At 33.7% G+C, this 126,143-nt stretch overlaps 3 protein-coding genes and 1 long non-coding RNA gene across 4 annotated transcripts; 2 read left to right on the forward strand and 2 right to left on the reverse strand.

Moving 5' to 3' along the window:
• Window positions 1-5,130: 5,130 nt before the first annotated feature.
• LOC129224064 (ribosome biogenesis protein NSA2 homolog) lies at window positions 5,131-5,940 on the forward strand. Its single transcript, XM_054858465.1, has one exon. The coding sequence runs from the start codon at window positions 5,137-5,139 to the stop codon at window positions 5,917-5,919; it is 783 nt and encodes a 260-aa protein (XP_054714440.1). The 5' UTR covers window positions 5,131-5,136; the 3' UTR covers window positions 5,920-5,940.
• A 44-nt stretch (window positions 5,941-5,984) lies between these two features.
• On the reverse strand, window positions 5,985-13,113 carry LOC129224065 (uncharacterized). The gene is made up of 2 exons (XR_008580673.1): window positions 12,759-13,113; window positions 5,985-6,092 (listed from the first exon to the last, which is right to left on the reverse strand). It is a non-coding gene; the product is annotated as an uncharacterized LOC129224065 (long non-coding RNA).
• Window positions 13,114-14,728: 1,615 nt separating this feature from the next.
• LOC129225153 (uncharacterized protein C1orf131 homolog) lies at window positions 14,729-27,143 on the reverse strand. The gene is made up of 4 exons (XM_054859714.1): window positions 27,073-27,143; window positions 25,437-25,619; window positions 19,839-19,907; window positions 14,729-14,863 (listed from the first exon to the last, which is right to left on the reverse strand). The coding sequence occupies exons 1-4, from the start codon at window positions 27,136-27,138 to the stop codon at window positions 14,771-14,773; spliced, it is 411 nt and encodes a 136-aa protein (XP_054715689.1). The 5' UTR covers window positions 27,139-27,143; the 3' UTR covers window positions 14,729-14,770.
• Window positions 27,144-27,589: 446 nt separating this feature from the next.
• On the forward strand, window positions 27,590-118,779 carry LOC129225063 (active breakpoint cluster region-related protein-like). The gene is made up of 23 exons (XM_054859609.1): window positions 27,590-28,904; window positions 66,500-66,579; window positions 68,762-68,875; window positions 72,051-72,236; window positions 73,028-73,135; window positions 73,220-73,265; window positions 77,234-77,286; window positions 78,416-78,535; window positions 79,665-79,798; window positions 80,011-80,078; window positions 85,549-85,655; window positions 91,283-91,336; window positions 91,485-91,629; window positions 93,525-93,589; window positions 94,861-94,900; window positions 96,256-96,330; window positions 97,624-97,721; window positions 103,377-103,532; window positions 104,815-104,924; window positions 105,048-105,187; window positions 107,071-107,205; window positions 113,709-113,814; window positions 118,560-118,779. The coding sequence occupies exons 1-23, from the start codon at window positions 27,590-27,592 to the stop codon at window positions 118,777-118,779; spliced, it is 3,675 nt and encodes a 1,224-aa protein (XP_054715584.1).
• The last annotated feature ends 7,364 nt before the right edge of the window (window positions 118,780-126,143 follow it).

Here is a 126,143-nt window from a genome sequence, read left to right on the forward strand (position 1 = left end):
AAGAAACAATATCCTCTTGATGAGCAGAAAAATATTTCTGTTCAGTCCAAAGACAAGCAAAACATTGTTAATTTGAGGAGGGGCTGCACTCTTTTTGCCTACCAAGCAATTCAAATGGATGTAAAATAATTTTTTTTCTCATGAAAACAGCTCGTGTCTACCTTCTATATCCAATCTTGGCAAATTTAGGAAACCAAGAAAAAAGTCCGCCGTAGTTTCTTGTATCGTTCAATCAACTGGAGTGGTTTTGACGGCTATTCCGGAACTAAATTGTTCATTGATGGTGCTGCACTGATTCACATGCTTGTTCCTCAGTCTGCTCGAACTGTCCAATAATACTGCGATCAGATTATGAATTAATGAGACGAAAAAGTGTTCCTAGGGTAGATTTGGTTTTTGACCGGTATCTAAAAGGAAGTTTGAAAAGCGACACGAGACAATGGAGAGGATCTGGACCAAGAATAAATATTAAATCCAATGTTTTGATACCGAAGTCATTTACTAAATTTCTTGCGAAAGATAAAAATAAAGTGGAGCTTTTCGAATTTTTGGCAGAAAATCTCGTGAAGATGGATCTACCAGATGGGAAGCAGGTTGTATGCTCGTACAAAGACACTGCAATTGCTTCAGTCAAGAACAATTTTGAAACAATGTTTCCCGTATCCCACGAAGAAGCCGGTGCGAGGCTATTCCTCTATGTGCAGCATGCAATAGAATACTTGGGTCATGTAAAGATCACCGTGAAAACTGTTGTCAGTGATGATGTAGTGATTGCTATGTTCCGAGTTCCGAAACTGCAAGAGCTATGGGTGGAGTATGGAAGTGGAAAATATCTACGGTATCTTCCCATTCACGTTTTGCACCATAAAGTTCCACAAGGTGTTACAGATCTTCTACCTTTTTCCCATCCCTTTACATGAGCACACGGTGTCTAGTTTTGCCAGCATTGGTAAAACTAGGTACTGCATGGAAAATGTGGATGGCAATTAGAGATGTTGACAAAGTTTTTTTGTACTATACTAAAGTACCTGATAGCATTAATGAAGAAGATGAGCATTTTCTACTTATTCAGCGCTTCGTAGTCTTGACGCATCATTCAACAAGCTCAATGGAAACCGTAAGTGAGGCTAGGAGAATTTTCTTCACCCAGCAAAACAGATCAGTTGATTTTATTCCAGCATCTAGCAACGTTTTTCTGCATCACCTTAAGAGAACAATATTGCAGTGTTTACTATGGACAAAATGTCTTCAGCAAAATTTTCAGCTCTTGGATCCATATCAGTGGGGATGGAAAAAATCGGTGAAGAGTTTGAACCTCTTTGGTATGCGCACCCCAAAATAACAATGCAGAAATTACAGGAACTTATATCATGCAAGTGCAAAGAGATGTCTACACGCTGTCGATGCGTCAGATCAGGTCTGAATTGTACACTTCTTTGTAGTTGCGAGGGTCAGTGCAATACGTAAAACGTTCCTTAAAAAAACTTATTACTGTTTTTGTTATAACAGCTACTTTTTCTTTGTTATTAAAACATGTAATTTTCGTCTATTTCTCTTATATGTTTAAAATGTAAGCATTTTAACAAAATTGTTTTATTATACGATAGCATTAATAATTAAGTTCTCGATCCATTTTGGGCGGTGACTTTGATTATTTCTGCATTTTAACCTTTCTTTCATTCAATATAAAAGTAAAATACTGACAAAAAGTGTTAAAACATGAAGTGCAAATTTAAATTTAATGAAACCGGAAATGTTCTTTTATAATGCAGGTATAACAGTAAAAGTTTTACTCCAATATTGCAAAACACAGGAAAGTCATTGTTTTCCTATCAATTTTCACGTTGATACTGTTAATAATTATTAAACCATTTGTCTTCTTTACTAATAATAAAGCTCAAAGTTTATCTGGGTATCTGTCGGGATATCTGTCCGGATGTCTCTCTGTGACGAGCATAGCATCTAAACCGTTCGGCCGATTTTCATGAAATTTGGCAGAGAATTTGTTTGTAGCATGGGGGTGTGCACCTCGAAGCGATTTTTCGAAAATTCGATTTTGTTCTTTTTCTTTTTCAATTTTAAGAACATTTTACCGAGCAAATTATCATATCGTGGACGAGTAAATTACAAAATTATCATAACGTGGAACGGTAACATAAAAAATGTTGAGAAGGCCAGGGCCAACCCAGGGCTGTCGTGCAACTGAGGAAGGAAGGAACCGTAAAATGGCCGAGCAAATTAACATCGCAAATTGGGGAAAAATTCATCATCCATTGTTTGTAAATATACAGGCGAATGAAATGACCTTTTAATTTTTCTACTACGAGCAAAGCCGTGCGGGTACTGTTAGTAGAAAATAAAACTAAGCTCTGTTGAAGAGCTTTTTTAAACGACTTTCAGATAATGTATTTGAATTTTACAAAAATATGACCTATTATGGAGTTTTAAGCAGTTAAACCGACGTATTAACCGATACATGGCGGCCATTTTGATGACGTCACCACAGGGGGTCTTGACCTCCAATCGATTGCCTCCCGGCGTTTTTTTGCTCTCTTATATGAACATAAGTGCTGTACAAAATTTCATACTGGTATCCGGAAGTGAAATGTTTTTGCACAAACTCCACCGACTACTTTGTGTTGTACTGTTTACACTTAAGACACGTTGCTGGACTACGAATCTGCTTTTAAGCTGCCAAGTAGTCAAGTCAACTGACTGTACCTTTATTCAAAGGCTGACCTATGTTAAGATGCATTCCCCTTCATTTTTTAGTTCAATCATTTGCTGATAAATTCCCCGATAGAGAGTTCTTTTCTATTAAAGTTGTGGGGCATTCCAAGGTATTTTTGACATTTATGTAGAGTCTGTAACGTGACCTTTTTTGCCATAACTGTTTGATTTGCAAATTATTTTAATTTGAGCTGGTGTGTTGGTAGGAAAAGATCAAAATAAAATAATATGCTAATCAAACAGTAAATTAAAAAAGTTATGGCAAAAAAGGTCACGTTACGGACTCTACATAAATGTCAAAAATACCGTGGAATGCCCCCTAAGCAAACGCTAAAAATCTTGGATTTAGAAAGTAAAGTAAATCTTAAAGGAATCCAACAATGAAAAAGAAAGATATTGCACTGAAATATGGAATGCCTCCAAATTACTCTGTCAACGATATTAAAAGAAAAAAAGAAACTTCAAAAAATTAATCCGAATTTGAAACGAATAAGGATGTGTACCTTTCCTGATGTAGAATTAGCTCTGTTCAAGTGGTTCATGCAGTTTTGAAATCAAGACCATGCCATTCCTATAAGTGGGTCTTTGCTGTGTGAGAAAGCAACAAATTTAGCCACATTACTGAACATAGAAAACTTCCAAGTCACTGCTGGATGGCTGGAGAAGTTTGAGACCAGACACAACTTCGTTTTTAGAACTCTTGACGGAGAAACTGGCATATTGTGCTTAAAAGCTTTTAAGTTCTGTAATTTTGTGTTATAGTAGGGGAGAGGAGGGAGGATTGGGACACTTTTCACATAAATGATTCTTATTCATAATCCTCTACTTATTCATAAATGCAAAAGCTTACACAATAAACTTGCATATTATAACTACTTTAAAAATATACACAATGTTTAAACATTTTATTATTTTCACACTTGACTAATTACAAATTTCAAGAATTTTGTCCCATTCCTCCCTCCTGGGTGGGAGGAGTGGGACACATTTGAAAATTACAGAAAATTTAGCGAATGTCATAATTAGAAAGGTCCACATTAAAAGAAAAACAAGACTGTGCTCTACTGGTCCCACCAACCAATTGTGGTGGCCGTAATTTCATGATAATATCTGTTTTATCTATAATGCTATACTAGCTTGCAAGTTAACTTGTCAGTGACGTCATTAAGCGCGGAGGAAAAACACTGAGTGAAAAGACCGCCTGTAGGTTTGTAAGGAGGATCTCCGATAAGACACCGCACTCGCAGTTGCCTGCTTGGCGAATTAATCCGCTTTGGCATACTTCAACGAGAGTGGAGCACTTGAGCAAAATCGCGCCAAACGCAGAATATCCGGAGATCGCCAACTGTTTGTGAGCTCTGATTGGCTGGTTCGTTCAGTTGCAAATGAATGTATGGATCCGCGCTGCACCGCTCTTAAAATTGAAAATATTTAACGATTCACAGAAATTATGACAAAAAAATGTCCCTTTTGCGTCGGTTTAACTAACTAATCCGATTTCTAAAGCAAAGTGCGTAATTTCCCCCCGATTATCTGGCAAAGCGCAAGGAACTATTTCCTTCACTTGGCCGCAGCTCATTTCTCCATAGCCAAGAAAGCTTGCAATCGAGTATACGGTCATCCTGCTGAGGAAAATTAAAATTTCCTTTCATGTCCTTTCTCATAAATTTTGCATTGTAGCTTTCAGTATCATAAATGCTCTCCACGTAATATTTGAACAGCCCCTTTACAGAAGGGACATATTTATGGGGCATATTCCATTCCTCCTTCTTCGGAGTGTCCCATTCCTCCCTCTACACATTGCTTCTATAAAATAACTTGTCACGTAAACCATGCTGGCTTTAGGCTTAATTAAGTTGCAGATAAGCATACATTATGTACTTAAAATTACAATGATAATATATTATGTTAGTTTTACAAATTACATAAATAAAGAAATAAAACTAAAAATGGATTAGAAACTTTCTTTGGAGGTGAGAAATTTAACTTTTTCCAACTATTAACTGAAACTTCCTGCTGGATAAACTGCAAGTATGAAACAAAAAGAAATTATAAACAGGCCCTCTAGTGGTCAAACTGACAATAAAATAAAGTGATTTATTTTGCCATAATTTTAGCTGTCCCACTCCTCCCACTGTCCCATTCCTCCCTCCTCTCCCCTACATATTAAAATATTCAATGCTTTTTAATATTAAAATGTCAAAAACCGAAACTAGCAGTAAGTCAAAGTTTTTCGTTGATCCCTTTAGATTTGAGTTATCGGGAATTGATTGTATGTAACTAGTTTTAAGGTATAAAATTAACTGACCATCATTGTACTTATTAAAGCAATAATTTGATCATAAAAAGAAAATATTACTGCAAATCTAACTGTAGGTGTTTTTTTTTCCTTTTAGCGTTTCCAATATGCCTCAAAATGAGCATATTGAACTTCATCGGAAAAGATATGGATATCGATTTGATTACCATGAGAAAAAGCGGAAGAAGGAAGGCCGTCTGCCCCATGAATTGGCGCAAAAGGCTAAAAAATTGAGAGGCTTAAAGGCTAAAATGTACAACAAGCAACGATTTGCTGAAAAGGTACAAATGAAGAAAACTCTGCGCATGCATGAAGAAAAAGGTACCAAGAAGAGAGATCCTGATAAAGTTCCTGAAGGAGCATTACCTGCATATTTGTTAGATCGTGAAGGGCAATTACGTGCAAAAATTCTTTCTAACACCATCAAACAGAAACGTAAGGAAAAGGCTGGAAAATGGGCTGTGCCGTTGCCTAAAGTTAGAGGAGTAAGTGAAGCTGAAACATTCAAAGTTATTAAAACTGGCAAACGTAAGAAGAAAGCATGGAAGAGAATGGTCACCAAAGTCTGCTATGTGGGTGAGGGATTTACTCGAAAACCCCCAAAATTTGAAAGATTTATTCGACCGATGGGTTTGAGATTTAATAAAGCTCATGTTACGCATCCAGAATTAAAAGCAACATTTTATTTACCTATCATAGGAGTTAAAAAGAATCCAAATTCTGCTTTATTTACCAACCTCGGTGTTATTACAAAAGGAACTGTCATTGAAGTAAATATAAGTGAACTTGGACTTGTTACTCAAGGTGGAAAAGTTGTTTGGGGAAAATACGCCCAAGTGACCAATAATCCGGAAAATGATGGTTGTATTAATGCTGTTTTGTTGGTTTGAAGCAAATAAACATATTTGTAATCAATGCTTATTTTTTATGTGTTGATAATATTTAAGAAAACACATTGAGTAAAAGAAATTTATTCTAACATAACTTCATAGCTGGATGACATTAACAAATAGGTAAAATTAACATTTCTTCATCTTCTTAGCTTTCTTTGTGATCTCTTCACCTGTAAAAAATATTTTAAAAAAGTTATAAATTCAAATAATTTATGCATTATTTATTTAGCACTTTTTTGATGCTGTAATTTCTATTTACTTGTAAATCCTTTCAGATATGGCAGAACAGTAAATTATTCCAGTACTACTGATTAGTTTTAAAGTTTACTGATTACTATTTTTTTTTTTTTTTGCAATGACTTGTCTACATTTCAAAGATATGCAATAAAGAAAGTAAAAAAAAATGTCCAATAAAAAGGAGGGAACTTTTTCTAGATTTTAGTTAATTGAATTGTTTATTCCTTTATTAAAGAATTCTTGGAAGCTGGCCCAGCCAGAGGAATGGATTTGACGATCAAAACCCCTTCCAGAAAACCTGGATTTCACACGTTGCCAATCCTAATACCAGGGTTTGAAAATATGATATTTTCGAAAATATCCGATATTTTCAATTAGCACAAACTATTGTCTTCCAAATAGTAAATGCATTATAATTACAATATGTAGACTTAAAAGTAAGGTTTCTTTCATCATTTATATCTAATACTAGCTGCGTCGCCCGGCTTTGCACGGTCCACCTCGAAAATAAAAGTTATGTCAAGTGACGCAAGTGCAACACTCAGGTTTGAACCAAAAAGAAAGTCAGTGAAATTTTGCAGCAGATTGCGGGAAAACCCAAAAAAGTAAACATTTTAAATCCCCTGATTACAGGAAAAGCCTCAAAACAGAAACAAGAATTTTACCTGTTCATATTCGAGAGAAAAAAATGGCATCAGATCTTTCATCTCAATGATTTTCTTCACCGCTATACATTTTAATAAAAGCATTGCTGCAGAAAGTTGAGATGAAGCACTGAATAATAATTTGAATGTAGGAAAGCCTTCGAAAAATAATATAGCAAACAGGAAAATGTTATACAACTCTTACACACGCATTAAGTCAGATAAAATATTAAATAATTTTTTAGAAATAAAGTATGAATTTTGAGATCTTGAATTCAAATTATGTTTCTTGTAATCACAAATTGTGCTAAGACAGTATTAGATAGGTTTCTAGTTTCTATTAATGGCTTTTATCGCAACTATAATTTGAAAATTCCAAGACTTCAAAATTCAAACAAAAGCCAGCGGCTGGATGCTGGATACTTGTTTACGTGTGAAGTCAAGAAGGTTGTTTATAAATAACTTGTTTCCAAGGCATATGGCTGCTTCCATTCTAAGCATAGAAAAATAAAATCAAAGGACCAACGGTCAAGTGAAAACAAAGCAATTTGTGATCACTCCATAATACTAAATTGCACTTTTGAACAGTTTCATTCTTTTTTCTTTTTTTTTTTTGAGCAGTGGCCAAATGTGGTCCTTGAAGCCTTTTATCCCCCCCCCCCCCCCGAATGATAACAAGACCTTTTCGGTTTAGTAGACGTTAAGCAAGTTTTGGTTTGTAATTGTCTTTTCTTTCTTTTGTTTTCCCATGCTACCTAGAAAAATTTAAATAATTAAACAAATTTTACATTTATTCAGTAAATTACCGCCCACTAGCCAGGGCTAAAGCAGAAGTACTTGAAATACACCGCCAGCTCAGTCATTTCCAGCCGAGGACTGCAGTTTCGTGCTTATTAGCACTCATCAGCCCGGCATAGGAAAGTGTATTTCAAAGCTGGCGGTGTATTTCAAGTATTTCTGCCTTAGCCCTGGCTATTGGGCCGGTAATTTACTGAATATACCATGCCTTGCCTTCATTCCTCGAGTTGAACCGAACCACTGCTTCGGTCACTCGTCTGGTCTGCGCTAATTCTATATTAGCTACCAGTTTGTTTGGCACTCTTGGCTTCCTTAAGAGGTTCTCCATCTCCAGCTCGGTCACTTTCCTATGCCGGGCTGATGAGTGCTAATAAGCACGAAACTGCAGTCCTCGGCTGGAAATGACTGAGCTGGCGGTGTATTTCAAATTTTACATTTGTTCTTGCCCCAGAGATTCCTATTAGTGTGAGTTGAGGCACACGGGTAAAAAGGTTATTCACCACTTTTTTTCAGGTTGCCTATGTTTGGAGCGTAGGAGATTCATTTTTTAGAAAAGGATTTTTCATTGTAAGACAAATATTTCCTATTTCTTATAGCTTATTTCTTTTTAGCTTAGCTTTAAGGCTTTACGACATGAAAAGTTTGAGCTTTTTTCCCTCAACATTTTCCTGTTTGGTTTACGTATGGAGTACAATGTATAATCTCTAAGCATCCTTAAACTAAATTTTCTCTTTCAAAATATCGAGCTTTCTCTAAAGTGTGAATGAGATACTTCAGCTTAATTTTTTGTGTATTTTACTAAGAGAAAAAAAAATATTGCTAAAAACTTATCAAATAATAATTGAAATCAGTTGCAAAGTTTTACAATGTCATAATATTAGAAATAGTTGAATAATATTAGTACTTTTTCTCTCATCAACATAAATTAGGGTTCCCTCCATACATAAGCGAAGCCCCAGGGCTTGTTGATTTCAATCAGCTTAATTCAAATCAAGTGATTTTTTTTAACAAAATCATTAACTAAAATCAGTTCAATTTATTTTTATAAATTAATTTTGCATTTTTAGAATATGTTGCCCTAAATTTAACTACACTGCAATCTTAAATTCAATGGGGCAAAACTTACATCGATCTCTCTTTCTGTGTGTGAAACATATTTCCTCTCCAGTACAGAACCAAAGAAAAATTTGCAGTTTTTCTTATACACAATCACTAATATAGAAAAGAACTTTAAATAGGTAAAGAACTTATCTTAGTTTTAAAAGTAAGCTGAATGGATTCATCTATTGTATGAAATATATTATGTTTATAAATTTTAAGTATTAATAACAACAATTTTTTGAAGATTTAAATAAAATATTTAAAAAATCCGACTTTTTTGATTTAAAGAAAAAAAATTCCGAACACTGTTAAGCCCTCTCCACAGTAATTTTCACTTCACCCTTTCAGGGTTCTTCACGGTTCTCTGGTTATTTCACGATAAAAAAAGTTTTCTGAAAGGAATTTGACGTTCATATATATATTAGATGATAAATTACAGAGGTGAACAAATATGAACATCCTTAAGTGATGAAATCACTTAAATATATATAAAGGTGACAGTGTTTCTTTCTTTGTTTGTTTGAACCTGATGGCCAGAAGACCCCATAGCACCTACATTGCCGTGTGCAGGTAAACGGCAGTATCTGCAGAAATGAGCTTTCGAGATATTTGAAGAAACGTGTTTTGGATTCAATACTAACAATAGGGGAAAGTTGAAATTAGACGTCTGTTTCGTACCTTTTTTTCAGCGGAAACCAAATACGCGAGCGTGTACAATAAAGATAAAGTACAATAGATGACGAAAATGCAAAAAAATTAAAAATGAAAAATTTGCAGTTACTGCCCTTTACCTGCACACGGCAGTACAGCCCTGAAACTTGGCAAAAATTCGAACGTACCCCGGGGGTCTGTACCTTGAAGCCCAAATTCTAAATTTCTAATTATTTTTTATAATTAACTAAGCTGAAATTTCACATTTTTTGCCTCATTAGAGGGTAAAAAATCCCCCCCACCCCCTAACATTATATGTAGTTGGGAAGAGCTTTCCTTTCCGAACAAGAAGATGTTTAATTCATCTCTCTCACTTAATTAGAACAGGAGATATAAGCGATTCTAATTGAGCCAATTTTTAAGGCTAATTTTTTTTTTTTTCTGTAGTGACGTCATCTTTGGTATACGTTTGCGTTCGAATAGTAGAATTGGTGAATTCTTGCTTTGGTTATTGCGCTGTTGTCATTTTTGTTAAGTTCATTATGTGAAAGATTTTTCTTTTTAAATTGAAAGTCGCTTGGCGAATTTGGCGATAAACAATGTAGTTGCGAATAATTTGTTTATTTCGCAAAATATTTTAGATTTCAAAGGATTGCATTTAGGTTTTCAAAGGGTGTTCACGCATTTTAGTAAAAAAATATGATTAATTATTATTTGACAGACAGGAGGGGAGGGGTATTTTTTTTAATTGTAGAGGGTGCAGGATTTCCTTTTTGTCCTAGATGTACCAAATTTTTAAATTGTGTTGTTTTTCTGCTGGGGAGTTGAATCCTTTTTCGTATGGGACACGGAATTTCCTTTTTGTCCTAGATGTACCGTGATTTTTAATCACAATTGCTTATCGGCCAGTGTTCATTGTACAAAAAAATTACTAAAATACACATCTTCCAAGGATTTTTAAAAGTGCCGAAAAAGGGGGGGGGGGGGATATAACTCAGAATAGCGGTTGAAATAGCTCAGACCTGAAAGTTTTGAAAGAAACGAGGGGTAGTCATAATCAATTTTTTAACCTTTTGAGTGCCCTGGAACAGGAACAAGATGTGTAAATTTTATCCAAATAAAAATTTTTTTGCAGTGCCCTGCCATGCAAGTCAAGCATCCGTCCTACCTCGTATCGATGTACAGCTACTACCCTGACTGAGATCCTCCCAAAGTTAAGTCAAACTCTGTAATAAACCCTCCGTAAAAAGTTCAATGGCATTGCAGTCCTGAAAACACCATTGTAGGCCATTTTGAATGAGATTTGAAAATTTTCTTTTAAATTTTTCAAAACTGAAGTTTTAATAACAAAATCAGACCACCTTTACTGATGTTAGAAAGAGGCGAGGTTTGGAATTTTTTCCCCAGGAAATTTTTCGACATTAAATCTCGATTGTAGGTTATATCTGATGCTGTTAGAGAAACAGATGGAGTTAAGAACTTTTCCATTTGTTTTGGAAGTCCTAAAAATTTGATTGTGGGCCATACTTTATTCAAGAAATTAAAGTTCCTAAAGCAAAATTTCAGAGGATCTTTGTCAGTGATATAGAAGAGAGACATTTGAGACCTTCCTCTAAAATTTCCCTCTTTTTTTCTTCCTGTAATTTTAAAGGTACGACAATCAGTCACAATGGGTAGGGCAATGCTTTCTAGTTCCACCCTCAGGCTTATGCCCCTGAGCAGGCGGACTGGGTCCCGCAAGAGGGCGCCAAACTTAGCCTCTAAAGGGTGCAAAAAAAAAGGTGCAGAGAAAAAAAAAAAAGACGTTAAACACGTTTACGAGTTTAAAGAAAAGAAAAGTGAACTCGCACAGGTTTGTGAGCGTAAAATAAATAAATAAATAAATAAAGAAGTTGCATCAAAAAGTAAAACGATAAAATAAATTTTAAAAAAATTATAAATAAATAAAAAAAGGTGTTCAGCCTTGAAGATTCCGCATGTCTCGCGTCTAAGGACCCTTAACCTTCAAAATTTTCGACTTCCTAGAAAAAATATATGTTATGCATAATTTGATACCTTATTTTTTACCATACGCCAAAAACTTTTCAAGTTATCGTAAAAATGCGTAAACTTTCCCCATAGAGATTTATGTTAATAGCAGCTGTTTAAGCCTCTTTTTCTCAGGTACGGGTTTCTTGGGTCTTCTCTTTTTGCGCGCATGATATCTCAGAAAGTTTCTTATATATTTCCGTAAAACTTTTTACACATGTTTGTCTGGTATATATTTATGATCTGAACCTAAATTTTAACTAAAAATGAAAGGTAAAATTAAAATATATATTTTTTTTGCCCAAAATTTTGGAAATTTTTGACTATGACTTGTAAAATTTCAAAAAATAAATAAATAATTTTAAAAAAATTAAACAAATTTAGGTTCAGGTCATAAATATAAACCAGACAAACATGTATAAAAAGTTTCACGGAAATATTTAAGAAACTTTTTGAGATATCATGCGCGCAAAACGAGAAAACCGAAGAAATCGGTACCTGAGAAAAAGAGGCTGAAACAGCTGCTGTTAACATAAATCTCTATGGGGAAAGTTTACGCATTTTTACAATAACTTGAAAAGTTTTTGGCGTATGGTAATAAATAAGGTATCAAATTGTTCAGAATTAAAATATGCATAACATATATTTTTTCCAGAAAGTCGAAAATTTTGAAGGTTATAAGGGTCCTTAGACCCCTTAGGGGAGGGGAGGGGGGTGATCACCCTTGGACAGCAGCAATGTATTAGTCCATAAAAATCTTAATTGCATCGACACTGCTAGTCCCATAATCATACAAGGAACAAATAATAATTTAATTTGTTTTTTGTTCAAACTGATTACTCATTAAAGAAGTAAGTGGTAATAAATAATATATGTTTCATTCAAGCCAGATTAGATATGAGGAGGGGGGGGGGGCAATGCCATGCCATGGGAAGCCTAAAAGCAGTTTTGATGGGACGAAAATTTCAAAGAATGGGCCCCAGATTCTTTATTTGTGCCTGAACATTAACCAAAAGATGGATCCACCTTTGGCCTAATCAAGAAACAGGATAAATCGTCAAACAAATATACTTGGTTGCCAATTGTGAATAAACACCCAAAGTACCCAAAAGTAACACTTCAAACATTAATAATGAAGCCATCTACTTAACATTTGATGTCTTTTTTATTTTATAATTTTTTTCCCTAGTTAAATACATTTAAATTTTTCACAATCATTTTGTCTTTTGCTGACTTTTTCCACTTCCTAAACCTCACCCTAGTGAAGAAAAATTTTTGGAAACAAAAACATATCAAAATATTTTAAAAGTATGAAATTATTTCTGTCATTTAAGAGCTACACTCAACTGCAATGACAATAAATTGTTAACTATGTACCTTCCTGCCTCTTCTTTTCTTGATCTATAATTTCTGTAAGAGCAGTGTTAAAGTCACTTTGAGCTTTTCGAAGAGATTTGCTTAAGTCAGAATGGTAATTGTTCCCTTCTTCAATATTGACTTGTTCTTTAATTGTTACTTCTTCTGAACCAGATCTAACCAATGTCAATCGTATCGTTTCCATATCAAATTTGTTTTAAGAAACTCACAACAAATAAACAAAAATAATAATCATCGTAGAAGCAAGTTGAATACAATACTGAACATACAACCAACTTCAAAAATTGTATAAACAAAGAAGAGAAATTTTATTTTTCATCCATCTTTCTTCTCTACGAACGTGTTTCAAATTTTTGTTGACAACAGAACCATTGTTGACAAATTTTGTACGGTTTACAGTTAACGGTTGTGTTCGAATAAAGTTACTGGTTAAGCTAGGCTTGCGTTCGACGAGCTCAACCGGTCGCTACCGGTTATACCAATCACGTGACAGCTACTGATCACGTGTTTCAATCAACAGCTTAAAATGGTAACCGATTGATGATAGAACGCTGCGGTTCGTACCGGTTACTCACCGGGCGACCGGTGAGTTTGGTCGAACGCAAGCGAATCGACGGTTGATTTCATGTGCGTGTTCGAATAGAGTAACCGGTAACTAACCATTCGAACATACCCCGAGCTCCCGTGTAAGAACTTAAAAAAACTCATTATTTCCCAATAGACTATAACGATAACGTTCGAGAAATTTAGACGGCTCAAACGGGGGGGGGGGGGGGGAGGATAAGCCATAGCTTTAAAAAAATTAACTTGAATTCTGAAATTTTGAATTCAAATTATGTTTTTCGCAATCACGAGTTGCGACAGGACCCTGCTGGCAGGGGCCCCTGGTCCAAGCTGAAAAAGGCACGGAACATCAAAAACGGCCAAATGAGAACAATAAGCAATCGTGATTGCTCAAAAATGGGGCTTCCCCCTCCACTTTTCTGTGTTAAAGATTAATCACGCGTTCAAAGAAAGGAGAATTAAAGTGCTTGTTTAACATTTTCTTCTGAAAGTACATATTTCGAAAAAGTTGAAACAGAGCTTTGATTACGGAGGAGGGAACCTACTGTGACTATCTGTTCTGATTTTTTAGCCTGTTTCTCGAACTTTTGAAGGAAGGTCACTTCTTTCTTAATCCATGACGTAAAAATTCAACTACCCAATTTTTGAAGAAAAAAAAAAGGTAGCTTTAGGGATGCCCCCTCCCCACCGAACTTCCTTCGAGAACCCTCCACATTTTGGTGCACAAGCCACCTGACTCCCAGGATATTTAATACATTATGATTCTGAGGGGGTTATCAATAGGGTCCTAAAGCGAATTTTTAAAGCCCCCATAACATTGCTTTAGGCTTCGGTTAAAGGTGATCTTTTGCCTCATGACTCTCACGCCCCCTCCCCCCCAATCTAAGCATGAATGCATAATTTAAATAAAAATTCGAGACCGCAAGAAGTCAGTAATATTTCTGTACAATAGGCTTTCTAGGCGTCGTATCAGTCAAGTTTATAACAGCTCCAAGATGTATTTCTTCGTCAAACGTTTTCTTTTCTTTTCTTTTTTTATTTACTTATATTTTTTTTGTACAGCGGTTCATAAGGATGAAAGCATCCTGTTAAAAAACATATATATATATATATATATATATATATATATATATATATATATATATATATATATATATATATACACACATAAAGTATTCTTCATGAAGCAAAAAAAAAATTTTTTTTCATTAAAATTTCCTAGGAGAACAAGAAGTGGTGAAATAATTGCACACGTTACACTCTTTTGTTGCTCCGGATTTTAAATGCTAAAAATGGTGAAATTTGTGCTTCATATTTTAAGAACGTTTTCTTAGTTAAAGAATATTGCTGTGCAATAATAAAATTAGTAGAAATCAAAAGCTACATTATAAGCACTAGGAAATCATGTAAAATAATTTATTAGCATAACTTAAAAAATACAGCATAACTTAAACTAAAGCATTTGGTTGATTCTTCGGTTTCTTCTTCTTTGAAGTTTTTCTTCCTTTAAGTGGTTGCAACGAATATTTTCTCTGTTCATTCTTAAAGGAGAAAAAAATCTGACATAAATGCAATGCATTTCTTTCTAAAAATAGCTTAGCAATTTTGTTTGTATGGAATCTATACATAATAAAATGCAAAGTATAAAAATTTCATTTCTAGAAATATAGTTTCTCTCACTAAAAAGCTAAAAAAAATGTAATATTTACTTTCTTATATAAAATTTGATAGGAGCACTCATCCCTCAAATACCTATGAAGGGATTCGATGGCACACATTGCACTACTGAAATTTTAAGGGAAGGAAGGTGTCTTTAATGATATATTTCTCTATTTTTTTGGGGGGGGGGGGGGGCGGGACTTTTATTCTGGAGATTATTTTGTAGCATTTGAGGGGGTGTACCATCGCTCTTGGGATGATGGACATCCATCTATAGATTTATTATATACAAGCCCATACTCAGGCACATGCCATTCTGTCAAGATTTTAAAAAGGAATTAAAAAATGACATGAAAAAAGACTTTCTAAAATTATTGCAAGTTTGGGGCTAAAAGACAACAAGAAACTTACAAGAAAATACACTTATTTTCTTATGCCAGGAGGGAGGAGGGGTTGGTTACTGATGCTACCCTCCTTACGTGGTAAATGACCGGCTTGCACTATAAATTGTAAGCAATTCCTGTCTTAAGTGTGAAGTCATATTTCTCAAGAAATATGCAGGTTGCAGGTGTGATTGTTATTTATCTTTCATGACTCTTTCAATTCTTGCATATATGGTAAGATTAAAAGGAATACAAGTTTTTTGCGTTTTCTTTTGTTAGTCTTTCTGAACTTCTACTACGCTACTTATGGTGAAGTGGTAGTACGAAAGAATAATCAGGATTGAATTGCGTTGTTTTTTTTTGGAAAAAGTTTACATGCAAAAACCCATTCGTATCGCTTTCCTCACCAATCTCTGCGCACGTGCACAGAAAAAGGTAGACAACATTTTCTTTGGTGAATTGGCTAAGATAAAATCAGTAAGAAAAACAGTACCTTGATAAATGATGACACGGGTTGAAGATAATGGGAAAACTTTTACTGTAAAACACTTTTAGGGGGTGCGACTGGCTGGCGCGCAGGCGGGCTCCTTTCTACTTCTCCATTCCCCCATGTTTTTCATATGCTGGCACAAGTTATGGAACGGAACCAAGAATACAGCTATGGGCATCCCTCGGTCCAGGGCACTCGTGGGTCATCTCTTTGAGAGCATCAGGTTGCCTTGCCAGATCCGGGGGCTTTTGACCATCTTGTGTGCGTTCAGCAGGGTGTAATGCTGTAGTCACTCTTCTTTATCTCGAGCGTTCGCCACACTTAGCACGGAGTCAGGATACCCCTTTCATGAGGGAGACTCATGATGGTCTTAGATGGTAGCAGGTCTCAAGTCCATATTTTCAAAAAAGGTTCAAAAAAACCTCGAAGAAAAGGTGCACGAGACAACCATGTCACCGATGTGGCCGCACTGAATGTTTCCCACGTGCGCCAGAACGGGCCCAACTCTGTGTTGCCATATTCATTTTTTTTAAACCTTTCAACCAAAGTGCCTCTTCTTCCCTCCGAGAGCTATGGAGGCCGGAGCTATGTCCTCGGAGATAAAGGAGCATGGAGAAAAGAGAGGAGAGCCGTAAAAATATATGTCGAGCTTCAGGACACTACTCATAGTACAATAATTACATCTTGATGCACAAACAATACGAATCTAATTTTCAACATTTCTACTTAACTGCCAATTTCAAGACACCATTAAAATCACCAAAATTGGATTCCCTCAGGATTATCTTCAAACTTTCGCAATTAGTTATTGATAGCTCAAATTTGTGTGCACCACAGAATTCTACCTGATATTTTATGTCAACTCAAGCTTTTTTTCGACCTATTTCACAAAACTTTGACGTCTCCAGCAAAATGGTTATTTTAGAAACATTTAACAATAACAACAACTAGGGGTTTTAGATTGGATATTTTAGTGCCTAGTGACTTATGATATGAGCTGACCCTGATATAAGCTATGATATTGATATAATTTCTCTCAGTCTTTTAAAATTTGTATCATATTTCCAAGACGCCTATAGTTATGCTGCATTTATGCCAACACTTGCAACCTCATAAAAATAATAAATTCATGTGAGCAATCAGATGAACTATTCAAATCTACACAGCAAATTTTGCCTTTACAAAATAAGCATACCATTTACGGAAAAATAATTACTTAATTTGAATGTTGTAAATTTAGTGTTTTAAGCATCTATTTAAATGAAATGCTTTAAACATAGCAACTCTGGACAGTTGCAAATAAATAGTGTTCCACAAGGCTGGGCTTAGAGGGTTTAAAAAATATTCACAATAAATGTTTTACATAGTTCTGTGACAAAGTGCGATAAGCCCCCAAACTTGTGAATCTGCCACTTATTCTAAATTTTGATGACATTTTTGTTGGAAAACCATAAAGCATGAAGAACTAAACAAAATGCTCAAGAATGATTAAACAAAATGGGACGAGGACTTTTATCAAGAAAATAAAATTGTCCTGCTCACCAATTTCTTAAAAATTAAGAAAACATAATGCTTGTATATCTATCTTCAAATGCTACTCAGTTGGTAGTTAAAAGAAACAAATGCTTTTTAGACACTTTTAACTTTGAAATAAATTGAAAAAAATGGTGAGCATTTTTAAAGTAAAAGTTAATTTATTAGATGTTATCTTTTGAATAATGCAGGATAAACTATTATGAACAATACCATTCAAAAATACTTTGAAAAGCAGATTTTAAAATCGGCAGTATGGAAGCAGTTTCTAAGTACAATAATGTGAGGAAGATTGAATAGCTGTGAAAAAGAGATCTTATAATTTTGATAATGATTGGCTATCTATGGTATTTGTTAACATTAATAATAATCTTCAATTAACAGGAACTCTTACAGTAGATGATGTTTCGGAATAAAGCCAGGAAAGCACTAAGTGGTGATGATTATTCCAGTAATTCAACAGGGCAATTGAGTCAATCGCCAGGGGCGCCCATCTCCAGAAGGGCAATGGCGCAGCTCCCCTCAAACGTTATACAGCAACTGCCAAAATGAAGTCAAAAACCCTCAATGGACCTTACCTAAAAATTTTAATCATAGACTAATAATAAGAGTAGACCGAGCTATGGAAACCCTTTTGCTGCTCATAAACCAAACCATGTGACTGGTGGATATCCTAGCAACAGCGGGCGTTGATCGTAGCAGACGATCAACGCCAGCGCGAAATAAAATAAATAGAATTGATGGAACACGGAAGAATGATCTTTTATGGAGTCCGATTTGTAAATTTGTTATTCTAAGTTGTAAATATTTTGTTAATAGAGTGAGTTTTTCGTTTAGATAGTATTGTGCATTTTCTTTAGTCAATTTCAATAACTCTCTAAGCAATTAAAGATGCAAGTGCCCAAAAAAAATCGGCAAATGGTAAGATTTTTACCTACAATTTCAATTTTAGATACTGATTAGTACATTTTTGCGTTAACGCAAAACGTTTACGCCATTTCGTTCACGCCAACGCTGACAGCTCCAAATGAAATAAAAGTTACCGAAAACTGATCAAAAACTATTACTAATGTCAAAATAATGCATAACTAAAAGAAAAACAGTTCAATCTCTGCACCTGGAAGTTTTTTTTAATGAAAAGACAGTCTTAAAATACATGTCGAGTGCCAAACTATAGATAATGCTGCCATCTAGCAACCATGCTGCCAAAGTCCTCGCCAAGCCCTTCCACTAGTCACATGATACATCTATGAACCAATTTTCTTCATCAGCAAGAATGAGAAAGCTCGGTCTACTCTTATTATTAGTCTATGATTTTAATGGAACGGTGTTATGATTGTGAGCACCCCTGGAATTACTAACATACCTATAGTAAGAAATAATTAAATACAAGGGCGCCCATGGGAGGAGGCGGGAAAGTGGGGGCTCCAGCCCCCTTTAGAATTCAGAACTTTTTTCTTTGGAAAAATGTAAAAACATTTCTTCTAATGTGTTAATGGATAAGTTATTAAAAATGTCAAATTTTGATAATTCTAATCTGCACTGAAATCAGTTTCCATGGGGAAAATATCCTGCTAAACCATGGGAAAAATATCTGAGCCCCCCCCCCTCCTTACAATTTTGCATAAGGGCGCCCTTGATTAATTACCTTTGTGCTTAGAAGTGACCGGAGAAAACGCAAAGTCTTTACATTTAAAAGCCAACAACTTTTGCATTGAAAAAGGGCTTCTTTGAATCCCCGAAATATATGTACGCAGTAATCTGTATGTTCATGCTATAATTACGTTGGTTTTCTCCAGTCATTCATACCTATAGCAGTTTATAACAAAGCTAAAGATGTTTTAGGTACTGAAATATAATTTTATGAGGTACAGATAGCAAATGATAGCATTCAAATGTTACTAGGTACAGTAAAACCCCTCTAATGCGGACACTAACGGGACAATTTTTTTTTTCCACAATAGAGGGGTGTCCGCAGAACAGGGGATAAATAATATTATTTGCCTTGGAATCGGGGAATTAAAAATTGTCCTCATTAGAGGGGTGTCCGCACTTGAGGGGTGTCCGTTAGGAGGGGTTTTACTGTATTCCACATCAAGGTATGCCTAAAATAGGATTAAAAAACAACTAAATGTAAAAGATATTCTGACAAAAATGTTAAATTCCAAGAATTGTTCTCAAGGTGCATTGTGGGTGTTAGGAGTAATAAACAGTAGTAACTTTATTTTTCGAATCTAGATAGTTTTACTTATGATTGTTGTAAATAACATTAATAAAAATAAATTTATGAATAATTAAGCATTTCATATTAAGAGTTCAAATGAGCTAAAGGTCAGACTGATTAAAAAATATCAGGTGCTCTCTCTTACATGAAACTTGGAAAACTGTTCTAAAATAAGGTAAAATAGCTATCCATTACAAAGTCGAATCACAAAAAAAAATAAAACTTACTTCATTTGTTTTTTGTTCTTTTTTCATTTTCATAAGCTCTTTATAATTTATATTAGGCTTCTTTGGTGGCTGAAAAAAGAAATAGTAAAGAAAGTTAAATTAGGTTGTAAATTCTCTTTTCTTCCGATAGGGTTTGGTATTCATATAATTAATTTAAAACATTGTTCTTTATATGCATACAGTTAAATTTCCGCTTAATGAACTTATTTGGTATAGAATAAAAAGTTTATGACAGGAAAATATCGTCAAGATGCAAAGACCTACATAATACATTCTAACAAAGTAGTCCGGACAAACCCCGATTTAACGAATTCATCGGGACCTAAACTTTTATATGTTAAATGGGGGTTATTCGTTATATTGGGGTGTGATTTTTTTAAAAATTACACTTAGCTTAAGCCCTAATTAGCAACTGCGCAAAAATATCCATAATTAGAAAGTGTAAAGTTTTCTACTCAGCATTCTGTGACTTATTACATTAGTTATTTTAAAATTTTAAAGTACTGTGTAATAGATATTTAATAATTTCCTAGATATTTGACTCAAAATAGTTCTTATTCAACTTAATGGAGAGAAGAAAATACTGTGTCATTTACAGCCTGCTGTATGAGACAGGATAGGTGCGGGGGGGGGGGGGGGGGGTCATGTCATGAATGAGACATGTTTTTAGTTTCCAGGCCCTGTAAAGCATTTGAAAAAGTAAGTTTCAATGGAAGTTTCATTATCGCTTTCTGCATCAGAATCGCTATTCTTTGGTTGCCCCTTCACCCGTCAAAAAGTGCTGATTCCAAGAAGTCTTTTTCTGCTTCAGACAATATGGGTTAAGGGGGGTCAGTACCCTAAATACTTTCTAAAATTTGATTTTTTGATTTTTATATATTTTGAAACTCCATTTCAACATCTTTTTAATGATACAAATTTCTTGATCGTGCTCATATTAGAAGTAAGTTAAAAAGTGCTTCAAAAAAAGGTAAACATATGTTGATAAGGTGTGATTTTCCCCTTTAAATTGCAATATCTCGAAATGGTATTTTTGAAACTAAATGTTCCTTTTCCTCAGAAACTAAATTGTGTTAGGCTTTGAAATTTTTATCACCTATTCTATATATCTAGTTGCATATACTGAAGTAAAATTTTTCTCACATTCCAAAAATATTTTTTTATGGAGCTGATTTCGTGTTGCAAAATGGCATTTTTTGAACAAAATACAGTGACTTACGCATTAGAATTTTTTAAATAAAAACTAAGCTTCCTTTCTGTAAAATTTTATAGAGAAAAGAGTCTACTTAAGGTACAGAAAAAATTTCATTATTGCATCTTTAATAGATTTTGAGAAAAAGGTACATGAACCATTGAAAATTAACATTGATGGTATTGGGGGTACTGACTCCCTTTAAGTCATTTGGAAAACAATCCAACATTTCCTAATTCAAATTACCAAAAAAAAATTTTTTTTGGCTGTTAAAATAATTTGTTAGTTCGGAGTTTAATGTTCGGTAAATAGGGGTTTTTGCCTTCGTTTTAGTTGGGAAAAAAGAAAATTTCGCTAAATTGCGAATTTTGTTAAATAGAGGTTCGTTAAATCGGGGTCCGACTGCACTTTTAGTAGAGAAAAGCAACTTATAATATTTCAAAACTAAGAATCTTAAGTAACTTTTTTAAAACTTTGATAATGTGATGTAAAGTCAATTTAAACCAAAGTTATATCATTCAAACATTTTTTTTTTAATGCCATAATAGTACACAATAAATTACAAACATATGGGAAAAAAATCTACAAGTTGGACAGTGTTACATGAGAGAAAAATCAAAGGAGAGTAAAATGAAATGGGGAAGGGGGGAGAACTAGAATTTTGTCAAAAAAAAAAAAAAAAAAAAACAAAGAGGAAGGGAGGCGCAAGGTTAACTACTTTGTACAGATCTGGTATCTTAATATCAGACAGTTGCTTATTTTTGGGTGCCCACTTTCCCGAAAAAGTTTATTTTCATATTCATTGTTTGCAAGTATAATTACAGTATATATACACTTTTTAGTTTACTTTTTAAAATTTAATTTTATCTTTTGATAAATATTTTTTGAAGATTTTTTTTGTTTTAAATCAATATGCACATGCTTTAAATCTTTTTACAAGAATAGATGATTGAAGCAATATTAATTTTTTAAGTTTCTTCTTTTCTATTAATGCTGATACAGATACAAGGTAGATATAAAAATGCAACATTTTTTTACAATCACCTTTTATCACTGGCGTAGCAAGAAATTCTTAAAGGGGGGGGGGGGGGTCTAACCTAGGCTTTTCATTTCAATATTTTCCATGGGGAGGGGACTACATACTTAATATATGATATAGGGGGAGAAACAATAAAACACATACACAGAGGTATATTTACATTATTAAAATCCACCCCTCAACCACATGATGGCCAAAATCCAGCCTAAAATAGGAAACTACAGTAGAAAACCGTTATAACGCCGACCTATATAATGCAATTCTCTATAAATTGCACAACTTTTCAGAAGTAAAGAATAGGTTTTAAAGTTTAAAAAATCCCTCTGTTTTGCTTTGCAAACATAAAAAGTGCTAGGCAAATTAAATCTTGAAGGTTTTTCATCTTTCCATCTTAATTCAAAGCTTTTAAATCGAAAATTAGTACTCATAGTAAACAGAAAATACCAGATGGCTCTTGAAAATGCAGCTGTTATGCAAACCATGAAGCTAGCAGAAGTGCAGGATTTCGATTGTGAAACATATTTGTGAATAACTAATTGTAATATTGGTGCTTTAATACTCATTGCAGATAAAACTCATTCTGAAATGCTAATATATAGATATATTTTGAATATTAGTTTCAAAATTTGTGAAATGACCTATATAACGCAATAACCTGTATAACGCAAAAGCTCTGGTGCCAAGGTATGCGTTATAATGGTCTTCTACTGTAATATAAAAATTTGATTTCAAATTCACATACACATTCATGCATAAAATTGATTCGATAATGAAAAAAGCTTTTAAACAGAAGAGAATAACTTAACTATTCCTTGTAGGAATTGACCTTGGAGCTTTGAGGGAAGGGTCCAGATCTGGGGACAACCCCCTTTCCTACGACTTCTATCAGTATGCTGATTGATTGATTAATTGTTTTCATTTAAAAAAGCCTGGATAAAGTGCTTACTAATTATAAGAAAGTAGCACCTAATTAAATGTGTTAATTGATCACTGGATGTTAACTAAAAATCTGAATTCTTAGGTGGAGTAAGTAGAGCAGGGTTCAGCATAGGTTTTTATTTTTCAGGTTCGCATTTTGTCGGAAGAAGAAATTTTTGTGAACTTTTTTCTTTTTTGTGAAAAAAGAACTTTTCAGGTTTTTTCTTTTTCTTTTTGTATAATTATTGAGAAAAAAATCTTGTCATATCATATGGAGCATGTTTAACTATCACAAATACAGGGTGTTTCAAAATGAATAGCGGGGTTTTAACATGTTATAATATTTATTTTAAACCAACCTTACGAGTGATATATCAAATGAAAGAGAAACTCAAACAGTTTTACATAATAGCCTACAAGTGTTCAATGTGAGCACCACTCAGCACACGTCAAGACGATATGCGAGTTCTTCCCAAACTTTGATGAGCGTTTCATTAGTAATTGCTGCAACAGCTGTTTCAATCCTGTTCCTTCATTCGGGAAGGTCGGCTGGCAGTAGAGGCACATACACACGGTCCTTAATAAACCCCCCAAAGATAGAAATCACACGGCGTTAGGTCGGGTGACCGTGGAGGCCATGGGAAACGAGCCCTGTTATTAGGCCCCTTACGGCCAATCCAGCGGTCGGGTACAGTTAGGGTAAGCCAATCGCGTACCTCATTATGCCAGTGAGGCGGCGCACCATCTTGCTGAAAGATAAAACACAAAACGCTTTCTGTTCTTCAGTCACCATCTTTGCTACAAGTGCTTTCTAGCGGATTGCAGCAGAAACATTCCACGCGCATGCGCACTGATGCCAACAAACAAAACTGTTTGAGTTTCTCTTTCATTTGATATATCACTTGTGGCTGTAAGTTTGGTGTAATAAATATTATAGCATGTTAAAACCCCGCTATTCATTTTGAAACACCCTGTATAATCTAGAATCCTTTTGGTCTAAAGGACTTTACTGGGTATGGCTTGGAAGCTGGAGGTTTTCTTTTCTAATGTTCTGCTTTCAGACAAATTGATTTAATAGCTTAAAAGTGATGAAATAACTTTTTACAAATGAAATTTTGTGAAAGGTCTAATTCTAAGACATGAAATTTTGTGAAGTGGCCGATTTTGGGATATAGAGTTATGTGAAAGGGTCACAAAATGAACCCAATTTGCTTTTGAACCGACCCTTGTAGAAAGACTTTAGGTTGATAAGAATGGTCATATGGGTAAAAATAAACATAAGGAAGAAAGGGTGTACTGACTATAAAAAAAGGCATGACTAGTAAATTTTAGAATTTTCAACAAAATTTCTAGGGTTTAAGTTTAAAAAAATGATTTAATTAAACATTTTAAAATTATTTTTTAAAACAATTGATTTAAATCATTGACACACTGACTTAGCTTGCACTTTTAGCTCAGTAACTAATTTTTTTATCATTAGTAGTCACTTTATCCAGAACATTTTTATTTCTGTTTTTTGCAAAAACAAAAAAGCTTTAAGATTTTAGCAGCAAAAGAAAGATTGTTCTATGAGACAGACCAAACAGAACCCCCCCCCCCCCCCAAACACTAGTCCCATGGAGTACTAAATTCTATTTCATGGTGGTCCGAAGCAATTCTCACTGGTCTTGGACGGGTGACCACCAATGATTTTGAATGTTGTAAAGATTAAGTATGTAACTTTGAAAAGAATGAAATATCTGTGACAGACAATAACTGCAACTGTGTTCAAGCAGAGGTTCAAACAACAAGACAATCTCGAGATGTTGTATGTTAAGCGTAATTGTTCTTTTTAAAATGTGTTCTGGCTAGATTTTAAATGTTAATTAAAGTACAGCATGCTTATGCAAAACAGCACCTGTTGTTATTCAGAGTTGCCACTCAATTCTGGGGGGGGGGGATTTCCCATGTTTTCCCTGTAAGGGAGTCAGTCTTACAAACGAGCAAACACTGATATTTGAAAAAGATGCTTATAAAATAGTAAAAAATAAATAATGTTTGATTTTATAATAGACATTCTAATATTTAACTAAACTAAAATAAATGTGTGTAAATAACAAATTTCTATTATGTTTTATTTATGAATTTTATTACTATAATTTTTTTTTGTTTGTTCATATGTGAGACGCTGGGACACTCTGATTGCAACGTCAGTTTAAAAAAAAAAAAATTCCCTGTACTTTCCAGGTTTTTGAAGAAATTTTCAAACTCCCTGGATTTTCCCTGTTTTTTTTTTTTTTTTTTTTTTTTTTTTTAATTTTTTTTTTTTTGTAGAATTTAGAATTTCTAGCATTTTCCCTGTTTCTTCAGATTTCCCTGTGCCATGGCAAATCATGTTATTGTACAACTACATGCTCTTCACTCTACCAAAACATAACAAGCAAACACTACAATATTCTTATAAACTTACCTTTGCACCAAGTCTGATAGCCATAGCTATTTTGGCGTTTAAATGCTTTTCTTTGTCAAATCCACTCATACCAAATCTGATTACTTCATAGCGAGCTCTCTTGATGTTAAAAACTTTGACATTTTTATCCGGCTCCTTAAATTTTTTTTCCAAAACATCACTTGGAGAATTCTTTTTCTGTGCCTTAAAGAAAGTAAAAAACACTTTATAAGTACTTTTTTTAAATAGTTTTTTATCACTTACAATCATCGAGCAGGATTTTCTCAGACTCAAACCTTAAATCAGTGTTAGCTATTTGGAACTTTTTATGGTTCATTTGTTTATTTTATTTTCCAATTTAGAAACCAAAACTAGAAATCATAAAAAAAAGCAGAAAGGTTGAAATTTTCAAAACATAAGTAATTATTTATTTTACTTTGTATATCTGTTTACGAAACATTATTTAGCACAAGCAGTAACTTTTAGTTTATGTTTTCATTGTTGAGACATTAGTAAATCAATTGTTTTACTTAAACAAGCCGCACTTGCCTAATGAAATTATTACCAAGTGTTTGTGACATCTCAAAACACTTTGGGGTAAATAATGTAAGTCTAATTCATGTCTAAGTGTTTCTTCAGGGAAGGTTATTGTGTACAAAATTCATCAAAATCTTAATAAAACGTGAGTTTAGTTGCTAGATTTGCATCAATTACTACTTATCTGCTCTAAAAACCAACCTTAGCAAAATTTTGTCCTTTTTTCTCTCTTTTTAAAAATTTTTTTTGATGGCTTCAGTAGTTTTTTTTTACCCCCCACCCCACTTTTCAGTCCCAATCGCCGCCTCTGCCTTTCATTAATAATTCTCATTAACACTCAATTTTGCATAAAATTTCCAGAGCTTTGCAGAACTTATATCACAAAAGGTGGGTCTCTGACAAAATTGTAAGCTTGAATTGTGATGGATGAATACTTTTCCTGATAAAGTAAATAATTTAAAGCCTTCTCTAAAATACATTATGCAGGGGTGTCCACCTGGAGGGGGTGGGGGTGGGGGTTCATGGCGAAGACTGCATCGTAGACATTTTTAGGAGGGTTGTTTTGAGGGGTATTTTTCTTATTTTTAGGGGGCTGCTTGCTTTTTTTTGGGGGGGGGGGACTTCGTGATAGGAGGGTGCGCACTTGAACTTAGGGGGGGGGGCACCCCTGCATTATGTAATAACAGAATTGTTGCATTAGTGCATAATTTTCTTCAATCTGAATTTTCATACTCTTGAACATCAAGTTAGATGACAACTGACATGCATAAAACAAAAATAATTCTCAAACGAATCCTGTGCTCACGCAACCAAGAACCTCATTTTGAAGCAAATTTCAGTCTTGGCTATATTCAAACAGTTGGAAAATGTTTAACTTGAATAAGTATTAAAAATGAATGAAAGCATAATTATTTTTAAAGAATGAGTAAATAAACATATTTTTAAAAATGAGTTTAGTTTTGCTGCATATTTGATAAAACAAAAAGTTTCTTCAATGTGCTGTTCTAAAAAGAATTTCAATGCATGCACAAAATATTATGTTTGGAGCACTTCTGTCGTTTTTACATTATTTCTTTTCAAATTTCTAAAAAAAAAAGTAAAAAAACAACACAATGCTTACTTTTCTACCGCAAAACCTTTCGTTAAAACACACAACTTCAACACCGTCGCTACTGGAGGCTGCCATGTTTGTTTTTTGTTTTCCAGTTTTTGTTGCCATCTTTCATCTCATTCCGTTGCTTTTTTTTTAAATTAATTTTTTTTTTGAACTTTTTCCCCCACTATAATAGCATTGAATTGGTACCATAAACTGTACCACAGATATACTAAATGGTTAAGTGAAGAATTCAAGTTAAGTCCATTTTAACAGTGAGAGAAATTTACATTTAAATAGAACTTTTAACTGCATAGTGGTTAGCTGTAACTGTCAATCTCTGATATGGTCTCTCTCTCTTCTGTCAATCACGAATTTTATAAATGCAAATAAAATGGGAAATTGTGTATATGACGTACATTCTTTCGGTATTGTTATTGACGCTTCTGTTAGGATCTTTACACGAGTATGGAATTTCTGGTTTCGGTGAGATGTAATTATTGAAGCTCGTTGCACAGTTCCAAGCTGAGCAACACCTATCAAAATGAGTGTTTTCGGTGATTTCCAAAAAGCTTGGGCGCAGCGATTCCCTGGTTGTGAATTACCACAAGCATGGGAAGAAGATGTAAGAGCAAATTTGACTAAACACAGGCAAAAAGTGGCAGCTTTAAATGTAGAGTTGGAGAAAGAAGAATTCTACGTTGAGTACCTGGAGCATTTATTAGCAGATGTGGAACGAGTGAAGCAGCAGCCTCGGATCGGAAATAATAACTGTGAGAACAAGCATTTCTCCTCTTCTCTGGAGCGGAAAAATGCACGCAGCACATCATCTGATAGTGTAAAAATTAGTGACACTAGTTGTGAGGATAAATTGAAACCAGAATCTTTGAAAGTCAATTCCGAAGTTAATGTTGATCATCGATGCGACAGTAAATCAGTTGATCAGAATAGTTATGTGACAGTTATAGAAGTGGGTGGACCTAATTCGTTAGGGGAGTCTGTGTGCCCTCATGACAGGGATGAAAGTCACATTCAGAATTCAGTTGAGCAGAAAACTCTTCATGATGATCCACCTGCGAGTGAGTCTAGTTCACTTCAAAAAAAGAAACCTCCTGCCCCTCCCAAGAAGCCGAGAAAGACCATCCCGGTCCAAGCCGTGCCTCCGGTGAAAAAAACCGACATCGTCAATTCCGAGGACGTGAAAATCGAAGAGGAAAAACCGGTGACGGAACTTTCAAAAGCAGCCAGTAATGATAACGTCAGCAATACTCTAGTCAATCAGTTTGAACCTAACGTTGCTCCAGATCGCTCATCTGACGGTAATACGAGTAATATAATCGGTCCAGATATAGCCGAAGCAGCTCCAATCCCACCCAAATCGGAGCCAAACGAAGAAACAAACAGCTATACCGATGAGAATATTTACGATACGGTTGCACCCGACGAAGGGGAAACTTCGAGTTCTCACACGTTAGCCAGCCAATCTTCCAAAGAAGATGGCGAAGGGGATTACGTGGTGTTTTCGGAGGTTTACGACTCGTATCCAGAGGGACCCCCCGTTTCTTCGCGCTCCAGAATTGCCGAATGCTTGTTGAATACGCAGCAGAGTGTCGAGGAGGAAAGTCCGGAGTATGCGACGTACATGAACATTGATTATTTCCTTCAAACTCAGAAGGATCTCGCGAGTAAGCCTTCTCTGGGAGAATCGATCGGGGCGGATTCGGACGAGGATGATGCGTTTCTGGTTCGGTCTTTCTCGAGCGATCAGGAAGCCGAGCCGGATCAGATCGCGGACTATTCGGAAAAGAAAGGGAGTGGTACGTCGGCCCCGAGTGATGATGTTTTTGATATGGATTCAGGTGAATACTTTTGATTTCTTTGTTCTGTTAAAGGGTACAGCTTATCAGTGTACTGTTTTCGGGAGGTCACTGTGACCTCCAAAAAGTTTGGGGCGCCCCTGGCTGTTTTGGAGAGCTGTGGCATTTACCTTCTGGTTTGTTTTTGGGCCCCACTGCCAACAATTTGCAGGGCCCCTAGTTGCCACTGGATTGCCCCCCCCCCCCCTCAATAACGAATTTTTAAACAAGTGATATTTCTGCTTTAGCCCTGGCTAATGGGCGGTAATTTACTGAAGTGATTGCTGTTTTAAAATTTCTACTCATATTTTGAGTTCCTTTGTTAAAATGTTTTTATTTATTATTACTGTATTATTACATTTTAAGGTTTTTTACTTACCGATTTAAGCGCTTCTAGCTAGTTATAAGTGTTTTTACAACCCTTATACCAGGGTTACTTACAACCAACTGTTATAAATACAACAATGGGTGTATTTATAAAATAAATACACCCATTTAATTTTATAAGTTATGTCAACAAGGAAACAAGTCTCCCATAACTTTACATTGTTCGAGATTCAGCCAATCTTTTTATTTCAATCCAAGTTTTTAAAGCGTCAAAAACTGATCTCCCCCGTTGATCTTTATTTTGTAAAGGTTTTAAGGGTGTATGAAATCGGCTTAATTTGGTTGAAAGATTTGACTTTCGTTTTGCATTTCATGCAAGTTTGACTTTTTGTTTCGTGCAGGGCTGCAAAAATGCCAGCCTTTTCTAAAAAAGGCCAAGCCGGCCAGCTTTTATTAAAAAGTCCGGTCTTTTTTGGGCTTTTTTGAAAAAAATCCGGTCTTTTTGGGCTTTTATAAGTCGTGTTACTATATTCTTCATATTAATGATCTCTAGATATACATTTTAATAAGGTAACAAATGTCAGTTTAAGTAATAAAACAATGCTTTTGCTGAAACTAAAATTATAAAAAGGAATGTGTACACAAAAACTGCACATCAGTTCTAACATCTGACAAAATCCTCATGCTTTTGTTGATGTTCCTCCACTTAAGCTGATGTCCTTAATATTGAAATAGCTTCCTTGTAACCTTAAAACACTTGTATGTAATAATTTGCCACACTTTTCATGCCTAATTATTTTGTTGTTTTTAAAATCAATCTTGATGTGTATTTGTAAAACAGAACTAAATTCTGCATTCATTAAGCATCATATTTTAGAATTCTGCTGCTGTAGATTAGCACCTTAACATATGAGGAAAAAAAAACTAAATGAATGACATAAGTGGATTAAACCTAAACCCTCTTTTTTTTTTTCTTCTCCAGGTTAAAATCAGAGAACTCTTTCAAGTACAGTCGAACCTCCATATATCGAAATTTTCTATATATCGAAATTTCAGCAAATTTCTATGTTCATTACATAGAAAAATTGTTTCTATATATCGAAATTTTTTTTGAGACATTGGTAGATTTTTTTTTTCCACTTCAGACTGTTTGTCTCATGAAAAATGAAAATTACGGGAGAAAATTATGCTCACTAAAGGTTGCTACGAAACTCATAAGGAATCTGGTTTTGAGGGCTGTGTAGATAGGTCGTTGCTCCGTTCTGGAGTTCTTAAATTCCCTCAAGTTTATTTCAAATCTTAGTTGTAACAAGTAACACTGTAAAATCAGTTTCAAGTTATCCTTTTTGTCTGTTGATTATCATTCCTAGTTTTTTAGCTTCAGTAAAAATCATTCAAGTGAAGTAGATTGATTTTTTACTTTTCTCTCGATTACACTGCCAAAACGAAACCCCCCTAATGTTGCGAATCAAGTTTATTGCAGAAGAATGAAGATGTATGACGGCGCAAAGATGTAATTTCTGTTGATTTTTTATTTTTCAACTTTCAATTAATCCGTTGCTCGTATAAATTAGAAATTGGGTTTTATACATGAAAATTAGCTTTAATTTTAGTGATTTAGGAGATTTGTTCGATAAAATAAGATCATTTCTATATATCGAAATTTCTATATATATCGAATTTTTTTCTGGAAATTTGCTACTTCGATATATGGAGGTCCAACTGTATTTCCTTCTTCCCATAAACAAGTACTTCCAAAACCCAAAAAATTTTAAACTACAAGTTCCCGCTACTATACTGCACCAAGTAAACAAATTTTAAAAGACTTATGGCAGGGATCAGTTGGCTCAGATTTTAGCACTGAGGCAACTAGTTATAATATGTATCTATCGACAATTGCAGATCTATATCATTCAGGCAGAATTTAAATTCAGTCACCAATATGGTCTTGTTGGTTTTCTTAAATGTATTCTTATATATCTTTTGTAGTTTTTTTCTTTTTGTGCTGAACGTGGTTATTTAACAACAGCCAAATTTTATATTATGGAATTTGATTTAATACAGTAGTAGTTGCATTGAAGATTCAGAGATAATTTTCATTTTGATTAAATTGCATTGAAAATATCCAAAAAAAATTTTTCTTAAAAAAGCTATCTTATTTTAAGCGGTTAAAACCAAAAAAAGCCGGCCGGCATTTTTTGGTCTGGCTAAAATCGAACAGCCCTGGTTTCGTGATATGTGGGTTTTCTTTTTAATATTTTCTTGATTGTTACTTGCTTTTAAACTGCTTGAATTTTTCTACGGCAATTGTTTTAGTGTCAGTCTTTTTAGATTTTTGTTCAATGGTGACTCGAAGTTCATAGAATTTTCGTTCATCGAAACTGGTAAAAAAAAAATTTGCAAAGTATTTCGACTAGTTTCCTAGGCATTTCTTAGGAATTCTGACCTTGAAGCCCTTTTTTAAAGTTCATGTTGTTCCTCTATTTACGAACACTAATAATTTTTTTTAGGAGTTGTGTAGGTTTTTTATTTTTTTCTGTTCTTCAGTATATGTTGAATTGTTCAATTTTTGTAATTACGTGAAAGGTTTTACTTTCCTCAGACATGAATGATCGAACCATACTGTGAACTCTTGATTGATTGACCCCATGAGGCGCTGGATTTTGCATAAATACCATTTAACTTTTTATTTAGAATTGCATAATTTAAACAGTAGGGATTTCTACTTGTAACAAAACACATTTAGAGTTGTGTTTTTATGATTTGTTTTCTCAGATTTTATTTCTTGTTTTATATTTTCGGTTAATATGAGTCACTGTCATTAAATTTGGTAAAATGTTTGCTTGGACAACGTAGGTGTATACCCTCATTGCGACTTCTCTAAAAATTCGCCTACATTTTTGTTTTAAAATGTATTTGTGCTATGCCTCCAAAAAGAACGGAATCGGGTCCGAAACGCAAAGAGATAGTTACAGACTCGAGACCTAATTTGTCAAATTTTGACAAATGGGCCCTTTAATGCTGTGCCCCTTCCCCCCCCCTGCGGGTATGTAGATCCGGACCTGTTAAAAGTTGCATCCAAACATACTTAGTAAACCATAAAGGTTTATTCTTCTAATTTAATCATCATTTGTTTTCATTACTTATAAGTATTTTTCTACATTATCGGTTCATTATTGTTTATAGATGAATATGCTGCTGATGAGACCCCATCGTTTAGGGTGTGTCAATTGCCTCCCCCCCCCCCCCCCGGCTTTGAAAAATTATCGTATATACTCGTTTATAAGTCGACCTCCCCAACTTTTAGGAGGAAAATCGATAAGAAATCAAAATCTCGTGTATAAGCAGGGGCGTGCACAGGGGGAGGGGGGAAGAAGGGATACCTTTTGGCCCAAGCCTGCAGGGGGTAAATAATATGAAGGGGGTTGGGCAGAAAAGTCATTTGTTGCAGGCCCCCAAATTTCTGTGCACGCCCCTGCGTATAAGTAGAGTTCCTACTTGCTAAAAAAAATTGGGAGCTTTTTCCGCTAATTTTGAATTTAAAAGTTTTAAAAAGAGAAAAATGATATGTAATGAACATTTTTTTTACATTAAAAAACGTCCGACTTTTATTCTTTTACACAAATCTGCGATCACAATTTTTGTAAAGGGTTTGATTTAACTGTTAAGATACTTGTATTTTGATTTAATATGAATAAAATTTTACAGTGAAGCAGTGTTACATCATTTTTAGAAAATGAGCTTTAATTAGCGACTATCAGGATAATTCGCAAATATGGCGATTCCTACACTTTTCACATAGTTGACTGTTTACTCCAATCATTTAACCTTTATTTCACAGTCAGACCATGTAAAATCATAGCAGAATGTGTAAGTATTTACTTCTTTAGCATCTGTTCAAAAGAGTTGGACTGAAATCGGATAAAGGTTCACTTTTTCGAGTGTTTTTTTTCTAAGAATTGATCTTGGAAATTTTTCGAAAATTCTGCCCAACCTCGCATATAAGTCGACTCCCTGATTTTAAGCCTCATTTTTTATACTAAATTTCTCAACTTGTGCATGAGTGTGTATGGTAATGTTTAGTTTTTATGTTTCCCAGTAAAATTTACATTGAGCATAGACCCTTGCCAGGTTCAAAAGTATCCTATTTTTTGATATTTTGTCACTTCAGAGCAACAGTAGGATATGTTGCTGCCCTTTTCATGCTCGGGCCAACAGGTATTCCTTCTCCGCAGTGCACGCCCCTGCTTATGTTGTCTCCCCCAAGTCTTGGAGAGCAAAGGATATGTACTCAGTGCATTTTATAGGAGGTCCATGGGGGGATACATAAATGTAACTGCAGTGGTGTCGCTGCCAGGGTTGGCAAAAACCCAGGTTTTTTTTTTAAAGCCCATGGACCCAGAGTTTTTTGGGTTTTTTTAAATAAAACTCAAAAAAACCCAACTAAAGCTGGTTTTTTTTAAAAAAGAAATGTGGGTTTTTTTGTCTCTTTTTAGGGAAAATGTAGGGTTCTTGTAGCATATTGTAGCGTAAGTATATGGACAAAGCACAAAAATTGTCTAGGGGCAAAAAAAGCTGGAATGGTGATGGAGAGTCCATGATTACCAACAGTTTGGGCAAAGTTACTTCTCGAGTGATAAAATCTATTGTTTGTTTTTAATTATGTACTACATTTTTTTTTTTTTTTTTTGCATTTTACTTTATTGTATATTTCATTTTGTCATTCAAAACTACTGTAGAACCCCAAGTAGTTTAAATCCCTTTTTACTGACATCCAGCTTAATCAAGACATTTCTTTGAATTTTATAATGCCTGTTTTTCTATTTCTGTGTACAGAGTAAGAAATATTAAACTTTTTCGTAAGATAATGAAAATACTGTGCATCCTATTCTGTTTTCTGTCCGACCATTTGTAAAACCTGTTAATTTCTAAAAAATATACCTTGTTTATTCAAGATTTGTGACGTGTTGGTTTGCAGAAAATAATTCACATGAAAGCATTTTACTAGAGTAGTTTCCTCTGTACAATCTACAAATATTGAGAAAAACAGACGTGACAGGACATAGTTAAGATAATTTGAGTTATTTATTAACCAGTTAAAAAAAAAGTTAAATATATTTATTTAAAATCTTTGAAGTATTTTTTTTTTTAATGCCGTTAAGAGTTAAGAAATACTATTAAAGTTCAAAATTCATTTTTTATGTCCATTGTTTGTGGTAAGAGCAAATAAAAAAGAAGTTTAAATGGTAAATTAATTAATTTTTTAAAAAACTCCTAAGAAAATTTTAAAAAACCCTAAAGTGGGCTAAATAATGGGTTTTTTCAAAAAAACCCATTGGGTCCCACCCAATTGGGTCCAATCCGGCCAACCCTGGTCGCTGCGGAGGTGGCGGTCCGCCCTAGATTGATTGATAGAGGGGGGGGGGTTAGAGGTTTGTGCCTATCCTACGAGAGGAGGCTTCCGCCCTGGATGTCGCCCATCTGAGGGTTGACCCACCCTTGGAATTGCAAGTTTTTAAGAAATTAAATATTTCAATGCTAAAAATTTCCCCCCAATATTTTAAATTATATTAACTTTATCAAATGTAGCTGCATCAATACTAGAGCAGGACGGGGGGGGGGGGGCTACTGGACTATTGCTGGTAAATAACTACTGGACCCCCTCCATGCTGATACCAAATTGGCTTATGAAAAATATAGATACAGTGAGACTTCGGTAAGTCGAACTTCGATGAGCCGAAAACTTCAATAAGCCAAAGTGAATCTTGATTCCGTATAACTGAAAGGCCAATTAATGTTATTTATTTTTGATAAGCCGAATTTCGATGAGTCAAAAGATTTGATAGGCCGAATTTTATGACTGTCGTTAGATTTTCCTTACTAACGTAACTCCATAAGTCGAAGTCGTTCCCCCCCCCCCCACCCTCTCCTAAACAGTATGAACAGAAAGATATGCACTGAAGGGGTCTGGATGAAATGAATCTAATAAATCTGGGGCATAAATTTACAAATTGAGTGGAGAATTTTTTGCAAAAGAAAATGGACATTCAATCAAACACATATTTCATGGATTTTGTTGTAGTTGATGACGAAATTTAAGTCACAGAGTACCTAACTGATGAAAATATTTTATCATGCATAAGTGAAAATAGCGAAAACGTTTCTGGTGTTGAAGAGAAATGAGAACTTGAGCCAATAGTAGAATTGCTTTCTACCTATTCAAGATATTGGAAGAACAGCAGATTTATATAAGCGTTTTCATTGAGTCCCGTCAGAATGTGTCCCAACTCCTGGTTTACAGATTTGTTGATGTCTTCTTTTTTGGTAAAAACTGTTATATTTCAGCATAAAAATGTAATTTGTTTTCAACCCTTTACAACTCTTGAATTTGTATAGTAATTAATATATCATGTCAAGTGGATGTATAAATGGCTTACTTAAGGCGGTAACTTACTGCAAAATACCTAGCTTTGCCTTCAATCTTGGAGTTGAACCTGCTGTCACTCGTCTGGTGTGCTAATTCTGCATTAGCTACCAGTTTGTTTGGCTCTCTTGGCTTCTTTAAGAGGTTTTCCGTGTTTCAGCTCAGTTACTTCCTATTCCAGGCTGATGAGTTCTAATAAGCATGAAACTGCAATCCTTGAATGAATGACGGAGCTGGCGGTGTATTTTATGTATTTGCCTTAGCCCTGGCTTCGGGCGATAACTTACTGCAAAATAAACAGCTATAGCTTAAAACTTTTTTGTTGTAAGCCCCCAAAACATGTTTCGGGGGGGGGGGGGGGAATTACACTACCTCCATTCCTTTTTGTTTTCTACACTACTTGTAATTGAAAAAAAGTTGTTGTAATGAGAAATCTATAGTTTATTTTCTTTTAAACTTAAAATAGCAGTATCTTACAAAGTTAGAGCAATACTGTGAAACTGTACAATCAAGTACTACAACCCAAATCCAAAATAATAGAATATTTCCAACTTTTTGGGAAAAAAGTTTATTTTAACCGAATATAAGTGCAAATTAGGTATTTAAATGAACGTGCCACCTTTCTTAGACCTTAAAGTGTGCACTTCATTTCAAATATACTCAATTAAAAATAATCTTAAAGGGGAAAAAACACATTGAAAGAAACAATTTCAATGCTAGAATGCGTCATTTTTTGCTGGATTCAATGCTTTAATCCTTTCTCACACGGATTCTACCACCTGTTTACATTAAACGTTTTTGACATTATTTCCATACCCTCTTCAATGCGGCAACGAGCTCAATTTTGTTGGCGGACACCAATTCTTGAACCGCTTTCTTTAGATTTGACGGTACTAACCAATTCTTGATCATATTGAGATTGGTATGGTAGAGTTGCTTGACCAGTTTAATTCCGAAATTCCTCTTTCTGTTTAAAATCTAAGAGTCGATTTAGAGATGTGACACGGAGTAGAATACAAATACAAATACAAAAGTGATGACCAGCAACAGGCTCTGGGGCCAGCTAGACTGGTCCTAGTCAATTTACAATCCCCAGTGAAGATCAATGGCTCTCTTAAAACTGTCTACTCCTTTGCTCATTACCACCTCTTCTGGTAAGCTGTTCCAAGGTTCCACTACCCTGCTAAAATAATAATTTTTCCTAATATCCATGTTAGCCTGAGATTTAAATAGCTTAAAACAATGACCCCTTGTCCTGTTTTCAGTGCTAAACTTTAGCCCCGTAACATCTTTCGTTTTAATAAATTTAAACAGCTGAATCATGTCCCCTCGGTCTCTTCTTTGCTCAAGACTGTACATTTTTAGCCTTCTAAGCCTGGAATCATAATCTAAGTGGGAAAGTCCACTTATTAGCCTTGTAGCCCGCCTTTGAACCCTTTCCAATACATTAATGTCTTTCTTAAGATAAGGAGACCAAAACTGAACAGCATACTCCAAATGGGGTCTTACCAAACTTCTATATAAGGGCAGAAGAACTTCTTTAGATTTATTCTAAGCAAAAAAGAATCCTGCTGAAAGATAAAATGTGTCACTAAATGTGTAACTGCTGTGCCTCAGATGAAGTATCATTGAGTATTATTGATAAACAGCGGAAGTCATGCATTGTTTTATTTTAAAATATATATAACTTCCCAATTCCAGCCGTCCTCATGCACCCATGAACCAAGAAGGATGTGTCAAAGTGGAGGGAACGTCTTACACAAGATATACACACACTTTTCTTTTTAAACGTCAAACTCAAACACCTCTTTTTGTTCACAGATATTTCAAAAAAAAAAAAGATTCATCACCGAATATAATACTTTTCCAACCTAGTTGGACATGTTTGAGCTTCTCTTGCTCCATTAGAGTCATGCATGTTTCTGCTTCATGTTTATCTTTGATCTTACTTCGTAGATCCGCAATTAAAACTGCAGTTTATTCAACCGTCCAAGTGTAGTTGGAGTGGATAAGATAAGATAATTATACATTCTGTCCAACATTATGGACGTAAAAAGCATTTTTCAACAATTATTTTGGACAATTTACTTTTATTTGGGTTCATCTCTTCCAGGCGTTACAATTTTCTACCTCATTTACTTCGGTCACTTTTTAGTTGGTCAGTTCTTCTATATTCCTTTAAAATCTTACACACCATAGATTGTAAAACGTTCATTTGAATTGAGTTGGATAGTTTTTTTTCTAACTTTAAGAAATGATACAATATGTAACTTCGTCTTTTTCCTATTTATCACCTTGACGACCCATTTTGAGCAATAGAAGGATTTTAAAAGAGCGTAAAATTATCCGGGCGCCAAGCTCCATACTTGTAACAAACTATAGGGTAACAGGTGTGCAAATATTTTCGCTGCTTTTTAAAATTCACATTGAATGAATAGATTATTCTAATGTTTCGACCCATATAAAAAATCTATCTATTTTTCCAATGTGTTAATGATCCATAAATTGTTAAAATAATTTCTGAAAAAATGTTTAAATTGATTTACCCATTCATGAATAACGAGTTTTAGTCTTTTTAATTTGCATGCGTTCATTTTTCCCCCGACTCAGCGACAAGTTTTGCTCAAACAGTTCTGATATTCTATTATTTTGAATTTGGGTTGTAAAATGCCAGAGACTAAAAACTACAAATCAAGTACCTTAAATACTTTTAGCTGTTCTGGAGTCCTTGAAAATAATTTGATAAGTCTTTGAAACTCCTAAGCAAAATGTGCTTCAATTTATTTCTTATCAAATGTATACGTTATGAATAGTCCAAATGAGCAGTGTGATACTCTCTTGTTACCTATTTTCCAAATCTGCTCAGCATTTCTTTAAAGCATTTTTTACTATTGATCATTTTATAGTTAGTTCATTGTATTTGTCAATGGGTTGGAGGGATGATGCGGGGGGGGGGGGGGATCATGAGGCTGACTATTCCATTGAAATTATCAGAGAAGTTTCTTTAAAAGGATTTTAGTGTTTTCAATTGGTGTTCCCGTTTTTTTGGGGGCGGGGGGGGGGGAGACTTGATAAAATTGAATGGTACCATCACACTTGGGGGTAAAGAGGGGATTACAGACCCCGAAGTGTTTTTTTTTTTGGGGGGGGGGAAGTAGGAAATAAGGAATTAAAAAAGTAGGAAAAAATAGGAGAGACTACACACAGGTCAAGAGGAAACAAATTTAGCTTAAATTTTATTTCTAATGTAAAATAAAGTAACTGTACTTTTGATTTAAAACTGTTCCAAAAATAAACTAACAGTACTTTTGAAGTATTAAAGGCATTTAAAGAATAATAAAACTCATATTTTGGTGCAATAAAACCATTTTTATTAAACATTTGATTTGTCAAAAACGAAAACATTGCTTCGAGAGCATCCATTTATCATTTGAAAATACTAACACTTTCAGCTCCTGTTGTCATAAACTATGATACAAAAAGTAAAGCAAATATTAAACTAGATTTAATTAAAAATAATCAGCAGCTGACATGCATTCTTGCATAAACAGGGCGGATGTTTGAATTTGAAAAAAAAAAAAAAGAAAAAAAAGGAGAAGACTGAAAATGCAGAACTAAAATGCATTTGTTCTTAAATATGGGACATAAAATTTATAATAAAATAATTAAACTAAATAGGTAACGAAATAAGTAAACTAAAGGGTTTGTATTATGTATTTTTAGGCATTCAACATGAATTTTTGTTTCAGGCACGTCATTTATGGAGAACAGTGGGGTCAATTCCCCCCCCCCCCTTCCCTGGCTTTGGAAGATCAATGCTTAACAATACCAGTTTGTGCGGTTTTTGTTGTTTTCAGATAAAATTTGTGTTTAGCATACGTCTTTCGCTAGCCACCCCCGGGGGGAAAATCAAAATGACAATCCAGTTTTAATTTTAATCTAGCAATAAAAACGAATAGTTTTTTTTGGTTTGATGATATTTTACCTCCTTCTTGTTCCAAAATTTTTGTCACAGGAAAAAAAAAGGGGGAAAAATCCATGCATATATAATATACATTTTTATCAAAGACAAAGATCAGTTACTAATGCTTCTCTGCGCATAAAAGGAAAGGCATGTAGTTTCTCTCAATCCTCACCATACAGCAAAAATTTTAATTCGGAAATTGTCACGAAATTGAGAGTGGGGGGGGGGGGGGAGCACTTGACATCAAATGCATGAATATATCTCTTTTTTCCCTCCCCCATCGATCAGGCGCCCTGGGTACAAAAACTTAGTAGACGCCGCATCTGTAATTGCCGCAGCTCGAAAAGAGCAAGAATCTATCAAAATAATTTTAAATGTTCAGAAATGCCGCATTGTCGTAAACGCAACACATAACTAGTATGTTGTGGCCATCACGAAACTTTCTTCTATTTATATATATTTTTACTTTCTTCTATATCTAACATATAGAAGAAAGTATTGGATTCGAGCAAATTTTCGAATTTTGACGGATTCGAACGTTTTGAGGTGTGCTGAGTCCATTTCGACTATTTTTGGAAAATGTCTGTTTGTCTGTGTGTGTGTATGTATGTGTGTGTGTATGTATGTGTGTATGTGTGTGTGTCACGTCTGTGTGTGACCAGTTTTTTGTGGCCGCTCTACAGCAAAAACTACCGCATGAAATTGACCGAAATTTGGTACACATATGTGCCCCTATGTGAACTTGTGCCCATTGGTTTTTGGCGCGAATTCCTCCAAGGGGGGTGGAGCAATGGGACGTTTTTTAAGTTACGCGTGCTTGCTATTCCTCAGGAAGTAACTGGCGGAATCAAACAAAATTTGGTCCATATGTTGCCCCTAACAGGAGCAGGTGCTGATTCAATTTTGGTGTCAATAGCTCAAACGGGGGTTGAATTATAGAACGTTTTTTGTCGTCAATTGTGACTGCTGTATCTCAAGAAATAATGAACGGAATCAAAAAAAATTTTTTTGACAAATAGCCCTTAGTGGGTATAAGAGCTGATTTTATTTTGGTGTCAACAGCTAACTAGTATGTTGTGGCCATCACGAAACTTTCTTCTATATTTTTCTTTTTTTTTTTCTGATCCCTCCCCATGCTTGACGAGGAAGCAATATTCCCAACGAAAACAAAATGACACATGCAAAAACTTGACGACTATCCCAATGTCTGAATTAGTGCAAAAGCAAAGCAAAGAGCGAAAATTGAAAGTTATTTTAAAAGCCTTGCTTGAATGAATTACAAATATTTTATTTGTTAACAAACATAAGATGGCAACAGTTAAAAATTTTAAATCATTGAGATAATATTTCCGATCATTTCCATACAATTAAAATCACGAGAAATACGCAGACGACAATCTATTACGATTTATCTTTCTTATTGTTGCATTAATAAAAATATTTTTATTCGCAAAAAAAAAAAAAAAAATCAACACCTCTTGGAGCGATCGGCGTCAAAATAGAACCAAAGCCTGTTTACATATGGATTCACATATATTCCAAATTTCAACCAGAACGTAGCATTACTTCTTGAGATAGGGCACTCAAAATGGAAAAAAAGAACGGGTGATTGCGCGGCCCCCTTTTTAGCTGTTGACACAAAAATAAAATCAGTTCTTATACCCACTAAGGGCTACTTGCCGATAAATTTTTCTTTCATTCCGTTCATTATTTCTTGAGATACAGCAGTCACAATTGACGACAAAAAACGTTCTATAGCTCAACCCCCGTTTGAGTTATTGACACCAAAATTGAATCAGCACCTGTTCCTGTTAATACGAACATATGGACCAAATTTTGTTTGATTCCGCCAGTAACTTCCTGAGGAATAGCAAGCACGCGTAACTCGAAAAACGTCCCATTGCTCCACCCTTTTTGGAGGAATTCGCGCCAAAAACTAATGGGCACAAGTTCACATAGGGGCACATATGTGTACTAAATTTCGTTCGATTTCATGCGGTAGTTTTTGTTGTAGAGCGGCCACAAAAAACTGGTCACACACAGACGTGACACACATACATACACACATACATACATACACACATACATACATACACACACACACACAGACAGACAGACATTTTCCAAAAATGGTCGAAATGGACTCAGCACACCTCAAAACGTTCGAATCCGTCAAAATTCGAAATTCGAAAATTTGCACGAATCCAATACTTTCTTCTATATATTAGATATAGAAGAACGTAAAAAGGGGGTAGCGCAATCGCCCCTTCTTTTTTTCCATTGTGAGTGCCCTATCTCAAGAAGTAATGCTACGTTCTATCTGAAATTTGGAATATATATGGATCCATACGTAAACAGGCTTTGGTTCAATTTTGACTCCAATCGCTCCAAGAGGTGTTGTTTTTTTTTTTTTTTTTTTTTGATTAAAAATAGCTTTATTAATGCAACAATAAGAAAGATAAATCGTAATAGATTGTCGTCTCCGTATTTCTCGTGATTTTAATTGTATGGAAATGATCGGAAATATTATCTCAATGATTTAAAATTTTTAACTGTTGCCATCTTATGTTTGTTAATAAATAAAATATTTGTAATTAATTCAAGCAAGGCTTTTAAAGTAACTTTCAATTTTCGCTCTTTGTTTTGTTTTTACAATAATTCAGACATTGGGATGGTCGTCAAGTTTTTGCATGTGTAATTTTGTTTTTGTTAGGAATATTGCTTCCTCGTCAAGCATGGGGAGGGATCAGAAAAAGGAAAAATATAGAAGAAAGTTTCGTGATGGCCACAACATACTAGTTTTTTCTGATCCCTCCCCATGCTTAACGAGGAAGCAATAGGTTCCCAACAAAAACAAAATTACACATGCAAAAACTTGACGACCATCCCAATGTCTGAATTATTGCAAAAGCAAAGCAAAGAGCGAAAATTGAAAGTTATTTTAAAAGCCTTGCTTGAATTAATTACAAACATTTTATTTGTTAACAAACATAAGATGGCAACAGTTAAAAATTTTAAATCATTGAGATAATATTTCCGATCATTTCCATACAATTAAAATCACGAGAAATACGCTGAAGACAATCTATTACGATTTATCTTTCTTATTGTTGCATTAATAAAGCTATTGAAATTCGCAAAAAAAAAAAAAAAAAAATCAACACCTCTTGGAGCGATTGGCGTCAAAATTGAACCAAAGCCTGTTTACATATGGATTCGCATATATTCCAAATTTCAACCAGAACGTAGCATTACTTCTTGAGATAGGGCGCTCACAATGGAAAAAAAGAACGGGCGATTGCGCTACCCCCTTTCTAGCTGTTGACACCAAAATAAGATCAGCTCTTATACCCACTAAGGGCCATTCTCCGATGAATTTTTCTTTCATTCCGTTCATTATTTCTTGAGATACAGCAGTCACCATTAACGACAAAAAACGTTCTATAGCTCAACCCCCGTTTTAGTTATTGACACCAAAATTGAATCAACATCTATTCCTCTTAATGGCAACATATGGACCAAATTTTGTTTGATTCCGCCAGTAACTCCCTGAGGAATAGCAAGCACGCGTAACTCAAAAAACGTCCCATTGCTCCACCCCCCATGGAGGAATTCGTGCCAAAAACCAATGGGCACAAGTTCACATAGGGGCACATATGTGTACCAAATTTCGTTCGATTTCATGCGGTAGTTTTTCCTGTAGAGCGGCTACAAAAAACTGGTCACACACAGACGTGACACACACACATACACACAGACAGACAGACATTTTCCAAAAATAGTCGAAATGGACTCAGCACACCTCAAAACGTTCGAATCCGTCAAAATTCGAAAATTTGCACGAATCCAAACTTTCTTCTATATATTAGACTAGCATTCCCGTACCCGGCATTGCTCGGGTAATGGAATTAGCAGGGATAACAGTGCTTGGTTCACCTAGTTTCGAAAATCCCCTATAATAATTACTTATTACCTATAACTTTTTCTAATTTGGGGAAGATCCCGTGGCCCCTGGACTCCTTACATATATGCCCTTGTCCTTAACCGATCTTTAACTGTTATTAACGATCCTTTTAAAGTATTGATTATCTTTGCAAACACAGGCCATCCACATTTTATTGATATACCTATGTTTAAGCAAAAACTTCTTTGTATACAACATTTTTAGTTTTTTTTTTTTTTTTTTTTTTTCTGGTGCTAAAATTATTAAGCTGCTTGATGAACTGACTTTGGAGCAAGCTACATAACATTGGCCGTGTGAAAAAAAGTCTTCTCTTAAATCGATCCCTGCTACTTTTAATGTCTGTCTTTGTGACTGGTTATTGCAAAGCAAACTTTAACAGGAAACTGCAGTCTTCTAAAATTCAAACGGATAGTCCGGCTGTGGTGATATTCTTAAAAATTTCGTTTCTAGTTTTGAAAAAAACGAAAGCAATAGACAGAAACATTATGATTTGACTTGAGAAAAGCCTCGAAGAATCACGTGAGAAACAAAAACAATATCAAATTTATAGTTCGCTATCGACCAAAAGTTGAGATGAAGTATTGAATAATGATTTGAATGGAGGAAAGCCTTCGAAAAAAAGGAATTTGAATTTCAATGACAGGTTTTAATTTCGCAGAAATTAATGGGTTTTAATTAATTTCTCCCGAACTAATTGAGACTTCGAAAAATCCTTTCTTAGTGGTTACTTTCGTAATCATGCGGACATGCCTGCCAAATTTCAAGTCTGAAGCTTCAGTGGTTTTGGCTGTGCGTTGATATATATATATATATATATATATATATATATATATATATATATATATATATATATATATATATATATATATATGTTATCTCAGGACATTGATTTTTATATATTAAGATATAGAAGAAAGTAAAAATGATGAGCAACTCCTTGATATTGATGATACATCAGAGTAGAAAATACCCATTAAAAAGAAGAGAAAAAAAAATACAGTATATATTTGCTTGTGACTCTATCCCCCCAACTTTTAAAAATGTGAAGAAATTAAAACTGAATCTCGCATTTAAATTCCGATTTTTCTCCAAATATCGGGAACGTTTTGCCAATCTAGGTATTTTTTTTTTATGAACAATAATCATATTTATGTATGAAAAAAGTTAGTTTCCGCGATTATTTTTGAAGTGTTCCGTTTTGCGAATTCCTGTTATCTGTCGCTTTCATTTTGTACTAACATCAATAAAATATGTACAGTGTACAGGTTTTTCATTTTTTGCTTCCTTACGTTCCTTTTAAGGTTGTACATTGCACTTGTACATACACACTTGTAATCATCTGTACAAAAAAAACGCGAATAGGAAATTCGGCTTTTCCCGCACTTTTTGAACATTCGGCCGTTTACATTAATAAATTAAAGCAGGCCGTTTACTTTAATTAAATTGATGGGTAAATAATTCATAATTGCATCAGAATGTGCCAGTATCTATTTCTTTATTGTTTCATTAAAACAGTAGGACTGAAGTCGGGGCGATAAAAAGAAAAGTGGGTCATAAACGCTGCAACGGCAAAAAAAAGTCACGAAAATGTAACTTTTAAGCCGCCGGCGCGGCGTTACTTCCAGAAATTACTCTTGTCAGTCAATAAAAAGCTCAGGATCTGCTTGTTTCTTTTGCTTTTGAAAATTGAAACATGCAGAAAATTATCGGTGCGGCATTGTAAAAATAAGAATCAATGCACAATTAGAAGTGCTATACTAAAAAAAGAAAAAGTAGGGGAAAAAAGGAAAAAGTATTAAAATAAGGAGAGAGCTCTAAAACGTAGAGAAAATAGGAACTCTTCGGGGTCTGGGATTAGCAAAACGGGCTATATCACCTCCATATTAGCATCTATAATGGAGAAAAGCCATCGGAAGTTCTAAATATTCCAGCAATTTATTTGAATAATTAGCTAAAGCAGGAGGGCCCTTGTAGGGGGGGGGGGAGAGATTCATGAGGCAGAATGTGCCATTGAAATTTTTAGAGAAGTTATTTTATAAGAATTTTAGTCTTTTTATTAGGGGGGTCGCGTTTTTTTTTTTTTGGGGGGGGGGGGGGGAAAGGTTGCTTTGTAAAACTGAGGAGGAATGGGCACTCATACTTATATCATCTGCATTTTCGGGTCTGCAATCCAGAAAAACCATCGGACGTCTTGATAAGTAAATATTCAAGCAATTTGGACGAATAAGGATAGCTAGAGCAGGAGATTAAACCATTGAAATTATCAGAGAACTTCTTTTAAAAGAATTTAGTTTCTTTAATAGGAAGTTGCGGTTTTTTTTTGGGGGGGGGGGGAGAAGCTGGGTAAAGGTGGTAGCAGAACATCTGGAAAGTGGTAAAAACAAGGTTATCAGTTCACTTTATGGGTTTTAACCAAAAGTTCAGCGTAAAACTTGCAAAAAAATGGGAAATTGCGGGTCCAAGGAGCCCTACTTTGCGGTATACAACGCAAAAATATTACCCATCCAGAGACACTTTTATAACCGTGGCGGCAATTAGGGTGGGGGAGGGCAACTGCCCCCCCCCCCACTTTATGGCTTTATTTATTTATTTTATTTTTCAATTTAGGAACTAAAACTAGAAAATTATTAAAAAATGCAGAAATGTCAAAATTTTCAGAAGCCTTAGCCCTGGCTTGGATCGGTAACTTGCTGCATAATTATTTGTTTTACTTTGTATATCTGTGTTTACGAAGCATAGCACAATCAGTAACTTTTAGTTTATGTGTTCGCTGTTTAGATATTAGTAAATCAATTGTTTTACTTAAACAAGCCATACTTGTTTAATGAAATTATTACCAAGTGCTTGTGATATCCTCAAAAACACTTTGGGGGTAAATAATGTAAGTCTAATTCATGTCGAAGTGTTTCTTCGGGGAAAGTTATTGTGCACGTAATTCATCAAAATCTTAAGAAAAACGTGAGTTAAGTTGTTAGATTTACATCAATTACCCCTCATCTGCTCTCAAAAAAATTTTGTGCTTTTTTGTTTGCTTTTTTTTTTTTTTTTTGCTGTCACTAAAAGTCTTATGGCTTTTAGTAGTCGTTTTTTTTTTTTTTTTTTTTTTTTGTTGAGCAATCACGATTGCTTATTGTTCTTACTTGACTGTCCTTGGCGTTACGCTGATTTTATTTTCCCCCCGCCTCCCTCTGCAGCACCACCGTCGGCCGGCCGCCTCACGATGCTGCTCCTATAGCGAAAACAGTCTCAAGGTTGCGTCATTTACTTGCCTATACTTACACACACACACACACCTACACACACATACACAGACGCATACAGACACCAACACACACACACAAACACATACACACACACACCTACACATACACGCAACAACCCACACATACACATACCCCCTCCCCACACAAACACACATACATACAACTACCCACACACAAACACACATGCCTACACACACATACACATACCCCCTCCCCACACAAACACACATACATACAACTACCCACACACAAACACACATGCCTACACACACATACACATACCCCCACACACAAACAAACATACCCCTCCACACACACACAAATACACACGCCTACATACACACAGATACTCGTGATTGCGAAAAACATAATTTGAATTCAAGATGTCAAAGTTCAAATTATTATTATTATTATTTTTTTTTTTTTTTTTTTGCACCCAACACCCCCGCTACTTTTTAGTCCCAATCGCCGCCTCTGTCTATAGCTATATAAGAGAATTTCTTCCACCAATATTAAGATTTGAGGCTTCGAACTATAACAGTTAATTGATTGATAGAATCAACGTGTTTACTTTCCTGCACTTTAGTGACGATGTGAAAAACAAGGACATTTTAATATTTCTAGAAACTAAATATTTTTTCCCTTACGCATTCTTAAAATTCCCATATCACACTCGGGCAGTTGACAGGATTGTGGAGCTGTTCACACTCGCCTTTTATCTTTATGCCTTCGTATTTTGACCAAACATAATCTAAAATCATATTTCTTCGATCCAGGGCCGCAGAGAGCCAAGGCGGGCCCCTAGTCAGTTATGTCGAAGGACCCTCCCGCCCCTTAAAAAAAGAAAAGAAGAAAAGGGGGAAAGAAGAAAAAAGGGGAGTAAAAGAAAAGGAGAAAAGGGGGCAGGACAAAAATCAAAATTGCTTACTAGAAAACAATTAACTGTACTTTGAGTGCCACAACATTAAATACCAAAAGAGTAAATTTTACTTAATCTTTACGTTTTCTCTTATTCGGAGTCCCCCCCCCCCCCTTTTCTTTCTTCCTCTTTTCTTTTTTTCTTTTCTTTCTCTCCCCCCCCCCACCCCCCACTTGGCCTGGGCCAATAGTTTCTGACTAGGCTGACATGGCCTCTCCCCGTCCGAGGAAAAGAAATTCATGTATTTTCAACTAAGCGAGCAGAGTTTTTGCTGTTTTTCAGTGTAATTTACATTGACTTCTCTACAACCCTTAGCCATTCTCCCGGGAAAATGTTCGAAATGATGGGCCCGAATGTTGGTACACTGGAAATAGGTTCGATTAGTCTTGTCTTGAGCGAACTTCATGTCCGTGTTTACATTTGCAAAATCTATGCTAAAAACTGAATTTTACGTGATTCTTCTTCAGGTAGCGAACAGGGACAGGCCCGTCATTTTGGCGATCAGGTGGAGGAGATGTCAATTGACACCTCCTGGATTTAAAAAGCTCTATATACCCAGGCCAGACGAGAGGTCATGTCAGCCTTGTCGAAACTAGGGGCCCAGGCTTTGGGGAGGGGGGGGGGGCTGCGACACTGATGCAAAAAAAAAAAAAAAAAAAAAAAAAAGAAGGAAGGAAAGATATAAAGGAAGTGGAGGGGGGATTCCGAATAAGAGAAAATGTAAAGATTAAGTAAAATTTACCCTTTTGGTATTTACTGTTGTGGCATTTAAAAAAAGGTTCATTGTTTTCTATTTAGCAGTTTTGATTCCCCCCCCCCCCTTTTTCTTCTTTTTTTTCCCTTTTCTTTTTCTCCTTTTTCTTTTCCCATAATTTTTGATCTTTTCCCCCATTTTTGATATTTTTCCCCTTTATTTTTTTTTATGTGGCGGGAGGGACTTAGCGACATAACTGACAAGGGGCCCTTAGACTATCCCCAAAAAAAATTTCTTTCTAAAATCAATATGCATACCAGCTAAAGTTGTGCCAAATAACATTTTAAAGGTGGGTTAAAAATTTTAACCAAATATTTTAAGATTAACAGACCTCTCATGAACATCCAAAATCATTTTTTTGCCCCTTTTTTGACACAAAATGTGCATGATACAATAAATATTAAACATAAAAAATATTTTTCTTGTTCATTTATTTGTACATCTAAACCATAATAAAGTTTAAAAAGTAATGTTTTTCACATTAAAAGCAATCAATTCTAGTTAACTTTAGTAGTTTCAGAACTCTGAGCCTCTTAATTTTAACCGCCATCGTATGTAGCAGAACATTGTCGTTTTGTTCCTGACTTACTGTAGCACTAAAGTTAAAATTGCATCTTAGCACTTTGTACACAAACTAAAGCTTACATTATTTTTATTTTTGATAAAATTTTAATCATTTTTTAAATTTTTGATTAAGTTTTAGCTATTTTTAAACTTTTATAGTTAAGTTTTATTTTAACTTGTAGTTGAGCTTCACTTTAACTAATAGTTAAGTTTTTTAATTCAGAATGAATTTCAAGAGCATGTCCTATTTTGAGGATTTAGGCATCACATACTAGAAATCCTGGCTACTAATGTGTTTAAACTATTCTATTCATCATCAGGACCACAAATTGCCATTTTTGCCCGATTGAAAATGAAAAGCAGTGGTTATAGAATAATCAAAATCATGTTGTACAGCTCCTTAGGCAACAACTAAAAGAGGAAATCCAACTTCGTTGTGATTATTTAGATTTTATAAAGCTATCACTGATTGCTCTTAGTCAGGGCCTGATTAACGCACGGTCCGGCGGGTCCGCGGACCTGGGCACCACAAATTTAGGGGCACTAAAATAGCCTAAATTAACTTACTTACTTAGTTTTTCTTCTGTTCCAGTGAACGTTCCTTTTCAGCGTTGAAAAGAATTAAAAATCGTTTGAGAAGCTGCGTTTCTCAGGATAATTTACAGGCGTTTTCCTTATTGACCATTAAAAATTCAGTGACATCAAAATTAGATTTCGATGATGTGATCGACACATTTGCCTCTGTTAAAAACAGAAAGAAGTCTTTTTAAAGCTTGATGTCCGAATTAGTTAGATTTTTTTTTTCGCTATTTTTGCCTTTTTTAAATTGTTTTTTAACCCATTTTCACCTTAAGGTAAGGCAATTTTAACTATGTGACTATCAAGTGTTTGGTATTCAAATCCCAGTTTTCTGTAGTAATGTGTAGGTTTCTAGTATAAAACATTGACTTTAAAATTGGGCTGATTTTCTCATGGGGGGACGGGGGAGGCGGGGCACCATCTTCTTTCCAGGACCTGGGCATCAGTTTGTCTTGATCGGGCCCTGCTCTTAGTGAGGCTGATCACATTCTTTGTAGTACAGTGAAACCTGTGTAAGTTGACCACTTGCGGTGCACTACTTTAGTGGTCAACTTAAACATGTGGTCAACTTATAGAGGTTGAATTATATGGTATAGATCTAATTCTGTGCCCGAAAATAGCGGTCAACTTAGACAGGTGGTCAACTTACAAGGGTGGTCAACTTTACAGGTTTTTCTGTACTTTTAGTTCACCTGGTGCTTATCACCGGGCAAGATGGATGGCAAAAGGCATTTACTGCTTTAAGATTTTGTGCTTTTGCAAGGAAGAGCCAAGCATTTAAAAGAATATGTCTGCTCATGACAACAAATCTATGTAAAAATTTGGCTCAATGCCCCCAGTAGCTGCAATGAGCCACATAATGACTTACATCTTCTACAAATACCAGAACTATAAAGAAACTAATAGTAAAGTGACTCTTATAGCACTTAAAAAATTTTGGTATCTTAAGTGTGGATTTAGTTGGATTAGGTTTTTTCTCAGATCTCGTGCCTTCCAAGAAAAAAGCTGCCATGGTTAAAGCTTTACAGCAACCAAAATCTGGAAAGGATTTTAGAAGACTAGAAGTCAAAATGAAATTAAATCTTTTCGGAGTGAACCATTGTCAGATTTTGTTACAGAACAGATTCGGAATCTGTTTATTGTAATGAAATTTTATACTAATTTCTCACAAGCTGATGTTCATATCTGAGCTAAAAGAAATGATTATACCCAAGTTAAGGAAGTACAGTTGAACCTCGCAAATTCGAACCCTGTTAGTCCGGATCTCCAATAATCCGGATCGATCGATTAATAGATTTTTTTTTTAATTTGAGGAGCGATCGTCAAATTTCCATAACATTAATTTATTTAACCCTCTCATAGGCAAGATTGTGTTACGTCGTTGATTGAGTTCCCTTTTCTTGGCAATGCAACTTTTGAATCATTCTTTTTTTCCTCAATAGGGAAAAAATTTATTCAAAAGTTGTACAGATTACAGACTTTATAATAACAAAGTAAACATATTTACTGTTTGTGTAATTCTATATGTTTCATATAAAGGTGACTTTCAGTAAGTATGTTTTATTTATTTATTTATTTTTTCATTCTCCAGATAATCCGGATTTTCAATATTCCGGATTGGATCGGATCCCAGTTATCTTGAATTATCTGGGTTCTACTGTAGTGTCGGCATTGAAGGTAGTAAATGATTGTACTGAGTGAGCAGTAAAATTAACAAGAGATTTTAATTTGCAACTTACTAATGATGATGAACTGCCATTTGAAACTTATGTTTCAAATGGCAGAAATAAACTGAAAATTGGTGGATTTTCTCGTTGAAATTTTTTTTTAAGTACATAATTTCAGGAAAAAGGATATTTAAAATTTTAATTATTGCTCATTATTAAAAGAAAAGTTTAAGAGAAAATGTTTTTGTGTTGTGTAAATTTTATAAAACTTAGAGTAACAAAAATATTTCTCAATGAATTAGGTTTTCAAAACTTTTAAGGGTGTTGAGCTGTCACTTAATACTCTTCAAATGGTCCAAAATTTTGCAAGACAGTTATTTACATCAAATGTCACAATTACTCATGGTATGCGAGTTGAAACTCCAAATTTTTTTTCCCCCATACAACTTTGGGACAGTCTAGGGGTCCTGTATGTACCATATGTAACTATGCATTTGCATTTTGCATGTATTTTGATGTTTTTCCCGTATAAAATGCATTGAGTGTATGTACCCTTTATACCCCCAGCCCCCTCCCGGAAAAAATAAGGAGACGGGTATATTGTTCTCATTATAACGAGCTTTTAATTAAATTATTTTTCTACAAGAGCACGAGCGGGGCTTTCATTTTGTTTTAATCGTTACGCGTATTTTAATCTGAATCTTTCTAGCAGACGATTTAAATTTTTGCGCATCGAATAAGATTGCGCAGCAATCTTCGAGGGTTGGTGAAAATTCGCGAGCAGGGGGCGGTGTCCCCTAGTCATTGAAAAAAAAATTAAAAAATCGGAATTGAACTTCTGTCTCCAAATTTTCCCAATAAAGAAAATGTTATGGAGGTCTCCATGACCTTCTATCGAGGTGTCGCGGCAATCAGGCCCGACGAAAGGCCATGTCCGCCTAAGTCGGAAGCTAGGAACCCGACCACACTGATGCAAAAAAAAAAAAAAAAAAAAAAAAAAAAGAAAAAAAAGAAATGAATTTTGACATCTTGAATTCAAATTATGTTTTTCGCAATCACGAGTGTGTGGGGGGGGGGATATGTGTGTTTGTGTGTATGGGGTATGTGTGTGTAGGCATGTGTGTTTGTGTCTGTGTGCAGGCATGAAAGTGTGTGTAGGTTTTTGTGTGTGTATATGTGTAAGTGTCTGTATGTATGTGTTTGTGTGTGTGTGTGTGTGTGTGTAGTTGTGTATGTATGCGCGTGTGTGTAGGACATGGATGCAACCTGGAGACGGCTTTCGCTATAGGAGCAGCAGCGTGAGGAGCCCGCCTGTCCACGGTGATGGTGCAGAGGGTGGCGGTGGGAAAAATCAAAGGACCTCAAAAACAGTCAAATGAAAGCAATAAGCAATCGTGATTGCTCAAAAAGAGAAAGAAAGAAGAAAAAGAAAGAAAAGAAGAAAGAAAGGGGGGGGGGGACTCCGAATAAGAGAAAACGTAAAGATTAAATAAAATTTACTCTTTTGGTATTTACTGTTTTGAACTTAAAATAGGGTTAATTGCTTTCTAGTAAGCAGTTTTGATTTTTTTTCCTTTCTCACCTTTTTTTTATTTTCTTTTCTTTTCCCCCCTTTTCTTTTCTTTTTATTTCTTCTTTTTTTCCCTTTTGGGGGGGGGGGGGACAGGAGGGGCCCGGCGACACAACTGACAAGGGGCCCGCCTTAGCTCTCTGCGGCCTGGCGGCAATGAATAAACTGATGAAGAACTTTTCTTGGCAAACTCATGTCTTAGATTGACAGAAAACGCTGAAACGTCTTTTGTTCTTACTTTTTTTTTTTTTAAAGAACTGACAGCGGTCAGAATGATTCTTTATTTTGCCTCGTGCCGCTAATCTTCCTGAAGCAGTTGAGAGAACATAAATGGCGATTTTCGAGCAATTGTTCACCATCTCAGCAAAGTGGGATCTTTAATCGGATTAACAGATATACTGTTTACACATTTCGTGAACTCCGCGGAGCATGGGCCGAAATCGCTATGGGTGGACTTCGACCTTCTTTCTCACGTGGAATCGAGGTCAAGACCCTATTCAAGGGCCACGCCGCTTCCTGTGGCATATTTCGACAGGCACTGATTCTCTGGCGTGTTTTCGGTTTGACGGATTCTTTGCGGATGACAGCAAAGAGAAAAATTTTCCCATTTTTCACCCAAACTTTTACTAGTAGTGGAGAAAAAAATCAAGAATTATTGTGCTTATAGTAAACCGCTTGGATTTTCTTTGATGTAAAACTATGTAGTGGTGTTCCGGATATCCGTATCCGCGGATATCCGAGGGAAAACAAAGATCTGTATCCGTTTCCGTATCCGTTACTTTTTTGACGGATCTTAAACGGATCATTTCTATTCTAAAGCTTTTTAAATATTTAAATAAAAGACTCTTAAATTCCGTCTAAATTAGGTTTTATTCCCTATTTAAATTATAAGGTATCATTTCAGAAGGCAATTTGTCACCCCCCCCCCCCGCCCCCGTTGCAAAAAGAAAGGGGAAATAAGTTTAAAAGTGTGTATCAGTGTGTCTTTTTGTGGCATCGTAGCTCCTAAACAGATAAACCGATTTTGATTGTTCATTTTTCGTTCAAAAGGTGATTTGATCGAAAGTGTACTTAGCTTGGCCTCGTTTTTGTAGAACTTTAATTTCCGGAGCTATTAATTAAAAACGGATTTAACGTTTTTCACAATTATGATTGTAAAAAATTACCCGTACGTTAAAAATGTTGGCCCTAATTGAAAGAATGAAGTTTCCTGCGTTTAATATTTATTTGAAATTTCCAACATATATACAGTAGGAGCTATAATCTTGTTAAGTAAATTTTAAATGCAATTTTAAGCCTTTATACGCGTGATTGGTAGCGATTTCATAGTCGGAAGATAAGGAGAAAAAGCTTAATGAATTAAAATTTTTACCTGTTGTCAGTTCATATTTTGTTAACAAATATGTGTGTTCCGACCCGCGAAATTCATCTTAATATGAGGTCGGCTCTCCGGGACATGTTTTGTTTTTTTAATTCTTAATTTAATATTAGATTTTGTTATTGATTTGGGGTTTCTGTTATTCTTCATTTTTGTTTTTCTCGGCATCCTTTAAAAAAAGTGAGACTAAATTCTCTATTTACTGTTTGTAAAGGTGTTCCCGGCTCTGTATTTCGTCGGTCGGAGAAGTTCGGTGGAATGGGTCAGCGCTGCATTTATGCTGAAATAAAATGGGAAAAATTATTTCTAGCCTGTTCAGTAGTCGCTCCTGTATCCTACATCTGCCGAGTAAGCTAAAAATAATTTTTCACATTCCATCTAAGCATTAATGCAGCGCTGACCCATTCCTTCCAACTCTCCCTCAATTTTAACGGAGATTTCTTTAAAGAGTAAATCATAGTCTTGATTATATTTTTGTCGCAGTTGACATTTTTTGAAGAAACTGCTATTATTCTGACGGGAATACCTTCCGTAACAAATTTTACACTTGGATAGTTGAATTGGGTAAAAAAAAAATTGTGATCCGTATCCGCGGATCTACTTTTTTAACGATCCGGCACATCACTAAAACTATGTGCTCGAATGTGCACGCAGTAAGAGGACAAGAGGCAACTTGATTTTCGTTCATTTCTAGATTGAACCAAAATAATAATAATAAAAACTCAGCTATATCAAGGTTGCCCATAGAGGGGGAGGGGGGCATGGCGCAGACTGCGCCATTGAAATTTTTAGGGGGCGTTTTGAGTGGTATTTTTCTCGCTTTTGGATGGGGGGCTCTTGATTTTAGAGGGCATCATCATCTTATTTGGGGGGGTTGGGGGGTTGACTATATAAACTACATGACGCTTTGGGACCACGAAGAAAGTTCGTCAAAACCAAGGGCGGATCTAGGTTCTGCGTTTGGAGGGGGTCAGAAGTGTCTTTTTTTTTGCATAAATGGGGGTTCTATAACGATTTTTTTGACATATAAGTCCACAAAGAGCAGTTTTAGGATATCTTTGGTCGTTTTAGTGTGGAGGGGGGAGTCATGACCCCCTCTGGGCCAAAACAAGAGTTCGAAAAATCGAAAAACATTGAAAGCGTTGTTGTGTCTCACAGCTGTGCGAAAATGAGCTGCTATTCCGGAACGTGAGCGGGAGAGGGGGGGGGGAGGAGGTGAAGGGGCACCTGTGGGCCCGGGCTCAAGCCTAATGGGCTTTGCAGGGTTTTTAAAATGAGGGGTGGAGTATATGTAGGGGCATAGGGGTAAACAATATTGAGGGGGGCCCGTAAAAGTCATTTGTGACAGTCCCCATAATTTCTGTACACGCACCTAGCGCCATTGCCTTACAAGGAGGATAGACCTTTGTGAAGATAACACACAGTACAATTATTTTATTTACAAACGGAACAACACAAGAAGCATTTACATTACAAGAGAGAGGAAATAACACCCAGAGCACCGGTGGGAACTGAACCCATAACCTCAGGGCAGTGGTCGGAAAAACTACATTATTTATTTATTTTTTTGTCGCGAGCTACAACTACTTCATTACAAATGTAGTTAACTACAACTACTTTTTTCAAAATATAGCGACCACAAACTACTTTTGAAGTGTATTTCATGTATTTCTGCCTTAGCCCTGGCTATAGGGCGGTAACTTACTCAGGGCTGCGGAGTCAGAAGGAAAATGGCCGACTCCGACCCCGACTCCGACTCCTGGATTTTGAAGCGCCCGACTCCGACTCCGACTCCGGATGTTTTTGATTTTTTTAATTGTATTTTTTCAACTCCCTCTCTCCCTTCAGGGGAAGGGGGAAAACCTCTAAACAGAGATTGAAATATTGATTCCTTTTCATGAAAATTTCGCATTTTGTTTTTTATTGTAAACCCAAGACGCATACAACGTTAGAAATTCAATTTAAAAATCAAATTTTCCAGCAGTTACGAGTTAAAAGGGGAGATGACTTAAAAATCCCTTTTAAAAAATTTGAAAAGGATTATCTGCAATTTGCCCCCCTTTAATGTTTAACAAATAGATATTGATCAAATCGTGTGCTTTCAATTTTTGAAAGCTGTAACTTGAGAGAAAAAAAAGCTTTTTTTTTTTCTAAATCCAAGTTTTTGAGAGGGGGTGGTTTTCCCTGGGTGACACCCATCAGGTAGATGACACCCAAAGTTAATTTCAGAGTTTATAAATACTTTAATTATGAAAATTTTCGCGAATATATTTTAAATTATATTTCATCAATCAAATTTCAACGAAAATAGGGCACATATACATCAGGAGCTAATTTTACACAAAATGCGGCCGGTATACAAAATTATACGAATAGCTTTTACTATACCTATATTTCTTCTTCGCTAAATTTTTAATTTAAATTTTATTGTCTGCTTTAGAATTAACCTTAATACTAAGATTTTAAGATTAGCTGCAATCATTGAGTGTTGCAATCAAGAAATCATTTACACTTATTTTGTTCTATACTTTTTAGTGAGAACCAAGCTTATAGAAATTAATAAAGAAAAAAACATTAGATTATTTTTCATCGGATCTTTTGGATTCGTGCTTTCGCGCCAGAACGTTTTTGAATTTGTCGATCACCCTTAAACGTTTCAACCTTAGCTACGGGCCTCGACTTATTAATTTGTTACGTTTCTTTCACTATTTTATAACTGAGATCGAACAAAACACTATATTTCTATTTTTATTTGAAAGTGATTACTTGAAAATGTTAGGCAACAAAACCGTTTGCTGACAGTCGCTATTAGTTAAGTTAAAAAGCAAGCAAACTAGAGGACGGCTACAGTAAGTTCGGTAAGCATTCAGGCTAGCTGATTGCCATAATGGCAGTTATTTTCTCATTAGTATCTTTTTATACATGTAATTGAACCAATTGGTAGTCAGTTTTTAAAAAATGCAAGGAGAGTTAGTGAAAAGGAAAGAAAAAAAGAAACCCGGAGTCGGAGTCGGCAAGTTTTCTAACAACTCCGACTCCGACTCCTTTACCCCAAAATCAGTCCGACTCCGACTCTTCGACTCCGACTCCACAGCCCTGAACTTACTGAATGTAGTCGCTAATTTTTTAAATAATAAACAAATAAAAAGCATGCTTACACACCGTTTGAGAATTGAACGAATAAATTCAAAAGTGGTTTAGATTAATTAATTGGATCATTTGAATATGGAATATTAGGAAGAATTATTTAATCTTTCTTTCTTTTACTGAGCCAATCTGTCATTCCAAACTTTTTTTTACGACTTTTACGAATATTCGCAGCAAGGAAAGATTTAACGGTTGAAAGAATTCAACCTTCAAATTTATAATCCTTTTCTGACAATGAACATTTAATTCAAGAAGTTATTCGGCTACTTGAAAATGTAAATAAATGCAGTCATAATTCGATTTAAATTTTACATAGACATACATGTACATTAAATTGATTTACGATGAAAACTATCTTTCAAACAAAAGAGAAAAACTTCAATTTTCATTATAGGAGTTAATTTTAAAGAAGTTTATGTTTTGTAGGAACTAATTAATTGATTTTGAGCTTTAAGCTAGGGGTCCGGACATGGACACCATCTTTCTTACGCCACTGAATAAAACATTTTTCAATTTAACCGGATAACCTCAAAAACTTGCAATATTTAATATTAACTTTTATTATGTTAATATATCAACACTAAATCAGTAAAAAAGAAAAAATAAAGAAATAAGAAAAATATCTCAAACGGTACTAGTATTTATAATCAAATATTAATAAATCTCCGAAATATGAAACATAACTAAGAATATTCAGTAAATTACTGCCCATTAACCAGGGCTAAAGCAGAAATACATGAAATACACCGCCAGCCCAGTCAATTCCAGCCGAGGACTGCAATTTCGTGCTTATTACTGCAGTCCTCGGCTGGAAAAAACCTCCATGGAGGTTTTCCATCTCCAGCTCAGTCACTTTCCTATGCCGGGCTGATGAGTGCTAATAAGCACGAAACTGCAGTCCTCGGCCGGAAATGACTGAGCTGGCGGTGTATTTCATGTATAACTAAGAATGCTTACTGAAATTCAATGTGCAATTTTAAACTACAGTGGACTCGCCCTACAAGTCTAATCGATTCACGCGAAATGGCTATATAGCGAGTTTTTCTCGAGTAACAAATGTTGGAGCTGACACGAACTCCTCACTTGCAACACGAAAATTTTTGGAAAGGAATCGCGGGGCTTAAGTATCATCTTCTTTATTAGGTAAAGTAAAACATGTGAAGTTGACCACCTGGGGTCTAAGTTGACCCCTTTTTTCAGGCACGGAATTAGTCTTTATCATATAAATCAACCTTTGTAAGTTGACCACCTGTTTAAGTTGACCACTAAAGTAGTGCACCGCAGGTGGTCAACTGAAGCATGTGGTAAACTTATAGAGGTTGAATTATATGATAAGATCTAATTTTGTGCCTGAAAATAGTGATCAACTTAGACATGTGATCAACTTACAAGGGTGGTCAACTTTACAGGTTTACTGTACTAAATACAGTTGAACCTCTCAATAAGGGACACTAATGGGACCAGACATTCTGTCCCTTAAATAGAGGTGTCCCTTCTTCGGAGGTATTTTAGTTTATGCATGCAGTATAACTCAGTATAATTGTTTTATGAACTTAAACTATTCACATTTTAGATTAAATAATTTTCATTTTTCATACACAGCTTAATAAAACTCACACTTAATGATTTTTTTAAAGTTTTTATTATTTCTTAATAAATAATTTCTTATTAAAATTAAGTCAAAAATTTGGTATTCCAAAGTTTTGCAGCATAAAGCAATTATTTTGAAGTAATTCAATGGATGAATTTGCTTTATGTCATGTAATTTACATTTGCAATGCAAGACATTGTGATTTAAAATTAGTGTACACATTTCAATTTGTATATAAAAATTTAGTGAGTTTCTGTGCCCTCTCCTTTGGCGCTGAGCCTACTTGAATAAAAATCTGGGGTGGGCAAATCATGCATGTAACTTTCAGCGAGACTTTTACAATAAATACTTGTTTCTTTAACATCTGGTAATGTTAAATTCTCCTCAATTATTTTTTAGAGGAAAATTGAAACTTGAATTATAATAAATTCATTCTTTCTTGTGCACTTGTACATAATTTTTTGTAATGTTTTTTTCTCTGTGACTGTCCCTTAAATCGAGTGTCCCTTAATGAGAGGCAAATACATGGAGGTCCCTATTCAAAGGGACTGGGACCAGAAAAAATGTCTCTTAAATAGAGATGTCCTTTATTCGGAGGTGTCCCTTACGGAAGGTTCTACTGTATTAGTTTCGTGAATGTACTATCCCTTTCGCATCACTGAAAGCGGAAGTTCCCCACACCGTACTTTTCTCCGCACGCACCCCACCTCTTAGCCGTAGGCCTTAGGTTCCACCGCCCGGGGGGTCCGCGTAGCGGGCCCCCCGCACGGCTGAGTGCGGCTCCCCACACCGTACTAGTCGAAACATTGCTTTGTTAATTATACAAATCGCCACTCCGTATATCTTTTTCATTCTAAATATGAGGTTGATGAAATATAATTTCAGACAAGCGGCTGCTTATCTAAAGTTTGAAAATGGAAGGAAAAATAGAAAGTTTTTTTTTGACAACTAAAGAAATGTAAAAATTTTCGATATGCTTGAACAACTAAAAAGTGCGTCGAATATAATTACTGTATCGACTTACAGTACTATTGTAGTGCTGCATTTTATCATTGCTACATACTAAACGAACTTTACTGTTTCATTTTATGCCATTACCTCCGATTGATTTTGTGCATCCTATCAGTATTTTTATTCAATAACACCTCTTTTAAGTACAGTAAAATTTCAGTTCTCTATGTTTAAATTCGGTAACATGAAGTTAAAAAATCGGTTAAAACAGTTTAAGGGCTGAGGTCATAAGTCTTAAATGATTGGTATCTCTACATAGTATAAAATGAAGTCTCCAAAAAGCGTCTGTGTGTTTGAACTCGTAAAACTCGAGAACTACCCGGCCGATTGCGCTGCAATTTTCACAGTTTGTTCCTTTAAGTCCTGAGAAGGTTTGCAGACCAGTTCGAATAAATTCGATGAATACTTCTTTTTTTTATTCCAATTTACGTCCAATTTTCACATAAATTCTCAAATATGGGGGTAAAAAATTACTCGCACATATTAATATTACATATGGTTAGAAAGGGTAGAATTTTCCGCGTTCTACGCAATTTGTTTCAATGCTCTAACTTTATTATGGCGGGAGGTATTTGCATTTTTATCTCGAATTTGTTTAGGCTTAGCTGAAATTTAGGCACTACTTTCTTCATTAAATAATTCAATAAAAAGTGAAGGAATTGTCCCACAACTTTCTTTTTGACGTCATTGGAAAAAGCGTCCTTTTTTACTACAGATCTAACTCGACCTATGGTCGAAAAAAGAAGTTTTTATGTCGAAAGGAAAAAAAGTTACAAGCCTTTTTAAATCAAGTTTAAGAAATCTCATATACGTTCAAATTGTTAACCATTTTCTTTCGCATTTTAATTCCTTAAACTTATTTTATTTTGTGTTTCCATGGTTACGCTTTTTGAATCCATCTTTCTCGATTGAATTTCTTAAAAGTATTTTAATATTTGTCGTCATTGTTTTTAAGGGAAATTTTACATGATTGCTGAATATACGTCACTTGACACAATTTTTATTTTCAAGGTAGACCGGGCGAAGACGGGCTATGCAGCTAGTGTTCATAATTAAAAAAAAAATAATAATAATAATAAAAAAAACCCCTAGTATGGCAGTATTATAAACCCATTCTCGCTCCCGTCGAAATCACGGACTGAACTTTCCTCTCCTATCTCTCGTGACAGTAATATTGCCCTACTAGTTCTAGACTCCCCCCCCCCCCCTCCCCTCAAAAAATAAATAAATAAAATAAAACAAATCCAAAAATAAATATGCAAAGTGTGCGGGAATTTAAAACAATTTTCTCCGTATATTAAAAAAAAGTAAGGTCAAAAAAATTGTGAAAGGAAGTCTGTGGCGGGGGGGAGGGGGGTCTGCGTCCAGAAGACCTTATAGCAGACAGCCTTGAAATTTGGTACAAAATTATTTTGCGCCCCGATCGTTTGCACTTGGGGGCTTTGTTTTTTAAATTTCAAATTAGTTTTTTAGTAATTAATTTTTTAAACTCTAATTTCACGCAAATCGCCTACCAAAGAGGTGAAAGATTTTCCACACCCCTTAACATTCGAAGGAGATTTTGTTTCTGCATCAAATAAGCTTGTTCCAATTTTCTCAATTAATTAGATCAGCAGATACAGGGGGTTCTATTTTAGAGCGAAAAGTCCTAGGCTGTGTGAGCTCAACTCAAGCCTGGAGCTAAAGAGCAAAAATAATACTAGAGACCACGAATTTGAAAGCGACTTTTCAAACATACTAAAACGGCCGTTTTGCTATGTTCAGGAGGCCCTTAAGCTGTGAAATTAGGTACAAGTTAGTTTGGACTCTGGGGAAGGGGTGTGCTCTTTGAAACGTTTCTTTAAAAACAATTTTGTTGACAGTATTTTTTATTTTTTTAGTTCTTTTTGTCATTAGTTTGGAGTGGGATTTTAATATTCAACTAGCATTCCCGTACCCGGCATTGCTCGGGTAATGGAATTAGCAGGGGTTAACAGTGCTTGGTGCACCTAGTATCGAAAATCCTCTATAATAATTACTTATTACCTATAATTTTTTCTAAATTTGGGAGGATCCCAGGGCCCCTGGACTCCTTATATATATGCCCTTGTCCTTAACCGATCTTTAACTGTTATTTTTAACGATCCTTTTAAAGTATTGATTATCTTTGCAAACAGAGGTCATCCACATTTTATTGTTATACCCATGTTTAAGCTAGAACTTTTTTGTATACAACATTTTTAGTTTTTTTTTCTGGTGCTAAAATTATTAAACTGCTTGATGAACTGGCTTTGGAGCAAGCTACATAACATTGGTCGTGTGAAAAAAAAGTCTTCTCTTAAATCGATCCCTGCTACTTTTAATGTCTGTCCTTGTGACTTATTAATGGTTATTGCAAAGCAAACTTTAACAGGAAACTGCACTCTTCTAAATTCAAAAGGATAGTCCGCCTGTGATGATGTTCTTAAAAACTTCGTTTCTAGTTTTGAAAAAATAAAAGCAAAAGACAGAAACATTATAGTTCGCAAATTTTAAGTTGAGATGAAGTACTGAATAATGATTTGAATGGAGGAAAGCCTTCGAAAATAAGGGATTTGAATTTCAATGACAGGTTTTTAATTTCGCAGAAATTAAGGGGTTTTAATTAATTTCTCCCGAACTAATTGAGATTTCGAAAAATCCTTTCTTAGTGGTTACTTTTGTAATCACGCGGACATGCCTGTCAAATTTCTAGTCTGAAGCTTCAGCGGTTTCGGCTGTGCGTTGATTATATATATATATATATATATATATATATATATATATATATATATATATATATATATATATATATATGTATATATATATATATATATATATATATATATATATATATATATATATATATATGTATATATATATATATGTATATATATATATATATATATATATATATATATATATATATATATATATATATATATGTATATATATATATATATATATATATATATATATATATATATATATATATATATATATATATATATATATATGTTATCTCAGGACATTGATTTTTATATATTAAGATGTTCAATGAGTGTTTTATTATTTTATTAAAACTCTTATTTTCTACGGGAAGGGGAGCGTGATTTTTATTTTGTTCTAATCGTAGCGTGTATTGTAAATGATTTTTTTGAACAGACACTTTAAATCTTCGCGAACCAAACAAGATTGCGAAGCAATCTTCGGGGGTGGGTGAGCGGCAGCGAGTAGGAAGCGGAGCCCCCTAGTCTTGAAAAAAAAAAAAAAAAAAGTTTCTTTTATGACCGTTTTCTTGAAAATAACAAGATCGTCGAGGGATTAAAAGACGAGTTTGTGTCTGAACGGCGAAAAATCCTTAAACGTCTGCCCCTTTGATTAGTTCGTTATGTATTTCGTGATCCTTGACTCCTGCAAGACGAAGTAATGCCTTGTTCGTCTCGAATAATGAACACAAGAATCTCTAGCGATTCATACTTCCTTCTCGGCGCTGATGCGTTAATGCTCTTTTATAAGCATATCTTGTGTATTGTTTGCTTCGGGAATGGACTAATAAATATTCCTTTGTGCTTTCGCCGGCTCTGGCGGGCGTTATTTTTATTGGCCGTTGACGTGTGTGATGTGGGAGAGTTGTTGGATGCCGGATTTTAATTTCTGGAAAATGCGTGCTTTCGTCGAACGAGTTTGCGAAGTGGAACAAAACACGAAACCGAAGTTTCGGAAAGGGGAGGGGGGGGGGGTGATTATTCAGAAAAAGAAAATTAATTATGGGGTAACTGACTGCCATTCTCAAAGCGAAGCAGTAAGTTAGTTTCAATAACACAATATACAGTCGAACTCGCTCATAACCAACCGTGATCTTTGCTCATTATAACCAAGCAGGGGTGCCCATCCCCCCCCAAGTTCAATGGTGCAAATATCCACCCCCCCCCCCCCAAAAAAAACTTTTTTCAACTTTGTTTATTTTTTATTTTGTTGCTCTCTTTTTTTATTTTATTTATTTTTTAATGCATTTCATTTATTTTTTTAATACTTTTTATTTATTTGTTTATTTATTTAATTTTAATTATTATCATTATTATTATTTTATTACAAAAGTTCTGTGCTACGCCAGTGACACACTCACACACACAAACTAAATAAATAAAATAAAATATAAGCATATTAAAATAAAATAAATTAATTTAAAAAATAAATTTAAATAAATAAATTAAAAAATTACCCCCCCCCCCCCCCCTCTGTGGGCACCCTTGTAACCAAGTTCTCGTAAAAATCGAGTTCGTGAAAAAAAATCATGAAAGTTCATCATAGTTGCTTTTTTTTCTTCTTCTTAATCACTGTACAGTACCAATTAAGCTGGTTACTTTGCTTTGAACTGTCTTGAATGTCTCTTTCTTATGTCATTGTTTTTGAGGTATACACATATATAATTTTTAAATGTTTCGTTCTCCACAAATGAAAAAACGTTCTGTCATCGCTTGTTCTCAGGATTTATGATTTGTTAAACTTTGGTTGAATTTGGAGTGTTGAAGAAAATTTATGAAAAATTGATAAGTCGAGCTGAAAGTCAATAGAAATTTTACGAATCACAAAAATATTGCTCGCTTTAAGCGGGGTTTGCTCGTTAAAAGCGAGTTATGCTACTATAGATTGTACCAACCACAAGTATTTCTGATTTCCTCGCTAAATCCGGGTTCTCGTTAAATCAGGGCTCGTTATAAGCACGGCCGACTGAAAACATTAATATAAAAGATCTTTACCCCTGGTTTGTTGAATTTCATTGTATAATTGAATTTTCAAAATGCAGTTTGAATTATTTAAAAAAAAAAAAAAAATCAAAACATGGACTGGTGCAGCCAACGGGGAGCGTCCCGATGAGAGGTCACCGGAGGTCACTGTGACCTTCCAAAATTTTCCTTTTTTGCTTTATTTTTTCCAATGATCCGGCCAATTTGGAGACAATACTATTGCAACATTGATATTCTTTTCCTTTTTTAAATTATTTTTTAATGATGCCTGGTGCTCCTTCTCATTAGATATTATGTATGTATGACATGTGTGCACGTTCGTATTTTTATCATTTGATAAAATTTTAACTTCATTCGACAAATTAAGAATTTTCCCCCTCTCAAAAATTTTAGTTCAGGGGCCTCTGCAGCCGTTATGTCAGTCAGCTAAGCATGTTTCAAACTTTTTTTTTTTTCCTATCAGCTAAATGTGTCTTGGAATTTCAATTTTACTTTTAAATTCAGCTTTAAAAAAACAACAAGCAAGGGGAATATTTTGAAGTGGTGAATGTTAGCCAGTTACCCGTGGAATTGCCCCTTATATTTCCAGTTAATTCTCCTCTCGACGCGACGATCGGATTTTAACTATCACGAACTTGGAACCCAATGATAAGTAGCGCATCCAATTTCTTTTTTCTGAGGGGAGGGGAGGGGGGCAGCGTTACCGCCCTCACATGCAAATAATTTCAATTTTTTTTTTATCTGAAAAAAAAAAAAAAAAAGTTGTGGTAAAAACATGGAACTTTATTAGTAGAATTTGTTGCAAACTTTATTTCAATATGTTCAATATGTTATAAAGTGTATTTAAGAAATTTAACTTTTGAATCCTAAAAAAAAACCCTCTTTGAAAATAAGTTAAGCATTTTATTTTTAAACATATTGTCTTTTGAGAAATAGTAATAACATTGATAACTCTCTTTATTAAACTAAAATGAATCGCTAATGATTTTCAACAAAAGTTTAACAGTTATCTGCTGTTTATCCGAAAAAATGAAGGTACTTACATTCTCAAGAACTCAGAATTGACTGCATGACTTTCTTTATTTGTTTAGCTGTTAGTTAAAGGACTTAAAGTAATGGCTGAATTTTAAAAGAAAAGTTTTATTAATATTGATTCAGATTAAAAGCAAAAATTAACAAGAATCATAATAGAAAAAACGAATCCTTTGCAAAAATCGCAATCGCCAAAACGACACCTTTTCATATAATCAAATTTAAAAAAAAGAATCGCACGTTTCTATTGTAAGCATATTAATTGCATTTCATTTCTCTTCTTTCTAAAACATTCCTACCTCCCTCCCCCTCTCCCCGCCCAGCGAAATGCACTCGAAATTTCTCTGAAATTTGGGTTAATTTTTTTGCTGATAGTTAGGTTTCGACTTGCACTCTGCTCATATTTCTTTTTTATCTCTCTTAATGCATCATGAAGTTTGAGACAGGGATCTATCCCCCCCCCCCCGATTGTTTGGAGAAGTGAGAATTTATTGCATTTAGTGAATAGGCTGCATGGTCGGGCGTTGAAGAGGAAGTTTGGGGCAGATTGGTTTAGATTTCTCATTATTATTGTAAAAATAAGAGGTGAACCTGAACATATTATTGAAATAATAAACTTTTCTGAAAGAACTGGTTGTGTTAATGCTATTTACTTATGGTATTTTTTGTCTCACACTGTTTTTTAATCTTTTTCAGGTGTATATAGTAGTTCTGTGGAATCAACATCCTTTTTGGGTGGTTCCTCGACGCCACCTTCTTGCAAAAAGAATAAACTGGTAATGTTATAATCTATCAGTAAATATTTCAAAGCTTTCCCATTATTTATTGTAAACACTAGTCAGTGTTTTTCTGAGAACTTAAATTTTTTTCATTTTATTTGGGAAAATATACTATCAGAGCAAAGCAAGGTCTGAGATGCACTCTTATTGTTAAATCTAACTTCTTATGCTAGAAAATTGCCATTTCGGTAAATAAAGCAACATTTTTATGACATATACCAAGTTAATTTTTGAATGAAAATTGAAATGCTGATTTGCATTTTGATTTTCTCTAGCAAAGTGCTGTAGCATGAAAGTATGGTATGGATAATACTGTATCCAAATGTACTTTTCTAAATTTTCCAAAATGCAGACTTCAAATGTGTATCTCCTATGAAAGTGAAATGCTTAAATACTAGGGGCGTTCAAAAAGTAAGTTACACTCGAACAATTTTGGTCAAAAAACACTTTATTGAGAAGTGTGCTACAATACAATATGACACAGATACATCACTCTATTTTACTACAAAATTTCCCAGTCGCTGCAGACATTCGTCGGACCGTAGCAATAATAGTTCGATGCCTTGACGATAGAAATCTGCTCCCTGGTCCTTGAGCCAGCTTAGAACAGCTGGCTGAACCTGGTGACTGCTGGTAAATTCTCTTCCACTCAAATGTTCTTTGAGCTTGCCGAACATGTGGAAGTCGCAGGGTGCCAAATCGGGACTGTAGGGTGGTTGCTGCTAGACCTCCCATCCAAAACTGCAAAGTAAATCCTGTGTTGTGCGTGCGTTGTGAGGTCTTGCATTGTCGTGCAAGAGGACAACACGATGAATCTCTTTACTTGTTAAACCTTTTGCCCACAAAAACGTACTGTTCCGCAGACTTCAACGTTGGAGTACGTTTCCAGTTGGGGCGCCATTTTTTCTCATACTACGCATCAACGATTCAAACTATCCGAATGAAATTGCTGCAGTTGGAAACTGTGGAACTAAAGTATCGTCTGCGCACGTTTCCTTCTTGTTGCGGGATACTGCCATCTATGGGGAAACAAGTGTAACTTACTTTTTGAATGCCCTAAATGTGTTTGATTTAATAGAATTGTTCCATCTTTGAGAAATGCTTTTATTACAGTAGCTTCTAATGCAACATGACACCTTGTTGATATCAAATTTTAGACATTCACTTCAAAATTCTGTGCCTAAATTTTTTTGTGTGAAAAATAATCATGTTATTATTCCCCCCCCCCCCTCTGGGGATTTATGGTGAGAACACTTGACAATCTACCTGATCATTCTGTGCCAAATAATCAAACCTTATTATTATGCATAAAATTTTAATTGCGGTATTGTGTACCTTTTATAAAATTATTTGTATTCATCGGTAAGAAAGAACTTCTAGAATGTCTTAATTTTTGTTTTGTACGAGGCTTCCTGATGGGAGGTCACTGTGTCCTCCCAAAGAATTTCTTAGTCAAAAATGTTTGTCTATTTGGAAAATTTGTAGGCTGTAAGCAGTATTGCAATACTTCAATTACTTTTCATCTTTTTCTTTTAAATAATACCCAATGTCTCTTTTCATTAGATGTAATTATGTATACATGCACTCATTTTATTTTATTTTTTTAACATTTGGAACTATTTGGAGTTTTTTTCGGAATTTTGAGAATTTCCACCTTCCCAAAAATGTAGATTTGGGTCATTGCAATGTGTTATGTTACATTCATGTGCCTGCGTGATCTGATTCTATAACTAGCTGTTAGAAGCTACATAATTTTATGTGATTAATATAAAAACTAGTTTTCATTTCATTCTTCCTCTTCCTTTTTAAAATGCTTGTTTATACTTTCAAATTTTTTCTGTCTGGGGCACGTTATTTATTATTTTTTAAAGGTCTTTACAGCATAACCCCAATTTAACGATTGTCAAGGGTCTGGAAAAAGTTATCGTTGAATCAAGGATATCGTTAAATCGAGTGCATAGGCATTCAATACAGTCAAACCGAGGTCAGTTAAATGTGTCACTTAATAGAGGAAATCGTTAAATCGAAGTTGTACTGTAATAAAATGGCACTTGCTCAGAAATTTAAAATTTATCAAACTTACTTCCCCAATACAATATTTTAATTTTGTGAAATCTGTAAATTAAAAAGCATTTGATCATATTTAATTTCTTGTTTGTGCTATTTTTTGTTTTTGTAGGAAGCTGAACCATGTAAAAGTGAAGCTGAAAGAATGGCCATGTACAAATGTATTTTAAGTAGCATAGTTGAAAGTGAAACAGTTTACATAGAATGCCTTAATATGCTCCTGCAGGTATGTAATTTATGTAATTTTTATATTTTGCATTTTGTTGAAATCTACTGTATCAGTCTTTAGCATTCTACTTGTGCTATTACTAATTTATTATTTCTTTCATAAAGTGTCAAATACTAATATCTCGGAAAGAAACTTAAAGATTTACAACATAATAATAAGATAAATCATCCATGGCAGGAGGGAGCTCCCCCTCCCCCACCCCTTGCCAGATGTCACACTGTTTTTCATAAGCATATTCTTATAAAAAATCACGTCCCTTTTTTTTGCTACTCCTTCGCTCCCTTTTATCACAAATTTTTAACTGTTACGAACCCCTGCTACCATCAAAGCGTGAAATCATTTGTGGATGGCCCCAAATGAGATTCTATGAGTTTCTATAAGATTCTTTTATCATAGAATAAAATAATTCTGAAAACACGTTGTCAGTGTTTCTCAATTTATTTATTCTTGTGTTGCTCAGTATATTTATTCATGGTACCCGCACGGCTTTGCCTGTAGTAGAAAATTAAATGATCATTTGGTTCGCCTCTATATTTGCAAATAATGGGTGGAGAATTTCTCGCCAATTTGCTATGTTAATTTCCTCGCCCATGATCGCATATGGTACTTTGCTCGTCCTCGTTATGGTAATTTGTTCGTCCATATTATGATAGTTTTCTCAGTAAAATGTTCTTAAAATTGGAATAGAAAAAGAACAAAATTGAATTTTCAAAAAATCACTTTGAGTGCTCATCCCTATGCTGCGAACTAATTTTGTGCCAAATTTCATGAAAATTGGCCGAACAGTCTAGGCGCTAAACTTAAAGATTTGCAACATAATAATAAGATAAATCAACCATCTCCAACAGTAACAAAGACAAAACTTACCTGGGGAGGGGGGGGGGGGGAATCCATCCTTATGTGCATGTAAATATTCTATTAGAGTTAGCAATATATGCCAATACGAAAGACTCTGGGGAGCTTAAAAATATAATAACTGAATAAATCACTAATGTTAAATGCTGAATTTAAAAAACCAGGTAGTATTTTTTTTTACTGCATGTTCACAAAGTGTTTGATTGAGTTAATGAAACTCTTAAAGTTTGAGCCCAAATCCATCTCCTAGTTTTTCCGGAGTAGTTGGCCTTGTTTTCAGCTATACTTATTCATATTCCAACACATTTTCTTTTGAGTAAAATATCTTTTAGCATCTGCTTTTGCTTTGACCTTCTGATAATTTCCTGAATTGTACACAGTACAAAGCCTATTGAGATAAAGTGAAGGCATTTTTAGCATCCCTTGTCTCCCCCCCCCCCCCCTCCTGAACACATATATATTTTAATAATCTTCAATGTATTACATGAATTTCAAAAGTAAATTGTACTAATTTTCAACTTACAAGGTTGCTAACTCTGTAAATATCTTAGTAAATCAGGGCCAGATTTGGAAGTGTGGGGGCCCCGGGGCAACGAAGGAGTGGAGGGCCCTAGTTAGGGTTCGAAAAGATCATCACATTTTGGAATATATCCGATACTTTGATATATATCCAAACATTTTGATATATATGTATGTATCCAATATTTTCGATCAGCACTTTAATAGTAAATAAATACATCCTGAAGTTACTGCTATTTATTTTTTATATTATTATTATTATAATTTAGAGGGGAGAAAAAACATAAAAATGCTGACCCGTGAAATTTAGGATATTTTGTAAAAATTTTATTGTGGAGGCCCCTTTGTTGTGGAGGCCCCGGGGCAGTAGATCCACCTGCCCTCCCTGAAATCCGGCCCTGGGGTAAATTGTTTCTGAAAATAAGTGAATAAAAAAAGCCTTCCACTGTCCTTTTCTGTGTGTTAAAAAGATAAGACTTTATATATACAGTCGACGTTCATTATAACGACCACACGTTATAAAGACCGTCCCATTATAACGACCAGTGGTAAAAGTCCCAACTTTGTTCTTATCAACTCTACGTTAATTTGCCTTCGTTATGACAACCGTTCTGTATCGTCTAATCCAATACAGCGACCGAATTCAGCGGACGTTATTTCTAGTGTTCTTCCCAATAAAACAAATTTGTAGCTTGAAATGGCCTTGATTATTGTTTACGGACATCTGCCTGAAGTTTTCAATGTCGAATCCAACTTTGAGAGGGGGTGCAGGGGAGATTACCATTCACCGCAGCTAGCACAAAAAAAAAAATAATGGGAGGAAAAATCGAGAAATTTCCAGGTTCCTAAGAAAAGGGAGTTTACAGATGTGTTGCTAGTTTGGTATTTGAATCTAGTGGTTTTTAAGATTTGGGGGTTCTCGAGGGACTTTTAAATGTTTCTTTGAAAAGCAAGAAAAACACAATTTATCACCTATATCTGAAAAAGAAAATAATGTTTTGCAAAAATCACGTCTGCTAAAAAGGCAAACATCTGTTTCTAGTTTTATCTTCAGAAAATGTAGTGCTGTAGTGGTAGCAGTAGTAGTAGCAGATTTGTAAGTGTGTAACATTTTCCTCCCTATATCTTCTACCCGAAAATTTCTTTAATGTTCTGTCATAGTATTTTGCACACGATTTTTCTAAAAATTCCTATGATAAAAATAATTTGAGCATTTAACTGGAATGTTTGAAAAAGTACCGTTTTTTTTTTTTTTTTTTTGAACAACAGGGCGTGAATGATGACTGTGTATATATTTTTAAATTATACCTCTAATAACGACCACTCGTTATAAAGACCTTTTTTTCTGGAACCGAGATGGTCGTTATATCGAGCGTCGACTGTATCTTAAAAGATTTCTAGCCTTTTTTCTATGTTATAATCTTGGTGCAAATCATATAGCTAGAGTATCTGTCAGAGTCCCCTGTATTCTATCAGTTTTATTGATACCACTGTTCCGTATAAGTTAATCTGTATGAGGATGGCAACTAGTTAGTTAAGCAAAGTTGTAACAAAATTTCTATTTTATTACAAAGAAGCTGTGCCAATGAATGTTAATTTAATTAGAAGAATTCTGTGTTTTAATACCAATTTGAAACTAGTTTTCATTTTAGTACATTCTGAATGATTGATTTTAATGTGATGTCAAAACTTGAGCATGTTCTGAAAATGTTACTTCATCATGATTATTTTTATGTTGTGTAATATTAGTTTAAAAGTTTGGTGTTACATAGTAATTTTTTACACCTTTTCCTTTTAGTACATGAAAGCATTGAAATCTACAATCAGCACATCACAACCTTTATTGTCTTTGGAGGATTTTAATCTGATCTTCTATAGAATTCCAGAGTTACATAGTCTTCACATCACATTTTTGAAAGGCCTGAAAAAACAAACTGACAAATGGGATGGAACGCAAGCTATTGGTGAAGATTTCAAAATTCTGGTACTAAATATATTGAATATTCATTATGTTTTCATCTTATTTATGAAATTGTTTGAGATTCATTGAAGTAAAGTAGTTTTTTTGTTAGTTTGCAAACTTTAAGAAATTCCTCAAAGTGTATCCTTGAGCAATATTTGTTTAAACTTTCAGAATTTATAAAAAATTAACAGGTGACAACATGGTCGCCACAAAGTGTCACCTTAGCCCCACCCCCCAGCCCTTTTGCCATATGTCATACTGTTTTTCACAAGCATATTCTTATTAAAAATGACGTCGCTCTTCTTGATTCCCCTTCCCTCCCTTTTATTAGACTGTAACACATTTCACGAACTCCCGCCACCCTCAAAGTGGGAAATCATTTGTGGATGGCCCCTAATGAGATTCTATGAATTTCTATAAAATTATTTTATCATAGAATGTAAAATAATCCTGGAAACACATTGTCTGCATTTCTTAAATTATTTATTCTTGCATTGCTCAGTATATTTATTCATTATAGATTTCAAATTAAAAAATTTACTTTCATTACTTCTATGTTTTCCTTTTTTTCCCCTCTCAACTTTGCATTTAGCCTTTTGCTCTTGAAAATGTGTTAAAAACTATCTCAAACTTTTAAAACCTGTAAAATCTATATTTAAAAAATTAATGAAAGCATAAAAGGGGCCTATTGTGCTCTTAAATTAGAAAAATAATTTAAGTGTTCTTGAAAAATTCAGTTTTATGTATTAATTTTAAACATTTCAAAGTGTCATGCATTTGTTTATGTATCAAACTATTTTCTTGTTTCACAGGCGAGCAAGTTAGGTGTTTATGGCTCCTTTTTACAAAATTATTCAAAAGCAATCGAAACAGTACGGAAATGTAGTGTTGATAATTCCAAATTTTCTGAAATTACAAAGGTAACGTTTCATCATTTTTCAAATCAAATTTCTACATTTGAATTGATTAAAAGTTATGTTTTTTAATGTTTTATAATTTTTCAGTCAATTAAACTGAAAGCTCTGAAAGGACAAGCTACAACATTAGAAGGTATTTAGTTTTCTTCTTCTTTTTTTCTTTTTTTCTTTTTGTGTGTGTTGTATTTCTCCTAATTGATTGCATTGCTGATTTGTTGAGATGTATAACTACTTAACTTCATAAATACCTGTTATTCAAAAATTTAAATTGTTTATTTCTTTGATAATTTTTTTTATTGTTTAATATTGCCATCCATTGTTTTTGAGACTGTCTGTTCAAACATTTTACATGAGGGACCCCTGTTTTTCAACATCACCGCTGCTTTTGAGTCATGTAAATGAAGCAAAGAGTTTGTCTGTTTGTGTGTCAATTGCCTGCCAACCAGATGAAAATATTTAGAATTTACAAAAGTCCAGGTCAATGTATTTTGCAATTTGTTTTCAAAATTCAATTTGAGTTTGTTTTGTTTTTTCTCAATTTCAAGCAAACATTTTAGATAAATTTGCTAATTTAGCAGCAAAGAAGTGATTATCCCACATTTTTTAAATCTAATTGAAAAGCTCCATTTCTTTTTTTTTTTTGAATGCTTTTTTCCTATATGATAGCACATAAAATCCTCAGATGGTGATTTTTAAAGGGGCAGTTCACATTATTTAAAAGCTCTTGTCTTTAGTCTAATGGGAATTTTTAGAGATGAATATCCTTCAGCGTGTGAAATCAGTAAAAAATCCTACTGGTCCCTCGGACCAGTCAACATGAATATGTACTGGTCATCAAACAACACCACTGGTCCGCTTTAAATTAAGCACTAAATATGCTTGTACCAAAATATTACTTACGTTTTATGATGATTACATTTATTAAGTTTTTGCTCATTGATAAAACACTGCAAAATTACTGTACTGCGAATAAAGTTCAAAAAATGGTGAACATAATATTAAATAACAATGTGTGAATGTGAACGCTTAATATTAAATAACAATGCAAAACAGATAGCCAACAAGTATAAAACATTTTTCTTCTGATGGTGATTTTTTAATATACTTGAATGTTTCAAAATTTAAAATTTTTAATTGGCAAAGTTTGGCAATAAACATTTTAATCTAATCTTAAACAGCCAAGCATACAGTCTGAAAAACAATTTCATTAAACAACGCTTAAAATAGGCTACCAAAAATTTGTGAACTTAATTTGACCATTTTTAATTTTTTTGAGGACGTTATTTTTCTCTCCAAGTGTGAGTAAAATGTATATGTGCCATTTAAAATTAGGTAAAACTTATGAAAATAAAATGAACTGTAAAAGAAATCAACCAACAGTTTGACTAATAAATAGCTAAACATTGGCTAGGCTATGCTTTTGATTTTTTCTAGCAGAGTGTGATCGAAAATAGCCAGCAGTTTGTGGTCCCATGGACCACAGATTATTTTTTTATGGTGATCCGAGGCAGGTTTCACTGGCCTGGGACCAGTGGACCAGCAGTAATTTCTAACGCTGTCCTTATTTAAATGAGGATTTTCAGGGATTAATGTCCTCATTTTAATAGCGGTTTTTAAGGACAGTTGTTAATATTCTAATGAGCGATTTTGGTGACTGGAGACAATATTTAGGAACTGTAATCCTTTATCTAATGGGAGTTTTTAGTGACTAATATCCTGATTGTAATAGAGATTTTTAGGGTCTAATTTGTGACTTAGGTATTGTGGGGAATTTTTAGGAACTTTTCCCCTTGATTGATGATATAGTTTTTATATAGGTAAATAATAGAGGGTTTTTTTAAAACTTGTTTTGATGGAAGAAGCTGAGCGTTAGCGTCTCCGGCTACCAGGCCGCAGACCTGGGTTTGACACCTGAGTTAGGCATAGTTGACTCAGGTTTTCATCCCTTCAATGAGTCAATAGAATGAGTACTAAGCGTGCATGAGAACTGAACACTGGGTGTTTCACATTCGGCCTCCTTACCTTAAAAATGCTTCAAAAAGTGATTCTCCGCCGATACACCTTTCAGTGCTACCTGGTGACAATACAAAGATGGCCTTGCTATGGCGATGGATCCAATCAAATTGTATATTGGTTAATTTCAGAATTTAAATTTAGAAGTTAACCAATCTCCACTCTATCAATTTCTAATACCTTCGACCTTCGATAGATGGCAGTAGCAGGTGTACCGAAATTAACTTATTGGGATTACTTTTGCTCTATGTTAAAAGCACGAATGTGACAGGCATTTAGTCTTAAGGAGGTGTTGATTCGGCTTATCACCTAATGAGGGCCACTCTACGAAAAAGTCAACCCTTTGTCCCGCACGTGGCGGTTCATATATTTCAAAGTAATAATTTTAAAGGGTAATGACGAAATTGTTTGCTTAAGAAATCACACATAAGTTTGTAATTTGCTAAGCAGAAAAACATTGCTCATTAATATTTCAAAATATTATTTTTAATGAAAATATATGAGGCGTCACGGGTGGGACAAAACTACTGTTTTCTGTGGAATGACCCATCAGAACATCTGTCTTTGCACCCCAGAATCCTCAGTCTTGTAAACTGAGATGGGCACAGTAGGTTAATTATCATTTTCAGATTTGCTCCATAAACCTGTGGCAAAAGTTCAGAAAAATGCCTTAGTTCTTCACGTATGCTCATTCTTAATTGTCTCATTAATTTTCTCTTTTCTGTCTTTGCACCCCAGCAGGGTTGGCAAAAACCCGGGTTTTTTTAAAAAAGCCCATGGACCTAGGGTTTTTCAGGTTTTTTTTAATAAAACCCAAAAAAACCCAAATAAAGCTGGGTTTTTTAAAAAGAAATGTGGGTTTTTTTTTTGTCTTTTTTTAGGGAAAATGTGGGTACTTGTAGCATATTGTAGTGTAAGTAAATGGACAAAGCACAAAAACTGTTTTGGGGTAAAAAAAGCTGGAAAATTCAGCGTTTTCTGAAGAAAAGTATAAAAGACGACAAAACCCAAGAATGGTGAAGTTTCAGATTTTTTAGTTTCCATGATTACCAACAGTAAAGGCAAAGTTACTTCTTGAGTGATAAAATCTATTGTTCGTTCGTTCGTTTTTATTTATTTATTTATTTATTTATTTTTTTTTTTTTTGCATTTTACTTTATTGTATTTTATTTTGTTATGCAAAAATACTGTAGAACCTCAAATAGTTTAAATCCCTTTTTACTAAATTCCAGATAAAGACATTTCTTAGAATTTTATGTTGCCTGTTTTTCTATTTCTGTGAACAGAGTAATAAATATTAAACTTTTTCATAAGATAATGAAAATACTATATATCCTATTCTGTTTTCTGTCCAATCGTTTGTAAAACCTGTTAATGTCTAAAAAATATGCCTTGTTTATTCGAGATTTGTGACGTGTTGGTTTGCAGAAAATAATTCAAATGAAAGCCTTTCAGCTAGAGTAGTTTCCTCTGTACAATCTACAAATATTGAGAAAATCAGAAGTGACAAGACTTAGTCAAGATAATTTGAGTTATTTATTGACCAGTTAAAGAAAAAAGTTAAATATATTTATTTAAAATCTTTGAAATATTTTTTTAATGCCATTGAGAGTTAAGAAATACTATTAAAGTTCAAAATTCATTTTTTATGTCCATTGTCTGTGGTGAAGAACAAATAAAAAAGAAGTTTAAATTGTGAAAGTATTTAAATTAATTAACTTTTTTAAAAACTTCTCAGAAAATTAAAAAAAAAAACCCAAACGTGGGCTATATAATGGGTTTTTTTAAATGGGTTTTTTCAAAAAAAACCATTGGGTCCAATCCGGCCAACCCTGCACCCCAGAGTCCTCAGTCTTGAAAACCGAGATAGGCACAGTTGGCCTTGGGGCCCCATCGGCTGTTGTGCCACTGAGTTCAGTTTTAGTTTTGATGTAAATTTTTAGAGGCACTGCATAAGTTGTAGTTAACATTAAATAACATTTTACAAACCATCAATTTAACATTGTTTTTAGATTTATCATCAAATTTTGCTTTGCATTATCTTGATATTTATCAGCATTTTTAAAATAATTTCATTATCATTTTCAGATTTGCTCCATAAACCAGTGGCAAGAGTTCAGAAAAATGCCTTAGTTCTTCACGTATGCTCATTTTTAATGTCTCATTATTTTTCTGCAAGTGTAATATTTCTCTGTAATAAGAATAGTAACTCCAACCCTTATAAATGTTGTTTATTTATTTTATTTATTTTTAATTATTTATTTATTTTTTTTTTTCTTTTGAAGTTTGTGTTTTAATAATCAAGTTTTTTAAATGCTTTGTTCACTATAACAAGAATTACAAAAGAATACTAATATTTTTTAAAAATAAAGTTGTTTTCATAACTTTAATGAATTAAATTGTTTTGTCTGTGTGTATGGTGAAAGGAGGAGGAACAAATGTAGGATACTTCATGTTTGACTATAAATTTATTATTGGAAATACATTATTTCAGTCAGTTTTTCAGTGAGCTGTTTTCTAAGTTTGCAAGAACTACTTATTTTGTAACTTTTGGGAAAACAGCAGTGCTTACTATTTATTTTTTTTACATATATTTCATAACAAGTAATGCATTAGAGAACACAGAAAATACAAACCACAACAGAATTTAAATAACCAAATCAACAGGATTACCAGCCAGTAGAACTTTAGGCAAATGTAATGAAAAATTAAACAACAAACAAACAGCAAAGAGGCAGCATATAAAATTTAGCTTTTTTAAGTACTAGTATCAAATCAAATGCATCCACTCCCATGTACAAAAATAGTTTTAGGGAAATCTACAAAAAACATAGAATGCAAATAGGCACTGTGAAATATCAAAACTGTAAATTGAGGAAATTACATGTCCCAGAGTCAACGCAACTTTTGCATATTGTGTCACAATAATAGAAAATCTTTTTTATATGAGGTGTTCAGAGCTAAAGTGGTTCAAGTCAAAACTATTTCCAATTGATTGTTGATTTGTTGCATGGATTATTGTTCTTGAGTTTTCAAATTATGACAGGTGTTATAGTTGGTTTAATACTAAAACAATAGAATCAAATTATCATCTAAATCACTTCCGAATTCAACAAATGTTAGTTGACTGCAATTTTGACTTATCTCAGTCTATGGACTTGATCCACTATAGGTCTGAAATATATATCACTGTAGGTCCTAATAATTAGATATTTCATGAAAAAAGAATTATTGATGAGCGAGTATATTTCTGACTTATTTTTTTTGTAGGATTTGCTACGATATACTCCTGAAAATCATCCTGATTTCAAGACCTTGAAAACTGCTCTTAAGATGACGCAGTGTTTCTTGAATGATATCAATGTATCTGCTACGGAGAGTATGTTTCCTGTAAGTAACTATTTATCGTTCTCTCTTTTTCAATTAATATTTGTTCATTTTTTAATTTTGTATTGCATATTTTAAATTATTGTTTCCTCTTTATTATCTCTCTCTACATGCAGAGGGGTCATTTGGAAAGTAATGCAGTAAACTCTCAATTATGGGCGAAATAGGATGGCATGATAACCGCGGATTAGCGAAAACTGCGGATAATCCGAATAATAGGTCAAAAACGATACTAGTGTATACAATTGCTAAAAAATATAATTAACACTCACTCATGCATAGCTAAAAACAAACAGTAACATAATCATGAGTTTAAAAAACATTTATTGACTATTAGAAAAAAAATGAAAAGACACGCTGATAATCCAAGCAGCAGATAATCTGACCGCAACATAAATCAATCAAGTTTAACATCTTTTACTATTTTTCCACTGTCCTCTGAACGAAGAGGTTGTCCATAAATAATATTGACTTTGTTCAACACACTTGACACTCTCTTTGTCAAAGTGTCACTCTCCCCCTTCCTGTCACATGTTACGCATGAACACAGTTGTGAAAAAATGTATGTTACATGAACATGTTGTTACAAAAAATTTTTTTAAATCAAATCGTATGATGTCACACCTCTTGTCATAAACTTACAATTTAACTAACTTCCCTCCCCCCCCCCCATTACGTGACATCATTTGTGGATGGCCCCTTCGCATAATCCTCTATTGTGCCAAGTAGAAATAAAGTGCTCATCATCGTTTGCTAAATTTGGAGGGTGCACCATTGCTCTTAGGTTTATGGTCACTCCTGCTTATCATATTAATAAAAAATAATTATGTGTTGCTCTAGAATCAGTGGCGGATTTTCCATGTCGCAATTGGGAGAGACGTGGGGCCCCAAAGGGGATTCAAAAAATCACATGAAAAATATTTTACATAGTTCTGTTCATCTGTAAAAGGCCTCCAAAAATGCATTGGAATTTGCCTTCAAACCTGTAAACCTGCCTCTGAGAAAGATTGCCTGTCTATGAATTTTATTTTGGTTTAAAATTATGCAAACTTGTTTGTGTGTAGGTTTTTGCAAAGAACACTAAACTCTTTTTCTCTTATTGTTTTATGAAACCTTTATTTTTTTCCCCTAGGTAACTGATCGAGCCCAGAGGCATTTAGTGAAAAACAGCTTCATTGTTGAGTTATCTGAAGGACATAGGAAATTGAGACATTTATTTTTGTTCAGTGATGTAATTGTATGTGCCAAATATAAGCCTTCCACTCGGTAATTTTGATTTTTAAATTGCTTAGTTTAGTTTTTTGTTTATTTATTTATCAAAACTAATTTAATGCATGGCCAAGATTTGTCAATTTGCACATGGTTACTTCATACTGTAATTGATTATGTTTTTTATTTTAATTATGTTTTCAATTATCATCATTATAAATGTGTTGCTTTGTCAGAAATGTTAATGGTACCTTTTTTCTACCATTTAGACAAAAATTTACTTTTGAAGTTAAATGGTTTATTCCACTGTCAGAAGTTGTTCTTTCTGAAACCAATAGTAAGTATTGTATTTCAGAATTTGTAATGCTAGCATAGAAAACTGTTTTTTAAGTGCAAACATGCTTAAAGAGTGCTTTAATTATAAAAAATGTGTAAAGCTTGACCGCGAAGAGAAGGCGGCTGACCTTGAAGCAAACACATCATTTGTGTCGTTTGTAATAGGTTGATTGTTATTATTTTGTCATAGATAGGATCAGTAAGGACGACTCTCACTTTTAGGTGCTTTCTGGTTGATTCCACCTGTTACAAATGATACAAAATGAGGTTTCGCTTCAAGGTCATCCGCCTTCTCTTCATAGTCAAGCTATACCTTTGTGCAAAGATAATCTTAATATATAAAAATGGAGTTTGGTAAATTTGTTCCCTAAGATCTCAGAAACTACCCGGCAGATTTGGCTGAAACTTTCACCGTTTGTTCTTTTTGGTACTGGGGAGGTTTGTAGACCAGTTCGAAAAAGATCCGATTGTGTTCCTTTTTTATTCTAATATGTCCAAATTTTCGCATAAATGCCCCAATATGACGGTGAAAAAATACGTGCACATATTAAAATTATGTGTCCATCGAAAGTGCTTATTTTTCTGCTGAAGATGGCATCTGTTAGAAAGTTCTAAGTTGTATGAAAAACGAGTTAAGGGCTTTTTTTGTTCCATGTTCGAAGGCTCTCCTCAACCTAATTCATTATTTAGTGTATCATCTCAACTCTCAGTTGATAGCTAGAATTGTTGTACTGTTCAGTATTTTTGCGTTTCGTGTGACTGTTCGAGGCTTTTCTCAAGTCAAATCTTGTTTTTTCACAAGACTGTCCACAGCCTTCTATATATCAGGCCTACGCGCTGTATTGCGCAATCGGTGTCACGTGACCTCAAGCAGGCTTTGAGCGGGGAAATCCCTTTAGTTCAAACAGTGTTGTGGACTTCAAGTAGCTGCTCGTTGCTGATGCAATATTGTATTTCATCTCACAACTTTAGTATCAAATAGCAAAGTAATATTTATTCCAAATGTGTGAATACGTTATCAACTGTCTTTATGGAGACTTGAAATGATGTTTTCTTTTTTGTTCTTTGTATTTGACTGTGCTAAATCGTTACGTTTCGTCAAGTTTACATTATAAGCCGTTGGGATACTTTGGTGGTGAAAATTTAACGTATCAAATGTTTAACATTTCCAAATATGTTTGAAGCTACTATTGTTGGATTAAAAAATGTTAAGAAGGTAAGTGTGGTTACCCATGGTTATTTTTAAGCAGAATTGATAATAAAAATAAATACAGTAAAATCCCTCCTAGCGGATACCCCTCCTATGTGGACAGTATTTAATTCTTCGATTCTAAGGTAAAATTAAAAGGTATTATTAAACCTCTGTCATGCGGACACCCCTCAAAAAATTTTGTCTTGATAGTGTCCGTATTAGAGGAGTTTTACTGTACTTGTAAAATAATATTTTAAGGATTTTTTACTTGTAAGGGGCGAATTTTTATGTATGTTTTTTCATGCTACATATTTTTATCACTTTCGATTTTAATGACGAAGCTTTTTTGCCCTCAATTTGTGTAATGATTATTTTTTGTAACTATTGTTTAAAGGAACTTTTTAACATCAATTGGCTGAAGAGTGCTGTTTAATAAATACATTAGATCGCGGTTCATTAAAAAGAGCAACTGTATTAACTTTTAAAGCAGTTTCTATTTCTGTAAGGTACTATACTGTATTATTGAAAGGTACACATTTTTATTTATGTTTTTTTCATGTAATACACGTTTATTACTTTCGATTTTAATGACGAAACTTTTTGTCTTCACTTTGGTAAATGATTATTTTTTGTAACTAAAATTTCAAGGAGCTTTTTAATATGAATTCTCTGAAGAGTGCAGTTTAATAGATACATGAAATCGTGACTTTTGAAAAACACCAACTTTTTCTTTTAAACCCAGCTTCTATTTCTATAAATGTATTTTGAAATGTTGTGGATTTTTTTTTTTTGGAGGAATTCATAGCAAATGAAAATGAATTAAAGCTTTTAACAACTATTAGCGAGCCATGCATTAGAAATGTGGTACGTGACCTTTACAAGCTTAGCTTTCACACCATTTTCTTGATTTTGAGAAATATTATGCAAACGATTTATAACAGTATTTTACTGTAGAATACAGTAACTGATGAATACAGTAAGAACATTACTGTAGAATAACTTCTCCAAAAAAAAAAAAAAACTCACAGATAACTCATGATAAATCTTAATTATATTTTTTACTCTGAAATATATGCATCAGTATTGTCCTTTTATACCAATTGTTTAGTTTGTTTCAATTGTTCAGATGTTTTGTAATTATTATTGGGTATTGGAGTGATTTTTTTCTCAAAAATATATGCTGTTTCTTTTGTTTGTAACAGTTAGAAATATGGCTAAATATTGGTTTATTTTATTCCATCTTATTATTATTTTTTTTTCATTTGTCTGTATTTTTATCAAAGGAAATCAATACTACTGTAAATCATTCGTGTGAAAAATGCAAAATATTTATTAGTTTATGAATAACAAATATGCACTTCCCGTTTATCTTCCCCGTCTGTCTTAATCATTTTACAATTTACAGTAAGCAAAATTTATTTCGTACTTTCTTTTGCATTATGATTTGAAGTTGAAGTGTATTTTCTTTTTACCCATTAAAATTTCCATTTTTATTCATTATTTATATATTTATTGCGAATATAATATTTAATGTTTCATGCATGAATTTTAATTTAGTTTACTATTTAAGAACTATTTGTGTCGATATTAAAACTCGAACGATATAAATTTTTAATTTAAAGATGTATTGGAGTATTTCACGTAAAAATTAACTGTTTTTTTTAATGGATTATAAAAAAATCTAAATTTTTATTCACGGTAGAGCTGTTATGAGATGTAAACAAACCGCCTTCACGGGCGGCCATGTTGAATGAGCGCGCAGGCCTTGTGTTAAGATGGCTGTGGACTGTCTGACAAGATGATGCTGGTACCTTGTATGCTTTAAACAGTAGGGGGGGGAGAGATACATGGTACAGGGTAGGGGTACAGGGATGTGCCAGCTGCTCCAACAGTGTTGCCAGATTGGGGGAAATTTCCCCATTTTGGGGAAATCTGGTGCTCTCTGGGGAAATTTTGGGGAAATGGGTTTTGAGGGGAATTCTTTGGGGAAAAATTTTTTTCCTTGGGGAAAACCTGGGGAAAAAATATTTTTTTCGTATTTGAATTCGCATCTTGACATCTGGTAATTACATTTTTTGTATCAAACAGTGTTGTTTTAGCTTTGCTTAGCTTTATGGAATTCGCATTTCGCATTCTGTGGAATTTTATGCTACGGAATTCGCATTAATAGTTCTCTGTGACTAACTAGTTGAAATGTGAAACAGGCATAAATAAGTCTGAAGAATGTTCTTAGATAAATGTATACAAAAATCATAGTTTAAATGTACATACAGAAGCAGAGTAAGTAAATGCGAGTAGAAAAAAAAATTTGGTGATTTCTTATCTCTCGGCGCTTGTATTTATGACTAGTGGCACCCGCACGGCTTTGACTGTAGTAGAAAATTAAAAAGGTATTTTGGTTCCCCTGTATATTTACAAATAATGCATGATGAATTTCTCGCCAATTGGTTTGCCCACGTCACAGTTCCGCATTATGTTAACTTGGTAATTTAGTCGTCCATCTTATGATAATTTTGCTCGGGAAAATGTTCTTGAAATTGGAATAGAAAAAGAACAAAATCGAATTTTAGAAAAATCGCTTAAAGGTGCACACCCCCGTGCTACAAACTAATTCTTTGCCAAATTTCATGAAAATCGGTCGAACGGTCTAGGTGCTATGCATGTCACAGAGATCCTGACAGAGAGAGAGAGATCCGGACAGAGAGACTTTCAACTTTATTATTAGTAAAAATAAAAAAAAGATAAAGAAGACAAAAAAAAAAAAAAAAAAAAAAAACGAAAATGGGAAGAAAAAAAAAAGTTGGGGAATTTTGTAAGAAAATTGGGCTATTTGGGGGAAAAAAACATTTTTCAAGAGACAAAAATATCAGAGGAAGTCTACTCATTTTATGAAAATATTAGTGGAAAAATAATTTTTGAATTTGGGGAATTTTGATAGAAAATATCGCTTTTTGGGGAAAAGTTGGAAGGGAATTGGGGAAATCTGGATAAGACCATCTGGCAACACTGTGCTCCAATCACCCATGCTGCGCCAGACTGCTACAAAACACCGCTAAATATACTTTTCTGCACCAAATTGAACAAACTTGCTCCCAAAAGCATTTAGTATTGCTGCCCCCTTCAGCATATGTATCAGTTTTTGCAGATTAAGCATAAAATGTATGTATTTGGAGCTTTTTTTTACGATTTTTTCAGATAGTCCCAATTTTTTTATGCATTTCTAAATCTAATTGCATTTTTTTTTTTTTTTTTGTAAAACTCGATCGTTTTAGTTTGCTACATGATTATGCCACTTTAACATCAATAATTTTGTATTGACCATTATTTTCAACCATTCTTATATTTAATTTTCAGTGGGAGAGGACTTATAAGTTTGTCTTTTTGCTATGCCCACTCGAAGAGGGCAATCCTGTTGAATACAGCTTAATTTAAGCCAATGCCATCTGTAAAAATTGACGTTTCTTATCAGTTTTTATTTTGGGTTTTTTAAGAATTAAGGATCTAAAATTGATCTGTAATTTTGATTTGAGACGCTCAGAATGACAATTGAAGGCGAAAATTTTTTTTACCTTCTAAAATAAGAAATGGTAATTAGGATGTGGTGTTAAAGATAAATATTTTATGGTCGATATCCATCAATACACTTATTATAAAGATTATTTACAACGTATAACGTTATGCAGTCAATCTTTAATGATGGGAATCAGTAATCTGGAAATTTTGTTTTTGATGAAGTTTTGCTATTAAATTCATCTATATTGGTTTTTTTCTGAAAAAGCATGATTTTGCACAAAAAACCCTGTTTTTGAATGAAAAATCTGCTTGAGGTAAATTTTGAATGAACACGGATAGTTTGTAACCATGATGACAAAAATAAATCTCTCTAAATAAATGTTTAAAGTAACGAGCAAGACTTATTCTCGTCGTCATGATAATCCGAAAAATCAGACCAACGTCAACTAGTCCAATGAAAATGATAAGCAGTTCGTGAATATTCAAAAAAAAAAAAAAAAACTGCAGTCAATCATAATTTTATGTTGGCAATAAAATTTCTTGTTGTCAGCTGTGTAGTCATGTCAGATAGTTTGTTTTTTTATCTAAAATTAAGCTTGCTTTCTAATATCTACTAATGATTACTAAAAGTTTTCATCGATGTTACATATATTTCTTTTGTTGCTATAATTTGTCAAAGATGTGTGTAATTTTCTACACTTCATGTTATTAATCTGTTAATTTAACTACTTAATTTAAATTTTAGTATTTTATTTTCTTCTTTTAGATGAAACTGAAACAGTCAAAGAAGCATCACCGTTTGATATTCTTTCATTGAAGTCCAGAGCAAGTAATGTGCGAGATCAAATTTTGAGGGAAGAAAAGGGGAAAGAGGTATTTTTTATTTTTACTTATTGCACTTCACATGAATTCTAAATGCAATTTTCAAAATGAAATCTGAAACAAATTTCTGTACATTGATAGAAGATAGTTTCTTTAGAGTAAGGCCCAACTTGGAGCAATGGAGCAAACCAATCTCAGCCCCTGCATCCAATTTACATGAAATAAGTTTTTTAACGAGGGATCTAAAGCAAAATTTAGACTTCTATGGTAATGAAGACATTAAATGATGATAAACATTTCGAATGGGCTATGGAAGGGAAAAATAATAAATGAATTTAAATATGCAATAAATAAAATTTGGTATTTTTTATAGAAAAATTGCTAAATTTTTCATGCATACCATAGGTACTTTATAATAACTATTGATGCAATACTACTGAACTCATGTTTTTTGTTATGTAACTTTTAATGATTGTAAAAAATGTCCCGGTCAGTCTGAAGGTTATCTTTAGTCTTGGTCATATATTTCATTTGATAAATAAATAACCCCCACTTATTTATTTGTCAAATGAGTAATTCTTTCAGTCATTTGACAACCTTTATTTAACTTTTTGAAAAGGATAATTTTTTGTCTAATAGAATACTAAACTTCTTTCTGTATAGTGCAGTTTAAATTTAATTTTCTCATACTCGGATTGCTGCTTTTTGAGCCACTTTTTTTATGGGGCCCAAAGCTGCTGTCCATTGTGCCTAGTCACTCTGGCCCCTTGTTAGGCTCTGCCCATTTTTTTTTAAAATGATCCTTTGACTATTTATATACTTTAAAGAGAAAATATCATGTGAATAAATATTATTGAAACATCATTTGATTACCATTTAAGAATTTCCCTATGATTTTTTCTTGTTTATTTTGTTTTGCTCAAGTTGTTTTCTATATATTAAGCACTTTTCTTATTGCTAAAATATAGCTCAAGAAAAAGCATGTATGCGATATATAAATACATAGATTCATGTAGTGCCCAATAGAGTTGGGGACACAAGAGCATGTGCCTCATGTCATAATTTCACACACAAAGAAAATAACATACCTGAACAAAAAATCCAAACCGAAATGTCAGTGTTGAGTTGATAAATGCGTCTCACAAAATTAATTTTTCTTTCAACAATTTTTTTGCACCAGAATCCTACATTATTTTATCAGTGGACACAATCTCATTGATTTAATCATCCTAGTATCTTTCTTGAGACTACCATCTTTTTTAAACACTAAAAGTTACTACTCATGCTATCGTACAAAGTAACTTACTGAAAATACAAAGTTATTGTTGTGTTGGAAACCAGTGGTGAGATTCAAGCAGAAGTTTGTATATTGCAAGGTAATTGTCCCATTGAGAATGAAACTGAATTTATTAGAACTTATGTTTAAGCACTACTGAGAGGAGAGTAAAATTTTGGCCCTAGCTGGCTTCGAATATTTGATATTAAGTCAAACTCAATTTTTACTTCTGTTTACAAAAAAAGGGAGTATTGTATTCGCGAAAAAAATTTCACTCAAAAATCGACCTTAATTTCCATTTTGCTCACCCCTGAATGAATGTTGAGTTTTTTTTTTTTTGGACTCGACCACACGAGGATAAGTGCTTAAGAACGTATAGACACGCGAAATATCCATTTTGACGATTCCCGAGTTAATTACAACGAGTTTTCTCGTTACGTATGTATGTATGTATGTGCCTATGTATGTCGCATAACTCAAGAACAGTATGTCCTAGAAAGCTGAAATTTGGTATGTAGACTCCTAAAAGGGTCTAGTTGTGCACCTCCCCTTTTGGTTGCAGTCTGGTGTCTCTAAAGGGATCTTTTGCCCCTTTTTGGGGGGAAATCATTGTTAATTTCAATGTAAACTCAAGTGGTGTTATAATTTGGCGGACACTTGGCAATATATCACCAGTTTTTTGGTCGCCAACTTGGCGACAAATTTAGCGTTTTTTTTTTTTTAAATCTCTTTTCAATTTGGCTACTGTTGGTGATATTTAGAGAGTCACATTAAAATTGCCAATATTGCCAACTATTGAGTCACATTAAAATTGCCAATAATGGGTATATGACATTAAATACGAGTAAAAGGAAGTCATGTGATGCACACATCAGCTCGTTTGAAATTAAATTATTGTCGCGGAAACAAATTGTTTGCTAAACCTGAGGTTCTAGTATTGCTCTTCTAAAATAAGTATTCTTAATTACTGGTGATTTAAAACTATTATCTATCTTTTTTTGATGATCTCTAGTTTAATAAGAATAAAAGTCATCTGTTGTTAAGAGTTTGGATATGACATTGAACCAGGGCCGGATTTAGAGGAGGGCGGGCGGGGCTACTGCCCCGGGGGGGCTTCCACAACAAAGGGGCCCCCACAATAAAGTTTTTACAAAATATCCTAACTTTCACGGGTCGAAAACATCGGATATATACATATATATCAAAATATTCTGATATATATATCAAAGTATCGGATATTTTCGAAAATATGATGATCTTTTCGAACCCTGATTAGGGGCCTCCACTCCTTCGTTGCCCCGGGGCCTCCACACCAGGGTTACCAGATGTCCCGGATTTCAAGGGACAGTCCCGTATTTTGAAAAATTGTCCCGCGTCCCGGAGACCTTCCATACAGGACGGCTAAAGTCCCGTATTTTAGTTGATTGATACCAATATTTTACAGAACGAGACATTATTTTAACGGAAAAAATAAAGTAAACAAAAAATGTGAAATAATGAGCAATAAGAAAATCATGTGGAGCAAACAAAAAAATTGTTTTCGTTTTGACTAAGTTTGTATGTTTTTGTTATGGCGGCAGATCATGAGGAGCCAAATGGTTGCTTCTCTTTATTCAGTGACTAATATTGGAAATACAGTCGAACCTCCCTACAGCAGACACCGTCAGGACCAAAGTTTTTGTCCGTTAACGGGGAGTGTTCGCTATTGGGGAGTCTGAATTTACAATGACATTTTAATTTTGTATTTTGAACCTACACATACAGTGTATGATTCTAAATTAAATTAACGGGTAGTGCTTATATAAGTGTACTTACAATATAAGAAAACAATCCGCTGAATTTCTCGAGAAAATAAAATAGGAAGGCGAAACATTGTACATTGTTTTCTCTAGCTGAGCAAAACCAATCAAACACAGTAGAATCAATGTCGTTGGTTTCCAGCACCTTTTTTGTTTCAGATTGTAGCAAAATGCAGCCCAATCGGCTACTTTTCACTTAATCTGGCAATACTGTGCTGATTCCACATCAGCGTCCGAAGAGAAAGGACACTGGGCCGACGCTCGTCTCCAAAAATCTAGTGGCGGCGGGGGGATACCAATAAGTTGCACGAGAGTTTTCGGAGAAAAAGGGATGTTACTCGGTACTGGTTAGCCCCAGAGCATCGAAAAGGAGTAGAAAACATGCTTGCCACAGAAGCAGTGCTGAGCAAAATCTTACCAGACACAAAAAGATAAAACGAAACTCGGCCGATTTACTGTCCGCTAGCGAGGAGTGAAACACATTATACGCCTATCTCGAGGGCAGGGCCGTCCCAAGAGGGGGGTGAGCGGGGCAATTGCCCCGGGAGCCATGAAATGAAGGGGCGCCTCAACGAAGGGGCGGAACACGACGACATTCCCACGAAAACGACATTTTCACGAGGGGCGACTTGCAGTGTTCCTCATCGTATAAAATGCCCCGATTGTATAAAATTAGGGGCGGGGCGCCTTGCTGCGCTCCCTCATTTCGGGTATCATAGATACACAGTCATAGACGCACAAAATAGAGAATCATTGCAATGATTCTCTATTTTTTCCTAGGGCACGAAAATATTCCTCTCTCTAAACCTCCAAAACATTCGTTTCCTTTGTATTTGCAGATACAATTTCTGAGAGTATAACTGTTTAGAATCAAACAAAAGGCACTTCTCCTTTGTCTAGTTTTCACCAAATTTACTTGAATTCTGTCCCTGCGTGTTCAAGTGATGTAACCAGAAAAAAGTTTTAAGGGGGCACATTCAAAAAAAAAAAAAGAAAAAAAAAATATTTTCGATCGGATAGGAAAAAAGGTCAAAAGCTGTCTGGTCAAATTTTTGAAACTTTTAGTTTTAAAAACGCAATTTTAGCCTTAAAAACGCGATTACAGTTCATGTTTATTGACGTTATGGTAAGAGAGGGAACTCAGAGATTGTTTCCGATCGATTATTTTTTAAATAGATTAAAATCAATTCCTTCTCCCTCTGCAAGTTTTCCAAATTGAAGTTTCAAAAACGCAACATTATACAAATGTTGAAGATGTTATGGACAGGAGGAACTCGAGCATTTCTCACGAAAATTGTTCAAAATTATTGTTCCAAAAATTTAAGCAATGTTTTACATTCAGGGGCTATTCAACTTAAATATTTGTAAGTGTCGTTTAAACAACCCATTGCTTGTGATATTAAAGAAAGGCGGCATGGAGACCCTTGCACTAATATTTTCTTAAACTCAAGTCTTAAAATGCAATTTGTAAGGCCATACATACTATATTTCGAAATTAGAGCGCCAAAAACGCTATTCTGAGCGATGTTCGATGTTGTTGAGTATTTATGGGCTTCTCCCTAAAACTTACAAATATTTGATGCAAAAGAATAACATCTTTGTTTATAATAGATATGAAAGCTGGAACTAAATTGGTACAAGCAAAACCAAAAAACTCTTGAAAAGAGTCGTTGGATGAGTTCAGATCGAAATTTAATTTTGATGTAATTTACTTCGATAAATACATTTTCTATTCATAATCAGCAAATTATTTATTCGTGTTCATAGTTTGATAAATATGAATAACCAACTCAGTTTGTTTCTTATCTAGTGGGATAACATTTTACTAGATAAATATTTGGATTTTCAACACTCCCATTTTTCAAAAAGTTTTCGGGGCATTAATGTTTCGCAAATATTCGAAACAGATTCATTGCTTGTGTTTTAATGTATTATGCATAGCCCTCTGATTGTTCTGTTCATTAATATGTAAAAAAATTAAGTATGTATTATGCATTGATGTTACAACTAACTCGATTTTTCTGTGTGTAAACGGGGGGGGGGGGGGGGGCTCCAGGAAACTTCCGCCCCGGGCGCCGTCAGCTCTTTGGACAGCCCTGCTCGAGGGTCTGGGGATTCAGAAACTGTCCGCTAACGGGGAGTGTCCGCTATCTGGGAGTGTCCGTTAAGGGAGGTTTGACTGTATATCTTTGGGCATGAGTCCTCATTCGCAATGAAAACGAATTTTATACCTTGATAGGCAACATTTTGTGAGGTTTAATACTTTGTTTAGATTGAGTTTACAACAACGTCTCAATACAAGTCCACCCCCCCCCCCTTTTTTTTTGCTTCCAGAAGCCTGTCTTGTATTTACTGTTCCTAAATCTGGCAACCCTGCTCCACACTCCCAAATCCGGCCCTGCATTGAACACAAATGGTTAGAATATAGAAAGCACAAAATGTTCACATAACGAAATAACCCCATGTGCTGCCTCCCAAAAATGTGTGATCCCTTTCACTCATAAAGCTTGGAAGGGAGTCTCCTCTCCATAAAAACTCGAGTTTTGGCACATGTATGTATACATGCAGGTAGATAAATTCATGCATAATCTTTTTTCTTTTAGAGACGAATTGCTGGTCGAAACGTAGATAAACATAAGAAGAAACTTGCTGAATTGGTAAGATTTTTTTTTAAAACTATTCGCTTTCAGATTTACTTCCATTTAATTTTACTTTTTTTTTTCAGTTAAAGCATTGAAATTGTCTTGTGAAATGCTTGAAATTAAATTTTTATTGAGTAGTTAATTTTTGTTTTTTTTTTAACAGGAAGCTCAACTTGTTCTTGCCTCACCAAATTTGATCTTCAGAATTGGGCACAAAGTAGGCAAAAGTTATACTTTCTTTCTTTCTTCTGAATTTGAAAGAGCTCAGTGGTATGAAGCTATAAGTATTTTACAGTCTACTGCAAATCGTAAGTATTTGCTTTTGGTTGTTTTATGATACTAGCTAGTTTTTAAAAGCACCTCTTTTTAAAAATTGTTAGAATTTTATCAATTTCCAATTTATTTTGCTGCATTTAAATCTGCTAGTAATTAATGAAAAATAAGAACTTCTAGTATAAAATATTGAACTTCTATATTGTTAGAAACTAGACCTGAAAGTTCCAATTTTTAGTTTATCACCAGTGACCGAGGCGGACACTTTTAGTTGAGTAGCCACTTTATCCGTAACTAATTTTTTTTTTAATAATAAATGAACAAAAAGACATTGCACAAAGGTAAACTGTGGGGGGGGGGGAATATTGGCATATGAGACCCAACTACAATTTCATGCATTTGCATTTCTTTCTCTCCCCCCCCCCCCCGCCCCGCACTGCCCAAGGTACATTCAAACCTGTTTTGTACGGGCCTTGCAAGTTTGTGGTTGCTAGTTCTTGAGGAGTGGGGTAGGACAGCGAAATAAATAATGACTTTTAGTATTTGTTGGTAAGATGGAATGCTATGCGGGAACTGGGGGTCATTTTTAGATCAATCAAATAGAAATAATACATTTCAGAAACAAAAAAATCAATGAAGTAATAAGTATCTCTGGTCGGTTGGATTTTTAAAATTTGGGCCGGTTGCGTAATTTATTTAGTTGCTAAGGTAAGATGTTTAGTAGCCAAGTGGCAAGTAATTATTTTCAGGTCTATTAGAAACATTCTAAATTTCCAAGTTTTTTAAAGTCACAGATATTGGTGATAGCAGAGCGTGTTTTGAGCCAGAGAGTAATGGAGTAAAAAGCCATTTATTTTTATATGATACATACTTAAATAAAAAGTAGCTCTTTAGCTCGTTTGAAAAAAAAAAAAAAACATAAGTCAAACAACTAACTGTCCAGGCATTACATCATACTTGAACAAATTCCAGAGTCTGTTTATGTACCTGAAAATAAGAATCACTATACCATACAGGTGTTTTTCATAATAATGTTTTTCTTTGCAAACAACACACTTTTGCATGAAATTCACCGCCAGCTCAGTCATTTCCAGCCGAGGACTGCAGTTTCGTGCTTATTAGCACTCGTCAGCCCGGCATAGGGAAGAGCTGGAGATGGAAAACCTCTTAAGGAAGCCAAGAGTGCCAAACAAACTGGTAGCTAATATAGAATTAGCACTGACCAGACGAGTGACCGAAGCAATGGTTCGGTTCAACTCGAAGATTGAAGGCAAGGCATTGTATATTCATATCATCCTTTCCTATGCCGGGCTGATGAGTGCTAATAAGCACGAAACTGCAGTCCTCGGCTGGAAATGACTGAGCTGGCAGTGAATTTCATGTATTTCTGCTTTAGCCCTTGCTAATGGGCGGTAATTTACTGAATATAACACACTTTCAGTTTGAACACTCTCAGATGGTAAGCTATAAATTAGTGCTATTAGAATTAGATAATGTCCCAAAAGCGTGACTTTTGTAATAAGAAAAAGATATTTTACGTAAAGTGAGGCAATTAAATTACAAGTGACACACAAAGACACAATGATGTACTGCCATAAGTTTTACAAAGTAGTCAGCATCTTATAGATTTTGAGCCCATGAGAAAAAGAGTATGTAAACTAAATGACACGTATCATGTGGGGCCATTTTTTAGTCTTCTTTTTTCTTAAAAGTGTTTTTTTTAATAGATTAAATTTTAAGCTAACAATTTTATTTATTTATTTATTTTTTTAATTATTCTTCTGCCAAGATGCTCATGATATTATCTTATGATTAATCAGAGGGTGCAATAATATACAATTTGTTTAAAATATGCTTATAAAACTTTACCTATCTTAAGCATGAATGTTTTTCAGTGTATTTTCTTATAATTGAACTTTTTTTTTTAAAGCTATACCACCTACCTCAACAATTACTGCTTATGAGTTGCAAGCTTGGGTTACTTCTTGTCGCAAGGTATGACAGAACATGTTTAATTTAAGAAAATAGAATTAGTGTTTTTTCATCTGTATTCCGTCTATTATATTTGAAATATATTTAACACCTTTTGCTCTCAAATATGAGTTCAATGTAAGAAGGCAGGGAATCTGAGAATGGGTGACTCGTTTTCCAGTCATAGGTTATGTTTCTCTTTTTGTACATTAAATTGCAATGTACAAAATTAAATCCAGACCTGAAATATTTTATGATGCTAATTGTAAATATTTATTTTCCCCTGCATTTTTGAACTTAACATCAATAATCTGATCTTAATTGAGGTACTTTAACTATTAAAGTACACTATGCTTTTATCATCATTATTGTCAAATATCAAGTTCTTTATTTGAAAATTTTTATTATAATTTAAAATTTTTCTTTCCACATGTGCTGAATCAATTTTATTTCTAAGTTTTTAATCTTTATGCTATACTAGTGGTACCCGCACTGCTTTGCCTGTAGTTGAAAATTAAAAGGTCATTCGGTTCGCCTGTATATTTACAAATAATGGATGACGAATTTCTCGCCAATTGGTTATGTTCATTCGCTCTCCCATTCCACGTCATGATAATTTCGTAATTTGCTCGTCCATCTTATGATAATTTTTCTCCGGAAAATGTTCTTAAAATTGAAATAGAAAAAGAACAAAATCGAATTTTCGAAAAATCTCTTGGAGGTGCGCACCCCCATGCTACAAACTAACTTTGTGCCAAATTTCATGAAAATCGGCCGAACGGTCTAGGCGCTATGTGCGTCACAGAGACCCAGACATCCTACAGACAGAGAGACTTTGAGCTTTATTATTAGTAAAGATTATGAAATACATATTAAATTCAACCTGTAAGCAGTCAGGGCTTTAATGAGACCATCTTGTGAGAACAGTTTTTTTTTCTTTTTTTCTTTTTTTTTTGTGTGTGTGAGCTGTGAGCAGTAAACATCTGTTTCTCCAATAACTTGATCGGGAGAAAAGGAAAAGCAAAGGAACGAAAATCATTTTAGACATTTTTCACATGATAAAATTTGGTTTACAAATCATTCTTCTCTGCACATTTGTAGTTTCAAAATGAAAATTAGGATATTTAAGTAGCCAGTAAAGTAAATATTGATAGATCGGGAATCTATACTTTTACCAGAATTTAAAGTGCCTAATTTATTAATTAAGTACGAACTGTACATGCATGTTTTATTTTGCAGTTCTTACAGCTTTACTTATTTATAACTTTCACTAATTATTTATTTCTAATTTATAGCATCTGGGTACAAATCTTGGCTCATTCCTTTTGCGTTCAGGTAAGTTTAATTTTAGTTTTTAATTTTTTTGATACATTTTCTGAGGCAGATAAATATTTTGCCTAAAAGGATTTAAATTTTTTGAATGAATGATTTTTATTTAAGCACTTTCATTATACTTGGCCTGATTGTCACGAAGAAATCTGAGGCCTGGTTTTGCTCATATCTCTGCAACTAGACCACTTAGAGACTTTAAGATTTCACTAAATGATTTGCTTAATCTTAAGGTACAGCTTAGCGCTGAAAAATCAAAATTCTAAAATAAAATAATTATTTCAGTTAGGATGGAAAACAGCAAATTTCATGTAATTTCCCTATTAACTGTTTAAATATAAAGCACATTGTTACACATTTTGTTGCCTTGCAACAGTAGTGTTAAAAGCAATCATAATGAAAATTTTGAATTAAGGCTTTGAAGCAAGCATAAATCCTAGAGAGGAACAAGGATTAAATTTTAGCGCCAACTTTTTAAAGTTTTAGACACGTATATAGGTTTTTTCCCTTTTAGTATCGAGCATTTATATGAAAAAATGAGGTGAAGTTTTGTGAGGGTAAAATTATTCTATTTCTGAAATACATTTACACTAAAAAGAATGAAATAACAGAATAACTTTTCTGGGTCAGAAAGGATAATTTAAGAATTCCTGTAGTTTTCGAAAATTCCAAGAAATTGACACTACAATTGAAGAAAAGTGCGGTTCTAGTCATTTCAAACCAAACTTTTCCAATAAGAAAAATATGCATGTTTCAACACTCAAAGTTATGATTGAAAGTTAGATAATGACAAGAAATTCTCTTCATGACTTGAGCCACACTTTTCATCGTTTGTGGTGTCATTTTCTTAGAATTTTTGAAAACTAAGGGAATTCTTGAATTGTCCTTTCTGACCCAGAAAAGCTATTTTGTCCTTTTGAGTGCATTATGAAAGTGCTTGGTATTTTTAAAAAAATTCTGTTATTTAAATATTATTTTGGCTATTTTTTTGATTTAGCAATATTTGCAAAATTTCATATTTTCAGAAAAGTTAGACAAAATTTTTTATTTAGATAGCCATTTTATTATTCAGTGAGTATCAGTGCCCTGCCATTTCTTACAACTTATGTGGCTATTTGAATGTGACAAGACTTTGATTATTTGCTCCTATAATAGACCTTTATGTACTGTTTTTCAAAATGTTTCATACTAATTGTGTTAAATATGCATTTGTTTCATTAATCAAATTTTCATGCATGAAATAGTTCACTATTAAGACTTTTGAAATTTATGTAAATATTAATTGCTTCATTTAAATAAACTTTTATTTGTAAATTGAAGTTTTCATATCCATGCATTTGATTTGGCTGTAAAAATTACAGGAAAGGATGAGGATTTACTTGTTGGAGATCTTCATATAGTTGTCTTGAGCTTACATGGTTTAACAAGGCCATCAGGTATGTATGAAATGTTCTCTCTTATATAATTCATTCATTTCTCGACAGGGTTAAAAAAATCCGATATTTTGATATGCAACCGATATTTTCAATCAGGAAAAATTAAAGTCTTCAAAATAGTAAATGCATCCTCCAATCACTCTTTATTTTCTTATATTGTTATTACAATATGTAGTCTTAAAATTAAGGTTTCTTTCATTATTTATATAATATTTCATTTAACATTTTCATCAATTTTAATAGTGTTAATTTAACATTAGCTGTTTTACTCATTTTTCTTCTGTTAGCTACTTTTACGCAGTTATATGATTCAGAAATAAAAAATATGCATTAATTGTTGCACAGTCATAAGACATTTTCTTTTTTTCTGAACAATTTTTAATATTTAATTAGGTACTTTTAATATGAATTCAAAATGTTACATTACTAATAATTTTATGAATATAAAATACAAGTAACAAAGGAATATTATATTGATTTGATATATTAATTATCTATTAATACATTATAAAAATATAGTACATAATTTTTTGATTATTTTTAATAATAAATGAACACTATTACTATGATTAATTTTTTTTTTTTCTTCAAAATACTGCAGTTGAAAAAATAATTATCGAATCATGATATTTTCAAAATAAATATCGTATATATATCATGATATATATAGGCAAACCCTGCATTCTTGATATTACTGGGTATGTCAAAAAGAAAACTTATGCGAAACAGCTATTAAATAAGACAAGATAACCAGACAGTACATATATTTTATATCATTGTGCTTCGTTTAGTTTAGAAAATTACTTCAGTCAAAGTTCACATTGGTCAAGTACTACCCGGAAAAACTGGAATTGTCAGGGAATTTAATTTTGATTGAAAACGATTCCAGACTAATAAGTCCATATCATGGACGAAAATGCAGTCTCTGAGTGTCATAAACCAGACTGTCGGTATTTTGCTTGTAATGAGAAAGTAAGTTAACATTTTTGTTTCCCTTACTTGTACTTATTATTATTTCAATTAGCAAAAGAAAGCAAAAACTAATTTACAGTGTTGCTTATTTCTAAAGAAAATATTTAAAAAAATCAGATTCACATTTTCTGTAGTTTGAAATGTTCAATTGAATAAAATGGTTTTTCAATTCCAGTTTTTCACTTAAACACCTCAATCACCTGTATCTTTTTTCTTCTCCCTATAAATCTGTCCTTCACAGTTCATAGTGAAAGGTGTGTGTATATAAATATGATAGTTTTGCAAAAATAAAATTTTCAACATATTTTAAAATGTTTTTAGATGTATATTTATGCTTTGAAGTGGATTCATATGGTCATTTCTTCAACAAAGCCAAAACAAAAACTTGTTATAGTACAACTGAGCCTGCATTTAACCAAGTAAGCATATTTCTGCTGATATTTTCTAAGCTTTTTCAAAATTATTTTATTTATTTATTTTTTTAAATAAATGCATTAGACTTCCAATTTTTTTATTAACATGCTTTTATTAGCTTCACCTGTATGTATGTATGTATCTTGCAACGGAATCTTGCAGCTCAAATTTCGCCCACTTCCTGCGATCGGATTCTTTTGAAATTTGGCACGTGACCTCAGATCCGATGACAATGCAGTATTCTATAATCAAATTAATTAATTAACTCCTTTAATTGTTAGTTTCCTCCAATTTTAATCAATATTTTGGCATAAATCCAACAATGTGAAAAAGGAAAATTTTTTAAAAATACATTAAAAAATGCTCGCAAAAATTATTTAAAAATATCTACAAAACCTTTAATTTTTCTGCATCAGACAAAATTTGTTCCAATGTTCCAAGGTAATTAGAACATGAAATATAATTGTTTTTAACTAATTTCATATCGAAATTTAGGTGAGCCTTCAATTGGAAATTCATTGCTGATCAGACCATTGTTGAACAAAACTTTTATTCAACTGAAACTTAAATTTTCAAAATAATATAAATCTCAACAAAACATAAATGTGAAAAAGAAGCCAAGTTCGGTTGAAATGAGGTGCGGGAAAGACGGTGTCACCGACAAAAAAAAAAGCTCAGATCTAAACAGTTACCAAGTTCCATAGCAGTTCCTCATAGAAGTTGGATTTTCCCATGTTGTTCAATTCATTTAGAAAGCAATTTTTACTTGCTTTGATAATGGATTTTAAACTTGCGGCAAGTTTTAGTCATCACTATTTTTTTATTTCTTTTTTCAAACTTGCCAAGTTTTAGTCATCACTTGGCTTCTTTTTCACAATTATGTTTTTTTGAGATATCATTACTTTTTGAAAAGCTAAATCAAAGGTTATGTTCTAATTTAGACAGTTATAAATGCAAAAGCGTATATTACAAATATATGATTTCCTTTTTTACCCTGCTGTTACGGTGTACTGGTTTGCGGTTTCTTTTTATTAGAAGTTATGAAGATATTTTGGTAACTGGGGACTTGGCGCGATCGCCAATTTAGGGCAATAATCATCTGTTTTCCCATTTATCAGCAAGACCAACGTACATTAGCTCTTGGTCTTTGGCTTCCTCAAATTTGTCGACAATTAGGAAAACTGCTTAGACTCATCTCAAAATCTGTCTGGAGTTTCTATTTTGTTCGGGGGGATTATAATAACGTAGATCGTAAAATATACGGAATTTGCGAAAACATTTCTCAATTGTTGAAATTATTGCTGCCATTTTTGCCCCTTCTGTAAAATTTTGCATTTAAATGAGATCTATAATTTTTATAAAACTTTAAAGCCTTTTTTTTCATTTTAAAGGCTTAGCTCTAGATTTGCAATTTTAATTATTTGATGGATCATTTTTCATTTTAGCAGAACTTAAAGTATTGTTTCAAGCCCCATTTTGGTTAGAAATTAAATTGTTAATTTAAAACTTCAACAACCTTGTTTTAGCAACGTTTGACAAGCCCATTTGTTTTGATTTATTTGGCGAAATATATTGCAATCGCGCGGTGAAATGATTACGCCGTGATGCTCATAAAAAATAGCATAGTTTTTTGCTATTTTAATGTAGTTTTTTGACTTTTTAGATTTTCCCCTTTACATATGCATGAAAATCTATCTTTATGCCAAATTTCAAGTATGTGAGACACTTGGAAGTTCGTAAACATTTTGGTGAGTGAGTGAGTGAGTCAGTGTAAAAAATGACACTTTTCAGATAGTAATAATTCCATAACTATGAGAGGTACATTCATGAAATTTAGGATTATAGGTCTGCTCGGAAGCTCTATTAGACATACAAAATTTCAAGCACGTAGATTTAATAGTTTTTGAGAAATGAGGGAGTCAAAAGTAGCTTGAAATGGTTCGTGTAAGATACACACTGGCAGATGTGTCGCCTGATTTCCGAACTTGGCTGACACACTGCCGTGTGTCTAAATATGATTTCTGCAAACATGCATCGATGACTCACAGTAGCTTCCCATCGGGGTGCCCTTGTCTTAACTTTAAGATACAGTGAAACCCCTCTATTACGGACACTAACGGGACAAACTTTTTTGTCCGTAAGAGAGGGGTGTCCGCTTTACAGAGGTTTTTTTTTAATTTAATTAACTTTAGTTATTTATTTATGTTTTTTGAAATCTTAAATGAAATATGTGTGAATTCTACTCTTTCATATGCATAGATTTTTTTTAATTTACTAGTTTTTACCAACATATACATAATAAACAATTATTTTATCAGGTTAAATTCAAATATTACAGTTTTGCACACTCAAAGAGATTTAAATAACAGGTCGCATAAAAATTACATACCTAATTTGTACTTTTAAAAAATTGTTCGATTGATGTCTGTTGATATGTTTTGATCGATGAAAGTCTTTCATTTTCGAAATGTATCTTAAGTTCTTGTACCAAGTCTAGTCCTTTAGGATCGTTGTGTTTAATTGAAAATTCCCTGAGTCCATCTAATACGCTTAAAGCTTCGTTAACATTTTTAATTGTTTTAACGTCTTCTTTTACGGACAGTTCATCTTCATCGTCATCCTCAACTGTATGATCTTCGTTAATTTCGCGCACTATGCTTGCAATTTCTGTTTCGCTTTCTTCAGTGAAAACTTGGTCGTCGATGGGAGCATAGTCTTCAGCGGTCACATTTGTGAACCCTGCTTGTTGCATTAACGACTGCAAATCGGATCCATCATTGTCACAATCAACTTCGTTGTCAATTTCCTCTGTGGCAGATCCTTTTTTGAATCCAACGCGATTAAAGCAACTTACTATTGTTTCTTTTTTAACTTCCTTCCATGCGTGCTTAACCCAGCTGATTGCATCTAACACATCAATTGTTTTGGACAATTCGCTACTTGTTTTAGTTTCTTCCATTTTATTGATTAAATGCTTCATAACTAGTTGTCTGTATTGAATTTTAAATGCTTGAATTATCCCAGCATCCATAGGTTGGCATTTCGATGTTGTGTTTGCTGGCAAGAAGACTATTTCTATATTTTTCAAGTGAAAGTCTTTGGGATGGGAGGGCGCGTTGTCCATAAAAATAACAATATGCCTTTTTTCTCTCCCCAACTTCTTATCAAAAGTTACAAGCCAATCAGATATGACACTGGTTGTCATCCACGCTCTTCTATTTGAATACCAGTCTACAGGTAATTTTTTTATATCCAGTCCTTTAAAACACCGAGGTCTGGCTGCTTTTCCGATGACAACTGGTTTTAATTTTGTACCATCCATGCTGGCACCCAACAAAACTGTTAAGCGTTCTTTGGAGATTTTGCCACCAGAGCAGTTTTCTTTCCGTAAAGTTAAGGTTTTATCTGGCAGAGCTCTATAAAACAAACCGGTCTCATCAATGATATAAATGTCACATGGCTCGTAATTTTCAATCAAACTAGGCACTTTCTCAAACCATTTCTCGCAAACGTCAGCATCCACATCCATGGATTCACCACATATTTTTAAAAACGATATCATGTCTCGTTCGAAAACGATCTAACCATCCATTGGAAGCTTTGAAATTTTCTATACCCATTTCAGTAGCTGCTTCTTTCGCCTTTTCTTGTAAAATAGGGCCAGAAATCGGAATATTTTTGCTTCTTGCGAACACAAACCATTTAAACACAATTTCATCCACTGCAAGGGCATTACTTTTAGGAAAATCTTTTTTCTTCTCTTGGTTTCCATTTATGAACCATTCTTTCTTAAACTTCTCTTTTCCTTTTAATATACAGCAAATTTGTGTGCGTCCCACACCAAACTTTTCAGCAATGTTCCGTATTCCAATTTTATTTTTTTCTGCGAAATCTATAACTTCAATTTTTTCTTTAAGAGAAAGAGTACGACGCTGACGATGAGTATTCAGAGCCATTTCAATGAGAACGATGAAACAACTGAATGCTTTTACCCTTAAGTTTACTTTATGATATTGCATTGGCTTTACTTTTACTCTCTATAAAATATTTTTGTTAGATGGCGCGTCAACTCGGCTCCACTTAGACACAACACGCCTGCTTGTTAGTCATCTGAAAAGGAGCAAGGCAACGGGGGAGGGTGGGGGTATACAGACAGAAACTTGCAGAATAATCATTTTCTCTTTTCTTTTCTTTTATTTTTGACGATTTGATGATGTTTTTTGGAATGAAAAATGCATTTCGGTGTCAAGCTGAAAATTTTTTGCTACGCAGTAGATGCAAAGTAAAATTGCAAAGAAATATTTTTTTTTATCTCCGTATAAGCTGGTCGACTTTGCATTAAATGAAGCCTTTCAATGGAGTAGCTATTTAATTCTCAAGTTTTAAATACTGTCCGCAAAAAAGGATATATCAATGTAAATGACTTCGAAAAGGGTGTCAGTGTCCGTATTTGAGGGTGTCCGTACGAGAGAGGTTCCTTATACATTAGGTTTAATGTCTCTCTGCCGGGGAATTAAAAACTGTCCGCATAAGAGGGGTGTCCGCATTAAAGGGGTGTCCGTTAGGAGGGGTTTCACTGTATTACCTCGTACTCGCTTTATAAATAATTTCGTCAATTAAGTCTCAATCTGATTCAAATTTTCATATACGGCACAATTGCCTGATAATTCTTAAACATAAGACTAAAAAACAGAAAAATAAAATAATAGTTCAAAAAACTAAAAAAACACGCTCTCGTAGCAAAATGAACTAAAAAGTGAAAAATAATCTTTGGATGATAGTAGTTGACCAATCACTTAATTTTAATGCAAAACAAAAAAGCGTGGGGGGCTTCTTATCAGTTGTCTTGAATTTCTTCCATTTGTTGTCCAAGCAAAAATGTAAATAGACAGCACAATTTTTGTCTGAGCATCAGGACAATTCAGTAAAGCAGAAATTGTAATGATTAGATAGTGTTTTGAAATGAAATAAAAATGGAAAAAGTTTTTGCTGTTTATTAAGTTGGATATGAAAAACATGGAATCCAGTATTCCATGAAATTTACAATAAAAAAAAAACAAAGGTTGATGACCACAGTACCATTGCTGTTTCTATTTATTTATTTAATCATTATTAGTGTTATTAAAAATTTGACCTGTTTTTTAATTTTCTCTATTAGTTTGAATTGGATATAATTTCAATTCAGTTGTTTTGGGGTGGTTTTGATGATTGGAGTTTGTTTACATCAAATCAGACAAAAGTACCTCTTGAATTTAATTTTTTGTTGATTGTCTAATTTAAAAAAAAAATCAAAAGAAAGAATAATATGAATCAGATTTTAACTACAACAAAATTAAAAGTAATTTGAACAATGACTTAAATTAATGTGATTACAGTTTATATCCCCTATGTCATACATAAACTTTAAACCTGGAAATTTTTGCTTGGGAAAAATTTGGGAGAAAAATGAGGGAAATATACTCTCTATAGTATGTCTAATATTATGTAGTTTTTGAATTTTTGTTTAATATCCTATTTCAATGTTTAGCAATTAAAGCATTACATTTAGCAGGTTTTAAAAAAAATTTAATGCATCATTTCAGTTCAAAAATATTGCTATAAGTAATGGGCAAAACAAGATGTGTGCTTCTTAAATTTTCTTTTAATATTCGTTATTTCAGGACTTTGTCATTGATTTAGAAGGCTCACAAACTTTACGGATTCTTTGCTATGAGAATTCTCAACAAGGTGCAATATTACGAGGGAAAGGTGCGCTCGAGCTTAGCCAGTCATGGTTGACTGACAAAATACAAGAAAAATCTGTTAGCTTACAGGAAGTATGCATGTTTCTGTTATTTATATTTTTATGAGTATTTTAACAAATGATGTGCATTAAAGTTATTAAAGCAACACAGGATTATTATACTCAAGGGCGCCCATATGCAAAATTTAAAAGGGGGGGGGGGGCTCAGATATTTTCCCCATGGTTTAGCAGGATATTTTCCCCATAGAAACAGATTTCAGTACAGATTAGAGTTATTAAAATTTGACATTTTTATAACTTATTCATAATGGCTGGAGAAGAAATATTTTTATATTTTTGCAAAGAAAAAAGTACTAAAAGCAAGGAAGTTTCGAAGGGGGGGGGGGACTTGAGCCCTCTCTTGCACCCCCATATGGGCACCCTTAGTTATACTTCACTCAAAGGCAGTTTTTATCCTCAGCTAAAAGGAGACTGTTTTTTAATAAATTTCATAATTGGCAGCCTTCCCCTATTATTCAAAAGCTTCCCACATTTTAAGTCGATTCCATCTTTATGTGTGGAAGATAAAATCTGCTTTTAATCCTTTCCACTTTAGAAAGTATGCTTTACCAAATTTTTTTTGTTTTCAAAACCCAGATCAGTTTATTTTTACCACGAAATCAGGCAAGCATTAGGTTTTTGTAACATAGTGAGCTCCTCACTCAGGGCCGAAGATAGAAATTCTGGGCCCTATGGTGGCTATGCTGTGGAACTCCTATTTTTTCAAATTTAATATTTTCAACTTACTGCATAAAAAATCTTTTGCAGCTATACATTGACAACTATAAGAATGTTTTTTAAGTGCCTGAAACATATTTTTGATATAACTAAAACAATCAAAATATTTTTTTCAATACATTTTAATCACATTTCATCTGACTTGATTTTCTATTAAATTGTTCCAGAACCCCTATGTAATTCTCTCAGACCTGTCATTTCAAATATTTCCAGGGGGGGGGGGGATGGCAAATGATGTATACTCAATGCAAATTTTATCGGAAAATAACAAAATTGATGACCACTAAAATGTAGAGACATTAATTTTTCTAAGCACAGGGGGAGGGGGAATTAAGAGTCAACTATTTTATGGTGTACCACATTAAAAAAAAAAAAATAATAAATAAATACATGCGTAACTTTTTTTTAAAGTTTGAATTTTAAATATATAATAACTTTACAATTCTGAAATCCAATAAATCCGAATCTCACACATGCAGGTTTTATAGCCTCAACTGATTCATTGCTATTAATATGATTGTCATTATTATTATTTTGCAGTTTTTAGCATAATGTGAATTTATTTTAAATTTTTCTAGTTGATGCTTACAATAGGCTTGAAATATGAGCCACCTGAATTATCTCTCAGATGCATACCATCAACGAAGTCTGGTGGTGTTTTTGGTGTAAAAATTCAGCAAGTTTGCAAGTTAGTATTTAATATTTGTGTCATCTTTAACCACATGGATTGTTAAAATAAAACTAGAATTTTATTTAATATGGAATAAACTATTTCCTATCTTACTAACGTCTCAATTCTTTTGTTGAATAGGCGAGAAAAATCTGCAGTGCCATTTATTATGATTAGTTGCATCAGAGAGGTAGAAAAACGGGGGATTCATGAAATAGGTATTTATCGTGTATCAGGTTCTGCATCAGATGTTCAGAGGTTAAAAAAGAGCTTTGAAACAAGTAAGTATTGTTCAAAGAATTTGTTGAATAATTTTGAAAAACAAAGTTTTGCCCATGTGAATCAGAATGCAAACATGAAATAGTTGATTGGCTAGGCCCTAATTGACTATTCCAGCAAATAAATAAAACATAATTTCCTTCTGCTATGCACTTTAATTTTTGTTCTTATAATTTTTCCTTTTAAAATTTATTTTTTCTTCTTAAATATGTTACTAAACTTTCTTAAGCTACTTAATACTGTCAGCCCCACTTAAGTGGGTAACGGATAAGCGAATACCCCGCTCATACGAATAAAATCTCCCGGAACCGAACATTTCCCCATAGGTATAATGTTAGAGATCCCCGCTTAATTGAATAATTTCCCTGAATAATTGAATAGTAATCAGCTTTTGCATATATTTTTGCTGAGAAAATTTTTGAAAACGTTGAAAATAAATTAAATAAGAGCAATTATTGACGTAAAAATTTAAAATAATATTTTTCAAGCATACAACGGACGGAAAAACAACATTTCCACTATTCAATCTAGTTTCTTTTATAGTTGCCATTGATAACAGACAGTGGATGATTAAATTTAAAATCATAAAATTAAAAAATACAATGAAATATAAACATTGCAGACAATAAGAAACTGATAAATATTAATTATGTAAAACACAGTTAATTGAAGTTAGAAAAGTGTTCTCAAACTAATTTGAGCAAAGAATCCACTATTATGGACTTCTCTAAAAAATATGAACTGAAAAAAGGTGTTGAAATAAAGATTTAATTAATAATTTTCATACGTACTTGTATTATATATACTTAATTATTATACTATTTTGTTGATTACTTAGCTTATTAAAAACACTTTTTAATCAAAAACATTTTTTTCTGATAAATACACACAAAAACACATTATGTACTCACCTCTGTGTATATAAACTAGTATTTATTCAATTTATTTGCAGATTTATTAGACTATATATGATCTTGTTTCACTGCATAAGAGCATTTCCTGGATGTTTTATCTTTAAATTTATGCAACCATTAATTATGCTTTACAGCGTTATAATACTGTGCATTTTATCATCATTGAAAAAATCTCTTAGAAAACTTTTCCTATTTTTGTTCAAAGTGTAAGGTAAGATGAAGATAATATCAGAGCAATAACGTACACATGACAACATTTGTGTAAAATTTTGAAATAAGAAAAAATTTGTTATGTTTGCTGCCTCTAACTTCCATCATAAATTCTTACAGTATAAATGAACTGTACATGCAAAAATATTTGCCGATTAGTAATTAAACAATCTTCTAAATGTGTTCTGGGTTTTACTAAAATATTTTTTTCACTAAAAATTAACAGGTTTAAATGTACAATTTATAGATTTTTTTTCTCTTTGTATTTCCCGATATCAAAATTTTTCTTAAAGTCATGTTTTCCAGTGAGTTAAAAAAAAAAGAAAAAAAAATGTGAATGAAACACTGCTCTTAATCATTTAATAATATTTTGACCAGTTGCAAGATCTTTTAATTTATTTTCCTAATTTCAGAAAAGTTTTATTCATTATTTATTTAATATATGAATTAAACTCACAACTTTCAGTCAAAATTTGTACCAAAGAAGCTTTACATTACGTTGCTGCACATTACAAAAAAAGTTAGCATCCATTTCATTAACTATGATACTCTTTTTTGTTACGCTAAAGTTCATAAAGGTTTTAAATTTTAGTCAGCATTTGGTCAGTAAAGTCAGTATTTTTGTCCCTCCAAAACAGTTTTACCCCCTGAACATAAATCTTTTTTCTCTTGTTGCTTTTCATTAGAGTAGTATATTTCTTGTACTACATTTATGTAAACTCTTATGTTGTATGAATTTAAACTTCATTTCCTTTTACCAGATGTTTATGAAGCTGAACAACTTTTGAAAGAAGTAGATATTCATTCAGTGACAGGAATGTTTAAAATGTATCTAAGGGAGTTGCCCGAGGCATTATTCACTGATGCATTGTATCAGAAATTTTTTCAAGCTTTTGGTAAGTAAATCAGTTAAATGTTATACAATCGTTAAAATATGCACTAAAAATTCAAAAAATACAGTAAAACCCCATTAATTCAGATTAATAGGGGATCTTGGTCATCCGAATTTATGAAAAAACCAATTAAACAAAATAACCTATAAAGTGAGCCAAGATACATAAACAACGCACCATACACAGTAAAAATTATATTTTTAACTCAAGAGAATAAAATGTAAAACTGTGTAAGAGAAAATTACAAAAATACAATCTACAAAAAGATATTATTACCCTAACTTGTCTTTCATTTATACAGTATGTACATTTAAAGGGTCTGGTTTAATATGGTTCACATTAATGAGGGTTTATTATTTGCACCAAAGAATTTTTATTGGAGCAAATAAAATATTTCACATCTGAATAAAAATAAAACAAAATGGCCCTTTTATTCTTGATATTCTTTTTTTGGCAATAATGTGTACAAAAAGTTGACCGACCTAGAAAACCCCCACATGTTGCCCGAATTTTTGTTCTTTATGAAGAACAAAATAGTTTTTCATGACCTTTCTTTTATGGGGGGGGGGGGGGAATAAAAGTCAGTAGAAACTGCAGTAATATGCAGTTATTTTGAAAATTTGCCATTTTCATGTATTAAGGTGTATATAACATATGCATTAACATCAAAAGAAGCAATTGGATACGCTCACAATATTAGTTCCTTAGTCATAATTAGTTCTTTAACATAAAAAAGGCCACTTTGCTGTTTGTTTGTATTAAAACATTGTGTGAAATACATATAATTTCATTAGTTTTTTGTATTTTTGGAATGCTGGAAGAAAATTATCTGTGAAAAAATTAATTGATGTGTCAGAAAGACTTAATTGTTAATCTTTGAAGTCAATCTCTCTGCCCATTATTCTTCAAAATCTATAATCTGCAAAATTCGAACAGTAAAATATTAGTCCCACTCTCCATTTTTTCCTTAAGATATTCAAAACCTATCCGTAGTCATTACATTATAAAATCTAGCAGTTGTATTATTATTTATTTTGTTATGATTGGTTATTTTTGCCACATTATTTTAAAAATGGGAAACTATATCATTGCCAAAAGCCTGATTTTATTTTAATATTTTTACATTTTACAGAATTTTTGTACTAGCTGCTTAATGGGAATATTTTTCGTTTGATTTATTTCTGATTAAGTGTTTACTGAAGTCAAAAAAACACAACTTTTTAAATTTAGGCTTTTAGGGTGTTTCTGCCATCTGTTTCTAAATCCATCTTTCATTAATAGTCCCCCCCCCCCCCCACTAGCCTATACACACACAAGATTGTTGATGACGTCAGGAGTGTTACTCGATCATTGGCTATTATATACAGTGGCTCCCAAAAGTGTTCGTACACCTACAACTTTTCAATGAAATTGGACTCTATCCATTGGTTAGAATTTATATTTCGGAATAGGTATTTCATTATAAGCTCTATGATCAATTTGCAACAAAACTATATGAGATTTTAAAAAAAAATAAAACTTAATTTTTTAAAAATCAAAAACCAAAGAGTGCCGGAAATTTTGTCTCACAAAAGTCTTCATACACTTTTAAAAATATCTATATATTATTGAACAATCTAACTTTTTATTAAGTAGAATATCGTGCAGTATCAATAACACCTTTTAACTGTCTGGGAATACATTTCATTCTTTTTTTGCATAATTTCTGAGTAAGTGTTCAACCACACTTCGAGGCTTAATGTTACTAGCTCTATTTTCTTTTTAAGCCGTATTTTCATAATCTGGCCTGCGGATATCTCTAAATTAGTGTTCACTCTAGAGAAAAAAAGGGCAGGGTGCAGGTCTTTGAAAGGGGCACTATTTATTATAAAAAGGGCACTATATATATTTCAACGCAATCTTACCCCATCCAAGACCAATGAGGCACCTCTCAAAAAAATACTGATCCCCCCTCCCCCCCCAAAAAAAGGAGAAAAATAACATCTTAAAACACCTTGCGAAAATTTCATCCATTCGTCTGTACCATGAGCACCGCCCCCTCAGGGGCGTGCACAGTGGGGAGGGGGAGAAGGGACTGTTGGCAAGGGCCTGATCCCCAAGGGGTCCAATATTTTTTAAACTAGGGGTGAAATATAGAGGCAAACAACATGGAGGGGGACCCGGAAATTCGTTTGTGCACACCCCTGCCCCCCCCCCCCCCCCCGACCGCCACCATTAACTTCAGTATTAAATATCATTTCTTCCAGAAAATGCACTTGTCTTTAGGTTAGGTTGCCCTCCCCCTTCCCCGAATGCCAACTATAAGCACATTTTTCAAACTCCGTAGGAACATTTAGCTAATGATGAATATTTTCTTTGGGTGTGTTTCAACACCTTTCAGGCCATAATTGTGACTACTTTTCAATAAGAATAAAAAATTCTAGGCATTTCAAAATCCTTTGAATTTCAATGTAAGATGAACAGTATTTAATTACGGATCCCCCCTTCCTATCTAAAAACTGCCTAGTAATGTGCCTTATGCCATTAAGTATTTTAGTAGACATCAAAATCATGATGAATGTAAATTCAACTTTTTTAAATATATTATACTTCAAACAGAATAATTATTAAAATATTGTGTGCAGTGCTTCAAAAATGCAGTTGCAGCAAAGTGCAAAACAAAAAGGCTTTATTTGAATGCCTAGTGTTGGACTTGACACAACTTCATGACACAAATGTGTTTGCAGATGTATGCGTTACCCAAGCAGCTGGGGCCAATCCAAAATTTTAATTTCACTGACAATTTTTATGAAAATTTAATACATCAGCATTTTATTTTTGTGATTTTTTTAAAAGCAATATTATAGTTTTTTATGTATAAAAAAGAGAAACAGTGTAAAATCATTTTAGTTGGGAAAAAGCACAAGTATGTCAAAAGTATGTTTTTAATTATGTCAATAAGTTTTCTTTAAATAATCTGTTAGTATACAACTCCTATTCAGAGATAATACAAATACTCAGCAAAAAGGAATGAATAAATATTTTGCAGCTGAAAATTTCCTTGGAAAATTTCACACAGAACAATATGTTTCCATTTCAAACGTTCTTTCTTTTTTTGGGGGGGGGGGCTAAAAATTCAAGATAACAAAAAAATACCCTTGTATTTTGGTTCAGTAGACTTTGTACTGTGTACTACTTAGAAAACAATTAGAAAGTTCACTAATCAGAAACAGATGGGAAAAGATTGCTTCACAATAACTAGCAATGCGCCAAAATTAGCTAAGCCTAATTCCATGTGCAAACGAAAAACAGACACAAATGGCTGAAGCGCTGCAAAAATGGCCTATTCATACGATGTTTATTGCTCAATTCAACATTATATTTCAAAAATAATTTTCATTTTGGTGAAAGTGCCGTTTTTGTTACTTTATTTCGTTAATCTTCCGATTTTGCAAGTGCGATTTCGGGGAATTGATAGTTTTTAGTGAGGTAAAATCGACCTGTATTAGACCATGAAATTGTTAACTAGAACAGTAAATGAGTTTTGAAACGATAATTTCGCAAACTTAGTTATTTCTTTCTTTTTTTTTTTCAATTTTTTTAATATATATTTCTTTAGAATTTTTCGCGGGTTAATTCAACAGGCTTCGCGGGCCACGTTTGGCCCACGGGCCTTAGGTTGTGCATTCCTTAGACCCTAAGGAATTCAAGCACTATGTTAGCTTTCAAAACTTTATCAATCACTTCAGAATAAACACTTTTTCCAAGCCCTTTACAAGGATTATCAAGAGCATACAAACCCTGTTTCTATTCTGTTTTGCAGGAAAAAAGAAAAAGGAACAGCCTGAAATATTTCAGTAAACTTCATATTTTTTCGGCCAGCATCATCGTGAAGAACCGTGTATTTTCAAATTAAGAACCATTTGCGTTTGCACTCGGACTTATCGGACAAGAAATGGAGCAGTTTATCTGCATCTGTTCTTGTCTGACAAGTAGTACCCCTTCTATTTTTCCTGGAACTGGCGCCCCCTAGTCCTACAGATGAAGACAATATAATAGAAAGACTACCTACCACCCTTCCTCTCTCATTGTTGATTCTCAGAAACTCAAGGATGGGGAGGAATTAAACAATAATCTCCCCCCCCCCCCCCTTCGCCATCTCGGACGACCGAACACCTTCCCTCACCCTTTCAAACCCATCCTCAGTGGAAGAAAGATATCTACCTTTTGTTTCCAACTGATAAGTCTGTTAGAATTCCAAGAATCTCATCCCCTCTTTGCCTAGGTGTTTGCATCTTCTTTTATTCATGGGGCCGTTTTCAGGGTGAAATTCTGGGGACAATGGCAAGACATGAGCTTTTTCGCAGATGATCGCTGGACAAGTAAAATTGCCCCGATATCGCGGCAGGTCCAAACGATGCTTGAGGCATCTTTTTAAAAACACAGGGCGCATAGTGTTATTTTTGAAAAGGGCGGGGCGCATTCTGCCGATATGAAAAAGGGCAGGGCGCTGCGCCCTTCAAAAACGGCCTAGCGGGAACACTACTCTAAATATGTTACATTATGTTCAAATCCGGAGATTGAAGGGGTATTTTCTAAACTTTAGAACAATTTTTGAGGCACAAGACGCAAACGGTGAAAAACGTGTGTTTCTTGTCATTATCTTGACAAAAAACAAAATTGTTTCCAATAACCAAATTTTTGGCTGAGAGTTTAAAATTGGTGTTTAAAATATTTAAATGAACAGCATGATTCATTATTTCATCAAAAAATTCCAAACTACCAAGTCCTGATGCTGATATGCACCCTCACACAAGAACACCTTCACCGTCCTGATTAACTGGTCCAACTAAGTTCTTAAGATTAAGTTCCTAATTTTTTCTTCTATTTACAATAATGCAACAATTTAACCAAAAATGTTGAATTCACTTTTATCTGTAAGTAAGACGTAATTCCAACACGTTTTGAGCTTATTTATCATTGATTTTGCGACGAAAAGGGTAAGCTTTCTGTTTTTAGCACGGCCAAGAAAATGTCTGCGGGAAGAGGTTCCATTTAATCAGCTAATCAGAGAACTTGGCAACCAATTTTAGGTGAAAATTAAATGTAAAAATCTTCATTTAACTCTGCAGAAACAGCACTCAAATGTGTATTTTTCATAAATTTTTTAACTGTAAATCTCCGATCACGCTTTGTCAACGTTTCCGGTTGACCTTTTCTTACCTTGTTTTCGGTCCAAATCTTTTCTTTAAAGCATTTTATCAAGCACTTTACTATAGAATAGAATAAATTAACTGATTTAGAGACATTTCAAACCAATTTACCGCTACTGTGAGGAAAAAATTCAAATTTCGAATGGTGTTTGTGGTTTTTTACGAATACCAGCCATTTTAAAGTAATAAGCACAATATTAAGGAATAAATAAACAAAAAATTAAAGCCAAATGACTTTTAAGGGTCAACACAATGCAAAAATAATAAAAAAAGACATAGGATAATTTTAATCTTGAATTTATTCCAAAATGTTTGAGTGTACGATGACTTTTGTGGTGTATCATTTCTCTGTCTCTTCGTTTTTTGACCCATTTCAAAAAGATCTGTCAATATTTTGAAAAAACTACAGGGTTTCATTTAGAAGTACATAGAAATGATGTGAAAAAATATTGGACTTCAAATTCGAATTCAGTTTCGCGTTATTTTGGTTTTACTAAAAAATTTCAAAGTGTACAAACGCTTTTGGGAGCCACTGTATATGAGGATAAGTATATATTGTATAATAAAATAGATTCAAGCCAAATAATAATTTATTGTGTTATGCTCAAAGTACGAAGCATATTGTGTTCCTGGATTGTAAAAATGTAATTGACTAAGATTAAATGATGCTCCTCTCTCCTTAAAATGCATAATCTGCTCACAAATTAAAAAAAGTTTCAAAAGTTTTTTTCTTTGATGAATTGAGGCAGTGAGAAGCAAAGTGATGTAAGTAGACATTTTCAAGTTTTGAGTAAAACGCGTTTAAAGTTGTGGTGCTAGGTAAGATTTGATTGATAAGTTTTTCTAAATCATGCAGTATAGCAGCACCTACCAGGGCTACTAGTACTAGTACTCTTGCCCCAATACAGAGAGAAAGTTCACCTACCATGTGTACTGGTTATCTCCAAATTTTTAATTTTGACACTTATATCCTTTTGCTTCTCACTGCCTCAATTGGCAGTAGTAACTTCTTCCCACACATTTCCAGAAATGAATCTGCTATAAAATTACATGTTTGTCCACCATTTGGAGGTGTTCATTTGCTGGGATGGTTGGTGCACAATTTTTCATTTTAACCCCCCAAAAACCTGGTACAGAATCATAAAACTCCTCCCTAAGGTTTTTTTTGCAATGTTGTGACTTTTAAAAATGAAATTACTCTTAAGCGTCCATTCAGTGGTCAGTCTAGCCTACACTTATTTTTCATGCTTTACTGTGTAGTTTTTTTACATTTTATTTTTTTAATAATCAATCACATCTGAAAACATTCTTTAGGTATTTCTAATCAAGAAGAAAAAAATAAACAGCTATTGCAGCTTTTTACAGAGCTTCCTGAAATAAATCGCGGGATCATTCTTTACCTGCTGGATCATCTTGTGAGGTGAGTTACTTATGTCATATGTTTAGCAAAATTGAGAAAAAAATGCTAGATAGCCTTTCCCCCCCCCCCCTCTTCAAAACGGGATGACTGTTCCTTTTCTGATGTTGTTAACTGCTGTTATGAACTGATGTTGTGTTAAGTGCTAATGTTAGTGTAATTTTTCCAATTTACATCCATAGAAGTGATCCTTTTTTTTTTTTTTTTTTTCGAAAAAAGGATTTCTTTGAGAAATTTTAAAGTATGACTAATAGTGAAGAAGTATATTTTAACATGCATTATTTGTTCAATTTATTACAGTGAAATCTCGTTACAACAAACTTCAAGGGACCGCAAATTTTGTTTGTTGTAACGGGAATTTCGTTGTAATGGAATTCAAATAATGTAATGGCAGCTATATAGGGACTGAAAATGTAGTTCGTTGAAACCGAAATTTCGTTGTATTCTGCCGTGTGCAGGTAAACGGCAGTATCTGCAGAAATGAGTTTTCGAGATATTTGAAGAAACGCGTTTTGGATTTAATACTAACAATAGAGAAATGTTGGAATTAGATGTCTTTTTCGCGCCTTTTTTTCAGCGGAAACCAAATAAGCGAGCTTGTACAATAAAGATAAAGTACAATAGATGACAAAAATGCAAAAAAAAGAAAAATGAAAAATTTGCAGTTACTGCCCTTTACCTGCACACGGCAGTATTGGTATTCGTTATAACAGAATTTCATTGTATTATTTTTATTTTCTTGACTATTATTTTATTTATTTGCTTAAAACCCAATTCAAAATAAAAGTTAATGAAAGCATTTCATTTAGACAAAAAAAAAAAAAAAAAAAAAAAAGAAGAAACTTGAATAGTGAAATTAGGCATACATAGAAACAAACTCGATTAACACTCCTGTGGTGATTTTTTAAACTAAAGTTCTTGTGAGTGAGGACTAGATAATATAAAGAAGATGTGTTGTGGGTAGTTATTAAAAACATTTAGTTTTGAATTTCAGTTTCCCTGCTATTTTTAAAGTGCAATTTAGTTGTTTCCAACTATCCCATCCATACTGTTCTCTCTAGTAGCATAACTTTTTCCAGCAGTCTACGACGCTGATTGAAACTCAAAAAATAGTTTGCACAATATACCAACATTAGATGGACCATGTAATCTAAATTGGTGCTGAAAACTGATTTAAAATAAGACTCTAATAGAAGTACATGTTAACTGTGGATTGTATCCTAGAAAATATGGTACAAATCTTCATTAGCTCACTTTTTTCCCTTTAAAAATCATAGGTTTTTTTTCTCCCGACTAAGTAGTCTGCAGATTTTCTCACAAATCTGCAACGCACAGTGCAGCGTCACAATGTTTTTGCTACTGAGCCTCTGCCTGGGATAAATGAAACAACTAAGTTTGTCATTCTTGCCAAAAATACCCTTTTTAAATAATATCTATGATGCTTTCATTCATGCTATTTAACATATAAAAAACTTGACATATTTCTAAGGATATAAAATTTTATGTATTTACTTTTTGCTGTATTAAAAATCCTTCGCTCTAGTTCAGTGATTCCCAACCTGGGCGTAATTACTCCCAAAGGGGTAAAATGAGATTTTCAAAGGGGGAAAAATTAGTTCTAAGACTATTTTAAAAAATCATGTATAAATACCAAATCAGTAATTATTAGGGACTGATTTAAAGAAAAGCTTATATATTTGAAGCTCCACTTACAATGTGCATTGGCCGAAACTGCATCATTACACAAAATGTTATAAGTGAGTAATTTTAACCATATCATTGACTACTTGATTTAATAACCAAATTGCTGAAGCACAGATGTTTTCTTTGTCCGAATAATTAAAATGGATTAATCTGTGTGCGTCTGTCTTTCTGAAGCTTGATGTTCTCGAGAATCACTGCGAGTCGAAAGTCGAATGAGGTACTAATCTATATGAAATTTTCAAAAGAAAACGGGAAGACCAATCTCGAAGTTGTATGACTTGAATTTGCGAAGAGATTAATTAAAACGTCAATTAACATTATTTTAATTGGGAATTTTTACTCCTTTCCTGTTGCCATTTTGCATATGGGTTAACAAATAAAATTCTAATAATAGTTCATTTTTGAGGTAGCCCGTGCAATGTCGGTTAGTAGTAGTTTTTTTTTTTAAATTTAAAGAAAAAAATGCAATAACTAATTTATTTTAGATTAAACTTTTTTAAGGATAATTGATAATATATTACGCACTTTATGGATAACATCCTGAAAAAGGCTAGGAACTGCTACTCTATTAAGATACTTCTTTACACCCAAACCTGTTTTTGTGTGGTCTTTTTTTTGTGCAATTTTTTGGTGCAAATTGTTTTTGTGCGGTATATGAAAATTATTTATAAAACGAGCTGAAATTATTAAAAACCAGTGCGAGGTAGTATCTTCAAGTGATGACAGGGGCATCCCTGCCATCACTAGGAAGTCACTGTGACCTCCCAAAAATTTCCTTATTCGGAAAATTTTTCGGGAGCCAGCAAATTTATCATCATTTGGTTTATTTTGATTTCGTTTAAATATAACATTTTGGGTTTTTTTTTCTATGTGAGACTTTTTTTTAATGCAGTTTCTATGCAGTCCACTGCATAAGAAAAATATTTTTTAACTGTGTTCAGGGTTCGTACGCTCCTTCAAAACTCCTCCAATACTCCTTCATTCAGAAAATTTTTTGGAGGGGCCCTTCAAACTCCTTCATTTTAGTTCTAACTCCTTCAAAACTCCTTCTTTCTTAGTTCAAGGCTACATAATTTTCCTCTATGACAGTAACATAAAATACTTCAATCGACAACTTAACATTGTCACAAGGGAAAAGGTATAAGGATGATTTTGATGTAGTAATTTCGTATATTTTTTTCATAAAGATGTGATTTACTAATTGATCATAGAAGTCATAAAAGTTTAAGATGTAAATATTATTAGATGACTAAGACATTTCATAAGTGAAGTAAAACATGGTTAAATGGTGCTTGGCTATTTTTTCAAGTTGTATGATTACTGCTTTTCCCTCCCCCCAAACTCTCAGCAGCAAAAGTCAGTTTGTTTAATTCTTTAAAAATATTTAAAGATACATAAGTAGAAGTACTGTATTAAGTGATTGTGTTAAAAAAACAATTGTTTAGTAAATCGCAGTTACGATATTGTAAAAAGGGTCATCCACATCCACAAGTGATGTTAAGCCTTGAGGGGGAGACGGGTTCATGAAGTTGTGACAAGGGGAACTGAGAGGGTGACAAAAAGTGACATCACTTAGTTATTATAATAATGTGACATGTGACAAGAGGAGTAGTAAGGTGAAGTGTGACACTTTGTGACAAAGGGGAAGGGAGTCAAATATATTGAAAACACAAAGTAGCATCACTTAAGGTTAGCCCATTAATACTCTCTCAAAATCTCATTTTCCTCCTTCAAAACTCCTTCATTTTGTTTCTGGAATTGAGCACGAACCCTGGTGTTGCAAAAACAACTTCTTTCGCTACTCGTGAAGTTTTGAATCCACTGCATAACTAGTATGTTGTGGCCATAACGAAACTTTCTTCTATATTTTTCTTTTTTTTTTCTGATCCCTCCCCATACTTGACGAGGAAGCAATATTCCCAACAAAAACAAAATGACACATGCAAAAACTTGACGACCATCCCAATGTCTGAATTATTGCAAAAGCAAAGCAAAGAGCGAAAATTGAAAGTTATTTTAAAAGCCTTGCTTGAATTAATTACAAATATATTATTTGTTAACTAACATAAGATGGCAACAGTTAAAAATTTTAAATCATTGAGATAATATTTCCGATCATGTCCACACAATTAAAATCACGAGAAATACGCAGACGACAATCTATTACGATTTATCTTTCTTATTGTTGCATTAATAAAGCTATTTTTATTCGCAAAAAAAAAAAAAAAAAAATCAACACCTCTTGGAGCGATCGGCGTCAAAATTGAACCAAAGCCTGTTTACGTATGGATTCACATATATTCCAAATTTCAACCAGAACGTAGCATTACTTCTTGAGATAGGGCACTCAAAATGAAAAAAAAGAACGGGTGATTGCGCTACCCCCCCTTTTTAGCTGTTGACACAAAAATAAAATCAGTTCTTATACCCGCTAAGGGCTACTTGCCGATAAATTTTTCTTTCATTCCGTTCATTATTTCTTGAGATAGAGCAGTCACAATTGACGACAAAAAACGTTCTATAGCTCAACCCCCGTTTGAGTTATTGACACCAAAATTGAATCAGCACCTGTTCCTGTTAATACCAACATATGGACCAAATTTTGTTTGATTCCGCCAGTTACTTCCTGAGGAATAGCAAGCACGCGTAACTCGAAAAACGTCCCATTGCTCCACCCCCCTTGGAGGAATTCGCGCCAAAAACCAATGGGCACAAGTTCACATAGGGGCACATATGTGTACCAAATTTCGTTCGATTTCATGCGGTAGTTTTTGCTGTAGAGCGGCCACAAAAAACTGGTCGCACACACACGTGACACACACACATACACACACACACACAGACAGACATTTTCCAAAAATGGTCGAAATGGACTCAGCACACCTCAAAACGTTCGAATGCGTCAAAATTCGAAATTCGAAAATTTGCACGAATCCAATACTTTCTTCTATATATTAGATATAGAAGAAAGTAAAAACAGGTTTGGGTGTATTTTATCATTAGGCATTTTTGAATCGATCTCAACAGATTTTTTCTTGTTTCAGGGTCCATCAAAGCGAGATCACGAACAAAATGTCGCTACACAATTTAGCCACCGTCTTCGGGCCCACCCTCCTCAGGCCGGGTAGTCGTTCCTCCAGTTCCGCCTCCGCAGACCTCCTGACTGCGGGAACAGTCGATGTCATGGCCCAGGCGGGGATATTTTATTTCTTCCTCAAGCGTCATGCCGCTGGTCTACCCCTCAAATCTGATGCACAAGATTGAGAATTTATATTATTTATGCACATTTTTTTTTGATATCGAACATTTTATCTTTTCTATTATTTATTTTGTACTTTTGTCGCGGTACATTTGATACGGCCTCTATTAGGCAGTGCATTTATTAGCAGCATTTGATAATATATATTATATTTTAAAACAAATTTTCAAATTTTAGTACAGGTGTCCCTCGTATAATACGGTTCATTCGTTCCGTGTAGTATCGAAACGGTGTCGTACAAGACATTTTTAAAAACGACTTTTAAACTATTTTTTTTTACACTAATCAATCATGTACATAGTAAAAATCATGTCAATATGTATTGTGTTGTATCGAAACTGTGTTATACCAGACTTTGAAATAATGTAAATCAAGGAATGTGTAGCGTGTTGTATCGAAACCAAGCTTCATAAAAACAAAGTGAAGTATTAGAGTTATTATCAAACATTAACAAAATGTATTGAAACAATACAGCAATATAATATTTGTGTTGTATCACAACCATGAAGCATTGAATTCAAGTTTCGTACTGCGTAATATCGAGACCGTGTTGTATTAATCTCAAATTTGGTACCGTGTAATATCAAAACCGTGTTGTACAAGTACCGTGTTATGTGAGGGACCCCTGTACTCATAAAGATTGCCTTCTTTTCGGGACCAGACATGTACATTTTAAACGAGTGTCATTTTGATCAAAATATTGAAATCAAATATATTCTACTTAATCATGTATGTATCAATGTATAAATTTATTCTTGTCAAACAAGAGGTTTAGCATTTTGAAAAATGTTTCTTACTCGTGGGTTGTTAATAATGTGTTATAGATTCTTATAAATTTATTATCTTAAAGTAGTGATTTTTTTTCTAAAAAAAAACAATTTATCTAGAGTGAAATGTAATATAGATATTAATATTGAAGTATTTTTGTATTAGTGGAATCTTTTTTATATTTGTTGCCACAAAACTGTGCCAACTGATAAATCTCAAGTGTTTCCCCCCATTGTTTATTGTGTGTCATGAGTGTGCCTAAATGTCTTTGGTTCCTTTCTTAATTTTCATTACAGCCAAGAGAAAAATATATATAAAATGTTAGGAAATGCAATTTTGATAGCAGTGGAAATTGATAAATACATATTTTCATAGAGTAAATTGATAGACATTTTTCTTATACCTTACACTTAAAAGTTTATACCTAGTAAGGTAAACACACTGGTAGCTGCCACTTCAAGGTTTATATACAGTATAACCTCGATTCTCAAGGGACCGGAAAAAGGTATATAACGATATCCTTAATCAAGGATATCATTAAATGAAGGAGCATAGACATTTAATACGGTCAAATCCGGACCAATGAAATGCATCATTAGATTGAGATAATCGTTAATTCGAAGTCATGCTGTTTTTGAAAAAAGAAAATTTCGAGTCTCCCAATGGATTCAAAAGTGCATCTAATGTCAGGGGCGATTGTGTTCCGGTATTTTACCGGATTTCCGGTATTTTCATCTTGAATTCCGGTATCTTCATCTTCGAAAATATCGGAACTTCTATATTTTCAGAAAAACCCACTTTTGTAAAATTTAGGGCGATGAATGAAATGCCAAAAGTCCAAATTGAAGATGTTTTGTTTGGCATAAAGCTTAAGCTACGGTCATGGTTTGTAAACTCTATGGTAATTATCGAAGAACAGCTGGGGTGGGGGAAGAATCCTTGAAAAATTTTAAGTAATGAGAAAAATTAAAAGAATTTAATTCCCACCATGCTCATGGACGTATTAAGTCCAATTAAAACTTAGAGTTTTAGCCCCAACAAATAATTATGTACATAAATGATTTATATACATAATATAATGTGCACATACACGTAATGTATATATATACAACACTCAACACTTTTCAAACCACTTTTTCTTCTTGGGAAAAAAAAAGTTCAGGTTTTTTTTCATAGAGTCACAATCACCCCTGTTTAATGTGCAGGAGGTATTTCCTCCTCTGCACTTTTAAATCCATTAGGAAACCTGGAATCCTATTTTTTCAAATATCAACCTTTGAAGGGTCCACCACTGAAGCACTTTTAAGCAGTGGCCTCTATTGGTGTGTTGTTTACCGTAATTAAAACATTTTTCTATTGCATAAATGTTTAGAGTGTTTCTGTTGTGAAACATTAAGATTTGTATTGTGTGAAATCCAAAACAGCTTATATGAAAGATCTTCCAAAATCATTGAAATGTATCTCTATTTAATTCACATCAACTTAAACCTGTATTTATTTTCTTTAAATTTTATCTTGAATGTGGTTAGCAGCATTATACATGTAGCAAAATACAGTAAAACATCACGTAATATGCCTGGTTATGGCATCCAGAGATCTACAGTTTCGTCATGGAAAAGTAGATAATCGAACAGGAGGCAGATATTCTCTCATTGAAGCTGAGATTTCCAACAAACTGGTAGCTAAAATATTTTAGCTCCCAGTGTGTTGGCAATCTCAGCCTCAACAAGATAACATCTGCCTCCAGCTCAGCTATTCACTATTCTAGACTGACGAGTCCATAACAGGGACAAAACTGTGGTCTCTGGGTATCATATCCTGGCTGTTGGTATGTTGCATGTAGTTTTGCCTTAGCCCTGGCATAAGGGCATTCATTAACTTACTGCTTATAAAAACATAACCTGTTTATAGTAACCTTAAAGATCCAACATATTCTTTTCTATTTTAGAATGCTTTTTGTAACATAAACCACATTTAAGTGTCTTGTTTTTACACTGTATTGAATTATTTATTAAAGTTCTTCTTTTGTAAATATGATATTTAGACTAACTAACTTTTAGATTGAGCATTTACTATTATCTAACTTTAAGGAATAAAGTACGACAATGTTAAACTTAATCTGTTCAAAGGTTGCCTCTATTTTCTGTGATTTGACAGAGTACATAATCTTCTTTAATGTAACGTTATGTACATAAAATAATAAGTAGGCACAGAAATCACAATTCCCGAGTTTTTCCCATATTGTACTGAATTTAGCTATGCACATTTTATATTATACTACTCATTACCTTTTCTTTGCTTTATTTATTGAGTGTTCACAATAAGTTGGCTGATAAGACGTTTTATTAATTATTTTTAGAAATTCTAAATTTACTAAAGGTGTCACTTGGCTTGGCAACTTGCTTGCTTTTCAAGTCCAAGTTGGGGAACAATGAAAAATTACATTTACATTGTCACCAGTAGCATACATAGACTTCAGAACCCCCCCCCCCCCCAATAAGATTCATGAGTGTGCCCTTATTATATATCTTTCATTAAAAATTCTTTTTATTTCAACATAGTGCTGTTTTTTCAGTGTGCCCCCCCCCCCCCCTTCGCGCTGCAGGGGTGCTATGTACGCCACTGATTGTCACCAGGTTTGCTCCCCTTTTTCTAATTTTATGTTTTATTAGAACTTCTAATTTTTATTTCTGATTCGATATAATATTTATTAAACAGGTTTTTAAGTATGTTAATTCAGCATTTTAAGTTGAATATAGAGAATTGATTAAATCGAATTTTTTATGTTATTTAATAGTTTGTTTTTTTATTTGGTGGATTATTTTAGTTTCAAGTTTAATTTAAATATTTTTATTTTAACAAAAATTGTTTAAACTAACAAAAGTCTTGTTTCAAGTTCATTAAAATTAAAAAATAAAGTGTTTTGCTAAATAGGTTTAATGTAACTTTGACCAAACAGGGAGACAATAAATAAAATGAAAAATAATTCCCTAGGTTAAAAATGTGCCATGACCTACCGATAATGAAGAAGTACCTTACTAAGTTTTGTACAAAAAGTCTTAAGGTTTTAAAATTTCATTGAGCATTTTTAGCTTATAGTTTGGTTTATGGATAAGGAAATTAATTCAAAGAAAATGTACTTGAATGATGGAATGATTACTGTAAAGGCACTTATTTTCGATTTACGTAAGTTTTTTGCTAATGTCTTTATTTTTGTAAACATTACGGCTCCCGAAAATAAATGCTTTTACAGTATATTGCAGCCAATTTTTGTCTTCAGCATTATTTATATTGTATAATTATCGATTTTATTTTACATGCAAAATAATTTTGAAACTAGCCCTTTTTGAGGTTATTTAGAAGAAAATTACAATTAAAATTGCACAAGTAGATTTGATGCATTATTTTAACAAAATACCAACCTTTATTTAGAGGTTAAAAAAAATTTAATTTTTGGTATTGTTGCATCAAATTTTCTATTTATTTTGTTGAATATAAATGTTTTCTATAGAAACCGGTGAAAAAAAGACAATCTTACAGAAAATTATTATTTTTTAAAGCTTTTATGCCTGTACATGTGTAGTGTGCATATATTATATATTTACAGTAAAACCTCCATACAACCACAGTTCCTGCTGAGATTGTCTATGTGACTGTTCTTGAGAAGTATTAGGATAAATGAAAAATTATATTATTCAGAGCATGAGTTTATCAAAAACGATAAGTCAAAATTTAGTTAACTACTTTTTGCTTAATATTTACCACTTGAAAAAAAAAAAATGCTAATTGTAGCTGTTTTTTGGTTTGTTACATTATTAAACTAACACTTTTTTCTCTCGCTTGATAACAAGTTCAAGAGTTTTTCGATAGATCTGCACAACTGTTCAAAGTAAAATTCAAATATCCTTGCAATTTTTTTTTTTTTTTTTTTGTTTCAAAGAAAATCCGTCTTGTAGATTTTTCAACTACATACTGATTCTCTGAATGTTAGGAAGTTTTGATGGACTTAATTCAAAACCAAGTAAAATACGATGGAAAAAACATCTTTACACTGTAACCAACGGGTAAAGTCCTAGAAAATTTGAAAGTGTGTTGAATATTTTATCTGACCCTGTAAAAAAAATTTCTTGTTCAATAAAAATAAATAAATATAGGAGAAATGTCATTTTATTTCATATTTTACATTAATTTTGCGCTTACTATATAATTTTTTTGTGATTTTACTTAAAGGTATATTTAAGTATAATTAGAATAATTGCTTATCTTTGAGTCTAATTTTTTTTAAAGGATATCACAGTGAAATTCTAACAGTTAAGTTTTTTTAATTTGTAAAAAAAAAAAAAAATGCCCATCTGTGAATTTTTTTCATAGTTTTACTGGTGATCCGTGGGTTAAAAAAGGTTGAGAAATGCTGTTTTAGAGTTTACTGCTCTTTGCAGATAGCTACTCATGGAGGTTTATCTGTATGTATATATATATATATATATATATATATATATATATATATATATATATATATATATATATATATACTATCTGATTAAGTACATATTCTAAAAGCGTACTTAAACTTTGAAGTGAAATCTTCTTTTTAAAGAGTGATGTCAAACTTGATTATCATTATGTTTCACATTAATAAGTTTTTAATCATTTCAATAAGATTTGCTGCAACAATTCTTGAAAGAATAGAGATAAAATCAAAATAATTATTAATCTGATTGGTTTTGAAATGAATTATGATGTTGTCATAGTACAATAAGTAAATTTGTTTTTCAAGAAATGCCGCTAATACTCAAGATTCCGTTTTCATAAATTTACATCATTTTGCATTATTTAGAGTTTTTGTTTTAAGATATTTTTTAACAAACTTTTCCACCCTAAATTTAAATTCCGATACTTGATCACCGGATTTTCAGATATTATGAATTATCTAATTGAACAGTTTTTTTACAATGTATTTATGCTCAGCTCACTATAACCAACTCCTAGTGTTAGGATATTCCTCGACAAATCTTTGAAGTGTATTCTTCAGGCCTTGTGCATTGCCTTAAAATTATATTACCTTTTACTAAGATAGATATGTACGGAGATAAATTTTAAAGATAAGACATAGTGGAACATAAGATGATGTAGCTTTTGTCTCACAGGAGATGAATTTTTTCAAAACAAAATCATTATTTCATAATTTTAAAAATATTTCAATTTTATACTTTGATGAATGTGTGTAATGTTTGTTAGAATGATGCTTGAGTTTTAATTTCCATACCATTGTTCTTTGATTTATTGTCAAGTCAATTTTATTTTCAGGACTACTGTAAGATTATAATTAATATGGTAATTATATGTTCTTGAGTTGTTTGGTAATTTGAATTTTTCGTTGTTATTTCTTTAATAAAAATATTATTTACACATATTTTCTCATGTATGTTTTACATTTTAAATGCCGTTGCCAAATAGATAAAATGTATTCTTATTCTCTTCTTATTTGAATTTAAACATTTCTTTTCTTCTTCTAAAATAATATTTTTAACCAATTTTAAAAGACCAAAAAAAAAAAACCATTTTTTGCTCAAGTTAGTATTACGTGGAGCGAGTTTTTATTCTTAAAACCTGACACATTTTCATTATGCAATATTGCCTGTACAATTCATTAACCATACACAATTTGTCCATTGTTATAGGTGCTCCAATCATGATTCCTATCTATCGCCTGTAAGCTGCATAAACACAGAATTTCATCATTCTTAATTTTTATGCACTATCATCCTTGCTCATAGCCAATTTTATACCTCCCTTCAGCTCAAAGAAAAAGATTGGTTTGTTTTCTTATGTAGGATTTAATAGGAACAGGGCCGGACCTAAGGGAGGGCAGGCGGGGCTACTGCCCCGGGGCCTCGACAACAAAGGGGCCCCCACAGTAAAATTTTTACAAAACATCCTAACTTTCACGGGTCGAAAATATCGGATATATACATATATATCTAAGTATAGGATATTTTCAAAAATATGATGATCTTTTCGAACCCCGATTAGTGGCTTCCACACTTCCAAATCCGGCCCTGAATAGGAAGACAGTTTGAGATCTTCCCTTTATTTCCTGACCACCTTTTTCCTACCTGCAGTTGGAGTACCTATCGTCCTGAGAATTCTTAGGGGTACTAAGTATCACAGCCTCCTTCACCAACCGCGCCTCTGGTAACTGTTTATATTTGCATTCAATATACTGACAGCCCAATTGTCCCGCCCACAGAGTGCAGTTATGGACTCTTCAGTCCATAAGGGCAGGGCCGGATTTTGGGGAGGGCAGGCTGGGCCCTCCCCAAAAATGGGCCCCCAGGGCCTCTACAACAAAGGAGCCCACCACCATAAAATTTTTACAAAAGATCCTAACTTTCACGGGTCAGCAAATTTTACGTTTTTTTCTCCTCTGTAAATTATAATATAAAAAATAAATAGCAGTAACTTTAGGATCTATTTACTATTAAAGTGCTGATCAAAAATATCGGATATATACATATATATCAAAATATTCGGATATATATCAAAGTATCGGATATTTTCGAAAATATGATCCTTATGAACCCTGTTTAGGGGCCTCCAC

The sequence above is a fragment of the Uloborus diversus genome, chromosome 6 (genome assembly GCF_026930045.1).
Source record: "Uloborus diversus isolate 005 chromosome 6, Udiv.v.3.1, whole genome shotgun sequence".
NCBI classification, from domain to species: Eukaryota; Metazoa; Arthropoda; class Arachnida; order Araneae; family Uloboridae; genus Uloborus; species Uloborus diversus.

Excerpts from the sequence above, each read along its gene's own strand:
- LOC129224064 (XM_054858465.1), top strand. The coding sequence starts at position 5,137 with ATGCCTCAAAATGAGCATATTGAACTTCATCGGAAAAGATATGGATAT.
- LOC129225063 (XM_054859609.1), top strand. The coding sequence starts at position 27,590 with ATGAGTGTTTTCGGTGATTTCCAAAAAGCTTGGGCGCAGCGATTCCCT. Across the intron at positions 94,901-96,255 it reads CTCATTCCTTTTGCGTTCAG|GAAAGGATGAGGATTTACTT; the intron begins GTAAGTTTAATT and ends TAAAAATTACAG. Across the intron at positions 105,188-107,070 it reads AAAAAAGAGCTTTGAAACAA|ATGTTTATGAAGCTGAACAA; the intron begins GTAAGTATTGTT and ends TCCTTTTACCAG.
- LOC129225153 (XM_054859714.1), bottom strand. The coding sequence starts at position 27,138 with ATGGCAGCCTCCAGTAGCGACGGTGTTGAAGTTGTGTGTTTTAACGAA. Across the intron at positions 25,620-27,072 it reads AAAGGTTTTGCGGTAGAAAA|GCACAGAAAAAGAATTCTCC; the intron begins GTAAGCATTGTG and ends ACTTTCTTTAAG. Across the intron at positions 19,908-25,436 it reads CTATCAGACTTGGTGCAAAG|CCACCAAAGAAGCCTAATAT; the intron begins GTAAGTTTATAA and ends TTCTTTTTTCAG.